General features: G+C 34.5%; 1 protein-coding gene across 2 annotated transcripts; it reads right to left on the bottom strand.

The window, feature by feature from the left end:
* Positions 1-25,177: 25,177 nt before the first annotated feature.
* Positions 25,178-124,603, bottom strand: LOC145674558 (ly6/PLAUR domain-containing protein 6B-like). 2 transcript variants are annotated; one of them, XM_081744732.1, is made up of 7 exons: positions 123,930-124,603; positions 88,146-88,266; positions 81,688-81,896; positions 72,919-73,811; positions 71,257-71,323; positions 68,871-69,039; positions 65,719-66,285 (listed from the first exon to the last, which is right to left on the bottom strand). In XM_081744732.1, exons 3-7 carry the CDS (start codon positions 81,881-81,883, stop codon positions 66,162-66,164), a joined length of 1,449 nt encoding a protein of 482 aa, XP_081600858.1. In that variant the 5' UTR covers positions 81,884-81,896; positions 88,146-88,266; positions 123,930-124,603; the 3' UTR covers positions 65,719-66,161. The 2 variants fall into 2 exon arrangements, with proteins under 2 accessions (XP_081600859.1, XP_081600858.1); XM_081744733.1 differs by lacking the exons at positions 65,719-66,285; positions 68,871-69,039; positions 71,257-71,323; positions 72,919-73,811; positions 81,688-81,896 and adding exons at positions 25,178-29,194; positions 32,650-32,780; positions 35,883-35,963 and having other exon boundaries at positions 123,930-124,588.
* Between the last annotated feature and the right edge of the window lie 19,576 nt (positions 124,604-144,179).

Below are 144,179 nucleotides of genomic sequence, written 5' to 3'. Positions count from 1 at the left end.
TTCTATTCATAATAAAATCATTTTTAGAGATAGTTATTTGTTTGTTGGTGTAAAATTATCAAAATTACCTAAGACGTTAGGCCTTTCAGAAAATTTAAAGAAGGGAGATTTCCCATACTTGTTTAATACAGTAGAGAACGAAAATTATGTAGGACCATATCCGGGAATAGAGTACTATGATCCTGAATCGCGATCTGCTGAAGAAAGAAAGCGGTTGGAGGGATGGCACCAAGAACGGGTGCAATTGGGAGAGCAATTTAATTTGCAAAAGGAAATGCTGGAGTATTGTGAAAATGATGTGAGAATTCTCACAGAAGCTGTTATTAAATTTAGTAATATCATAGAAGAGAAAACGGGTGGATTACAATGTTTTCTAGTATCGTCTGCGATTGCAAGTTTAGCCATGCAAACATATCGTACATCATATCTTCCAGAAGAAAGTATTTCTGTTATACCACCTTTGGGGTACCATTATAAAACTAAAACCAGTGAAAAAGCAATGAAATGGCTAAAGTATATGGAACACCAATTGGGTATAGAAATCCAGCATGCTGGACGAAACGGAGAACAATCTTTTGGAAGGTATAATGTTGACGGATAGAATGCAGAGCTTAATGCCGTTTTGGAATTTATGGGATGCTACTGGCATGCCTGTAAAACGTGTTTTCCAAATAACCGTAATGCCATAATAGATAATGCACATGGTCCGTACAACACATTTGAAAAAAGGTACGAACATACGGAAATCCGGCGAAAATATTTCACAGAAATTCTAAAAATGAATTTGTATGAAATATGGGAGTGCTCTTGGGATAATAAAGTACGCACAGATGTAGATTTACAAAAGTTCCTTAAAGAACAATGTGATACTACTGCAGACTTTCTTATTCCTAAGAGTTGCTACAACGGAGGCCGTACTGAAGTATTTCGTTCATATGTGAATTGTGCGGACGATGAGTGCATTCTTTATTATATTACATCGTTATACCCCTACGTAATGGCAAGGAAACCTCTTCCGGTGGGGGCACCTAAGGCGCATAAGGGGCCGGTTTTCCCAGATGTGTGGAAAAATTCATGGGATTGTAAAATGTACTGTATTGGCTCCTAAACAACTTTTTTTCCCATCTTACCGTATGTAGCGCAAAGCCTATTAATATTTGGACTTTGTAGGCTATGTATGGAAGGAGAAACTATTGATAGTTGCACACATTGTGATACTGAACGTGCATTAACTGGAACTTTTTGTACACCAGAGCTTCACCGTGCTCTTGAAAACGGTTATAAAATCGTCAAAATTTATGAAATATGGGAATTTTAACTCATGGGTTCTGAAGATCGGAATTCACCTAGTTTATTCCGGGACTATGTGAATACGTTTCTTCAGATGAAGCAGGAAGCTTCAGGCTATCCTGCTTGGTGTAAAACTGAAGAAGACAAAGATAAATATATTGACGATTACTATGCTCACGAAGGCATCAAATTAAATAAAGATAATATTAGGACGAACCCTGGACTTAGACAATGCGCGAAGTTGTACCTCAATTCCTTATACGGAAAATGGGGACAGCGAACAGATATGACACAGTGTGTAATTATTGATAGTGGGGCAGAGTTCCATAGGTACCTTGCTACACCGACATATGAGGTTCATAGTGTTATTCCAGTTGGTTATGAACATCTTATTCTAACATATAAAGACTTGGAAACTGAAAATGTACCTTTACAATTTTCCAATGTCATCCTTGCTGGTTTTATTACTTCATGGGCCAGGCTACAATTATATGATTTACTTGTGACTGTAGGACCTGAAGACGTAATTTATTGTGACACAGACAGTATTATGTTTACGTGTAAAAAAGATAGGGAACCTCCGTTGAAGCTTGGAAGCTATTTGGGTGATCTCACTGATGAAATTGAAGAAGGGTTGGAGTTTGTAACGTTTATAGGCTTAGGGCCAAAAAGTTATAGTATGCGGCTTAAAAATGCCGCAGGGGAATTTCGGAATATTTTCAAAATTCGGGGAATTACACTAAATGATAGGACCTCTCAAAGAATAAACTTTGAGAGTTTCTATGGATTAGTGACAGGAAATATTAATTGTACAATTATAGAAAATCCAAATAGCATTGTGCGGAAACAAGGCTTCACTATCTTTTCACGTAAAGAGACAAAAACACACCAAGAGGTAAACAAAAAACGTAAACGTATTGACGAAATACAAAGTGACGAACCAGTACCAAAGACAAAAAGTTTACCTCATGGATATGTACAATAATAATTTTAGCTTTGCTTATAAGTGATTGGTTTTATTTATTTATTTATTTATTTTTAACAGATTATTAGTAGAGTTTCACTATTTATTTATTTATTTATTTATTCCATCGTTTGCTGTGCAAACTTATAAATTGTAAACCAAAGTATACTCATAACAACAGCTAAGCTGTGATTGTAGTCATTTCAAGCTTTAATATTTATTGTTTAACTTATTCTTAATTTATTTTTAATTTATTTTGTTAATTGTGTGAGTGTGTGAATGAGTGTATATAAAGTAAAGTATCTATTGTATGCATTCAGTTTAATACAAGATGTTAAAGTTTCAACATCCATCAACCATTGCTGGTCCTTCACGTGCAGGCAAAACATGTTTTGTAAATCGATTATTAAATGAACGTAATCAAATGTTTACTATGAAATTTAATGAAATTGTTTGGTGTTATGGTGCAGTCATACCAAATTTAGATGCAAGTTCAGAAATTTGATTTATAGAAGGTATTCCAGATATGAATAATTTTGAAATACAAGAAAATTCATTATTAATATTAGATGACTTAATGTCTGAAACCAATGGTGATGTTGCAAACTTATTTACAAAATATGCACATCATAAAAAATTAACAGTAATATTTATGGTTCAAAATTTATTTCCAAAAGGAAAACATGCTCGTGATATAAGTTTAAATGCACATTATATTATAGTATTTAAAAATCCTCGTGATAAATTACAAATACAATATTTAGCAAGACAAGTTATGCCACGATATAGTAAACAAGTTGTGAATGTGTTCGAAGATGTAACACGTGATCCTCACACTTATTTGTTATTTGACTTAACTCATAAAACAAATGATGCATTACGATTACGTACAAATATTTTTCCTAATGAAACACTGCATGTATATGCAAATGTAAAAGACAGTAATTCAATCGTTTACGTTTAGTTTAGTTCAAGATGTTGAAGGTGAAACAACACTTTGATACTCTCCGTGCTTTGTGCAAATGCAAAAGCGCAAAGCGAAAACAAATTATACGACATGCGTCTGGTGATTTAATACGTACTATTTCACAAGTTGCTAAAAACACAATAAAAGGAAACATTCCGTTGAATTCGCGTTAGAAGCAACGTTTACGTAGACATAAAAAGATATTGCGTGCTTTATCTGCACAACATACAGCACTTAATAAGAAAAAGAAAATTTTATTGCAGAAAGGTGGGGCATTTTTACCATTAATCTTAGGACCATTACTTGGTGCAGTAGCAAGTAGTTTGTTTGGAAGATAAGTATGTCGGAATTTCGTAAAATGATATTAGTGCCTGAAAATGCAATGCAACAAATGCATGCAAATATAAAATCAATAGATTCACATCAATCGCGTTTAGATGAAGAAATGAGTAGTATTTTACAACGTCGTAATCTTAGTATTGATGAAAAATGGAAATTGTATCAGCAAGCATTACAACAATATTTAAATTATACTTCATCAGTTTCACAAAATCCAATTACATTACCTATTATTGAAAAAGATGTTCCTCAAACATCATCATCATCTGAAGAAGAAAAAAATAATTCTATTTTACCCTTTGTATCGGACATTTTACAATCAGTACCAAAAACACAGCGAAGGAAAACAGATCTATTATTAAAAAAGTTAACAAGTTCTGATAAAATTCATTGGGACCAATCAGGAACAGTACGTATTCAAGGAAAAATAATACCAGGTTCTAATATTATTGATTTAATAAATGATGTTGTTCGTACACGAAAATATTCAAGAAATCCGATAGGCATTCACGAATTTAAAAATTTATTGGATGAACTTAATGTACCACGTGAATTTATTTCTACTCCTATAGTGAAATCACATAACAAAGTTAAAAAATCACACAAACCAACACTAGTAACAAATATTTTTAAAAACTGGAAAGAATATAAAATGTAAATAAAAATGGTAAAATTGTCAAAGTTATATTATGATTATACGAATCCTGCTTCTTTATCAAGTATTAAAACATTACAAGGAAAAACAAAATTATCAAAAAAGAAAATTAAAATTATTGTTAAACAAAAAGAAATTATGGTTAGCATCTCAAGATGCTTATACATTACATGCACCAGCACGTAAAGTGTTTCAACGTAAACAATATTATGTTAGTGCACCAAATGAAACATTACAAATGGATTTAGCAGATATGCAAAATATTGCAAAGTATAACAAAAATTATAAGTATATATTATGTTGTATCGATATTTTTTCACGGTATGCGTATTGTGTTCCCTTAAAAACAAAAACAGGTCCTGAAATGGCAAAAGCAATCAAAAAAAATTTAAAAAAAAATACATTACCCGTGTTTAATGTACAAACGGATTTAGGTACAGAATTTTATAATCGACATGTAAAACGTTTATTTAAAGAATACGAAATTAATCATTATAGTGTGCATTCAGAAACTAAATGTGCATTAGCCGAACGGTTTATAAGAACATTAAAAAAATTGTATCGTTATTTTACGGCTAAAAATACATATCGTTATATAGATGTGTTAGATCAATTTGTAAAAAATTATAATCATTCGTATCATAGTAGCATTAAAATGGCACCAGCCAATGTAAATCATTCTAATATTAATCAAGTTTTGAATGCGTTGTACGGTGATAAAACAAATAAAAAGAAATTAACATGTAAATTTCAGCCTGGTGATTATGTGCGTGTTAGTAAATATAAACATAAATTAGAAAAGGGATATTTACCAAAATGGTCACAAGAAATTTTTATTGTTGATAAATGTATTCCGACAAATCCTATTACATATAAATTAAAAGATTGGAATGATGAGGAAATTAAAGGAATATTTTACACAGAAGAATTACAAAAAGTAAATGTAAATTCAAACAAAACATTTTTAATTGAAAAAGTATTAAAACGAAAAAAAGATATGATGTATGTAAAGTGGTTGGGATATCCATCAAGTGTGAATTCATGGATTAAAACAAATTCTGTTCAGTCTTCAAAATGAGTTCAATGATAGAACATGATTTCTATGCTACTCTTCCTTCAAATGCTAGTAGTGAAATTTTTACTAATAATACAACTTCTTCATTTATAGTAAAGTTAGCACAACCTATTCATTTAAGAGAAGGAGAATGGTATGTTGCCTTAACACAACTTAATGTACCTTTTAGTTTTTATGACGTAGGTAAAAATGAAAAAAATATAATTGAAACCATCGTTAATGATGAACTTGAAATTGCAGATGTTGATATTACACCAGGATACTATACTTCTATTCCATCCATTTTAGAAATGATTCCTGAAGAATTACGCATGTTAAAATAATATAAAAATAAAAATCAAGTTAGAATTAGACATTCTTTAAAATTAAAAGATTTTTGTGTTATTGCAATGACACGCGGATTACAACATTTACTTGGATTTATAAATGAAAATACAACAGAGTTTACAGATAGTGTCTTTGTAAAACCAGTTAATGAAGATGTTCCAAACGTAACACGTGCAAAATTTCCATGCAATTTAGAATATAATATACCAAATGTTTTTAATGTTTGTGTTGATATTGTAAAACAACAAGAAAATATTGGACCACTACTTCGTAAAGTTAGTGTCTATAATATTGAGCATGGAGATGTAAAATGTTTTCTATTTTACACACCACAATATGTTAAAGTTGTAAAATCTTATTTTAACACGATTGAAGTAAACTTAAAAGATGAGCACGGTTTAAAATTGCCATTTGAATTTGGAACTTCAAACTTTACACTTCACTTTAAACGAAAATGATTTCTGAAAGTATTGATGATAGTTTTTACATTACACTTGTATCAAACGCAAATACTGATGTATATCCTACAAATAGTCCAACACATTTTATTAATCAATTAAAAAGTAATATTCAATTATCAGAAACCGATTGGCATGTAGGTTTAAGTGAATTACATGTTCCTTTAACATGTTATAATGTTAACGATGGAGAAAATGTTATGTGGTATAAAATAAAAAATGAAGAAGCACAAAAAGGTAAAATTCTAAGTGGATATTATCACTCTGCACATCATATCATTGATGAATTAAATAAAATATCAAAAGACATAAAATTTTCTATATCAAATGTTGTACAAGTAGATTGTAGTGAACGTGTTGAATCAGCCTTATTATCACCAACATTAGCATTGCAATTAGGACTTCGTCAACATAAAGAACTTGTTTTGTATAAACGTGGATTTAAACAACCATATGTTGATATTGGATATCCTCATCAAATTTTTATTTATACTGATATCATACAATATCAGTTACTAGGTGATACAAAAGCACCTTTATTACGTATTGCAACAATATCAAATGTAAAATACGGTGAAGTGCAAACATTAACATTTCAAGATATTCATTATCTTTCACTTGCAAAGTTTTCATTTAACAGTATTGAAATACTATTAAAAGACCATGCAGGACGAAATTTGCCATTTCGTTCTGGGACACTAAGTGTTACACTTCATTTTAAGCGTTCTCCTAATAAAAATTAATTAATTAATTATATTTTAAAAATGAAATTTAGACGACATTACGGACATGGTATCCCATACTTTTCAGGACCTGTATATCAACGGGGACATGGTATAGGTAGTTTCTTTCAAGGATTATTTCGTTTTGCATTACCATTTCTTAAACAGGGTGCAAAAACTTTAGGTCGACAAGCATAACAAACGGGAATACAAGTAGCAGGTGATGTATTAGAAGATAAACCATTTAAAGAATCTGTTCGTGCACGTGTAAAAGAAGCTGGTGAAACATTAAAGACAAAAGCTGCTAACAAAGTTGGTCAGTTATTAACTGGAAGTGGTAAGAGACGGCCACGCAAGCGTAAAGCTCCGGCAATTATTCGTTTTGGACCTCCAACTAAACGTAAGCGTACAAACAAAAGCAAAAGCAAAAGCAAAAGAAAAGTAAAAAGAAAAATAAGTCGTGTTACAGATATATTTTCATAATGGCACTACTTAATTCAAACAGTGTGGAATGCTGTACCAACGATTTCGATTTATTTAGTACTCCAATGACACAAACTGCAATTGAATCTTGCTTTAATGCTGAATACCGTCCAATTTCAACATTAAGTTCTGATGGACCTATTGAATTTTTTACTCCCGGTGAAACAGGAGAATTTATTCATACTGCATATCTTTATCCTTACGTACGTTGTAAAATTACAAAGCCTGATGACACAGCATTAGCTGACACTGATGTTGTAGCACCAACAAATAATTTCCTACATTCGTTGTTTAGTCAAATTGACATTTCATTAAATGATAAATTAATTACTTCTTCATCAGGATTTTATCCTTATCGTGCGTACCTTGAAACATTATTAAATTATTCCCGTGATGCTTCTGATACACATTTGAAATTAGGTATGTGGTATAAAGATACTGCTAAACAATTTGATACTATAGGTAATGCTAATGTAGGTTTTCAACAACGTGCTAATTATATTAAAAATAGTAAATCATTTGAAATGTATGGGCGTTTGTATAGAGATATTGCTGGATTACCAAGAGCACTTGTAAATAAAGTAGGTCTTCGTATAAAATTACATCGTAGTAAAGATGCTTTTTGTTTATTATCTCCTGTAAATACTTCTTATAAAGTAAAACTTGAAGATGTTACTCTGCATATACGCCGCATTGATGTTGCACCTCATTTGGCAATGAAAATCAATACTAATATGAATCATGAAACAAAATATCCCCTTACAAGAGTACAAACAAGATCGTATACTATTCCTGCAAACGTTAATGCATACAATCTTGATAATATTTTTCTGGGTAACGTACCTAAAGGTGTTGTTATCGGATTTGTTTCCAATTCGGCATTTAATGGAAAATCTGAACTAAATCCATTTCATTTTTAACACTTAAACGTTAACAAACTGCAGCTACAAGTTGGATCAAAATCTTTTCCTCCCAGTCCCCTCACCCCCGATTTTAAAAACAATTTGTACCTTCTAAGTTACCATTCTCTGTTTTCCGGTACTGGTTTATATTATAAAGATGATGCACATACTATTACTCCTGAAGAATATCCACACGGTTATACTCTTTATGCATTTATTCTATCACCTACAGCTACATTAGATGACTGCACTTGGGACCTTGTGCGTGATGCACCTGTAAATGTTAAAGTTTCCTTTTCTGAAAATTTAACTGAGCCTATAACATGTATTGTTTACGCTCAGTTTGATTCTTTAATTCAAATTGATAAAGATAGAAATATATATACTGATAATACTTTTTAAAAGTATCATTTTAATAAAAGAAGTATAACTGTTCACTTCTAAGCATATGAATTACAGGTGCCCTACTGGTACAAACTGTGTTAAGCATTGTATATTGTAATATTTTTGCTTGATTATTCAGAGTTGCAAGGTATCATACTATGAAGTTTCTCAAAAGTATTTTTTATGCGTTAGCACCATTCATCGTTATTGGAAAAGTTATAAAAAATCTGTCATAAATATTTTAAACATGTTATTTCGTTTTATGAGAATATTCCATATACTCCACTAGGTCTTCCAACATATACGCGTATAAAGTGATGTAAAGTGAAGTGAAGTGATGTGAATTTAAAAAACAAAAATTATGTACACGGATGATTTAATAAAAGTGTTACTTCGTGATAAACTTACTGGTGCAAATGTGCATGGCATTTATCCTATTGATAGAATACCAAAAACTGTGCAACCACCGGCTGGACTTATTATAAATTTAAGCAATTCATCTTCAGGTGGCACACATTGGGTGTGTGTATTCATTGATGAAAATCAAAGAGGTTACTATTTCGATAGCTTAGCTTTACCATTTCCAAAAGAAATAAAAACTTTTTAAATAAAAATTGTAAAATATATTTTACAAATAGTTCCGCATATCAAGATAATAATTCAATCTTGTGTGGACAATTTGTGTTGTACTTTCTGCATCATATTGTACGAAAAAAAGCTTTCAAGAATGTTTAAATTTATTCAGAAAAAATAATCTTAAACAAAATGATAAAATTGTATTCAATCATGTATCCAATATAATAAAAAAGAAAAACAAGTAGATTAGTTTAATAATTTTTTTATTTACAATTTAAAATCTTGTACTTTTATTTACAAGAACATATCATTTCCTTTTTACAACTTTGCAAATGCATTAGTTAATGTTATAGTACGTTGTAACTTCCACCAATAACATAATTGTTGTGCATTACGAAATGCACATCCTGATTTTTTATCAAGTTTAATACTTTGTTCATGAAAAGTACAATAATCATTAAATACGTTTGCATGCAATGTGTTTAATGGTGGACACTGTTTACTTTCCAAATCAATAACATTACCTAGTGCAAAAATATTTTTAATCCAAAGTGTTTTTTCTGCACCTTTACAATAAAAGGTTGCATCTTGTTTACAAAGTTGATATATAAGGTTACGTATGTGTGATACAGTATAACCGCATTTATCATTCCAAGTTAATCCGTGTAAGTTTAATGTTAACCATTCAATTTGTTTTTGACAACCTAATGGAAGTACATTGTATTCTACTGGTGATTTTATTAAACAATGCAAATTTACTGTATCATCACACGCAGTTAAACAAAATTCACGTATAATAAATTCATTATTTGAAATCTTAAAACCTTGTATGTCAATAATGTATTCATTAACACATGGTGAAATTTTATGTTTACGTTCTAAGAAAAACGGTATAATTTGTACCACAAATTCAGTGTTCTTTAAACAATCACGCGCTTTGCGTATAAAGTTTATACTTGAAATTTCACTATGGTGTTCTTCAAACACTTCAAATAAATCAAAAAGAGTTATGTCGTTGGATAAATATTCTATAGCAAAAGTTCCAATATCATCATGAAATAAACATTGATGTTCAAGATGCAGCATGCATTGTTCACAAGAAATATTATTATTAGAGCGTAAGTATACACTTATAGTTTTTAAAACACAAACTTCACTAATATGTTCTTCACTACAAGATACACAAAAATTATTTTCGAAATACATTATGTACAATACGTTTTCTTAACACACCTCACTCGTTCGATCTGTCTTTTTCAAGAAAAATACTTAAAAGTTCTTTTCGTACATTCACATCCACTGATAGTTCACCAAATGTAATATTAAAATAATCTCTTATTAATGATGTAATAACTGTATGTGTTTCTGCATAAATATCAAATAATTCCTCCTGTACACGAGGATTCACTAACAGAGACCGAACACGAATGTCTAAAACGTCTTCATTACAATAAAAACATTCATGAGACCATTCACATGTATCGTGCCAATAACATGCATAGCATATTAAATAATCATTTGGTTTCCATTTCGCTATGCAGTCTCTTACACAGTTCACATCCACATAGTTAACACCGCATTCACAGTTCCAACTTAATTCTGATAAAGCAGGTGAACATGGCGGCGTATACACATTTGATACCACTTCGTCATTTGATTCCGCCTCAAAATCTGAATTATCTTGCGAAAATTCATACACTTCATTATCTATTCCCGCCTCACTATCACTTGCATAAACTTTTATATTATCGTTTTCATATCTTTCTAATTCATTTTCATTAATTGTACAATCTGGAGAATCTGGATATTCATTCTCAGCGTCTAACTTATGCTTCACATCAACGTCTTCTACAAACTGACGGTTCTCCATCGCTAACAAAACTATACATGCCTATTTTTTAAAACCAATATTTAAATAAAAATTTCAAATGACGTCACGCGCTCGCGCCCGCGCACGCGGGTATTTTCCGTTCGTTCCCCCGCGCCTTCCCGCGCCGCGTCCGCGTTTCCGCCGCCGGGTCTTTTATTTTTATTTATAACAATCCGGTATTGTTCAACACCTAAATTATTATTCTTTAACTCATACAACTGCAAGGTTTCTCTTTTATTATTCTTTTCATACAGCTACAATGTATTCTATAGTTCTATTATTTCTGTATAACCTTGTTAAATGATTTTCCCAAGGTTTCTCTTTTATTATTTTAAAACATACACCTGCAAAGTAATGTGTAGTTCTATTATTCTTTATAACAAGTTGCCATTGTTGAACAAGTTTTCCAAGGTTTCTCTTTTATTATTCTCTTTTATGTCACTCCTATACATACAATAGTACACCAGCCATTACCTGTCATCATATGTCATTTAAACAATAGTGTATTTCTATACAACTATACTTTCTACCTATTGTTATAACAAAGGACCCCTGCGTGGATGGTATGTGGACATATCCCGATATCCCTACTCGATTGCCTTTCCATGTCTAATCTCGGATATAGCCTTTTCAAACTCATCCCTAAGAATACTAAATCCTTTGTCATCCTCGCCTACTTCATTTTCTACTTCAACATTTAGGCTACACGGTCTATCCCTACTCTCATATAAGTCTTCAACGTATTCTTTCCACCTTCATATGACCTCATTTCTCTCGCTGACTACCTTCCCATTCTTATTTTCTACTGCCATCATAATACCCTCTTGATAAATGTAAGAATTCTTTATATTGGTGACGTGAAATTTCAAAATTAAACTCAATTAGAAACGAACCAATACATGTTTAAGTTTTCCGAAAATTCTGTCCTAAGATGAGAATGGAGGATAGTGTCTACTTATTAAAATTTCTGCATTTGCTTACGTTTGAGGTGTGAAATTTGGCTTTGATTTCTTAACTATAAATAATTGAACGTATGTTTCCGGGAATTCCCCTCTTAAAGATGGAGAAAAGAGACGATTTCTATAATATTAACATTTACCACTATTTATTTAGAAAATGTCACGAAATGTGAAATTCGCTTAAATTCGTAATGTTAAATTTCGTAAACCAACTCTGAAGTAAAAAGAATGGAATACGTATTTCAGAGTTTTCGAAATTCTTTTAAGCAGAAGGGGGGAGGAATTAATTTACTTATTTCTCGACATTCAAATCGGCGTTCGCTGTCTCATCATCATAGAATGTTCGAGGAGAATTACTGAACATATTTAGAACTACTCTAGATCATGGTCTCATCATATCACTTTCACTGAAATGCGTATCCTAAGGGGAGGGGTCAAGGTCAAAAAAGAAATATTTGCTAAAAATACAGTATCTTACCAATCTCTTATGTATGAAGATGAAATTTAATATACAAACCAAGTAGACACGCAACCCAGCGTTCTAGGAAATTCCACTTCCGTCTCATCTCATGAAAAATGATTGAAAATTTTAGAACATAGTTAGCACTTGGCTGAAGCCATTTTTTAACCATGTCAGTTTCATTAAAATCCGTATCCTAAGAGGGTGGAGGAGTTAATATATACGGCGAAAATTAAATATCTTCCAAGCCAAAGAGATGAAACTAGGTATATGAACTTTTTACTTAACGAGGTCACCATGTGGACATGCCCCAGCGTTTTCGAAAATTCTGCTTCCAAAACAGGCTACAGGGTGACAAAGTGTTTGAAACGGCTGAAATGAATTTTTAAACGTATTTAGCACGTTGGACATTTCTATTTTATAAACTCACTTTGAAAAAAACAATCGTAAAAGCAGAAGAGAATATTGATTTCTTGCACAGAATAAATACTGCATCGTATGAAACACATTTTTGAACATGGTCGAGCTAGGGGTTTTATTTCACTTTTGTTCAAATAAGTTACGTAACGGGGAAAGGGTGATCAAATATAACTTTCAAATATTTCCCATAAACCTATACTACTCGTAAGAACGGGCTTGCATATAATAATAGTAAATAATAATAACCATATTCTCACAAATTTATATTTATTTCCAGCAAGACTCCTGCATAGAATTGTAGTGCAGTGGAATATTATATTTTACCAGTTTTGTCAATGAAACCACTGTTCTTACACAGTAGTTATTTCGTGTTTAAATTATATTTAATTTGATGTTTGTTACAACATTCGTAATATCTGTAATTTTAAATTTAGTTCTGTCAGAGACTCGCACCCTTAGATTAGGAGCCACTGCTCTAGGGACTACTTAAAAACTTTGAATTTACACCTACATAGGATTTGTGACGTGGGGTACCACTAAGAAAAATTTTTGAAAATTCACGAAAACAGGAGGAATTGGGGTGAGAGTTATTTTAATAAGATACCCTCATCTGCGAAACGTATAGGACTGGGAACTTGAAATTTGGTATTTGGATTTCCAATTTAAAATACGTTAACACATATTTCAGCATTTCTTTTATATCTTAGTAATAAAGGGGAAGGAAAAGATAAGAATAGGAATTATTGCTCGTATAATAACATACCAGTATCTCTGAATCTCTGAAAGCTACAAACATGAAATTTGGCTTTAGAACTTCTCATTTAAAACAAAATTTCTTAAAGAGAGTAAACAGAACCACCCAATATTTTTCAATTAAAATTGAAATCAGAAGTTGTAGTAGATATCTACCACTTAGTGTTATTTACTAGTGATTAGAGTGGAGATGGAATATGTCCTAGGGACGCTTAATCGAATACAAACCGTGACTATCTATTGCCGTTTGTCATATACAGTCTTGTTCAAGAAAACTTTGATACTCACCTCTCTTTGAAAAGGCCTGTGGTCCTACCTACAGTTAGAATGAAATCAAATAAATGTGAATTTTGTTTGGTCGATTAAGAAGTTTATTTAGAGCCACAGCATTATAATTTCCTTTTGCGGTTGCAAGAATATCATCTTTCATAGCAGGGTGAGTGGTCAAGATTTCTTCAACAAAACTGAACAACGATGAACGTTAACACCGGAAGTGGTTGATTTCTAATAATTACGTTTGATTACAGGGTAAACGAGGAGATGGTACCTATTTTAAGAACGCTAACTCCTTTTTTTTTAAAAAAAAATCTTCTCGCTGTCTCTTATAGGTCATGTTCTATGTATATTACATTGAACCTGGAAGTCATACTGGATTACCAGGGTGTCTATCGGTTACGAAAAGCATTAAAGAAAGTCACGAACTCAGAAAATGGTCATGAAAGTCAAGAAAAAGTCACGAAATTTTGCTTTTGGGTCACGATTCATTTTATCTGTACAAATATAAGTACATACCTGTAAATGTTTTTCTATAAAGTGTCAAAATTCACCACCAAAAACTTCTATGGTTTTAGACGCTATCAAATCACAAGTAAAGCAGGCTTCTATCACGTGCGTAAAATTGGCCCAAGTCGCACACAAATTCGCTTTTGAGAATGTTACTAAATTTAATGGTTTGTTAAAGGAAAGGTCATGAAATTTCATTTTGGAATTTTAGTAGACACCCTGTCACTTCTGATTTTATTAGAGTGTTATGGATAGACAAAATGTATTCTTGAGATGCTCCGTCGATTGTCGAAAACAGCTTCTCGCTATCTATTACAGCTTTTGCTCCACAGTAATGAAAAGTAAACCGAAAATTCTTGATTTCTACCGGATCTAGTTTTATCAAAGTGTTAATAATAGAAATGAAAGGTGTACTTGGAATCTTTTAGTTGATTTCCCAAAACTGCTTCTCGCTATATATTACAGTTTTTCCCCATTCGATGTTAAAGCGGGAACTTGTTTATTTCTGCCACTTTCTATTTCAATACAGTATTAAGAATGGAGTTGAAAGGTATTATTGGGATGCTAAATCGACTGCCGGAAACCGTTTCTTGCTATGTATTACCCTTTTCGGTTTACAGGATCAACGTTAAAAGCAAAAATGATTGATTTCTACCACTCCTGGTTTCTGATCCACAACCTCCTGGTTTATGATCCTCTACTAATGAACTCTTTCGAGATAATTACTCTAGCTATCAATTGCAAAAAGCAGAAGTTAAATTCAGTTTCGTTCAAGAGTTTCGTGCGGAGTAACGGACGAGATGGACCAAAGCACTAACTGTACAATATTATTATAAATCTTACTCTGTAATCCCAATAATTAGATACATATTTCAGCGTTTTTGATTGTGATCTAGAAGGGAAGAAAAGATTTTGGAAGAGAATAGAGGTGGATATTACAATTATTATTATACTAAGATGTTTATATCTCGGGATCCCGTAAAGTTGAAGACATGAAACGTAGTATTTGAACTGAAAATGGTATGCTTCCAGATATATAAAGTGCAAGGCCATAGGCCGAACAAACACGGTGGCCTGGGAGCAAAGCCCCCAGGTATTTCAACTGAAATTCAGTATACTTGTAGGTATGTGAGGTGCGAGGCCGTAAGCCGAGCAAACACTGATGATTGCAGGTTTGAGATGCAAAGCGTTAGACCGAACAAATTTGCGGGTCTGAGGGCAAAGCCTTCACCGAGACGAAAGCTTGTATTGAATAAACTCTGATGAAGACAATAAGGAGCCTCACACAATATTTTCTTAATTAATAATGAAGTAGGAAGTGATAGTAGATTTATACCACTTCCGGTGTTAGTAGAAAGATTGGATTGGTGACACAATTATATTCTTGGGATACTTAACTGATTGCAGGAAACTGCGTCTTGCTACCTACTTCCGTATAGAGGTTCATATATCTGCCTGTTCCAATTTTAGTAGAGGATAAAGGATGAAGATGAAGTGCATTCTTACTCGATTGTAGAAAACCGGGTTACGGTTTCTGCTCTGCAGTGATCAATGTTAAAACCGGAAAGGTTTGATGTCTAGCACCTCCGGTTTTAGTATAGGGTTAAGAATGGAGATGAGAACGGACGGTTAATAGATTACGGAAAACAGCGTTTTGTTATCTATTACAGTTTTTCTTCCCTAGTAATCAACGTTAAAAACGGGAAATAGTTAATCGCTACCACTTTCTGTTTTAGTTGTAGATTAAGAACAGAGATAATATGCATTCTCAGGACGCTTAATCGATTTTCAGAAACAGCTTCTAGCTTTCTACTAGAGTCTTTTGTTCTACAGTGATCAATCTTAAATCGGAAGTCGTCGATATCTGCCACTTCCAGTTCAAGAGTCACCTCCATTAATTTTAAAACATGTTTTTCTTACATAATTATGTAACACTTGGTTTAATTCCAACTAAACTTGATGCATATATGTCTTAGAATCTGGAAAGAAATACTCGGGAGGGTAAGGAACCCCTAGCATCCCAAGGAGTGGGGATGGGAGAGCTGACATTCTAAAAATAATTGTAATGATCGATATTAGTGTTGAATCCATAGTTTTCGCTTCAGTCGCTGATATGGATAATGACTGTTTCCATGCCGTTCAAGTTCATCCCTGAAGAATCGGGGAGAGTGACATTTTAAAAGTAATCGAAAATGACGGATATTAAAGGCGAATCCATAGTTCTCATTAGTGTTAAGACTAACAGTGGTACTTTTGATAAAATTTAAAAAGAAGTTAGAATACAACTTTTGAATTTAATGAATGTAAACTTCTGCATTAATAAAAACTAGACTATTTGCCATCCAAAGTTGTAGGTGCGACTGTAGAGTTTATTATTATTATTATTTTTAAAGTATACCTTTTAAATAGCACCACGACATGGGAGGGAGAGAGAGTGAGAGATTTCTGGCCTTTTCAACATATTCTTAAACGTTTATAAATATTTTAAGATTTTCTTATAATTTTAATTTATGTTTGTTTCTTATATTGCAAGTACAAACAACTTGTAAGATGTAAATGCAATTTAATTTTTAAGAGACTCAAAAATGGTGACGCCATTTCCGGTGTTCTAGTAGCTAGCACGCGCGCCTTTCGTGCACGTAGTCACACGTCCGATTCCCAGTGGGAGTCTCTTACAAAATTTGGACTATTACTATGTTTGAGTTTCATCATCATCTTTGAGTCTACGTCTCATATAACATCGATGCAGAATCCTAAACTTAAATAGTTAACTAACTCGAAACCGATGAGAGTACAAAACTCAAGGTTTCGACAGAAAACTAGCACAAAAATTTGGAATAGAAAAAGTATCAAGTATCCAGCGATCTCATCAGGGAAAGGATGGGAACACATACATAACACCATAAAACACATTATTGAAATGGCAGTCAGTGATGACTATAGAGGTGGCTCTTGGGTCTAGAGCTTCGAAATTCCCTCTAGGGCATTTCCCGAGCGTGCTCAATCTGAGTTACCAGAATTTTCACAGTACTATATTCACTCATCGTTTATTCATTCCCCCCGTACTGGAAAATCTGAAATGAACATTGTCTCCTATCGTGCTCAATATGAATTACATGTATTTTTGCAGTATTGCTTTTCACCTATAGTGTAATGAAATTCTTCCACGAGAAAATCTGTAATCAACACTCAGACACGTAGCCGAGGGGGGATCTGGGGGGTCCGGACCCCCCTTGAGACCAGAAATGAAAAAAATAAGGAAGGATAAAACAAAATGAAATGACAAAAAAAAGGATCAGCGTTAAAAAATAAAAAGAAAACTACAGGAAGCTTTAGCTTACTCTTTCTTATGAGGAGATTTGTATTACTTGCAATATGGTGGCGAGGTAAGCGAGGTATTCTGGAAGAGTCAGGGAATTTGAAAAATCAAGAAAAGTTATGGAATTCTCAGAATTCCTGCTACTAGTCAGGGAGATTTCAAGCTTTCGAAAGCGTAAGTGCCGTTGTGTAACAGCGTGGACATTTTTAATCATAACTTTTCGTCATCGCATCCTTGCAATATCAAACATGTTATTTCAAGGACAATTTTCTGTTGCTCCTTTAACCTGTCATTTGGAACCGCCAGTAGTTGACGGAATAATAATTTTAAAAAAATGTTGAAAGGAAGTTCTGTTAGCATTTTATTCAACAGAGAAAGCAATACATATATTGTAAAACTAGTTGAATATACACATGCTTCACACAGGGGCTGTATTTGGAAGTCAACGCCTGTAGGAGTATCACCATTGATCTTAGTGACCGCGAAAACTGGATTTGACACTAATATCGGTCATTTTGGATTACTTTTATATGTCTTGGTATCTCACCCCCCCCCCCCGGGTGAACCCGGCCCGGAGCCGAATAGCATGAATTTGGAAGTTAATGCGACTGTAGTTTCACCATTGATTTCAGCGACCTCGAAAATATGAATTCGACACTAATAGCTCAAGTGGTAGAGCGTTGGCTTCGCATTCGGGAAGTCGTGGCTTCGAATGCCGCTGCCTACCATCCTGATTGAAGTTTTCCAGGGTTTCCCTTGGTCCCACCAGGCAATGCCGGGATGACACCTACTACACAGGCCCTGGGCGATACCTTCCCAAATCCTTTCCATTGTTAATGTTGTTGGATATTCAATGTAAAATGGCTTCTGAGCTGCATCTGGTGATTGTTAAATAACTAAATAAATAAATATCGGTCATTTTCTACTACTTTTACATATCCCGGTAAACGTCCCCCTGAGACCCCCTGGTTTGAATTTCTACAAAAACGTTCAACTCTGGTCTGGAGCCTGGACCAAGGTATTCGTGACTAAAATTTGGTAACTCTCGGTCAATTTGTTTGGTTCCCAAGCCGGTTCCGGTAAACGCCCCCTGAGACCCCACTCTATCGAAATTTAAAAGAAGCGCTTCATCTTCATCTGGGGCCTGTGCGAAGGTACCCCTGACCAAAATTTGGTAACTCTCGGTCCACTCGTCTGGTCGCCAGGCCGCACACAGACAGACAAACACACAAACAAACTCTTTATTTTATTTATATTAGAAGATAGTTTACAAGACGGTATTCAGTATGTACTTTTTATAATAATTGAGGTCATAACGAAAGGAAAGTTGTTATATTTGAATAAACAGGAGAAGAACGTAAATATTGCAAAATCTTTTTCAATACTTTTTTTTATTATTCTTCATAGCTTGTTATTAAAATACTTGCCAACATTTCTTCATTTTATTGTCCTAACAAACCGATATATGTTGATACTAAAGTAGTTTAGATTGATCGAGGTACTGGGCTTTCAGAATTTCATGTCACCCCCCCCCCCAGCGTTACGAAATCCTGGCTAAACGAACCAATATATGTTCCAGTGAAATAGTTTAGAGTGATCGAGCCCCTTTTATGATGACCAAAGTATTTCATGTTACGGACCCCCCCCCCTTCACGAAATCCTGGCTACGTGCCTGCAACACTGTCAGTAGCTACGTCCTCGACTAATATACATTTACAAGTACAACTTTATTTTCGTGTTTTGTTTGTTTTTTTTCAACAGTTAACCAATTTAAAACCGTATTATAATTCAAAGTACTTATCATATTTCTATCCCAAAACAAGAATATGTAGTTAACTTCTTAAATACTTCGCTCCGCAGGAACCCGTTCAGCGCGTGCAACAAGAAAATACAACATGCTTGGCGTCTCACAAATGACAAAGGACAAAAAAGAAAACTAAAATCAGCACAGCAGGGCCTTATCGCAGTCAGAGCTGACAACATAGTTTCAGTCGTCACTTACGCCAATAGACCTACAAGCGGTGTACAAGAGTTATACAGTTACAATATACGTTGTGCCACAGTAGCGCTACAGGCGGAATGTGCAAGAACTACAAATTAATATGTTTCTTACAAATATCAGTCACTGTTGCACCCTCTTTACATTGTACACATCCTTTTTTCTCCCACCTTTTGACCTTGACAAGCAGAAGTACCAGGCTTTCCGAGTTCACAACCATAAACTGTTTGTGTACATAGTACGTTTTCAGTTCTTCGAATGACTCTGCGCGTGAAGAACAAGGGTGATGATCGGGCAACCGAATACGGCAGCGAGAAACACCCGGTTGCAGCTTTAAATGGAAAATACAAATATAGAGCCTTGACAATGCCGTGAGGATGTATATATATATGTATATACAAATATACATCAGGGATGCAAATAACCACTCGCCCACGCGCCCAGGGCGAGTAGTTTACCTATGCGGGGGAGCATTTAATGCCTTACCGAAGGTAAGTAAATGATTTCTATTGTGAGAAGTGGGATAGTAGATTTTTCTTGGGCTAGTAAAATTTTGTTGCTTATTTGCATCCATGATATATATATATATATATATATATATATATATATATATATATATATATATATATATACACTGTACAGTGTGTTTGAAAAAGATCTCCCTAGTTTTAATGTGTCCTATAGTCTGTACAAAGTGACATACACTATTCTAGTTTGTGGTGTTTGATTCATCAACCCTCCAAGTTTGGCTCCCCTGCAGTTGCCAGGTCTGCTTGACCTTGAGATGGCACCAGTGCTGTTTTTTTCCCTCTGTTTCCTCATTTCAGTCCAGGCAGGTGGATAGGCAGGGCTGGTCCAATACCATGGCCACCACGAAGCCCAGACTTCACCCCACTGGACTTTTTCCTTTGGGGCCACATAAAATGTTCTGCACTGTGAAAATATCACAGGCATCAATCATTTACGGGAAAGAATCGTCGCGGCGGTTCGTACAGTTACACCTCAAATGTTGGTGAATACGTGAGGAGAAGTGAAATATCGTCTAGAGGTGTGCAGGGCCACAAATGGATCCCACGTTGAAGTGCAGGGCCACAAATGGATCCCACCACCATCAAACAAAACTTGAAGGAATCTCTTTCATGATATATACTCATTGATGTAAGTTTTTATTCATTTCCCATTAAATTTATACTTAAAACTAGGGAGTTATTTTTCAATGTGTGTGTGTGTGTGTTATAGGTTAATGTTTTCATCTTGGTTGTTCACGATTTTACTCTTTTGAAAGTGTAAGAATTTACTACTTCAAACAACTAAGATATAATTGATTTCTAATATAAGTAAGTAGTTCTATTATTGTGGGCAGTAGCGAACTTATCAACAACTTCTCTAAGATCTAACGATTTAGCAATTTTCTTTAATGCAAAGTAATCCTAAGTTTTCCAACCTATCATCAATCATTGAATTGCCTATATGTCTTTAATATTTTCAAACATGAGAAAGGTCTTTCACATGTAGCAGTAGAAACTGATATAGTCACAGAGATGATACCTAGCTTGTAGGTTTCTAGGAATGAGTTTTTGTAGACGCAAAGATCAACAAAATTCACCAAGAAATCAACTTTGATTTTCTCTCGTCTTCATACAACTTAATTGTGTTTGACATGATTTTAAGTTCACATTTGAATATTTCCAGATCACTTCCATAATACTGGGCCAAGGCTCCAGAATGTTGTAATTTATTAAGTTTTCATTTTTGGATGCAGAGTGGTGATTCATCTAATGATTTTGCTACATGACCCAAAGCATTTTTCCGTCACAGTGATTGCCTTATCAATAATAGGAAGAAAAATTTATCTTACTATATTATCTGCAGAAAATTCGTTTGGCTCCGCCACTGGTCATAGTGCTCTCCACATTCACTACCGAGCAAACAGATGATCATGTGAAGGTTACCCAAAGCGTAATGAGGCTACCACTGGCTTGTAGCCATACTATTGTGCACATCTTAAGATGCTGTTCCCCTAGAAGACAAATTCTGACCAGGCCATCGATGTGATGAAGGCAGCACATTAATTAATCAGACTGTGCAACATTGTGCCATTGGTCTGTGGTTCAATGACGTTGGACACGTAGCCATTCTAATCATTACCAATAATGCTGCACGGTTAACATTGCTGCGGATCCCAATATATAATAGTTTACGGCGAACTCTGTGCTCAAGCACACTCATATTTTGTCGATTGTTAAAGGTTGTTAAAATCTGTTGAAAATTTTGGCACAGTTTGCTTTATAACCTGTTCTCTCAACCTCGACAGTACACAACGTCCAACATCTTAAATGAGGTGTGGCCAAGGATAAAAGTAAGGGGAACGCGGGTGACGCCATCCCCTCACCTCCAAAAACATGTAGGACGTCCCCCAGTTTCTAAAAAAATACAATGGGCAAAGACAGGCAATGGGATGGCGTGACGTCATGCCGCTACCTATCGTCCCTCTACCTTTTCAGATTCAGTTTTACCCCTGGATGTAGCCATTCCATATCTCGTGGTTTGATACTGATTCACCGCCCTTTTCCATCGTTGTAAGACACTAAGTACGGTACCTTCACAAACACCGACAATTGGTCATGTTTCCGAGATGCTCGTTCTCAGCCTTTTGACAATCACAATCTGACCTTATCAATCTCTGACATGATGCCGGTCTTCCCCACCTACACGCAAGTTGAGTGGTTGACTATGATCCCTGTTGTAGTCTGGCAAGAGGTTCTGTTGTGCTCTGTTCTAACGACTTCGTACATTGTCAGTGTACATTGTCTTCGTGTTTATATATATATATATATATATATATATATATATATATATATATATATATATAGAGAGAGAGAGAGAAAGAGAGATCCGACAATTACTTTGATTTACATTGTCTGTATATTTCTTCAAATAACGTATCGCGTATTAGACTATTATAAATGAAATTATGAAAAATTTACAAGTAAACTTCACGTTTGGGTGAATCGAGTTGCTGCCCGAGACACATGTGATAGAGTAATACTAGGTGTGGTCAATATATCAGGAAAGGTTTAGGTGCAAAGCTCAAAGGGTTTAGGAGATACAGTCACTACAAAATCACATGGAGGTACATGTTATAGTCATAATGTATAGTCAAAAACATAAGAGAGAAGTGTTATACCTGTCATTTCCTCTAAACTAGTTTATGTTGGTGTTTTCAGCATATTTAAGTGATGAAACATAATAGAAAGTCGTCTCCTTAGCCAATCAATATACAGTTCAGCAAAGAGTGCATGCCTTTCACAAATACTTTGCTCACAGTGAGCACACCTGACAAACGCAATCAAGTCGCACTTGAAACATTTGTCGTTCACAACTCCGTCAAAGCCGTAACCGTAAGGAATGATCCAACTTTCGGGTTCCTCATTCAAGTATCCATCCTTATAGAAAGCGAATCGAACTATGCTGCGAAAACGAGGAGCACTGAACGGGTAAATTTTGAAAGACTGAAGTGGTATGAATCTGTCATTATGCTAAATATTCACGCCATTTCCTGTTATTGCTGTATCAATGATGAAACGAACAAAGGCTTTGTATGGACGGAAGAGGTAACTACGTCCACTACGTCCACCACGTATCAGCACTTTGATCAATGCAAAGCCTTGCAGGACACACTGTGACGAAAGACTGTCGGCTTTGTTTGCATACTATGAATCAAGTAACATGAGTACTTTCTTCCTATCACCTGGAATGCTTTCCGACATGACGTCCGAACAGAAACTATTAAGATCCTGCTTGCTCTTGTTCGCTGTTTTACCGGCAAATGAGATTATATGATCCGGATCGGCCGGTTTTACGGCAGAGAACTTACCATTTGGTTCAGCCACCAGAATATACATGGGGCGCAGAATTCCTCCGTCCATGGAAACAACCGGCATTATCATATAGGAATGAGGTGTTGCAATCACATATCCCGCTGTTGTTCTGATCTTCACTAATCCTTTCTTCCTCAACGTCCGGTACAAATGCAATTCCTTCTCGAAGCGACTTTAATCCGAATTGAAGACATTGGAAGCGGGAATGTCATCAGTGACCATAAGATCACATACAGAACATTACTTCTATGTGGCGTTCTAGTGGCTATATCTCCTAAACCCCTTGAGCTTTGCGCCTAAAACTTTCCTGATATATTGACCACACTTAGTACAACTCTACCACATATATCTCGGGCAGCAACTCGATTCACCCAAACATGACCTTTACTTGTAATTGAAGTGTTGGTTTATTTAAGATTGTCAAGTCTCAAAAGATACAGATAATTTTTCTTTCTATAAAAAAATACTTACTTTCCTATAACATATCATCAGTAACTTGACAGTCTTGTTAGATCCGGGGCAGGAATTATGGTCGGTAATCAAGCTCCCTTGTAGTAAGGTGGAGAACGAAAAGTCCTGTGAAGGTTGATATTACATGATGGTATATCCACCCACTAACTACAAACCATCGGTTGTGACTAGGAGTCCACATTAATAACGTATCCTTTAGTTAGTAACCTTGGTGTTATATAAGCATGCAGAACATAAGGATACATATCTCATGGAGACAGGTTGCCCGTGTAAAGGCATCAGCACCGGCCATCCTTCGCCATCAGAGGAGACAGTGGACAGTAGATAGAGTTCGGCAATTTTTCCAACGAAGCCCCACGAAGTCGGTTCGGAAACAGGGAATTGAGTTAGCATTGCCCTACTCAACAGTCTGGGATGCTATTCATAAGCGTTTGAAATTCAAGGCTTTCGCACTGTCTTCAGTATATTCATGTTGGGATTCCTGTGAAATGATGATTTCAAGGACAGAGTAGTCTTCAGTGGTGAGGTGACCTTTCATATCAACAGCAAAGTCAACAGACATAATGTTCGAATCTGGGGTTAAAAACACCCTCGACAAATCATTCAGCATACCGTCCGCGCCATGCTTCGCATCCTTTGGGGAATCCCTTGCGCTCGCCTTGTACACATCTAATCTTAGTATATTTGGATAGTCCATGTTGAGAGTCTGTGTGGGCCGCCTAATACCGCCCGTCTATCTCTTGTCGTTTTGCCAGAATTAGCCTTCAACGTTCATTTTCCCACCCTTTTAGACGTCCGTAACTCGGTTAGGAAGCCGAGATGGACATTGTGTTACATACATTTTTACTTATTTTTATCTGTAGAATCACCTCCCAAGCATTGTAAATAGGCTTTCTTTACACTATATATATATATATATATATATATATATATATATATATATATATATATATATATATATATATATATATATATATATATATATATAAGTTTTATGATGTACTTAATTATGTTACAAAATGATAATGCTAGTACTCATATTGCATTTGATTATGGATTAAAATAAAGGTACGCATTCTTTTCATAATATTTTATTACAATAAATTACAGAATACTTTAGAAACACAAGGTTCACTTGGAAAAGGTGACTAGACAAATAAATGGTAATTATATTCATTTATTTTATTTATCCTTTCTTAAAAGGTACTCTTTCTTATTTATTACTTCTTATAGAGGTAAACTGAAGTGACAAAAACAAAAAAAAAAAAAGTTGTTTGGTGTTTCAAACACCGGAATATTTACCGTTTATAGAAAACAAGGTAAACGTCCATGCATTGGTTTCTTAAAATAAAAATCATACATAAACAATAAATTTCGTGAATCGAAATTACTCAGATTTTGTGATTAAACAAAGTGTGCTAATTATGCCATGAAATTTAATGATATTAAATATTTTCTATTGGTATTATTTTCAGGTTAAAAACTCTCGGTCTTTTTTTGTCAGAAATATAGAATTGCAACAAAAAAAATACATATTAAATATGCTTTTTGTATATATAGACATGTAATTTATACTTACTATTCCGAATTTAAATTAACATGAATTTAAGCTAAAATGTACACCTTTGTTCAAAAATTCTTGATACACCACCCAACTTGATTTAGAAGGCATTTTTTTTGACAAGCGTACGTAGGAAATTCTAATAATTTGGCTATAAATAAAGATTGCAATTGGCCAAAAGAAATATGTGTTTGTTTGACTTAATTCCAATTGTAGGTAAGAATGCCAAACTTTCCTAGAAGAGTTGGGTAGGCAGTTGTTTTTAACAAGATTATATTAAATAGTAATCACAAGGAACTCGAACTTTATGTTTCAGTCGCCCTGATTTCTAATGCTTACATTGGAGCATGCTCAGAAACCATTGAAATACAGTATGGTCCATAATTATGTATATATTTGACTGACTGTAGTATTTGTAATTCTGGACAAAGAGTATCGATATGGCAACGCTGTTTAGCCTGACAGTAGGGATAACAGTCACTTGTGACAGCAAGATGGAGCACCGCCACACTATGCCATGCCAGTACTAGACTTGCTGAACGAAGCATTCTGGAACAGCTGACTCAGTCGACGTTGATCTGTGGAGTGTCCAGGTCGATCTCCCAAGTTCACAACATCGGACTTTTTCTTAGGGGGTCTTTTAAAGGACAAAAGTGTATCAACATCACATACGCAATTTGACCGAACTATGGTAACCTATCACAGAACAGTTCCACAGGATACAATTACGACTTTGTCAAGTTGTTCGTGACAATGTTGCTCTTTGTCTCCAGGCATGTATCGATTTGGATGGTGCAATGTTGAACCATGCCATGGAGAATAGAGATTAAATTTTTTGTAAGGAAAGGTATGAGAGTAATGTATTTATGTTCAATTGTATGTTCAACATATGCTGCTGGTTTCTTTACCGCAATGTCTGAAGCATCGTATACATAATTATGAGCCACCCTGTACTATAAGTGATAAGTATTTTCTCATTCATTTTTTCCTGCTAGTGGTAAGATATGTACATTTTTTTTCATATAGCGATAACATTGTACAAATATTACTTTTTAAAACTATTTTTTGGCACAAAAATACTATTTTGAGCAGTCATACATATAAATAAATACATGTTCGCATTATCACACAGTCCCACACTTACATATTTCTCTGATATTCCACCTTAAACTTATCATTAAGTTATTTTTTAAACGCAAAAAAAAAATGTTGCGACACTTTTTTTTTGCGAGGTCTCTTGCTAAGTCTTCACTTGCACATATACAAACTCTCAAATATACACACATAAATTGTTTGAATATAAGAATACATTTTCACCATTAACACATTTGGATGCTTGACAAATTTTCCTTGGGTAAAATTTGCACAAATTTCAGAGATGAGTGAGCGATTTGTGAATATTTTCACACTTCATGAAAACGCTACTTCAGTGAGATATTTAGAATGGAATGACTCTCTTGTTTGAGCACAACGCTTGCATTGCCATATTGAAATTGACCATCTTATTTATGTAAGCTGGTCATCTTATTTATGTAAGCTGACCATGGACACATGTGATTGTCAATTCGATATACTAACATTCGTAAGTGTGATACAAACATGTATTTTTATATAAATATACTGAAGGATGTGCCGTGAAATTTTCAGACTTATCCCACAGATTAGTCATGTCTACTGCAGCTATAATTATGTACAAAGTTACGTAATACCAATAATCCCGTCTACTAGAACTTCAGTTTTTAGCACTTTTTTTTATTTTAAACCAAACAAATAATAGGCAGATGGATTATCAAAATATTACTAATCAATCACCTCTATCATCGAATTACGTCTGATGCAGTTTCTCATTACTTTTTTTATAAAACTGGGATATGTAATGAATGAAAATTTGAAACTTTAAGCAGATATCCATGTAAAACTAAGGCGTAAATAATCTCTCCATTAGGACAGATACTCGTAAGTCACAAAGAGGTATTCCAATTACGTGGTAAAGTGTGGTGTATTTATTTTATGTTACGATTAAGACTATGTTCATGCATTTTGTATTCTGTGCATTCTTTTAATAATTAACGACTTCCTCATATAATTGAAAATATGGTTTCAGGTTTAGAGTTACGAAAAGATGGTTGACAACAGAAAACTTGAAAGTAAAGGATATCATAAGAAGTATTTAGCTACAATTGGGAGTTTGTTTTCATTAACTTAGGTGTTCTGGTATTCTAAAGCCTTTAGCTAATCTGTTTCTTTCGCATAAGAGTTTCCATCTTCAACATCTCCATCAATTTTTAATAATCATTTTACTCTTGCAATGTTCCTTTCTGTAACATATTTTTGTTACATCTCTAACAAGGCAGTTTGTTTTCAAAAAATATTATTCTAAACAGTTCTTTTTCTCTTTATTTAACCATCCCTTGAACTCCACCAATACTTCCTCATTTCAATAGTTATTTGTTCCACCCAGCTAAGTTTTCAGAAACATTTCGAATTCTTGTAATCATTTGTTGAAGTAATATGATGTCAATCTGCCTTAAACAGTGCAAAACTTTACCCGAAATGCTTGATGAGTCTTACCCATCAATTTTCTATTTAGAAAACCACGAGATTATTAAATAGTTGTCTTGTATGAAAATGTCGATGGTAATAACTTCTTATTAATTTTCTTGTTTTGTGTGACGGTAAGCTCAACAAAGCTCTTAAAATTTAAATTAAGTATTGGAATGTGAATAAATTTTAGGAATGTTACATGTTCGAGCAATCAATCTCTGATTGTAATGCATCGATCTAAATTTGATTACAGATTCAATGTGCTATATTAAAACAAATAGATATGCGACTCGTATAAGCTTCACGTTTACATATAAAAGTTCTTTGATTGGCTGAAAATAAGGTTTGGCTTGTGTGTCTGGACTCAAATATGGCATCAAATGCTTATCCTATATACTCTTAAAACCTTTGGTACTGTCTGACTATGTTTATTACTGTTTTACAATGAAGAAACTTTATAGCTCAGTGCTAACAGTTGTATGAACGCATCTCCCTTGAACACTTGTTCTCACTATAGGAATAACATTTAATAAGAAACCTGATAATCACTGAACCAAGTGTTTACAGCTAAACTCATTCTGGTTACACTATCATCATAAATCAGGTAAGTAACAGGAATCTGTGTATTCTGATTCTATACAGAATCTTCGCTTTTCATTTGTATAGGTTGTACATTTCGGGAACTGACACAGATGTTTTATCAGCAATATATTATAATGCAATAGCAACAAATGGGCTATTTCTTTAGCAATGTGTGCGGGATATGCAACGTTGAACACAAACAATTTCTTTCTTATGCTTTTTCGCGCTAGGCATGCTAATAAAAATGATTAGAAACTAATGTCCCTATTGTCATGTCAGCTCGTATTGTCTCCACATTGTCCATATGGCCAAAAGGGCACACGAGAGAAGTAACCATATATTTATGTGTTTCTGCTGACTGTGTGAGTGAGTATTAATCAAAATGGCGTTGGAAGGATCTGTAGGTGCTACTTCATTACAGTACTGTTCATCACAGCAGGAGGTACAAATCTGAAAACAAAAATCAAGTTCATTATAACTACGAAAATAAGTATAATTATACACTTTATGTGCTATACTTATATGTTTTCAAGACTGATTTCTTAATTTCAAAAATAGGCCCAAAATTTTGAGTTTACAGAAATATATTGAATGCTACTTAGAGATGAAACGTTATTTCCTTTGAACAAACACGATTGAAATTCATGAATTTACATTTAAAATGCAAATTTTGAAACATCATTATCAATATTTTGATTTTGACAAAGATTCACAAAAATTGAAAAATGAAATCTTTAAGTTTTACATCCCACGGTTATGCTAGCTAGGCAAAAGGAGATGGTGATGATGATAAAGGAATAGAATGGTGTGATGAATAAACTGGGAAAAAGCCGGAAAGCCCCTAGAAAACCGAAGCACACCGTGTTTATCTACTACAAGGTTACAAAAATTGACAAACCTTCACAAGTTTCAAAATAAAACTAGATAGAACAATCTAAAAAACACCGAAAAAGTTTAAATTACATAAAAAATTAAGTATACCAATACAAAACGTTTATGTATTTTAAAAGTTCTGCAGAACATTGCTTCAGACAATTTTTAAAGTTTTAGTACTTTTTATTTTCAACAAACTAAAACAAAAATTATTATAATTTTTGAACGTTATGAATTTGATAATATAATAATAATAATACCATTTGAAATAATGATTCTAAAATAATATTCTAACCTTCCTCTTTGCTTCAGCTAGAATTTCTTTTATATTGGTATAAGAAAATGCATGTTTGCAAAGAATAGGAAATTACGTTTAGCATTCTAAGCATTAGAAGCATTCTAAGAAGGTAATGAATGCGTAATGTTTTCTGATTATTACTTTCATTGTTTGTACTCAAACATTCAAAACTTTAATATTACCAACTTTTCTTTTATGCATTCACAGATTATTTAACAAATTTCCACATAAAATTTCTAACGCATACTGAATTAATCACTTACATGAGAATCAATCCATATGGAGTAATCCAATGAAACTCGCTTGATCATTTTAATTTACGTATATATTATTACTATGTTAATTGGCAACATAGAACTTAAAGAAAAATAAATAATCTTAGTCCATTTGTGAATGGTGGTCATTTCTGTTGAGCACCGCGTGCCAATTATTGACTTTGTAGACTTTAGCGTAAAATTGTATATATCTTAGAACAGGATTATTCTAAAACCTTGCAAGAAACACAATTTTATTCAGGACTTCTTCATCTTCAATTTTATGACTTAGCATGTAAAGCCTTAATAGGTTCAAACGCTAGTAGGTGAAAATTACGTCTTAACTTTAATATCGGAATTTAACAAATTCTCCTTTTAGGGCTGAAGTTTCCAATGAAGAAGCGAAATATCAGATATCAAATTTGATTCTTTTTATTATAATTAAATATGGTACTGTAGCCACCATAGCTGGAGTAACAATACTAATATATCCTTATATTCTTTGTGAAATTATGTAATTTTTGCAAAGTTCGAAATATGAAATATCGGGTGCGGCATGGAATATGAAGTTAATTATTTCACAGCATACACAGCTATATAATACAAAACTATAGTAAAAAATTCAATTTTGATATTTGAATTTAAACTAAGTTACAGATATTCAAATATTGCACGGAAAATGCATATTTTCGCCACTCCTAGCCATTTGTTACTGAACTACAGTAAATACTTTACCAACTCAAATCATAAAACAGATTCTTTTAATTTGTTATTTCTATTTTAATGTTGAATTACTTACGTTTTAGAATAAACTTATAAGATTCAAATAAAATAATCCAATTTTGTAAATTAAATAAAATTGGTAACTAATCAAGAATAAAAATGAAATATTAAGAGCAGTAAGAAATAAAAAAAAACACTGTTAAATATAAAAATTGTTATTCTAACTGAGCTAACAATAAGCTCCAGGAAGTAAACTACAATGTCACTGCATCTTCATTATTTACATATGTTAATCATTTTGAACTTTGTCTTTCCAATTAGATAACGCTCATTTATGTGTCGCTTTGCAATAACCTCTGACGTTTTCGTTTATATAACACTAATTGCTTCTAAAATTTTAACGTTATCTGGATATTTTACAATTGGTTTTCTAAGTGTAAATAGATTTCTGTAGAATAAAGAAATAATGAAAATATAATACAAAAGATATATTTGGTGCGTGGCCAAAAGGAATTAAGTAAAAAAAGGAAGTATTTTCAGCAGAGCCCAAACAAACTTCAAAATATATTGACATAAGCCCTTATTACCGACTAAATGTTAAAAAAAAAAAAAGATTAAGTTACATTTACCATGGCATCCAGACAAATACACCCACAATACCAACACAAAATACGCTGTTGAATTGTCAACATTGTATCACAAACTGAAAATGGTCAAAAACTGTTTTAAGCTCGTTCGACTATGGACGAAAGAAAATGTATATTATACAAATTCGAATTACAATAATGGATAAAGGAAATTCCATGTATCAGCACCAGAATAAATTGATCAAGGCATTATGGAGCATGGGGGTGAATGCAACAAAAGCTCAGAACGCATTATTTTAACTTTACTATTCATGAATGAGAATAAGTAAAGTGAAAAGACTTATCTACTTTGAGGCTTGAATTCAGTAAAGTTGAAGAATCATGAGGCTAAAGTTGAATGAAATTTATAGGATATAACATCACACATTTTTACGTTTGAAATTTAAGTACAAAAGACGTTCGGATATTGATAAATAGTTAAGTTTAGGCAGACAATTCCAAAGTCATTCTTAAATCTTTCTCAATAGTCAAAATATTGAATTATTATCTGTGTGAACAACCATGAATGGAAATTCCTAATATTGATTCCTCATTTGCTCTCATTTTTATGTACTGTATATGCATGAGGAGCTAAGAGATAATAGATGTTGAGTATTAGTGAGCTTGGAATATATATATTAAGATAAAAAAAAGTCCTCTAGTAACTATTTTAAGGAATGGGACGTGGAGTAGATCGATAATTAAATAAAGATATTCACAAAATAAAGAACATCGCAGCAGTAGATCGAGGCACGCGGTGGAAACTTCGTTGCAAATGATGGCCTTGCGATAATCTTTAGTAAAAGAACAGCTTTCTATTTCTTTTAATGAAGTAAATTCTTTTTTAGTTTTAAGTGTTGCGATTATGCAATGTTGTGAGCAAAAGGGTAGCAAATGTAAGTGCTTAAACATAGCAGAAACAGTTCAATGAAGAACTTGAGAAGAAAACCTGCAGGGTACGATGTTGTCTATCTTACGCACACACACATAATCTTATATTGAACTGATTCCATTCAGCAGAAGAGAATACTGTACTACTAAGATGTACCCAACATCCCTTCATTTATCTTCCATTCCAATGCTTCTGATATCATTGATATCAACAGATAATTGATAACTTTTCAGACTTACCGTTTCATTTTTGGTTGATCTACATCCTACAGTCTTACGTGTACACTCCGATGCAAGAGCACACCTTTTGTTGACAAAAGTGCTTTGCCCTGATGTGTCCATCACATGCACGGTATGGCAGAAGGCTGTTCCTGCAAAAAAGGTTTAAAATAATGATTTTTTTTTTAATTTTTGGAAATGAGGAATATATTCATTTATAAATAGAATTTCACAGATATATGATAATGTTATTTTACATTGGAAACAACATTGGGAGATGAAAGCAAATTTGTGCAAAGGATGTGATCCTGACTTATATTGAAAGGTGACATGTTCCTTTCAGTAGACTAACGTCTATTCCTGTGACCTCAATTTAAATTTGTGCAAAAAGAGATTTGGATATTTAGGCTCTAACTTTGTCGTCTTCAATAGTATCATGATAGTATTTACTTAAGGCAGACAAAATGAGAATTCTCCTGAAATAACGTGACATGCAGGCTAGCGGAAATGCACTCACATTAGGGCATCGAGTTACGAAGGCGTTCAGCAATTTCACTACCCAATTATTTTCACTACTAAAAAGCTTCCATTCACAAATACTGAGAAAAGACCGCCAATCCTACGCTAATCCTTGCATAATTTCATGAAGTTTTACCCTGTTTATCAAAGATTGCATTTCGTTGATGTATTAATATGGTATGCAACTACACATTGAGAGCTCAAAGGAAACGCTTATTTTAATCATCCCATTACTGGTCTTCCATATTTACAAAGCCGATGGATAACAAAGCTCTCCGGCGAAGTGTCTTCTGTGGAATAAACATTGTAACTCACACTCTCATGTATCCACGTGGAGACACAGAAAGAGATGGTGACAGAGTACAATATACGTTTGGGAGAAAAGGAAGAAACTATGAATAATTAATTGAGCGCAGAAACACATTATTTTTCTCTCTCCTTTTTACAGCTTTCCTATTAGCATCACGATACGCACACAGTAATTAAAGCTTCTCTGTTAACAAAAATCAAAGTATGGTTAAGAAATAATTGGAAATAAAATATAGACCCACTCGATTTGAGAAACAAAAAAAAAAAAAAAAGAGAGAGAGAGAGAAAGAAATTTTTTATGTGTTGTATTTTGGAAACCTGGAGATATAATTATCTTTTTCGACAGCAAAAACATTTTACCGCAAACATACATGCACATATATACAATATCAGTCTATATGTAAAAAAAAACTACAACTGGTAAGTTAAACAACTTGGTAGCTTTTTGAATGAAATATTGTTCCTCCACACCCCATTGGAATACAGTATGAGATATCGGCTCTCAACTGCATTTAGAAAAACAACCGCTCCCATTAATAATGGAGCAAACTGTTATTACTTTAGGTTTGGCAGTGTTGTTTTTCACTGGTTTCTAATCTTTCCTTGCTTAAAATAAGTAGAAATAAACATTTACATTGACACGCTATAATAACTTTTTTTCAAATCTTTCCATAATTGAATCTGGAACTCATAACCAGGGACGTCCACAGATTTTTTTCAGATGGCAAAAGACCGATTTAGGAAGGGACAGAGAACCGACTCGAAGAGGAGCAAAAGATGTCCCAAGGAAAAAAGACCTATTCCAAGGGAAAATGGCCAATTTAAGGGGGCTAAAGACCGATTTCAAGGGAAAAAAGACCGAATCCAAGCGGAAAATGGCCAATTCCAAGGGGGATAAAAGACCAATTCCAAAAGGATAAGACCGATTCCAAAGAGGGTAAAAAGCCCGATTCGAAATGGAGCGAAAGAATGATTTCAAGGGGGAAAAGATCGATTCCAAAGAGAAAAAAGAGCGATTCCGAGGAGAAAAAAAAAACGATTCCAAGTGGAGCAAAAGACGTCTCCAAGGGGCAAAAGACCGATTCCAAAGGGGAAAAGACCGATTCCAAGAGAAGCAAGAGACCAACTTCAAGGGGGAAAAGATCGATTAGAAGTGGGGAAAACCCGATTCCAAGGGTGAAAAAAACGATTTCAAGTGGGGAAAAGATCGATTTCAAGTGGAGAAAAGACCGATTCTAAGGGAAAAAGGACAGATTCCAATGGAAAATTTACAATACCAGGGGAGTCAAAGCAATATCCGGCTTTAGTCACACTTCTTTCCCATTGCTTAGCCGATAAATGAAATCTGAAGATTGTAATATGAAGACGTCTTCAACCATACAATGCACTTCCCTAAGTCGTTCCTCCCAAAAAAAAAAAAAAAAAAAAAATGATCGAGATGTCAAAATAAAGATGGTAGTTGGTGAGAGAAACGTCAGCAGAGTGCGCCGAGTGAAGAAAGAATTAAAATCGTAACTCATGAGGAGTGTTTACACGCCGTTTACACGCTTTTTCATTGTCATGCAATATTATGAATCCTTTTTGTTGGTGATTGGTGAGCGCTCGCAGATAAGTTTGCTGTGCATTTCATGAAATTGAAGCACGTAAACGATCTGCAGTGACGGTTTCGCTTCGGTCGAGGAAGACATGATTTCATTTTGAGTTTGGCGTCCCTTTCAACAGCAAGTCTATATGAGACACAGACATACAGCTTAACTTGGGATCCGTAGCACATGAACTCCAGCCAAGAATAGAATCCGGGACTCTCACGCCGAACACGCGTACGCTAACCACTTTGCCACTAGGAAGCTGCAAGATATGATAGATCAACACAATATAGGACACCATATCACTAAAACACCTTATATGGGAGCTTCCCCGTGGTTAAATGTTTAAGGTTTATGCTTTTGGTGTGGTTGACCCTGGTTGGATTCTCAGTGGGAGCTCATGTTGTTTGCTTCAAACGTTAAGCTGTGTGTCCACGTCTAGCCGTAGTGATGAAAGGGACGCTAACACCAATCGAAAAAAAAATAACTCAACGCCTTCTGCAGGATTTGAAAACCATCTAGTCACTTTCCACTCACTGCTCCCGGCGTTTGCATTGAAAAACCACGGTATTCTCAAGAGTTTATCAACTATACAACATGCACGTGTGGTGACGCACAGAAATTGAGTTGATTTTGAGTTTAACGTCCCGTTCAGCAACGATACTGTATGAAACGTGGTCGTACTGATTAACGCGGAATCCGAACCAGATGAACTCCTGTCGGGATTCTAACCCGGGTCTCCTACGCCAAAGGCGTATGCGCTAACCGCTTAGACACGAAGGAATTCTTGTATAAAAATTATTACAACACAAATAAAGAGAGAGTCAGAGTAAAGCTTACCTTCTGGGCAAGGCCTGTCAATGGCGAACTTGTTACACACCTCATTATCACTAACGTTGACGCAAGTGTAGCACGTAATAGCTGAAACAAGCAAACAAAATCAAAATGGCATTATTTAAAATACGAAATGATGTTTACACAATGAAAGTTTAACGCACAATCAGAAACAAGCTAATTAGAAACCTCGCTATGACATAATAAACAAACAATGCATGTTAGAATACATTACAATCTCTCTCACAATGAGATGAGAAGGAGATGAAATCGGTAGAAATAATGCAACGAAAAAGACTCAGCTCGTTTCGGGTGCTACGACTAAGAATAATTAACTAGCAGATTTTTTTTTTTTTTTTTTTTTTTTTTTTTTACTATTACATATTGGATATTTTCATGGCTTTACTACAGTTGTTCACAATATCATTTACCTGGCGCCCTCAGCGTACTTTGTTCTCCCTTTCGGAAACCCTACATAAGTCAGGCTCCTCCCCTTAATTTTCGTTCATCATATGTCTTATACTTCAACCCCTTTTCAGTGGCGGATCTAGAATATAAAAACTGGGGAGGCAGCCAGATCCCAGACTAAGATAGGTATATCATGATTCTACTATGAACTTTTAGAAATATATAAATAATAGCTTAAATCATTTTTGTCAGTTAGACAACTGGGGGGCCTAGGCCATCCGACTCCGGGTTAGATCCGCCACTGCTGCTTCTGTGATTTCAGATTCAGCAGTAAATTCTCAAATTTCGATAATAATAATAATAATAATAATAATAATAATAATAATAATAATAATAATAATAATAATAATAATAATAATAATAATAATAATAATAACAACTATATGCTTACCAATTTATACTTATTTCCATCAAGCCTTTTCCATACCAATATCGTTGCAGTATGATTCTTTAGCCACTTTGTTTTCAATGAAACAATAATGCTTACTCAATAGTTATATTTTGCTTGTGAGATGTTTAACGGCTCATTTTTACAACATTTGTAATACAGTATTTATAAATAAGAATCAGAGGCGGATAAAGGTAAAAACTGAGGGGGCAGCAAGAACCCAGACAATGAAGAATATATCATGAATTTACTAAAACATTTAAAAAAAATAATAGCTTAAATTATTGTTGTAACTCAGAAAACTGGGGACCAAGGCCGACTCAGGGCTAGATCCACCACTGCTAAGAATTCCAACTTTTTTTTCCCATTTCAGTCACGTCTAAGAGGAGTAATTGTTAACCTTGCAAGAAAACAGACAATTTGTTTCATATCTTTAAAGCCGGAAGTCACACTGAAACATTTCTTAACAGTTGGAGTAAATTTGTATCGTGATGTTGAATGATTCCAACCGAAAGCAATATATCCAATTGGAGAAGTTTCAGAGATTGATTAGGATTTAATAGGCACTTTTTTTCATTTTGGTACTTTTATACGCACTTACTTGTAACAGATTTCAACTCTAAGAAACCGGAATATTTGGAAATTTGAAAATTATTACATTGCATTGGATCATAATTGATACGTTTCCATGTACGTTATACTAGAATGTGGTCCTATTTTTACATTTTGTATTTCTGCAAATTTCCAACTAGGGCGAATTTAATCTTTGAATGTTTTTGATTGATTCAATACGAAACACTTAAGGTCGATGGAAGATAAATACTAACTTTGAATTAAACTCAAATAAATGATATAAGAGATATCATGGAACAGATGGAACAGAGATATCATGATACAAGAGATAAAATGACAGAATTGGTGTGGGAGACCCGGGTTCGATTCTCGGCCTGGAGCTCACGTAGTTCGGATTCCACGTTAATCAGTAGGTACACGTCTCATATAGCCTCGCTGCTGAAAGGGACATTAAACTTAAAATCAACTCAAGAGGACAGATGGAAAATCCCCATTGAGTCGAACGATAGATAGTGGCCTATATATGGAATGAACTTAAAAACTCATGCAATAATCTACCCTAACTTACCTCATGTACTAATCTAAATTAACTTCTATCTGGTGCTTGGGGTCCCAGGTTCAAACCCAGCCCCCGCCAAGTGAACTTTGTGGTGGACAAACACCGTGTGCGTGGGTTTCCTCGGGGTTCTCCCCTTTCCTCCCACTTTCTTGATTGCGCCATTTCATTCATTAGTCATCATCACCGTCTCCTTTAGCCTAACCGGCATAACCATGGGACGTAAAACTCAAAGATTTCATTTCATTTTTTTCTAAATTAACTTATACTATGGAGTGACCCTAACCTCATTCACTAATTTAACCTAACCTATACTATGGAATGAACCTAACCTTATACACCAATCTAAACTACAATATACTAGGGACCAATATCTTCAAAACTGTATTTCGACTTTGGTCGTTCGAATTTTCGTATTCAGATAACGATAACAGAACAAATTAGGAATAACTGATTCTGGAACCTTGGTGCTAAAATAGGATGACAAAAAAAATTCCAAACAAACAAAGCATTATCTGTTTTCTATCACCGAGATATTAATTATCATATATTATTTTATTATATAGTTTCTTCTATTATCAATCAAGGCTTATGGGTTGAAATCAAGTTATTGTGTTGGAATTCCATGCATATCTTTCTGGCGTGTGGAACGAGGGTCAGTCAGACAGCCACGATATTTCTGGATAATGATGTTACAGTCAATTGTTATAATCTTTATAGTACCCTGTAGTTACGTGAAAGACATAAGGATATACTAAGACCATAAAGAAATGATAAATAAAATGCTTTACTTTCTCAAATACAATGAACAATCAATAGTTTTGAGAGATACTGTTCCATCCTTCGATTAAAATATTTTATTAAATATAAAAGGCTAGTTTTATTTATCGATTTTCTACATTATGATTATTACTAGGTTTCATAACCGTATACTAAGTGCCATAAAATGCTTGATACTCGCAGTTCTCTATTGATTAATATATTAGTCTAGTCAACAGTACGAAACAATAGTACTTGAAATATTCTTCATTGACTAGTGTAGTAGCTAGATAACGAGAACACGATCTGTTTGCCTACTCTTGATTGGTATGCGTAGTAGGTACTTAACAAGGACATTATACGTACATACAAGCTGATTCTAATGTTAGTGAGATCTTACTGTTAAAACGTCTTCCTAAATCCACTCAGTGCATTGCAGTCGATTTGTATACAACTTTGCAATTAACTGGGACTCTTAATGCAAATTTTCTTTTCAATTTGTTCATTGTTAGTAATATCTACAGTATGATATATATAGTGCACAATATATAGTCTACAGTATATATATATCTAAAGTATTTTTCTATCTAACACTTTTTTCTAAATCTAATTTTATCTAACATTTTTTTCCTCTGCAATTTGAACGATGAAGAGAAAACAGTAAACTGCTCCTTGTAGCTGATTTGCAATGCGCATGCCTCTCGGATGCGAGGTTTTTGCTTTCATTTCCGCATTAAAGTTTCGATCTTAAGTCACTGTCGAAAACCTATTCGAGATCTTGTTGAATTAAGAGGTAGTATAGTCCGGTCTAGAAAGCCACAAATAATTGAATTTGATGTGTAGATAACCCATCATACTCTTGAACATAAGCTGTATGCCTAATCTAACTTTACGATAGCTAGAGCGAGAGAATTTCATTTAGTTTAGCATAATACACTAAAACTATGCAGGATATACATTTTTTTTACTTCAATACATATCAATTTATTGGATTTAAAGTCGTATCAAAGAGAGAAAAAAACAAATTTACAAATTAAAACATGGGAACCCGTTGCTCCAACGATTGAGCGTTTACTTCTGGTGCGAGGATATCCTAGTTATATCCCTCGGTATGTGAGGTTCAGGCAGATAATACTGTTTTTTTTTTGTATCTATCGGTGTTCTTTATTTTGATGCTCCCACCAGTTTTTCAATAATCACTCACTTGCTCTTGTATTCCGTGTTCGTTAGCTTACCGGGTCGTTAAACTAATATTTAATTATATTTCATTTTTTTATCTGGTAATATAGCATAAAATTACGGTCTTGAATACACTTTTGTAAGTACACCATAATTTGTACTGTGTATATACATATATTTATCGTACTGATCTAGCAGTGGAATCTCATTAACCCTGCACCACTCGCGCGGTGTTAGGTATCAACAACCCTCGCGTGGGGTAACAGTGACCCCAATTTATATTAAACATATTTTTTATGTACGAAAAATGTTGCAGTAAACAACTAACTAATTGTTGGCCTTGAATTAGACAATACAGCAGACAGGTAGTACGGTGGCCGGGTCAGAATTGCCAACTGTCTAGGAGAGCCAAACAAAAAATATCCCTCTGGGGTCATATTTACCCTGCGCGAGGGTTGCAGGGTTAAGAACAAGTTGTATTATACTATTAAAAATCATTCTGTTTTGGTAAGGAACCTATGGTCACTTGGAAACTGGTTGTTATTTTGTGCTAGCGTATTTTTCTTTTAATGTATTAATTGCGATATTGTAAACATATTTAATCTCATCTTTATTCTTATGATTAGCGGAATGGTTTGGACTTAAAATGTTCAAATATAGTTTGAGAGATTTACACCTTGTACGTAGGTCTAGTAATAAGAAATAAATGTGAAGAATATTCAAAGGTAGTGATTTATGTATTATAAGATTACAGTCAGTTGAGTCCTTTTTTTACAAATTTTCTTGTACATATTGTATTGGGTCTACAGGGATACTAGTTTTATTATACGTTAATTAAAATAATAGCAACTTCTTAGCCCTAATCTGAAATCTTAAAAGTGATGGCCGAGGTAATTTTCAATACACACCCTTCATATAGCAGAGATAATTTTCAAACACCTCTGCATTCAATCAAAATCTTCCACTCTAATTCAATTAACCATAGAAAGGGCTGTCTTTATAGAATATTTGTTTCACGTTTCAGATCAGTATTTCCTATTATTTTAAGGAATATAGATAGTTCCTAGGCTTACTATTGGAATGAGTAAGGTCATAAGCACAAAGAAATCTTTCAATTTAAAGTCATAATTAGGCAAAGGGAGACAACGATTAACCTTTAAGTACTATGGACGAGAAGAATCACGTAACTACTATGGAACGGTCTGTCAGACCGCATTGTTGTTTCACATTTTGTGAATAGTAGTTTCATTGCTTATTTTTTAAAATGATATCCTAAGTAGTGGCAGACGAACTTCTACACCCGAAAGCTGGAATGTTAACGGTACTTTACGTAATAATGATGTTCTAACATGGTTCTTTAATGGATGTTGTCAGATGGTGGCATGTATGTCATTATGGGTCGATGACCTGCTTACGTGTGTTGGAAAGTTGTTATATTTTTGTTTTTAGTTGTGCTGACATGGAAAGGTCATGTGGTCTTTTTCGAGTGTGTATGCGTGTCTGTAGAGACTTTATACTGTCTATTTTTAAAAATAATAATAATAATGGAAATTTGAATTGGTTTGATTTGAATTAAATCCGTATTAGTGATTAAATTAATATTTATATTCTCCTAATAATTTAGTCGGAATAACTTATTTTATGGATCGATTTCTATGAAATCTCATAAAGAGAAACTTGTTTCGAACAATATGTGAGAGAGAATAAAAGATTACACGAACAATATGTGATAGAATAAAAAAGATATTATACAAATGGATTTAATTTAACCTCTCGTAATAAATTTACTCGAGAAATATATATAACTTGGAAAAATGAAATATTTGAGTCCCACCTGTTAGGCTAAAGGAGATGGTGATTATTTTATTTGTTAAAAATAAGAAGCTCAGAACACTTATAATGTGTGACACGCATTGGGATCGAACCGGGACCCTTAGCACCGGTGGTGTATACTGTATTGTACTGTGAATAAACCCGGGACCCTTAGCAACGGTGGTGAACGTTGCATTGTACGAGGATTGAATATTGGACCCTTAACACCAGAGATGAACGTTGCATTGTACGGGGATTGAATATGGGACCCTTAACACTATTGATGAACGCTGCATTGTACTGAAAATGAACTTGGGACCCCAAGCACCAGAGGTGAATGTTGTATTGTACTGAAAATGAACCTGGTACCCTTAGCACCAGAGGTGATTGCTGTATTGTATTGGAATTGAACCCGTGGTCCTTAGCAACAGAGGTGAACGGGGCATTGTACGGGGATTGAATATGGGACCCTTAGCACAAGAGATGAATGCTGTATTGTACTGGAATTGAACCCGTGGCCCTTAGCACCAGAGGTGAACGCTGTATTGTAGTGAGAATTATTGCAATTCTCACATGTAAATTGGCGAGAAAAAAAAAACATATGGGAAATACGTAGTGTGATTTGAATGGATTATTTATTCATCGTTTTATTGATTTGTTTATTTATTATAGTTAACTCCGTGTTTACAGCCAAATTTGAAATACGGAGCGAATGATTGTTCTTCCGTCTCTGAGAGAAGTCGAGCTTAGAATGAACAGAGTTTTATTTTTGTAAATTCCATTATTTCCGGGTCGTTGCCTTACACGCTTTCTCCTTGCTCCCGATAGAACTATGACTTGTGACACGCATGTATAGAGTGTCAATGCACTTTCTAATTTTATTTCCGCTTGTACTGGAATAACCTTAGACGCTTTTCCCTTGCTTGTTGGAACTTTGACTGATGACATACTGAAATATTTTTCCATTAACGATGATTGTCACGTCGATACTTATCGGCAGTGATGAAGAAGACAGATAGAAATTCGATGTTTCTTCCCCCTTTAGAAGATGTTTTGGACAAACACGTAAATGTATTTTTGTGGCAATATATAATATCTGATGAAAGTTTTACATGTAGACATTTTCCTTAATTAGATGAGATCCGTACATTGGTAGAAGACTCAAATGTTGATACCATGTCTGAATGAGATTTCTCCAGCGGTTGACGAACTTGAAAATAAGAAATTTTTAGATTTCTCGCTGTGGCAATGAATGAATAAACGATGTTAGCGGACATGATGACATTATTTATTTATTTATAATTAATGAAATCGGGTTGAAAATATGATGCTTGGGGGAGGGACATAATGAAATCCTTATATATATATATAAATAGTATTGAAATAAAGTTTGTTATTATTGTTTTTACACAGTTCCACAGTGTGTGTGTGTTGATCTTTTGTGTGTTGAACTTTTTTGTGAGTGATTTAACAGAACGAACTCTAATTTTTTAAGGTGAGAACTTTTTAATGCCATGTATTATTCACTTCATTATAATTAAGTAAATAATACACGATTTGCTTCTGAGAAACATTATCGGGGGAATAAACCTACGACCATTTTTTGTAATCATGCAAGAGGGACATTATTATTATTATTATTATTATTATTATTACTATTATTATTATTATTATTATTATTATTATTATTATTATTATTATTATTATTATTATTATTAGAAGCTCATTCTTATTTGCATTTTTACCGATTGCTTGGTACACAAGCTAATAGCAGCTACGCTGCGATTATTTATTCTCTCGTTTGTTACACAAACTCGTTTTTAAATATTTTATTGGGTCGATTTCTATTTTTTTATTGGTTCGATTTCTATTTTTTATTGGTTCGTTTGCTAAGCAAGCTCAGAACACTTGCAGTGTGAACCTACAAATAATTTCGAAAATATTTTAAAAATAAGAAGCTCAGAACACTTGCAATGTGAATCTACAAATAATTTAAAAATTGCGAACATATTAAAAAATGTGAACCTACAAATAATTTCGAAAATTGCGAACATATTAAAAATGTGAACCTACAAATAAAAGGCCTAAAGACGGACCATTTACTTGTAGAGTTTTATTTGCTTAATTATAGGATGCTTAATTACAATATGTTTGATTCATTTGTTACGATTTTTTAACTGTTATACCGATCACTTTAAATCAGTTATACCTAATATATATATATATATATATATGTACGTTGTACAGATGGGACTTGAACTGTTTAAGTAAGCTCATTTGCCAATAGATGGCATACTACTACGCTTTGGTAACACAACTGATAATCTTTTTTAGGAACGCAAATGTTTGAACTAAGACTAGTATTTGCAGAAAGAAAGAAATGTTTTAGTCTTGGAGGAGCGCTTTTCCCCTAACATTATTGTGTTTTAATAGTAAATATTACTGAATGTTATTTTTTTGCGTGGGTGGTCCCCCACATAGCGCAAACAATAGCTTTAATGTTAAGAAAGAAAATTTTACGGAACCCCCTAAATACATTGGTTATTGAACACTGTCTTTTGACTTGAAAACTGGTTTTGTATTTTGAAGCAAAATGAAATGATGTACTCCTATTTGTACCATGTCCCTCCAACTAAGTGGCTCTTGACTGCCAGATAGATTGCTTAGATTTTAACAGTATTGTATTACAAGGAAGCAAAATGAAATGATGTATTCCTATTTGTACCATGTCCCTCAACGAGGAGGTTTTGCCTGTCAAATAGATTGCCTAGATTTTAACAGTATTATCTTATAGCGAAAAGAGAATTACGTACGAGTATTGTAACACATAGCTATAAATGGCGGAGGCCCTTCCCCATTAGTTATGGGTTCCTCTAGATTTTTAGCAGTATTGTATTACAATGAAGCGAATTGAAATGATGTATTCCTATTTGTACCATGTCCCTCAACGAGGAGGTTTTGCCTGTCAAATAGATTGCCTAGATTTTAACAGTATTATCTTATAGCAAAAAGAGAATTACGTACGAGTATTGTAACACATAGCTATAACTGGCGGAGGCCCTTCCCCCTTAGTTATGGGTTCCTCTAGATTTTAACAGTATTGTATTACAAGGAAATTATGTAGTCCTATTTGTAGTATAACAGTATAATTGGCGGGTCCCTTTCCCATTAGTCACAGGGTTACTTAGAAAAAAAAATGAAATGAAATTTTTGAGTCCCACGGTTATGCCGGTTAGGCTAAAGGAGACGGTGATTATTTTTTTGGTTCGTTTGTTTCTACAAACTCTGAACAATCTAAGGTGTTTGAACTAAATATGGGAGCTAAAATAAGCTCTTAAAAGTATATAGGAAGCGGGAGGAAGCGGGAGAACCCCCGAGAAAAAACTCATGGACACGATGTTGTCCACCACAAACTTACTTAGCCTGGTATCGAACCCGGGACCCCAAACATCAGAGGTGAACGCTCTACCACCGAGCCACCGCGGCCCCCAGGCTTACTTAGATTTTAACAGTATTATATTATATTATAGCAAAAAAAGAGAATTATGTGGGGCTGTTTTTTTTACCGGTTGAGGGCATGTTCCCCATTAGTTAGTTGTTACAATTGTGGGTTTTTCTGAATAGGTAATAACATAATGATGATAATTATGTTCAACTGAAGGTCCATATGTGTTGGTGGGTCCCCCTTAGGGATTTGTAATATAATGAACGTTTGGTGGATTACTGATAGAAGAAGAATCAACTATGCCCTCACAAATTATGTTTTATTAACAGAACACAACTGCGAGAAGGGTTCTTGGTACTTATTTAATGCTATTAGTAGTATTTTACGGATAAAAAGAAATATATATCATACTGTACCTTTAAAATATAAATATATATATATTCAGGACTAATAATAAATACGTCAACACGCCGCACAGGCTAAAGTAAACTAAAGTTAATTTAAAAGTTCTCCGACAGATGTCACTGTTAGTGGTGGGAGGGGGAGAACACTTGATAGAACATGATATAACATGTATTTGATGTGTACGATTATCATTTTTTCTTACGTCGGCGTGCGTTAAAGATCACAGAGAAAGCTTTCCTGATTATTAAACCTATTTTAATAGTATTAAATAAAGTATACAGGATTACCACTATATTTATTGAGACCTGTTTTATTACAGATATTGAAGCTGTGCTAAGCGTTGTGGTGCTAGCAATTAATTAAAAGTACCGACTATCCCAGCTGAGATTTCTTCTTTTTCTTTTTGTGGATTGTGAACGGAGAACTAAGCCTTGAAAGGTATGTATTTCTTATGGTTATTATTATGATTTTTTTGTTAAAAAAAAGAAAGAAATTATATAGTTTTTAATTGTACTTGATTTGTATTTAACCAATATTAATGAACAAAGAGATAGTCTCTCTCTCTCTCTCTCTCTCTCTCTCTCTCTCTCTCTGTGTGTGTGTGTGTGTGTGTGTGTGTGTGGATATTTTTAATAGAATAGTTTATAATTCAATATAGGTGAATATATTTACTGATTTTTCATAAAGTAACTTGATTGATTTCTATTTACATATCAATAATTAACTAAAAATGATTATTTTTTTTCTTTTTATATGATATTATCATGTGAGCGTTGCTTAAAAGAAGTATTTATTTGATCTTTTTTTTTATTAAAGTGGTGTTGATTACTCAAAATAGTTTTTCTTTGTTTTATTTTTTTTAGGTGGATTTCTTCTGCCCGACTGAAGAATTTAACATGATTGATGAGATCTACCTGCAAGAGGTTTTGCGCGGTCTCAACGAGTACCCTAGGGTTTTTAGTACGTGGAAAGCCATTATGGAATTAAGCAGACTTGGCCATAGGGGAACGGTGAGATGCGAAGCCTTATTGCGGACCCTTCGTGTCTTTGAAGGTAATGATACACTAATTCTCCAGCACTGTGTAAGCAGTGCTGACGTACTGGATTTGTTTGTGTACGTTTTTTTTTCGTAGTAAAGAATCATATGAATTGGCTCTAGATAAAGTTATGTATTTATTAGCTTGTGGGGAAGGTCAGGTAGATAGGATAAATGATACAGAGTTATCTGAGTTTTTTGATTTTGGCTCGCGATTTGTTTTGGAACCATGCTTAATCCCATCTGAAAATAATAATAATGCCATAGTCATGACCCCTCAAGAAACTCATAACTTGAGTCCTAATAATTTATATTTGTTATCAAATGAAGATTTAGCTTTCCTAAATGATAAAGCAGATGGGATTGGCAATTTAAATTCCGTTGAATTACCAATTGAAGAAGAAATGAGGAGATTGGTTGAAAATGAGGACAATGCTGTGGTTATACCCACGCAACAGGTCCAGGGAGAAAATCCTGTATACAATACAACTCAATATTGTGTACAGGATAATCATGACTATGGGAACCAAATGATTTTTTCTCCTCAGCCTGGACCGTCATTTGCTAGTGTCCCACCAATGGTTGGACATGGCAACATAAATAAGAATAGTACAAGTAGTACTACTGGTAGTTATAATAGTGGTAGTACAAGTGGTAGTAGTAGTGATAATAGTCATGGCGGGGATAATCAAAGCAATAGTAATTTCGAAGTTGTAAGACAAAGCAGACAAAGGTTTCGTAAGTTTCATCTTACGGGCCATGAAATTGTCGTCAGACCTGTGGGTGATGAAAGGAATATTAATAACCCAGAGGCCTATATCGAGAGTTTAATCGATTTTGCGTTGGAACATGTGATCTCCAATGCACACCCCATGGACTACATTGGTTTATACGTTGAAAGTAGTAATAGTACTAATAACAAACCAGTGTATGTACCGTTTAGAAGAAAGGACAATTTCACTGCTAGAACTGTCCTCACTTCAATCGAACGAGTACTAAATTCGAATGAAGTGTTCCTTTTAGGGGAAGAAGTATTGTTTCAATTCCATATAGCTGAAAATTTGCACGGACAAGGAAGACCTAATGCAATGAGTGCTGTCCAAAAATATTGCAAATACCAAGATTACTTGGAAAAGCGATTAATTCGCATTGAAAATAAGAATATGTACTGCCTCCCCATGGCCATAATATATGGAATAACAAAACATACCGCAAGTAGTCAAGTTTTATGTAATTTAAAAACAAGAGACTATGATAATTGGATTCTTAAAGCAGAAGTTCTCTGCGAAATGGCAGGAGTTAACGTTCAAAGTAAGCAAGGTTGTGACATCTCTGATTTGGACCTCTTTCAAGCATATTTGAAAGGGGAATATCAAATCGTTGTTTATGAGGAGGTTGAAAAGAATAATCGGGAATATATAGTACTTTACCCGGGAGAACACGCAGAAAATAAGATTTTTATCCTATATCAAAGAGGTAACACTATTGGTCATTTTGAACCCATTCGTAATATTACAAGTTTTCTTAGCAAACGGAAGTATTGTTATTATTGTTTGGAAGTTTATGATGAAAGATATCGCACACACAAGTGTAAAACTCGTTGTACTTTTTGCGAACATACTCACGAACGGGACGATACTGCAAACAGAATTAAATGTAATGCATGCAATAGAGAATTTGCTGAGGGTATTTGTTTTGACAACCATCTGACACATAATAAAGCCGCTAAATCCGTATGTGATAATGCAAAGCTCTGCATCGATTGTGGTATCATCTTTGATAAGAGGGGGCGAAAATCTGAACACATGTGTGGTGAACATTTTTGTTCAACATGCCGCGCGTATGTTGATACAAATCATACATGTTTTGTTCAGAGACAGCAACCTGTTCATACGAAAAGGTTTATGTACATTACCTATGATGTAGAGACGATGTTGAAGGCGCCGAATAAGCGCGGTGAAAGGGAACATGAAGTTGTACTGGTGTGTTGTCATCATGTATGTCACGTCTGTATAAGGAAAGGTATCGATGAGCCTTGTAAAACGTGCGGTGACAATATTGGAAATCGTTCGTTTTCTTTTAAGACAATGACGGATTTTATTAACCACGTGTTAGTAGAACGTCCTGTCTTTCAGAAAATCCTGGTGATCGCTCATAATGCATCCAGATACGATGGTCTCTTCTGTCTTAGAACTCTAATAGAAGACCAGCATATTGTACCTAGTGTTCTTATTCAGGGTCAAAAGATTTTTAATATTAACATAGGTAACCGTATCTTTTTTCGCGACTTTTTCCTCTATATTGGTGCTAAATTATCCAAATTACCGAAAACGTTAGGCCTTAGTCAAAATTTAAAGAAGGGAGATTTCCCATATTTGTTTAATACTGAAGAGAATCAAAATTATGTCGGTCCCTACCCTCCGCTTAAGTACTATGACCCTGAGGGACGAAGCACAGAAGAAAGAAAACAATTGGAAGCCTGGCACCAAGAACGTGCGGAAAGTGGCGAGGAGTTTAACCTGCAGAAGGATATGTTGGCTTATTGTAAAAATGATGTTAGAATTCTAACAGAAGCGGTCATCAAGTTTAGCGATATTATTGAAGAGAAAACGGAGGGTTTGCAATGTTTCATAACATCATCAACCATTGCAAGTCTTGCAATGCGTACATATCGTACCTTGCACTTACCGGAAAATACTATTCCTATCATCCCCGCGTTGGGATTTCATCATAAGACCAAGTATAGTACAAAAGCTATGCAATGGCTTATGTATATGGAAGACCAATTAGGGATAGAAATCCAGCATGCTAGGAGAGGTGGGGAAAAGTATATTGGTAGGTACAAGGTCGATGGATGGCACGAAGGACTCAACGCTGCCTTCGAGTATTACGGATGTTTTTTCCATGCCTGCCGACATTGTTTTCCCTTTAACCGTGACGCGGTTTTGCACGATGCACAAGATTCGTACAATACGATGGAAAAACGATATGAGCAAACCATGCGCCGCCGTAAGTACCTGAAAAGTATAGGTGTAAACCTATATGAAATATGGGAATGTTCTTGGGATAATAAGATAAAGACGGACAAGGAAGTGCAAAAGTTTGTTCAAGAACGTTGTACTAATCTACCTGATTTTCTTATTCCTAATAACTGTTACAACGGTGGTAGCACGGAGGTCTTTCGTTCTTACGTCAATTGTACGAGTGATGAGCGTATATCTTATGCCGATGTAACGAGCCTTTACCCATGGGTAATGGCGCGTAAACCTATGCCGGTTAAATCACATAAGATTCACACGGGACCGGACTTTCCAGATGTGGAAAGTATTCACGGTGTAGTCAAATGCACAATTGTCCCTGCAAAGGACCTCTATTTTCCGATCTTACCATACGTTGCGGGAGGTCGATTACTTTTCGGCCTTTGCCGCACATGTATGGAAGAAGAAAACACTAATGAATGTACTCATAGTGATGCTGAGTGTGCTCTCACAGGAACATTTTGTACTCCAGAGTTACACCTTGCTCTTAAAAAAGGTTACAAAATAATCGATATACATGAGATATGGGAATTTGAACTCTTAGATCCTGAAGAGGGGAATTCAGGTGGACTGTTCGGGAGCTATGTGAATTCCTTCCTTCAGATGAAGCAGGAAGCCTCTGGTTTTCCTGCTTACTGTACCACTGAAGAAGACAAACATAAATATATCGAAGAATATTATGCCCATGAAGGCATACGATTAAATTATGATAATATTAGGACGAACCCTGGATTGAGGCAATGTGCGAAACTATACCTCAATTCATTGTATAGAAAGTGGGGGCAACGCACAGATATGACACAGAGTATAATTGTTAGTGATGAGGTCACATTTCTTAGGTATTTAACTACGGCAAGGTATGAAATTCAAAGTGTGGTACCAATTGATGATGACCATCTCATTGTCACATACAGAGACATTGAAAACGAAAACGTTCCGTTAGCGTTTTCTAATGTGATACTAGCCGCATTTATTACTTCGTGGGCTAGACTTAGACTTTACGAACTACTGACGACTGTAGGACCTGACAGAGCCATTTACTGTGACACTGACAGTATCATGTATCTACAGAAAAAAGATGAGGAACCCTTGTTACCGCTCGGAAACTATTTGGGTGATCTTACAAATGAAATTCCTGAAGGTTGGGAGTTTACAACCTTTATAGGTCTTGGCTGTAAAAACTACGCAATGCGGCTAACAAATGCCCAAGGGGATGTTCGCGATATATTCAAAATTAGGGGGATAACACTAAACGATAGAACCTCTCAAAAAATTAACTTTGAGAGTTTCTATAAATTAGTGTCTGGACAATTAGAGTCCACAGTAATAGAAAACCCAAACAGTATCGTTCGTAGACCGGGCTTCCGTATCTTTAGCTGTAGAGAGACAAAGACACACCGTGAGGTCAACAAAAGACGAAAACGTATTGACGAACCTGACGTAACTGACGATGAACCAGTACAAAAACGTGGAAGTGTACCTTACGGTTATAGACCCACGAATGAATGAATGTGAGTTGTATGAATGTCTCTTTTTTTTAAAACCGGCTCGTATGCACAGCATAACCGTTTTTAAAATCGCTTGTAAAAATATTTATTTTTAATTTATTCCTAATTTATTTTAATTTATTCATAATTTATTTATTTTTTTTTCATTTCAAGCTTTAATCTTATATCCCAGTGATTTTTTTTAATGGTTCGTATGCCAGAGCAGCTACGCTGTAAACTTGTAAATAATTCGTTTGCTGTGCAATTTTAGTTGGTACGCTTCTTATTTTTTTATATTCTCCTTTCTTATAGAAAGTCGTAAGAGCAGCTACGTTGTGATTTTATTTAAATTTTCATTTCGAAATTCATGCTTTAATCTTATATCCCAGTGATTTTTTATCCGTTTCATTAGTATGTATACTCCGAACAATCAACGATTGTGAAAATATTAAAATTCACATGTTTGAAAATATGTGAATGTATGAGTGTGAGTGTGTATATAAAGCAGAGTCTCTATTGTATGCATTCATTTGATTACAAGATGTTAAAGTTTCAACATCCCTCTACTATTTTAATTGCTGGTCCTTCAAGGACTGGTAAAACTTGTTTTGTAAATCGTTTACTTAATGAATGTGATCAAATGTTTAGTATAAAATTTAATGATATTGTTTGGTGTTATGGTGCAGTAATACCAAAATTAGATGCAAATGGAAAAATACGTTTTGTAGAGGGAATACCTGACATGAATAATTTTGAAATTAAAGAAAATTCATTATTAATACTTGATGATTTAATGTCGGAAACTAATGGCGATGTTGCTAATTTATTTACAAAGTATGCACATCATAAAAAGTTAACTGTAATATTTATTATTCAAAATTTATTTCCAAAAGGAAAACATGCACGTGATATTAGTTTAAATGCACATTATATTATAGTATTTAAAAATCCACGTGATAAATTACAAATACAATATTTAGCAAGGCAAATTATGCCTCGGTATAGTAAAGAAGTCGTGAGTGTGTTCGAAGAAGTAACACGGGAGCCTCACACTTATTTATTATTTGACTTGACACAAAAAACAAACGATGCATTGCGTATACGTACAAATATTTTTCCGAATGAAATCATGCATGTGTACGCTAACGTAAAAGACATGCATACAGAAATTTTTGTTTAGTCGGCATCAAGTTGTTGAAGGTGAAACAACACTACAGCACGCTCCGTGCTCTATGCAAATGCAAAAATGCAAAACGAAAACAAATTTTTCAAAATGCTACAGGGGATTTAATAAGAACAATATCACAAGTAGCTAAAAACACAATAAAAGGAAACATTCCTTTAAATTCTCGTCAGAAGCAACGTTTACGTAGACATAAAAAGATCTTACGTACTCTATCTCAGCAGCGTACTGCATTGAATAAAAAGAAGAAGTTGTTACTACAAAAAGGTGGTGCGCTTTTACCGTTAATCTTGGGACCACTTCTTGCAGCATTAGGAAGTAGTATTTTCAGTCGTTAAATATGTCAGAATTACGTAAAATGATTTTAGTTCCTGAAAATGCTGTACATGAAATTCAATCAAATCTTAAATCCATAGATTCACATCAGTCACGTTTAGATGAAGAAATGAATAATATCTTAAAACGTCGTGATCTTAGTGTACAACAAAAGTGGAAATTATATCAACAAGCTTTGCATCGTTATTTACAGTATACATCTTCTTCACATAAGCCTATTACTTTACCTATCATTCAAGAAGAAGAAGAAGAAGAAAAATTATCATCAAGTTCCAAACAAAATAGCAATACTTCTATTTTACCATTTGTATCAGACATTTTACAATCAGTACCGAAAACACTTCGTAGGAAAACAGATCTATTATTAAAACAGTTGACAAGTTCTGATAAAATTCAGTGGGATAAGTCTGGCATTGTAGGTATTCAAGGAAAAACAATACCAGGTTCAAATATTATAGATTTAGTAAATGATGTTGTTCGTACAAGAAAATATTCAAGAAATCCTTTAGGTATTCATGAATTTAAAAATTTATTAGAAGATCTTAATGTTCCTAAAGAATTTATTGGTACACCTATTAGCACACCAGCATCAAAAGTGAATAGTAGTAGTAGTAGTAGTAGACAACGTATTCGTAAAGTAAGAAAATCTACTAGTCCTGCAGTAGTTGCTAATTTATTTAAACAGTGGAAAGAATATAGTATGTAAAAATGACAAAATTATCAAAAATATATTATGATTATTCAAATCCTGATTCTTTATCAAGTATACAAACATTACAACGCAAAACAAAGTTATCTAAAAAGAAAATTAAAAATTGGTTAGCTTCTCAAGATGCTTATACATTACATGCACCAGCTCGTAAAGTTTTTGAACGTAAAAAGTACTATGTTAGTGCACCAAATGAAACATTACAAATGGATTTAGCAGATATGCAAAATATTGCAAAGTATAATAATAATTATAAATATATATTATGTTGTATTGATATTTTTTCACGTTACGCATATTGTGTTCCGTTAAAAACAAAGAAAGGTCCTGAAATGGTAAAAGCAATAACAAAATTTTTTCAAAATTTCAAGTTACCCGTGTTTAACGTACAAACAGATTTAGGCGGTGAATTTTATAATCGTCATGTAAAACAATTGTTTAAAGAATATGAAATTAATCATTATAGTGTTCATTCCGAAATTAAATGCGCGTTAGCAGAACGTTTTATACGTACATTAAAAGAGAGATTGTATCGTTATTTTACTGCAAAGAATACTTATCGTTATATTAATGTATTAGATCAAATTGTAAAAAATTATAATCATTCATACCATTCAAGTATTAAAATGGCACCTGCACAAGTAAATGATTCCAATGTGAATCAAGTGTGGGAAACATTATACGGAAATAAAAATAATAAAAAGAATATAACATGTAAATTTAATGAGGGTGATTATGTACGTGTTAGTAAGTATAAACATGTATTAGAAAAAGGATATTTACCTAAATGGTCACAAGAAATATTTATTGTTGACAAATGTATTAAGTCAGATCCTGTCACTTACAAATTAAAAGATTGGAACGGTGAAGAAATTAAAGGAATATTTTATGCACAAGAATTACAAAAAGTAATTATAAATTCAAAGAAAACATATCTCATTGAAAAAGTATTAAGACGTAAAAAAGGGTGGATGTATGTAAAATGGTTAGGATATCCATCAAGTATGAATTCGTGGATTAGATCAGATTCTATTCAGTCTGCAAAATGAATTCGAATTTTACACACGACTTTTACGTTACTCTTCCTTCAAATGCAAGTAGCAATCTTTTTGATAATAATACCACATCATCATTTCGAGTTAAATTGGCACAACCTATTGATTTAAGTGATGGGGAATGGGGTGTTGCATTAACACAAATTAATATTCCGTGGAGTTTTTACAATGTTGGTGAAAATGAAGAAATTATAATTACTAGTGTTATCGATGATAAAGTTGAACGCCACCATGTTCCAATAACACCTGGATATTATTCATCAATTGAATCAATTCTACAATTAATTCCTGAAAATGTTCGTATGTTACACTATTTACAAAATAAAAATCAAGTTGTTATTAAACATTCTTTAAAATTAGAAGATCAATGTATGATTGGTGTTACACCGGGTTTACAACAGATTTTTGGATTTATTAATGAAAATACGCTTGATGTTAAAAATGTTATATACACAAAAGTTAAAAATGTTGATTTAATATTAGCACGTGGAAAATTTCCATGTGATTTAGATTATAATATTCCCAATACAATTAATGTTTGCATTGATATTGTAAAACAACAACAAAATATAGGTCCATTAGTTCGAAAACTTAGTGTATATAATGTACAACACGGTCATGTAAAATCTTTTGTATTTCACACACCACATTATGTTAAAGTTGAAAAGAAATATTTTGATACAATAGAAGTAAACTTAAAAGATGAACACGGGTTAAAATTACCATTTCGTTTTGGAACTTCAAACCTAACACTTCACTTTAAACGAAAATGATTTCTGAAAGTATTGATGATAGTTTTTACATTACATTAGTTTCAAATGCTAGTGCTAATGTATATCCTACAAATAGTCCAACACATTTTATTAATCAATTAAAAAATAATATTCGTTTATCAGAATCCGATTGGTATGTAGGATTAAGTGAAGTACATATTCCATTAACATGTTATAATGTTACCGCGGGTGAAAACGTTATATGGTACAAATTTAAAAATGCAGAACCTATGAAAAGTAAAATTCTTGTTGGATATTATCCATCCATTCATCATTTACTAGAAGAATTAAACGCAATATCGAGTTTTATAAGATTTAGTTTTTCAAATGTTGTACATGTTGAATGTGATGAGCATGTAGAATCAGTTACATTGTCGCCTACATTAGCTTTACAATTAGGTCTTTCTGAAAAATCAGATCTTGTAAAAGAATCTCATGGATTCAAACAACCATACATAGATATCGGATATCCACATCAAATTTTTATTTATACAGATATTATACAATATCAATTTTTAGGTGATACAAAAGCACCATTATTACGTATAGCAACAATCTCTGATATTAAATATGGAAAAGTTCAAACAATTACATTTGAAGATATTCATTATATGCCACTTGCAAAATTTTGTTTTAATACAATTGAAATACTATTAAAAGATCATGCAGGGCGAAATTTGCCATTTCGTTCTGGGACACTGACCGTAACACTACATTTTAAACGCTCTCCGGCATCTTCTAAATAATAATAATAATAATAATAAAAATGAGAGCAAAACGTGTTACTTATCATCGTGGGCGCGGAATACCATATTTTTCAGGACCTGTATATCAAAGGGGACATGGTATAGGTAGTTTCTTTAAAGGATTATTTCGTTTTGCTTTACCATTTCTTAAACAAGGTGCAAAAACTGTAGGACGTCAAGCATTACAAACCGGTATGCAAGTTGCGGGTGATGTATTAGAAAATCGACCATTTAAAGAATCGGTTCGTGCACGTGGAAAAGAAGCTGGTAATAGTTTAAAGACAAAAGCAATTAATAAAGTTGGGCAGTTGCTAACTGGTAACGGCAAGAGACGGTCACGCAAGAGGAAAGCTCCTGCAATTGTAAAGTTTGGACCACCAACAAAACGTAAACATATACAGGACATCTTTTCATAATGGCCTTCCTAAATTCAAATAGTTTTGAATGTTGTACCAATGAATTTGATTTCTTTTCTATACCAATGACACAAACAGCTATTGAAGCAACTACAAATGCTGAATATCGTCCTATTTCCACATTAACCTCAGAAGGACCTATTGAATTTGTTATTCCGGGAGAAACAGGTGAATTTATTCATCCTGCATATCTATATCTTTATGTACGTTGTAAAATTACTAAAGCTGATGGTACAACTTTAGCTGACGATGATGTTGTCGCACCCGTAAATAATTTCTTACATTCTTTATTTAGTCAAATTGATATTTCGTTAAATGATAAATTAATTAGTTCTTCATCAGGATCTTATCCTTATCGTGCATACATTGAAACATTATTAAATTATTCTCATGATGCTTCTCAAACACATTTAGCATGTGCCATGTGGCATAAAGATACTGCAAAAAATTTTAATAAATTAGATAATACAAATGCTGGTTTCCAAAAACGTGCTAATATGGTGAAAAATAGTAAATCTTTTGAAATGTATGGACGTCTTCATACTGATATTGTAAGTTTAGATCGTATGCTTCCTAACAAAGTAAGTTTGCGTGTAAAACTACATCGTAGTAAAGATAATTTTTGCTTAATGTCTGCTGAAAGTACAAGTTATAAAGTTGCACTTGAGGAAATTATTCTTCATGTACGACGTATTGATGTAGCTGCAGATTTAGCTATGCAATTAAATACACGAATGGGTTGGGAAACAGCCAAGTTACCTCTGACGAGAGTGGAAACAAGATCTTATACCATACCTGCACAAGTAAAGTCTTACAGCCTTGATAATCTTTTCCTGGGTAATGTTCCTAAAGGCCTGATTATTGGTTTCATCTCCAACACAGCCTTCAATGGGAAATCACATCTTAATCCCTTTGAATTTCGAAACTTTAACGTTAACAAACTGCAATTACAAGTCGGTTCAAAATCATTTCCTCCCAACCCCCTCACACTGATTTTAATAATAATTCATACCTTCTAAGTTACTATACTTTGATTTCAGGTACTGGTATATATTATCAAAATTATTCACATACTGTTACTCTTGATGAGTATCCAAACGGATATGCTCTGTATGCATTTATTCTATCTCCAACAGGAACTTTAGATGATAACACGTGGGATGTAGTACGCGATTCCCCTGTAAATTTAAAAGTATCATTTTCAGAAACTTTAACTGAACCTGTTACATGCATTGTGTACGCACAATTCGATTCTTTAGCACAAGTAGACAAAGACAGAAATATTTATACTGATAACACCTTCTAATTTATTTAGTTGAGTACAATGCGGGTTGTTGTTCACTTCTCGGCGTATCATGATAACGAAGATGAGTTTATTATAAAAGAGCTAGCCATTGTAAATCCTGACGTTCCCTTTTTTCAAAATTGGGTTTTTAAACCACCATTTCCTTTAAATAACTTATCTGAGCCAATCATAAGCACAAACAAATATCTAGGTGAGAATGTGTATGGCATTACCTGGCACGAAGGGGATGTAGAATATTCACATCTTAAGGAAATACTTCAAACATATTGTTCAAATACTACAACCATATACACATACGGAATAAATAGAAAGTGTTTTCTTCAAGAAATTCTTCAAAGAGAAGTTACAAATTTGGAAGAAATAAACTGTCCAAAGTATACTGCATTAAGTTTTCACGTTCATCGGTGTGCACATAATAAGCATCGTTTCGGACAATATAGATGTACTGTTCATGAAGCATTACTGTATAGTGAATATGTGAAAGTGTATGATTATGTGTTACATGTGAATAACAGTGATAATTACATACCTACTACAATTAAAAATAATCTTTATCATGTATAGTGATGAATTATTAAAAGTGTTACTAACTGATAAAGTGACTGGTGCAAGTGTTACTGGAATTTACCCTATTGACAAACTTCCTGTAACGGTAAAACCTCCTGCAGCACTTGTGATTAATCTTGATACATCTGATTCTGCTGGTTCCCACTGGGTTGCAGTGTACATCAATAAGAAAAAACATGGATACTACTTTGATAGTCTTGCTATGGACATTCCCAAGGAAATAAAGAACTTTTTGTCGAAAAATACTAAAATATACTTTACAAATATTCAACAATATCAACATGATAATTCTGTGTTATGTGGTTATTTTGTCTTATATTTTCTGCATCATATTATTCGCACTCAATCATTTGAAAAGTGTTTAAAATTGTTTAACAAGAAAATTTTGAAAAAAGAATGATGCTATTGTTTATAAACATGTAAACAAATTTTTAAAAAGAAAACACAAATATTTTTTTTTAATTTTTTTATTTATTTTTTTTAATTTACATTTTTAATTTACAATAATTTTTTTAAACTTACACCCATGCATTTTATTTACAATTCCTCATTACAATCTTGATAATGCATTAGTTAATGCTGTTGATCTTTCATATTTCCACCAATAATTCAACTGTTGTGCATTACGATATGCACATCCTGATTTCTTTACAATACTTGTGTGAAAAGAACAATATTCATTAAATGTATTTCCACATAATTCATTTAATGAAGGACAATGTTTTGTTTCTAAATCAATGACATTATCTAATGCAAATATTCTTTTAATCCAAAGAGATTTCTCTAAACCTTTACAATAAAAGGTTGAATTCTTTGCGCATAATTGATATACAAGGTTTCGTATGCATGATACAGTATATCCAGTTTTGCTATCCCATTTCAATCCATGCAAATTTAATGTTAACCAGTCAATTTGTTTTTGACATCCTAGTGATAATAAATTATATTCAACTGGTGATTTTACCAAGCAATGGAAATTTACTGTATCATCGCATGCAGTTAAACAAAACTCACGAATAATAAATTCGTTATCAGACATTTTAAAACCTTGAATATCAATAATATACTGATTTACACATGGTGAAATTTCATTTGTATGAAAAATAAAAAACGGAATTATCTGTCCAACAAATTCTGTATTTTGTAAAAGATCACAAGTTTTATGCATAAAACATAGAAATGAGATTTCACTATGTTCATGTTCAAACACTTCAAAGAGTTCACTAAGAGTTTTGTCAAGAGATAAATACTTCACTGCAAATGATCCAGTATTATGAAAATGTCTACATTCATGAGGAAGATGTAACTTGCATTCCACGCATTCCAATGGATTATTGTTGTGTAAGTATACTTTTATAGTTTTTAATACACAGTTCACATTAATGTTTTCACCATTACATAACACACATGAAACACTAGCACTATTCGAATACATTTTTTCAATCTGAAATATTCGCTTTCCGTTTGTCTTTTCTTATGAAGATCTCTAGTAATTCTGGTAAATAGTTTGTATCACTTAATAATTCCACATAGGCGTCATAAATTTTTTCTCTAGTTAATAGTCCGATAATATGCGTGTTTGCTTACAAATAAAACACATCATCTTCAACACTATGACTTGCTATAATACTCCAAGCACGGATTTCCAATAATTCTGGACGCGTCGTCATACAATCATGATCAAAATCATGATTAGATCCTGTCGTACACCCATCACATATTAGTGTTTCATTAAAATTCCATTTTTCAATAGCCTTCTTTATACATTCGCGATCCACTTTTTCACTATTACAACAACAATCTAAAGCCCAAAATCGTGATGTTCTTGATAATACAATTGGAGATGATGGCGGTGTTGATGAAACTGTTAGCGCTGGTGAATCTATTGCATCAAAATCAAATTCTTCATCTGACGATGATTCGTATATTTCTGTTTCAGCATCAGATATTGCTTCAATATTGCTATTGCAAAGATCCTTCTTCTCATACGACTGCATGATGTATCTTTATATATTTTGTCTCTTATAACCTGTATTTAAAGTATTTTCATAACCGCAAGGTAATCACGTGTTCGGCATTCCCAAAATTAAATTTATTTTTATTAGTTTGTCCCCAATTTGTGATGTTTATCTCCCACGTCTGCAATCTTCCTTTTGTTCACCTACCGCGGCGCCAAAGTTATTTCTGGCGGTATTCTGTAATGGTTACCAAACGTGTCAGCAATCTTCCTTTGTATTAAAATTCAAGTTTTAGCAACGCCCTGCAAGCACACATCATCACTCTTACCCAACCGGGTTTCCAAAAGCGCGGGAAAAGTTCAGTTCATGTCTTAAGTTCACCAGCAAAAGACGTACGGAAACCACGCTCTGTATATGTACCAGCATAGTGTGTCATGCCAAAGTATACATATTTTATACACGACGTCTTTCAGATTATTACCAACGAGTAATATTTTACATATTACGAATAAATAAAAAAAGTCACGCATGAATAAATATTTCCCTCCCATCATACAGTATTCAGCTCCAATGATAAGGGTCCCGGGTTCGATCCCAATACGTATCACACATTATAAGTGTTCTGAGCTTCTTATTTTTAACAAATAAAATAATCACCATCTCCTTTAGCCTAACAGGTGGGACTCAAATATTTCATTTTTCCAAGTTATATATATTTCTCGAGTAAATTTATTACGAGAGGTTAAATTAAATATATTAGGAGAATATCTTTTTTATTCTCTCCACATATTGTTCGAAACAAGTTTCTCTTTATGAGATTTCATAGAAATCGATCCATAAAATAAGTTGTTCCGACTAAATTATTAGGAGAATATAAATATTAATTTAATCACTAATACGGATTTAATTCAAATCAAACCAATTCAAATTTCCATTATTATTATTATTTTTAAAAATAGACAGTATAAAGTCTCTACAGACACGCATACACACTCGAAAAAGACCACATGACCTTTTCCAACAATACAGACATGTCATCACAACTAAAAACAAAAATAAAACAACTTTCCAATACACGTAAGCAGGTCATCGACCCATAATGACATACACGACACCATCTGACAACATCCATTAAAGAACCATGTTAGAACATCATTATTACGTAAAGTACCGTTAACATTCCAGCTTTCGGGTGTAGAAGTTCGTCTGCCACTACTATCCTACATATCTTAGTTGCTTATAGAAAAATAAAACAGTAATTTCACGATGTAAAAAAAAATGCTTTGTATTTTTAAAACAATGTGAAAGAGAACATAGTCAAAATTTGCAACAATGCATTCATTGTTATTCTATAATTGTAATTGTTGAAATATTCAATTTTTTCTCCGTTTCCATGTAGTCAAAACAACACTAATTTAAAATACACTGTTCTTATAGTTGCATTAGGAATAAAAAATACAGTAAAAACGGAGCAAAGAACATGGAATTTTAGCTTTTTTAAACTTACAGGAAAGTATTGTTATAGTTGTACACTTACATTTTTTGTAGTGAAAAGGTAATGAATAAAACTTATTTTTAGTTCTTATATGATGGAGAAAGTAAAGAAAATACGTTTTGCCGGTAAAGAAAGTACCGCACTAACTTTTCTGACAGCATGCACTTTCTTCAGGTAGGCACTTATATCTTTTTTATTCTGCACTGCAAGGAAATCGGTACCCCACACCGCTGACACGAATGAATATTTTTGCTTTCCGCTTACAACTCAGTTGACAGAAGATTATGTTTTCTTTTTCAACTCCTTGTGCGCAATGGTGGGAAACCCACTTTCAAGCTGTAGTATGCTCTTGATTGAAAATCTCAGCTCACGTGGCAGATGTCCGATGAACAATCTACGTTCTACGTGAGGCCTAACAAGTCCCTTTGAAAACGTTTTCATGAAATCAAGTCTTGTCATCACTGCGGACTTAGCGTAGACTTGATGCAAGACACACGCAACATCCACCAGCATAAAGAAAATTGTCAATGGCTATCGTCTTGTGCGACGACTTGATGTGTAATCTGTACATTTCTTGTCTATGGTATCCATTCCACCTTTACTCATCTTATAAAATGTGCTTATTTCAGGTTTTCCAGTCTCTGGGTCATTATTTGATGTGTGGTGCAAGACGTGCCACACGATAAGACAGAAAACTGCTGATAATCAGTAGATAACGAAAGACAACTGAACAGCAAAATACTCACGTAACTACTATAGTACGTCTGTGAGACCGCTGGACCCCTCCAGCGCCGCGTGCAAGGGATCAATTATAACATGAACTTCACAATACGTAACCATTTGCTAGACAGGAAGGTAGACGAAAAGATTCACTTGTAGTAGTGAGACTGTGGAAAATATAATGATATGAAAAGTCGCAGCGGTCTGAGAGACGGTCCATAGTACTTACGGGTTAAGGCAAGTGAATGACGATAAAGGAATTGGTGGAGTGACAATGTGTGAGGAAGCGGAAGTGCCCCGATAAAGTCCACGGGCACCACAAACTTTCTTGACCAAGGATCGAACCATGGACCTCTCCACCAGAAGTAAGCGCTCTACACTGTAAAAAATTTCGCCTTAAATTTACTGACCGATTCCCGTCAACTCTCGCTGCCATCCGATTACCCTAAATTTTACGGACCACCGCTTTTTCATAAAAACGGCAGACCGTATATTTAGAAGCAAAATAATATTGACCGTGTTTAGAAACAAATTTAACCGTAATATATTTTACCGTATATTTTACCGTAATTTACCGTAATATTTAAGGGTCGTTTTTTTTTAAAAAAAAAGCACAGGTGTGTTATTACCGTAGAAGATTTACGGTAATTAACACACCGATTCCCTATCTAGAGGTCCTTGCCGGTCCAGCATGCCCTCTTACTAAATCCAGTAAGAATTCTTGCTGGTCAATGTGTACTAACCCAATTTTCATCGAATTGCTCGAAACTGTATCAGTACACACACTGGCTAGCAATAATTTTTGCTGGATAGATCCAACTATAGCGCACACTGTTCCAGTAAGGGCGGCCGTGTACAGCACAATGAATCAATGTTGCGACCGGGTTTGATTCCCGGATTCTAGTAATGTTTTCTAGAGTAACAAAGATTTTTCCTGGGTTTCCCTCATCCATATTATATAAGAACCGGATGATATCTTCAGTATTACTAGGGGCTGCGGTGGCTCAGTGGTAGTGTTCACTTCTGGTGCATGGAGTCCCTGGTTCGATCCCACCTCGCGCCATGTGAACTTTCTGGTGGACAAACCCGTGTGCATGGGTTTCCTCGGGGTTCTCCCGTTCCCTTCCCCTTTCTTCATTCTATCACTTCATTCAGTTCTCATCATCACCATCTCCTTTAGCCTATCCAGCATATCCGCGGGACGTAAAACTCAAAATTTCATTTCATTTCATTTCCTTCAGTATTACTAGTCTGTTCTTTTATGGATACCGTGGTACATGCACACTATAGTAAAATGTCTTATAGGGTTACCATTTTTTTATGAGAACCAATTCTTTTACTTTTCCAGATCACAATTTACGAATTTTCACTATAGGAGGATTATAAAAAAAAATAATAATATTTTTCTCAATCAGAGATCATCATATCTTCTATGCATGTATATGTGAGTATATACACGGAGGAAGTTTTGCAAAACATTTATTTAATAAACTAGAGTGACACAAAAAGAACTACCCAGTACACTTCTAAAAAAAAAAGTTTTATAAAAGTACTTAGCCAGAATTCTTGGATTTTTTTTCTGTATAAAATGCTCTGACATTTCGTAGACTTTTACGAGTAAGATAAATTTCCAGACTTTCCAAGGTTTGCAGGTAGTACGTGGGAACCCTGTATCATTAGATACATGAACTTTGGTTAATTCTTCTCTTCTCTTCCCTGTTTTCGCTTTTTCCTTGTATATATATTAACGATTTATTACACTGCACCTTCATTTTACCTAATATTACGTACTGAAGTATGTCACACGTCTGTGGGCTGGATTTTTGTTACGAGACCTTGGAAATCTGAGTGTTACGAGACCAACCTAACATTCACCTGGGTAACCAAGGATACATTCTGTTTAAAGCTCGATCAAAATTATTAACTGCCTGACAAAATAAAATAACTAATAATAAAAAAGAATTTTAAAATTTCAAACGTTATGAGTTCTTATAATAAACTTACTTCCGTATGCCTGCAAAACACCCAATTCTGAATCTTCTCTCCAGTTATTCATTAAGATATTAATGATATTCAACTGAAAACTTGAGATTTGACCAATGAGCAATACAGCGTGTACATTCGAATATTTCGGATTTTAGGGAACTACTTCTCATCCTATAGAAAGGATATAATGAACATGAATAACTACTGCTCGTTGGTACTTGTACACCCATACGCGTCAACTAACAGCTAAAGAGTAATTTGTATTTAATTCACTATATAGGAAGAGAAACAATATGTACAATAAAAAAAAAGTTCCAAATATACAGAAAACTAGAAAAGGTACTTAAATTACACGACAGAAAATACGTTATTATATGAAAATGGTAGTAAGTGAACTAATTTCAAGAGACAATTCTTCCCCTTAGGTTTTTTCCCACTTATAAAGGGTCGACGTTTATGACGAGTATTCTTCATAAAGCAATTCTTTCCCTGTTAAATCTTTCTCTCGAAAGTTAACGTTTACCATATTTACCCATTTCCTTCTTGGTCTCCCTCTATCTTTCTTCCAATCCATTTCCATCATTCATCTAACTAGTAGTCGTTTCATCTTCTCATAAGATGGCCATACCACTGCAGACTTCTTTCTTGGATCTTCTTAAATATTTCTACAACCTTGGTTTCCCCCTTACTCGCTCATTTCTCATTCTGTCTTTTCTTGTTCTTTCACAGATTTAGCACAGCATTCTCATTTCAGTAACAATCAATCTTCTTTCCTGTGCTTTCTTTAGGCCTATGGATCATACCTATAATTTACAACTAGCTACACTCAGACTTCCTCGGTGAACAAACCCTTTATGTCTCCAAGAAAAATAAATAATTTTTTATTATAATATTTCTTTGGATTACGGCGTTATGGCTAATCAAAGCAGTAAAAGAGCCATTCGACGCTTTCATAAGTACGTCATTTTATGATTGTTTTGACAAACCAGTTATCCACAAGGAGCAGATTTATATTGCCAACCGCTGAATATACTACTTGCTTGCACCACGGAACTATAAATTCATAAATCTCTAAGCATGGGTGTAATCAACACAACTAACGAAAATACAAAAGCGGACGAAAAAAAGCGTCTCATCTATGACGTGCATAATATCCACAAGAATATAACGTTAAAATTAATTCTTAGCTTGTAATATCGAACATTTGTTCTGATATCATCTTCCATATACATTTCTTTTTCTTTTCAAAATTACCAATTTTGTTATGTATTGAAGAGAACACCAGAAGAGGAGTTCAATATTAAAAAAAAAATCATAAATCGCTACTCTGTTGCAGCCTAAGACTACTTCTATTGCATTTCTTTTTGCTATGAGTACCAGTAGACTAATAAACCTCAAATATTGTAATCAGCGATTCATTAGATTAGTCCCATTATTACAGTTTTAGATAGCCAAGCAGGCATTAGACAACACTGCTGAGAATGGCCAGAAGTACACAAAACAAATACCATGTGACTTCTCGCAGCTCCTACTGAGTATCCAGTATTTGTTATTCCAAATTAATAAGGACATGTTTGCATAATTATGTAATAGTGGCATCAATGCGCAAAGAAGAAAAAAAAGTGAACTTTTGCATATTTATTAGACGCTCAAATATGCAGAATAGATACTCAGAACAAAATTAAAGATAAAAACATTTACAGAAATATTTTTCAAATTTAAAAATTCATTTATCCAGAAAACGTAGTAACACTGTGCTTTTATTTTTGTCCCATGATAAATTACAGTTGATGCAATACAATTTATGTAATGCTGCAATAAGTAAACTACAAAGTACTTTTCTTTAAAAAAAATGTATTTCTTTTTTAGGTATTTTAACATTGTTATTGTCACAACCACTCGTAGTTAGCTACCTCATTGATTAATCTAAGGACTTTGGGGGATACATCCATCAGCTTCTTGTTTTTGCATCGCTGAACTTTCGAGCGATCTGGATTGATTCCCACGAAGCATCTGAAAAACAAAACGAAAGAAAAGAACGGAATTACAGCCATGCACGAAATTAATACATATACAGACACATAAAGGGGGCATTCCATAAGAAATCATCACAGGCAGGACGTCCTTCATGTTTCATCTTCTCCTTCCTCTTTTTTAAAATATCTTGAAATGTATTACTTTCACGAATACCATGCTTTCAAAAATACTCAGAACCCCTTGTTTACTTGGGCTACGGCCTTGCATTTCATATTACAGCATTTGCTTCATCCAGCTTCATCTTCGCTCCAAGAAGTTTTTTTTTTTTCTCGGACTACAGCTTCTTATTTCATATTTATTGCAACCTTTAGGTTGTAAGTGAAGTTCACAGTGCAATTTTATTGTCGGGGCTCAACTAGATGTAATGTTTCCAGTGTGCATGTTCAAAGAGAATGATTCTTTCACTATAAATAAAGAATGAGTCTTTCATTTAATCTAAAATTAATCTTCTTTTCACTCTCTGTTTCCGCCGACGCACATAAATCACTGACTTCAAGCAGGCAGTTAAGAAAATAGTTGTGTTGTATTTACATCATTGTTGGCAATAGAAGCATATCGACTAACAGAGAAAATGTGTTTTGTAGTCTGCGTTTAATAAGTAAATTGGGGAGGGATAAGAAGATAACTATTAATTTTCCTACTACCTGTTAATTTGGAAAATTTAGGAAAGTTGTGTAACAGATTTACGTACATGTGTGGCAAATATTGCCTGGTCCTAGCCCTCTGTAACAAATTCACGGAATTGAGACTTGTTTCATTGACTATTTTTATTGGAGAAGAGGAAGGGAAAGTAAACGCCAGGGTTGGAACTAATGAGATAACTAGAGAAAAACTACCTTCTCTCAAATTTGAGTGTAGGGTTTTCGCATTTAAAAATATAATTTGAACTTCTACCAGCGTAAAAGTAAGTCAAACACAAATAACTTGAAAGAAAAGTATTTTTGGAAATGTATGATAAGTCAGGAGAACAAGTATCAAAATGTCGCTGCGTTCCTCCTCTCCTTCCGCGCCAAAAACATGAAAATTGACGCCAAAATAAAAATCAATATCTAAAAAACAGTGCATTTAGGAAAGAAATTAAGAAGACAAATACTAAAGTACAGAAAATTCCCTATATAAAAAATTTACTTTGCAAAACACGTGGACATCCCAAAAATGAGTTACGGAGGCTTTTCCGACTACGCAATTTCGTAGAGGGGGCCATAGCACGTCGCTGTGTTTTCTTGTAGATAAGATATACTGTAACATTTATTCTCTTTGTAGTGTGCAAATTGCAATTTTTTTTAAAAGAATATATATAAGGAGAATAACATATCAAAATTTCGCCACGTTCCATCTCCTCCATTGGTCAAAAATATACCAAAATTGGAGCAAAAGATCAATATTTAGAAAACCAGGTCGTTTAAGAAAATATTATGGAGACAAAAATTAGAGTGCAGACAACTACCTATAACAAAAGTTTAGCTGAACATTTGGACGAATCCGAGTAGAGTTACGGAGATTTTCAAGCCTTTTGGCGCAGGACGAAGGCAGTAGTAGGTCGTTTTTATTTTATTTATTTATTTATTTATTTTTTGGTTACGTTTAATTCCTTTGTATAATTCTAATTGCAAGAAAAAAAAATGTTTTTCTAAAATGTACACGTATAGTACAAAATGTTCAGGAGAATAACCTGTCAAAATGTCGCTGCGTTGTGCGTCCTCGTTTCATCCCCCTTCCCCTCAAATGAATAAGACTTTCACTTTCGCAGCTCGGTCTGGTTGATGGAGTGTGTGGATATTACTTTTTGACATACAAAATTGTCTGTATTTTAATTTCTCTCTTTGTATTTTCCCCCTAAAGCGCACGGTTTTTTAAACATTTATTTTCGTGTAATTGTTGGAACAAAAGTTTCGTTTTTGTCCTTCCTTTGTAAGGAAGAAGGACGGATTGGCAATACTTTGGCAGTACTCTCCTGGTTATTTTTTATATATTTCCGTAGAAAACTTTTCTTGCAGTTCAAATAACACAAATTTATCTCAGTGTATTGAGGAAAGCATTGCACTACTATTGGTGCAATGTGCCAAAAGGCTTGATTCATTCGGGAAAAATAGTATAGCTCGGTGTGGGTTGGTTCAAATGTTTTGCTATGTAACTTTTAACGTAGAAAATTGTCTGCGCTACTTTAATTTTGTCTTCCTATTTTTTAATCGCACTTACGGGGAAACCTCCGTAACTTGGTATGAGGTGATTCGAATCTTTTACTAATTACCTTTTCTTACAGGAAATTGTTTATACTCCAATATTTGGCTCATTGCTGTTTTCTCCTAAAACGCTCACTTTTCTAAATATTAAGTTATGAGCAATTTTATGTATTTTTGGCGCGGAAGGAAGAAGCAGAACGCAGCGATTTTTTAACATGTTATTCTCCTGATTGTTTAGTATAAATCTGTCAGTGCATATTTACTTTTTTATTGCACATTTTAGGGCATATTCTTGCGACTTTTAGTGCATAGTTACGTGCATATCTATCCCAACTTCAGTGATTACACAGAACTTGAAATTATGGTAAGTTATTTTACCTTTGCATAAATTCCAACGTTGCAGCCGCTTCAACTGGATATTCTATGTTAAACACATAGAAAGAAGCAAACAGGACTGCTAATGCAGATAAAGAATCACAGACTCTATCTAGGCAAATTATCATGTCTATAGACAACATGAACCTGGTGCAGCTCATGAGTGAGGATCCTGAAAAGAGAATGAAATGAAGGAGTTTAGATAAGAGCATTGACAACAACAAGAAAGAAAAAAAAAACAGATGTTTTGAAACTTAAAATACAGGACAAATATACACTAATATGTAACGAATCCGTAGTTTGACAACCTAACTGCTGCTTCATAGAGAAAAAGAAAACATTTAATTACATTCTTTACTAACGACTTCCGTAAAATTTAACTAAGAATGAACTTCATTTCAAACACGTTTATGTAAAAACCCAAAAAGGAAAGCAGCAAAAGCAACGAGAAAATACCAATATATTTCACAAGCTAAGCTCACAACCCTCCAGTTTATAGGAAATCATTTCGTTCTTAAATATTATATTTCTGTTGTTGTGTGAAGTAATAGTTCTTTATCATACGGAAACCGATGTTTTTCTTGAAATAAAGTACTGTACATGAATATTACTAAATCTCGCTGTTTAAACTGTCCTAGATCCTACAGTTTTCTACATTCTATATATCACTTTTAGTGGTAACTATCAGGTGGACCTGCGTAGTGTAAGTTCTACTTCACTTGCTTTTGATGCGAAGGATACCGGGTTTGATTGACGATGGCTATACTCTCTCCAAAAGTTCAATTACAAGAAATTATGAGTAAATTTCCCCTTTTTTATTGACACTATGCAAATACCGAAATGGTTCCAAGCCGCTTCACTTCCTTTCCCTTTTCTGGTCTGTGATGAACGAGGGAATTGTACCTCCGATATGAGACACGTTTAACCAAAACATATTACAAGAGGAAAGTGAGAGGTAGACAGCTTCACAGACTGTTTACTGGAGTTAACTTAGATATTTCCAGGATTTCCAGTGTCCTGCTAGGAAATAATTCCAGCATAAACCTACCATCAGGCCGGTAGCCAGCCCAAAAATGTAGGGGGGGCGGTAGAAGTTAGGGGGGCCGACCCGACCATATTATAGTTTATCACCATATTACAGTTCATTTGCAAGCCTACCTTGGTGAACTAAAAAAGTGAATGCCACACGAAAATATGCTGTCTTATTTCATAATCTGTAAACTGCCTTTTGATAGCAGTATTCTTTAATGTTATAATAAAAGAATGCACAAAAACTGGAGGATTAGAACAAAAATAAATAAAAATAAAGGAAGAAAAGAAAGAAAGAAACTGAAGCCGAAATCCAGGCCTTATGAACACTATTCACTTTCTTTCTCGAACTAACTAGCTTGGCCGTGGTTGGTCAGGATATATATACCTACACCCAGATGATGGAGCTCCTTCGTTGAAGGATTTTTTTTACATTTCTCCAATATTACGCAATAACTTCCAATATATTTTAGTACTTTCAGTACCGATACCCAGTCAATTTCCAGTATTTTAAGTATCAGTAGACACCCTGCTGAGTTCACTCTTGTTAAAAGATAATTTGATGATATAGAAAACATTATTGAAATAAAAACAGTAACTAAAACGTGTCTCTTTAAAGCAGACTTTCACAAGCAACTTCCTTTTCTTATAACATCAACTAGCTATTGTTTCTTATATCTAATATCGTTTAGGCACTTTGTAGCACACAGCTATCGGTATCACAGACATCTATTTTTCAAATTTGGAGAAGAATTAAGCTATATTAGAGTAGTCTAACTACTTTCACGTGCATAAAAAGAGCTAAAATAATTTATAACTAAGACTGAAAATGTATATGGAAGAAACCTGTATCTCAATCTCGTGATTAAAATTTGAAAATTTGACTTCTTTTTTTTTTTTCAATTATTTCTATAAGAAAATATTATTACTGTGGTCACTGAAAACCCCGACTCATTGTAAATTATCTAAATTGTATTAGATACTGTATGTGCACGTATAATTTGACGAAGCGTTATCCAACCGTTCTCCTACGTTGAGGGAGCAGATCTGCCCCAAATATTAGAATAGCCAGTTCTGTTTGTATAGGACGCTAATTGTAGAATGTTTTTACTTAACCATACTTTTCTATATACTAGTAAATCAAAATTCGGGAAAGTTCTAGGTCGATGGCCCGCATTAAAGTACAAGGGTTATAGGTCCCGTGATGTAACTACGTTAAAGATTACTTATTTTACTTTAGTTAATTTGAGAATGAAGATAACACTTATAGATACTATACATGATTTACTCTTGTACTCCTATTGAGAGCCAGCGATCTACTCTCTTCCATCAAATTTGTACTTTCGAAAAGAATACATACCACATACAACAAGGCAGGGTGTTCGGGTTAAAATTCTGGTGGGCACTTCCTCCGGTAACGTTGTCTCCTGAAAAAAAAATAATAATAATAATAATAATAACTTGAAAATAATGGCACTAAACTCAACTGATGAGCAAGTATATCTTATATGATATTATATGCGGAAGTAACTGAAATATTATTACGAACAAATTATGTTGATTGGCAAATCGCAGAATGATTAGAAAAAAGAAGCTGGACCAGTTCTTTCTGAAGATATAAGGCATCAATTGAAACAAACTCAACCGTTGAATATGAAAAAAAAAATACTATGTGGCGTTTGTAATGCTTGTAGTTTTGCAACGGCATTTGGTTTTACATGTAATTTAGCCATCAAATAACGAGTTTGAATTACAAATGTAGTACAATTGATTGTTTCAGTAGTTATATCAAGCGAACCTATTCAACTAGATCAAAAATTAAATTAATATAAATGACAAAAATAACAATGTAATAAAGTCTGAAACGTACTGAATTATATAATCAAACGTACTCATGTAAATGTTTTGCAAAAGGGGGATACGTTAAATCTACTACTAATGCTGGGTTCCTTCTAGTTTGGTGAAATATATTCCCTGACATTTTCAGATTTTCTAGATTACTTTACGCAAACTTCCAATTTTTAAATACACACAAACACACACTACCTCCCCTCCCCCGCGCCGCCGCCAACTTTTTCAACGGATCTTAAAATCTTGTCCAAATATGGGTACAAATTCTCATCGACAGAGTGTATTTAAATGAAGAATTTCTTTTCGACATATTCATAATTATCTCTCTCAAATCATCGAAGTCAGAGTTGAGAGCGACGCAATCAATTTTTCTGTCAATTTGCCTTAAATATGTTTATATTCACAAGTGATTAATTGACTCTTAATTTGAATCGTGGTTAATAATTGAGTCCTCATTTAATAGCTGACTAATATGAACATTGTATCTAAACTCAGTGTTGCAATAATAAGAGTGGAAACAAGTGCTCTAGTTTCCGAACAAGGCTTACAATATTTATGTGAAAGGCATGACATTTTTGTAAGTATCCGAACACAATATAACAACTGTTGTTCTGGTAGTAAAAAGTTACAGATTCATAAGAGTTCTGAAACTTTAGTCGTAACTCGTCGTAATGATATCCTCAGACTTCTCAAACTCTGCTATTGTCTTAATGCAGGCAAGAGCATTCTAATGACCCGAATACCGAAATCAATTGCATGAATTCTGTCATTGAAAACCCTGTTCTGAAAGGCGTTTTAAAAACCGAAAAGTGAAGATGATCGACAAGTCGCTATACTTCTTTAAGATGGCGTTATTACATGATACGCATTTACTGTGTCAAAATAAAGGTTTAAAATGCATGATAAAAACAAAAAGTGTAAAATAAAAATTCCCTGACAATTTCAAGTTTTTGAAGTTTTCTGTGAAATTTAAAGTTTTTTTTCTTCTTTTTAGTGCTAAAGTTTCTGACTTCTTCAGGCCAGTGCAAAAACTGTACTAGATAATGAACAATAAATAATGATTACATATCACTATATAGCCTAACACACACACGTTGTCATTTATGTTCCTCTTCACACACACAAAAAAAATCTTAAAACGAATATATAGGTGTATATGAAAGATGCTTACCTCAACGAATTTAAAAAGAATTCCGCTTTCACCAAAATAGGTTTCCAGCAGACGAACTATTGCTCCTGGATCTCTCTTTACATCCAGACCTTGTGCATGGTCGTCAGCAATACTTTCAGCGTAATTGTATATTTCACTTATTGCTTTCCGAACCCGTTCAACATTTGATCTCTCAAAAAATGTAAAGATCCGTGGACCCTTGTTGCAAAAAGCATTCTCTAATGCATCCCTTATGTTGAAGGAAGTCAGTTTCTCTACATGAGTTAACAGTTCATTAACTTGCAGAAGGGATGGAAATTTCGACATAATGTCTGGTATAGATGCTCCCGAATTTATCAATACTCTTTGATGATAATATTCGTTAGCTTCATTATCATTATCATCTGGTTTTTCGGGCTGCCAGTTGACACACCCGTAAGAATCTCTTGAAACCTGCCGTGCTGCTTTATTCCGCACCTCTGTATCTGCAGTTGTTCTCACAGGATCAATGGCCCTGTTCAAATTTTCTGACCGTGCGGTTAGTTGCCGCTGAAGAGAACTCCATCCGCTTCCAACAATTATACCTTGAATTTTATCTTCGAATGACTCAGGATATTTTTGTACAATTTTTCGGGCTATGACGTTGGTATGCCGTTTCTGAGGTCTTTTACATATTCTGTGAATATGGTTCACAACTACTCTAACCATTTCTCTTCTAAATTTTGGGTTAGGTCTCTCACCTCGTTTCAAACTATTTAATAATCCAGGTGGCATTGCTTGCCACGGAATTTTAAATTTATTTGCCCAGTCAGAATCTACGTTTGAAACTGATATTGGTTTAACCTGTTCATTAAGTATGGGCCCATTGTTCTCTTCCCGGGTTGTAGGCGAAACTTCTTGTGTTTTCGCTTGTCCTGAAAATACCCATAACAAAAATCATGTCAGCAACATGACAACAATAATCATTCCAATGCACGAGAATAACTCAAATGATACTTTTATGCATGTATGTAAACTAGACAGCGGGTTTTATACACTTAACATTACTGCACTAAAAATATACCAGGAAATGCGCAGTCGCATGAGGGAGTGACTAGTTTCCGGAATTGCTGACATCTCGTGGGTGAAGATGAGGAAGGAAAGGGGTGACGCGAAAAAAGAGATTGATGCAAAATCAATCCCCATCCCGGATTGCTTTGGTCCTGTGCTCCAGTGATTAGGTACAATATAAGTTACATATTCCCAGAATATCAATCCCATCCCCAATATATATCGATGGGAGAGGAGCGTGTGTTCAAAGAACAAAATTCGAAACCTTTTTTTTTCTTTCTTTTAGTCATAACGTGTTAATAAATGAAGATATCAAGACAGGGTCCACCTAGTTGGGTGTGAAGCAGGGTTGGCAAAAGCCAGGGTTTTTATTGAAAAAAAAAACGTTTTTTGTTTAAACCTGTTTTTTTTGTTTGTTTGTTTAAACCATGTTTTTTTGTTTAAATAATTTGTTCTATGTATTTATATTACATATGGACAGAAATAAGTTTCTTTCGCCTTGCTGTTATTATGCAACGACAGGGTTATGCTGGAAGGGGTCTTTATAAGCTTAAAGCGGGATCCAAATAACTTCCCTGCTTACATCCGAGAGAAATTGTCCTCCATTTGGACTCCAAACCGGGACTAATTGGCCACAAATACAATGAGTCTGTCGACTCACTCACGAAGGACTCCTGATAAAAATACGTTGTACTGATCTTTACATACTTGTTAATATAATTGTCAAGAATCATTTCAGGAAAAAAAGATAAATAGTTGCACAAGTGAACCCATTATACAGAATTACATATAATTCGGGAAACTCCCACGGAAGCCATTGGGAAAATCCTGTTATTACTTTAAATGCAAAGCAAATCCTGTTATTGCTTTGCATGTAAAATCTAAGGTCAACGTATCATAATCAGTACGCTAAAACTGAGGTATTAAATTCCAAATTTAGTATGTAGATATCATTCAATAAAATTAAAACGAAGTCCAATCCAAGCTAATGTTGGAAGCTACGTAGGCAGTCGATAAATTTTGCCAATGTCTATCAATATATTTAGGCACCTTTGCTTCTTTATAAAGCAACAAACATTCAGGCAAGCACAAACATACAATTTGGCTTCGTTTCGTATGTTTAGGTTTAACATCTTTATGTAATATCGAGGTTATAAAGACGACTTTCGCTTTAAAAGTGGCATCCAAACCGCTACTTGGTTTACACATGAAAGAAGAGTTATGGTTCGATTCGATCGAGAATTGAACGTGAGACACCTTGATTAAAAGGTGAAAAGGAGATAAAACTAATGCAGGTGGTTTGATATGTGGAAACGTCATCATGAAGTTCACACGATTTAAAGCATTTTTCTTTTTGGTTTAAACCAGTTGTTTTTTTTTAAAAAAAAACAGCTGGTTTAAACCACCTTGGTTTAAACCAGCCAACCCTGGTGTGAAGTCAAATTTTCTTTCGAAAGAACCTCAGTGTGGATACCTACCTGTTCGCAAATTAGATATATATTGAAACAATTACTTTCGGCAAGACTTACAGGCGCAAGTAGGTTTCGAAATGGATATTTCTGTAAATTCAAAATTTATTCAACCGATAGTCCAAATTTTGTGGGTAGGCTTCTAATGATACTTAGTTTAGTCCCGCCTGTTTTTAAACTGTAGAGAAAAAATATACATGGGGTTTCAAATATTTTTGTATTTTTTCAAAGTCAATTTTTGTGTTACCCGGCCTATATCTCCGCCCGTACTCAACCGATTTGGACAAAATTCATAGGGTAATCTTTTTGGAAGTATTCTGTCGTGCCCACCGAAATTTGGGTACAAATCGAAAAAATATACAGGGTTTTCAAAATTCTTTTTTTATTTTTAAAAGGCAATTCTTCAGGGTATCAACAGATATTGAGTTTATGAATTGTAGTCATATATTTCCAGTATAGCTTGTGACAATTACGCTCACACACTCAATTAATTGTTCATATATTCAAATTAAAACATATTTATATGTAAATTCAATTTATTTTAAAAAGTCAAGGAAAATTTTATTTTGTTTCATTTAGCAGCCAAGCGAACCTCTTTCATTTGTCCCAGGTAAAGAAGTTTCTCTGCTTTTCAAAAAAAAAAAAAAAAAAAAACATAAAACGTCGACCGCACTATATGACCACCCACTTTTCTACCTCGCCAGTAAACGGTAATGGAATTTTGCTATTGTTACTCCAGCCATACTGTCGCACTACCTAAGTACCTCGATATCGCAAATATCACGTCACAGACACACAGGAACCAAATTTTTTTATCTACAATCTTCGCAAGTGCTTATGAAACTCTTTAACATCACGTACTAGCCCAGAAGAGACGCTAGAAACCCAAGCCAAATTATCAACCGATTTTTGGGAAATGGTGTCACGAACTTAAAGCGGCGAATCAGAATCCGAAATTCAAAATTCACAAAGAGAAGAATAAAGCGTCTATTTTTTTTTTTTTTAAATAAAGAAAGCTGGGAGAACGCCTACACGGAAGAGAGGTTACTCTAAGTCGACACTTCATCGTGAAAACATCACCAACACGCGATTCATAAGCATACGTCAACTCCTATATATATATATATATATATATATATATATATATATATATTTAAGTGTTTAAATTTCAGAAAAATGGCTAGCTAAAGACCCGTTAGCAGCCAGCTACTTAAACCACGCGTTATCCACAGCAACTTCGTCGTTACAAGATTATTTATACAAATATTTAAAACGTCGACACCTAGACATAATTTTTATCATCTTATGGTGACGCTACGTAATTTGTGATTTTGAACTGAGTCTGTGATTGATCTATATACGTGGACTTCCTGTATTCAGAGAGGAAAAGTAGTGCGATGGATGGCGGATATATATAAACTGTGCGAGTGAAATTTAAGTGCAGATGGATGTGATAAGTGACGCATCGTTGCATTTCAACAACATGGAGATGAAGGACGGAGACACGGGTTCGATCCCCGATAATTGGAACAGATGCCTTGCCACACGAAGACCCAGACGCTTCAGACAAACGTGGACCTCTTCTCCGGGAGTTGAATCCAGAGGACAGCGGGGTCTGAGAAGGGACATTAGGAAGCATTGTGACGGTCAGTTAAGTACAGTGCAGTTTTCTTCTGAAGTGTGGAAATATAAGCGGAAGGACTTATTAAGGTAGGACAAAGTATTCTGTTATTTTCGTTATTGAAGAAGGACTATGGCCAATATTTCCGTGATTCGTGATCTCCATACTCACCTTTTCCTAGAAACTTCGGGACATTGTTTATTCATACGGAACTGTCCGTAAACATTTAGAGCATTTTTTATTCTTTTTAAAAGAAGTAAACAAATAGCCTAATGCCTTGGTTGCATTTCCAAAATTAATTCACGGATATAGGAACTATTAATTTCATTCTTGAATAAGTACCATAAAATTTTTGATTATTTTACTAGTGAAATTTGTATACATTGATTTGATCTTCAATCATGCATTTATTTGTAATCGTCATGTGTCAATATTTAGATCCTTGAAGTAGTCATTATAATCATTTATATGCAATCCAATATTTATTTATATCAAGTGTGGATTATTTCTCCTTCAAACATAAATCGCGTTTAAGATGTGTGCATGTAATATAATTTCTGTTTTGAGTAAACCATGATTTAGCGTCAAAGTCTAGTTTTTTCAAATTTTAACATTTGTATAGGTTGTTAGGGAAATATGTGTCAGAGCGGTAAACAGGCTTAATACCATTTTATTGTAACTTGTCAATTTTTATTATACTCATTCTTAAACAATCAATATGAAGCTTCCAAAGATGTGCTATGTTGAGTAAGTTTCAGACAAATAAGTGTAAATATTCTTATCCCGTAATATCGTTAGTCTCATAAATAAGGTAAACAACTTAAGATACTCGAGTAAATCCCTTCGGAGGTACCTATCTGAGCAACGGACGCAGATAGGGTCCATAGCTATGGAGAAACGTGTATTCGCAAAATAAGGAATCAGTGAGAAAATCAAAAAGTGTCGACAATATAATTATTTTGATCAATTGGCCAAACTATAATAATAGTAGTACTATATATATTTCTGTGTAGTGTATTTGAATATGAAATATTTGTGTAGTTAGTGTTGTGTAACGATTTTTATTTTGAATTGTATAATTTTCCAACTGATATAGTATGTGTACAAAGTTATGTCTTGTTTATGCAGATCTTTTAATATTAAAAATTCAGTAGAGTTCATTAGAAACAGTGCACTAAATTTTCTCAAAAAGCATACTATCGCTTCTAAACTATTTTTCCAGTAAGTCTTGCAAGCAACCTAAACCATAAATTCTTTCATTCCGCAATCCGATTCTTAAACTTATTTCCATTTCTTTTATTAATAAAAAGAGGTAGTAACTGTGGGCGAATTACTTAATAGTCGGTTATGTCTAGGGGGAAAACAATAAATCATTTGCTAATTAATATTCAGTTTAATAGAAATTTTTGTTTGTATAACTACGTCATGGTAATTATAAAGAATCGAATATTGTCAGTTTAGTTGAGTAGAAATAGATTGTTGCTAAATTTTACAGTCAAGATTAAATGATTTGAATATTACGTTGTACAGTGAAGAATGTGTTAAGAGAAATCATATTATTTGGTCAAAACAATCAAAAGTCTGATTCATTTTCAGTAAAGTCAATTAATTCATTTTTTTATAAATCCAAATTAACTTTCTTGTTGATTTTTGTAAATATAACCTTCTTTCTCGTTAAACTTATTAAAAGTCTATTTGACGTTAGAACCAAAGCATTTATGTGGTTATCATTTCAAAGATATACCTATTTCTTTAACTGATATTAGCATACCTAGAAGTTATTTCAAATTACCCTGAACAGAAAAAGTTGAAGCACGGTTACATTGACCATCAGAAAATTTTTATCTAAATTAACTCATTTTTTTTAAAACTTTAAATTAAACTTTCCTTGTTTGTTGCTTTCAAACTATTTTTGCTATCTCCACACCCGTCGGTGACAAGGTGATAGTCAGTGTAGCCAACTGAGCAAGCCATTAGCGAGAAATCTTTCTTTCAACTTTGCAGCTTGTGAGATTTTTGCTCCGCATGTTTAAATCACTTAACTACGCACCTGTTTTCCTAGCGCCTTGGAGACACCGTTACGGGGAAAACAGGATCGATTGGACATTAGGCCATCTTTCGTTGTACATATCATTTTTTTTAATTCCAAACCATCTTAGCAAAACTGTATTTTTTTTATCTTGGAGAACTGAAGTTCGAGCCCCGTGGAGTCAACTTCAATTCTCCAAACTCTCATTCATTTTTTTTTTCATTTGTGTAATAGGCAGATGAGTTGTCGCTCATCAGTACCATTCACTTTTCAAGTACAAGGTCAGGTATTCATTTTTCTGATGCATATTAGGCTCATCCGTGAGTACCTTAATTATTCATTCTAGTGCAGATTAAATATGCAAATTAGAGATAAGGAATCGAATTCCGGAAACAACACGTTTCATATTCCTCGTCGCCCGAATACGTAAGATCTGCTTATTCGTAATATCACGCAGTAATTCTATTTGGCAGCCCGAGCAGAAACTTTCCTTTCATTGTTAGTAATTTTCAATCGTTACAAAACTTGGCTTCCGATAGAGGAACCCCAGTGTTACAAGCTTTTACCAAAATCCCAGTATTACAAAAAAAAAAAAAAAAATCAGGGTGTCCAACAGCCTTGGAGAGCAAAATTTCCCGTACATTCAAAAGCATATCATGTAAAATTTAAGTACAGTAAAGTGTGAATTGATTAGTCGCTCTTTAAAAATCGTCCCCCTCCCCCTCAATGTAAATGGTGCATTACCCCAAAACACATTTATTTGTTGCACATATGGATATTTACTCAGAATTTCAATTTGGTAGTGTTCGAGCCGGGGGTCCTCCCACGGGAAAGTTTTGAAAATTAGCTTCTCAAAAGTGCGATTTGAGGCCACTCTGACATTAAAATCTTGAGCAAAATATTGTTCTTACTTTCTCAGAATCTACCTTTAAAAAAAATCGATTATCCGATCCACGGTTTGTGAACATTTCCTTAAATGAAGAAGAATCACATTTTTTTCTTTCTTTTTTTGTTTTAAAAGCTAACATGCGTTTTGATTCTGCGTTGAACAGGGCAAACCGCATCGTGGGGAAACGTTTCTGTCGCGAGTAGGAGGGGCGTAAATCCTCTGGCTAGGATGAGTACGATCATAGTCGCGGTGTTCAATTTTCACCCCGGAGCGTCGTGAGGGGTTGCATGGATCTTCATTACACTAAAACTCCCTACGTCGTCTCCCCTTATCCGAAACTGCCGACCATCAAGGAAATTGGAAATAAATTGTCGAAAAAACTTGTGAATACCTCGTGTCTTACATGACATTTCACAATCTGCAAGGCCGTAACGTAAATAAACAAATAAAGTTAAACTGATATCTAAAAGTAAAGAAAGACCCCTTTCCTCTGCTATCATTGCCAATGATTTACATGAAGAATAATGGTGATATTCATGTACCTTTGATCTCGTTATGACTTACATGATAAGAAAGGAAGACATTATACAACCAGTGGTACACATTATGGAAAATCGTCTTTCTTAGTTACTGTAAAATAATAAAACATACTAGATAGTTCCTTAACATATCAAAGTGCATAGAAAAGCAAACGACAACGGTAAATACTAGTTAAGAGAGATAGGTTGTAAAAACTTCACGACATTTCCAATTACAGGTACAAATTTTGGGTTTAGCAATGAAAATGCTATTTGATATGGCTTATTATTGCTATATTATGAGATTAGCCTTGAATGTGCAATCCACAGCAGTAACTTTGGAACAACAATGTCTGGATTACTTTTAGGGTTATTTGACATATTATATATACCAACGGATGGATCGTGAAGAGTAAAATCTATCGCGCTTACTGCCGAACATGTCCGGACTAAGTTTCAATCCGGAGAGGAGAGCAGTTTTTGGGTTTAGCTACAAAAATGTTATCAAAGATGAATTTTTATACATTATTGGATTGGCTTTCAAAAGTAGAATCCAAAGCAGTCACTTCGGTTATTTCTAGATTACCAAGTCCGGACAATAGTGTCCGAATTAGTTACGAGCCCCCTCACTTTCGGACTATTGTCTGGAATAAGCTTCTATCCGGACACAAGTGCAGCTTTTGTGAATAGCTATGAAAATGTTAACAAATATGAATGTTCATATATATTATTGGATTGGCTTGTAAAAGTGGCTTCCTTCCAGTCACTTCCGGAAATGTCTGGATTACAGACACCCTTGTCCGACATACATGATATACACCTCAACGGATTCGTCGTAAAAAGTGAAGTCTATCGCAGTATTTCACACCACACTGCAAATAACTAAACCCATCACTCTGTCAATGGAACCTGACTACAGCTTCTTACCAAATTATTACATTTTCACGTACCCTATTCTATTTAGCGTCCGAGGGAAGAACAGTATGTTAGAAAACGTAGTTTTTTAGAAAACCTCCCAAAAATTACAATATTTGAAAAACGTGATTATTGATTACGTAATATTAAGGGGAAGGGATTTAATGATTGAGTAGCTACCTTTAATTACAAATTGCTACTTTTAGGACAGGGTGTCTAAAATATCCAAAATTATGATTATCTACTATTTTTGAAGGTCCCTAATGTTATCATGATAAAGTGTTTAATCACTAACTTACCTTCTCCTTTCCAGCTCTCCAACAGTTTTCTTGCCTGTATTGGTTTTAAAACTGTGAGAAGATCACGCTCCTCCATATATTTCAAATCCTCCTCCTCTTCGACTCCACATTCTTGCAACTTCTCCAATAATGACGTTAATGAAACTGCATTTAATTTTGGCAGTACGTGCAGAATTCTCCGTTTAATTTCATCCATCACTCTCTCTCTTCTAAAAGTTATGGGATTAAAATACTGATATCAGTAACATATTGACACATTCATCAGAACACACAAATAGTTGTCGAATTACTCGTACCGAATCTACAACATTGTATCATACACACAGTAAAAGTTTTTCTCACTGTTTTTTATTGCATTGAGTGAAGTACAAGGTCGATTTTATTCTATATACACAAAGCGTGATGCAAGGAAATATATAATCTGGCGTCTGCGTTGTATCGGTAGGCTGTAAGTGGGTAATAATCAACTAGTTCAGACACTTTAACGCAAATTTTCTTCAGTTCCATTGATGCTTGCTTGTAAAGTCCTAACCAATGTGAATAAGAAAATTGATGAACACTAGCCACAAAATATACTTGAGTATTGTTGGTCAGTACAAGTAGGATTTTCCCAAATAAAGGGCCATCACATGTTTCACCTACTGCAACGTACTGTCCCTTGCTATACACGGCACCTTGAAACTCTACTTGTTCACTAGTTACCTTTCCACCAGGCAAATCCTCAAAGTCACTATTAGCAATAGCCTCCTGAACGTCTTCAGCACAAGCTTCCTTCTCATACGGCAATCCTTTTATAACTTGAATAGCTAAAGGAAACAATGACCCTTCATTATAAAACGCTTGTAGAAGCTGGTGACGCTTACTCGGGGTTTTACACACATGTTTGAAATTGTGCAGATTTCTGGCACACCGCTTAAAGTAAGAATGTTTGCTTTCAAACCTAAGAGTCCATAATCTAATTAATGGGCCAAAGTTCAAAATGAGCTGTGGATAGTGCGACAGAAAGTGATGTTTGGGTCTTAAGGGAGAGTTTGGAAATGCATATTTTCTGTCATATAAGTATTCTTCAATTCGTACTTTCAAATCTGCTACTTGCTCAACTGAAATGGTAGGAGAACAAACAAGCTCAACTATTTCTTTCAATTTTATGAGTAGAATCCACACGGCATTTGTTTCATCACGAACAAATTTTCCAACGAAAAATGGTAGCAGTCTTAAGAAAACCCAGTTTTGAACGGCTGAACCACTAAGTTTGCATGACGTTGTATTTACCTCAGAAGGTTTTCCATCAGAGTTTTTATATTTAAAAATATTGATATGCCTATTCAATTGTTTGTACGTGAACCACTTGAGGTCTTTAACAAAATATTCAATGTACAAAAATAAATCATACGCCACTATACCTTCAAATAGGTCGTGTCCAATGCAAGGAGGCAAACCAGGCTTACATACATGAAAGTGTGTTAGATTATTAAAGCATGAATTAAATTTTATGCCTTTTGAAGCTATAGTTTGTGGGCTTTCTTGGACTTTTTTAACTTCATTTTCGTAAGATTCAACAGTTCTTGTGTCAGATTCCTTGTAAGGATATACTTGGAATTCTTCATTGGTAACTAGACAATACCTACACCAATAATTAGAACTGAAGTTCTCAACGAAGCCTCCAATAAAATGTGAACCTAGATTGTCTCCTAGTATACATAAAATAGTTCCTTTTATTTTCAAGTCATCAGATACGCTAATCCCTTCTTCCTCCATCTGCTTAATATCCTCAACTAAGCAAGAAAACACTTTATCCTGGCCAAACCTTTTAACATCAGTCTCAGGGCAAAGCAATACAAGCTGCATATGATCAGTGGTAGAACGTTTGAAAGCATCAAAATTGGCCAGAGTAAAGTACACCGCTAAAATTTTGTTTTCTTCGGGCTGAACCCAATGGATTCACAACCTCGAAAGAATCTTGGTATAAAATTACCTGGAAAGATTTATCTTTGAAAAATTCATTTGACTGAAACACTAACCCATCATGGACATCCCTGTAAATGTTTTTGTGTCCTTGCTCTGTAAAATTAGCACTTGTACTGAAATTAAAGTGGGCGCCGTGATGTACATATAGAGACTTAATAGAATCCATTATTGGTACATATTGCTCGAAACGAGGCTTTTGGTTTTCATCATGACCCAAATATATTTGAACTGGTTTTACGAATCCAAACTCTTTGGAATAAAGCGTATCCCGTGTTGTGACGTTCCTGAGCTTGGTATTATGGCATTTATTAAAAAGATCAGATTCGGATATAGCACTCATTGCAGCATTAATTATATCATCCGAAACCTGTAAATCTTTTAATGTAGAACGTAAGACATTTCCACTGTACTGCTGAGCTGACATGTGAATTAGGTTTATTTCTTCTAATATATGTTGAATCGTTGAAGCCGGTAAAAGATGTTTTCCCTGCAGTTTTAAATAGAAAAGAGACAAGTTCTTCTCATATTGCTTTTTATATATTTCCAAGCCACGTAACTCATTGTCAGTCTTATCGTCTAATTCTCCCGATTGAAAATCCCATTCCACGCAATTCTGTAGTGGGCTTAGATTTTGTTCTGTGACGGTTTTCTCTTCGAAACAAATTGACCTTGCACTTGCTAAATTTGAAATACTTGACCTATGATATCTTGATACATGTGATGCAAAAGTACTCTTGTTTGCAAAGTTTTTTTCTACAGTTCAAATAAGGACATTGTATTACATCAGAAGCATCTATATGGACCTTCAAATTTGCTATTAATGTTCTGATATTTTCGAAACTTTTGCTACATGATGGTTCTTTGCACTTAATAATACCCTGTACTTTGGAAACACTTTCATATTTTCTCTGGAATACATGATCACGTAAAACATGAGATCTAAATCCCGAATATGTTTTAAATGTACGTGTGCAGAATTGTCTACCACAAGGAAAAGCATAATTAGGGACATTTGAATGCAATTGCATGTGTTTCACATAGGCAACTAAAGTTTTGTTTCTCACTGAACAAAATTCACATGTTAACATGATGCTTTTTCATACATTACCTTGCTTATATGTTCGATTTTCAAGTTATCTTCAACAGTTGTAGTATGTACATCACACAGGAAAACCACGCACTAATCAAAACCAACCAACCAATACACAAACAAAACAAAGCACAATACAACCGAATCTGCGCGCCGTGAATCGTCGCCTCGCACATGTGATTTTTTCTCCAATGCGCATGCCCGACACAAGTATCTGACAGAAAAACGGTCTCCTACCATTATTCTTGAAATACGGTAAACTGTATATGTTTCATGGTAGGAGGCACTTATTTTCACGGTTATTGGTTACAGTGTACTACTGAGCAACTGTGCTCCCAAATCATCTTCAATCACAATTTATTTTATAGGAATAGAAGTAGGAATGGGATTGTCGACAGTTACCTTCAAAACTATAAAATGCGCTCCTTTTTTAAGTTTCGTGTCAATTTAAGTATTGCAAAGAGTTTTGATTCTTTACAAAAATGCTCTTCATGCATGATCACAGGAAAAAATGGCTGATAGTAAGCCTTTTGGAATCATTTCTGGATATATATATATATATATATATATATATATATATATATATATATATATATATATATATATATATATATATATATATATATATATATATATGCAACATGTTAAGGACTGTAAGATTTTAAGGTATGCTCGAGCAACACACAATACGTCAATTTTTTAAAAGACGATATGAGAACTTGGATATCTAAGCATAACAGAAAAGCAGAAATTTCCCTCTGATCTTGTTTCAATACTTTTATGTATAAGAGATTTGAGCGCTTTTTTCTTCAATGACCAAAGAAAATGCGTAACATAAGCTCTCAAGAAGCCGTGGACTTCTTAGTTAAGCAACAAACACCATCTGCTTCTAACACGTTTTCTGAATCAAAATTTCTAGAATTTTATTTTCATTTCTCTTGGAAGCAAATGCAAAGGGATAGGAAAAGAGAAAAACTAAAATATTTTTCCACACGCTTACAAAATTGACCAAATGGAAGACCAAGTGTTAATGCTTCAGTGAAAGAGGTAAGGAATACGTATTATGGCAATCGAATATTCGAATAACGTTTCTTCCTTCGTCTTATCTTCTGCTATAGATATTCCAAAATTTAACGATATCTTTTTCTTTAAACTCGATATTAACAGGAGTTAGTTAATTAGCCATTCAGTCAAAAAGTAAGAAATACTAAGACAAGACAGTAATTATCATTTTCTTCGTGATACAACAAGTCTACATTATACTGTACACAGATTTCATGGAACCTTTGTACGTTTGATATTTTTGCCCTGTACAATAACACACGAACTGGCAAAGATGTCATTTTGTCCTTTCAACGTCATTCATCATTGTTTAATTTTAACATTTATTAAAATATGCTGAACAGGTCGCGCCACTTTTCTTCTCTCTAATCTGTGCTGTTATATTCTAAGTATCAAATTTGAATTGTTATTAGTTTAGTTTAAAATGGATGATTTACCTAGAGGGGGGTCATTTTGACACCTGTCAAATTGTTTTCCCGTGGAGCAATGGAGATGAATTACGTAAGTGTGAAGTGACTCTGGTCTGAAAACTTAGACCGCTGATGCTTTCGAAATGTCATGCACACAAAGAGGTTTAAAGAAATAATGAGATTAATAAAGTTTGATCTCAAGACTTCGAGAAGCGAAAAACGCAAAACTGACAGATTTTGCTTACTTTCTGATATTTGATATCAGTTCATTGAACATTTCCAAAGGTGCTACAATCTTGATACTTATCGCACTATTGATGAGCAGCTCTTTCAAATGAAATCCTGTTCATTTATTCAGTTCATGGCTAGCAAAGCAGACAAATATGGGGTCAAATTTTGGATGCTTGTTGAGGTGAAGAACAAATGTATTGTAAACAGTTTTCCATATCTAGGAAAATATGAAAAGAAGGCAAGAACAGCTCTCTTGCTAAACGGGTAGTTCTATAGTCTGTAAAACCCTTCTTACACAAGGGATTGAATGTAACTTATGAAAAGTTATTTACGTCTCTACATTTTGCAAGTGAACTAAAGAGTAGCGAAATAAGTTTGATTGATACTGTCCGAATAACAGGAGGGAAATTCTAGCTTCAGAACGTTCCCATAATAAAGATTTGTATACCACAGACGAACTCAAAACCATTGAGGATATCGCACTCACCACATAGCAATGCGAGAAGAACAAAAATTACTGATACTGAGCACCCTTCACACTGATGCACAAATAATGAGTGATGACGAAAAGAAAAAAAACTGAGACGATTTTGTTTTACAACCAATAGAAAGTTTGTGTAGACATTGTAGACCAGATGACTCGTAAATATTCTGACAAGGCTGCTAGCAGAAGATGCCGGTATAGATCTGTTATAACCTACTTGATTAGACCGACATAAACTCTCATGCCTTGTACAAATGTACTGCCAATAAGAATATTAGTAGACAGAATTTTCTTCTCAAGTTGACTAAGGAACTTCTTGAGAAATTGAAACAAAACCGTGATTCGATGTAAGATTTGCATCAACAACTTCTACCTGAAAAAAGAAGTGCCAGATCGGGAACTGTAGGGGAACCAAAACTCTCGATCAGTGTTTATAATAGAAGAAATTATTCTGTGGATCATGCACTAATGTGTTTTCAAAGTACATCGTGTGCAGCACATGCCCTGAATGAAGAAAAACACCACTTCGAGTAAAGCACTAAAGCTACAAGAATGTCTTCAATGATCTTGATTAAAAATCTTATTTTAGAGACAAAGTTGGATGTACGTGTTTAAATCTTGTATTGTTTGTAAACGCATTGAAATTTATGCGTATATACTTATAGATTTATATCTGTAGACCTCAAGATAATACTATGAAGAGAATCTTGATTTACTCTTGAAACTTGTATACGTTTATTTGCTCTTAGCTTGGATTTTTAAATAAATATGTAATCCATTGCTATAATAAATATCCCTGAACGTATCTTTATAAAGATTTCAACTGCACATTTATACTCACATAGTTGAACCGTCTTGGGTGTGGGAGGGTTTGATGTGGCTCGAGTATGGTCGGATCAACTGGAGTGGCGGACCAGCCGAGAACGGACGAGAGAGGTTCTATTGTATTTAGAAATAACATTTACTATTATTCTAGAATTTCCACTTTATGATAAGACTTGTAAATAATTACAAGACTTATTTGTTTGAAAAATAGGACCATGGCTGTAACAATGTCATTACGTTATTGGGTATTTTTTGGATCATGAAAACGTAGAAATAGGAGAATCAAAGACAATATGCCCTTATGACTGTCAGCCTTCGCTATGTTTCATATGCCTATAATTGAAGCATGGTAACATTGCATTCTTATGTATTACTGTAGAGCACTTACCCCAATTTGAGGATTCACTGTCAGTTGTCATTGTTGCCATAGTAAATAAATATCCGAAGTAAAATACACAAATAATCCACACAGGCCTCTGGCTCCAATCCATAACAGATGATTGTTTCACCTTTGAAAGAAAGAGAAAAATATTATTGTAATTATTGGAACATTGGTTTGTAACAGTAGCAATAGAAACCAGTGGGTCTTGGGGTCACGAAGGATCTAATTTCATTAATGAAGTTGGTCATCGAATAGCAATCAAACTGGTGACCCCCGAGCTACTGCATTCCTTTTCCAACGTATCAGCATCGCCACCCAGCGCGGGAATGTGTCATCAATCTTAGGCACATTACCTCCTGGTAAAGAACTGGACGAGATTTTTCTTCTATAACACACAATAAGACGGAAGTAGAGACATCCTAGGGGGCTGACAACCACTTTGACTATGTTCATGAAGAATGTTTTGAATCCAGTTTGGATAAATATAAATTCTTGGAAGCCATGGCTAATACCGGTAAATTTGGGAGTGGTAGCAACATTATCTACAGATTTTACTTTGTTGCTCAAAATCGTTAAAGACCCGAAAGATATTGTTGTCAAGCTGTCCGATGTTTATTTTGGAACAAATATGCTATAAGTAATGTTTAAGAAAATATGTCATACTAATCATTATGTATTAATGAATAAATTTCATTATAAATTATTGGAAAGCAGAAGAGACAATAATTCATCTTTTTATCTATTAAAGTAAATTTATAGCCTGTAAGATATATTCATCTAACTTTTTAAACATTTTTTTTCTTTTCAAATGATATGATATGAGGCAAAATAATTTTGGAGTCTGTGGTGCGAAAAGTGTTTTAGTTCAACATCCTGTATAACAGCGTACTGAATCCTGACTATGGTACCACTTCAACCGCATCTTGCACCTCCCAATCATCAGGGAATATCTTCCCTTCCAAGAAGTGATCAAGATACCGGAAAGGGGGATTAGTTAGTGGAGAAATATAGGGGCAATACGATGGTTGAGAAAGGGCTTTCATACTGCAACTCATTGAGAGCCTGTAGCCTAATTTGTGAGCGAGCATTGCCATGCAATATGAAGACGCTATTTGGACCATTGATGCATGCTCACTGACAAGTTTCATATGCATTCATGTAATTCACCACTATAAAGACCTGCAATGATGGTTGCATTTCGTGTGAGAAAGACATAATCGAGTATTCCCACTGTAGACCACTACAGCGCTAACAATAGTTTTTTTGGGTTTATAAAAACCGTCCTTGATCACGATCCAGTTATTGTCTTGACCGTCTATAATGGTCAAAGCAGATTCAGTTTTCGTCTGAAGTGATGATCTGATGCAGGGAATTTTCTCAGTTGTTCCTCAAACTCAGAGAATGCACATTCTCAGAAGGTGACTCTTGTTGGGCACTGTCAATTCATGTAGCACTTATGAATGCAGCATTTTCCCGTGCCGAATGCACGAAGCCCCAGGACGACAGTGGTAAGGTATATGCCGACATGATCTACAATGGGACGAATAGTTTTCGCAGGATTTATGCTACTGTATGCATGAGGAGCTCGTCCGACTACGATGTTGGTCAGTGTATACGTCGTTAATTTTGAAATGTCGTCCCACTGAAACGGCATTTGATCAGCATACGACCAATGGTGTGTTTATTCACCATTCCTCGACCAAAATCGCTGTTGATTTTTTTTTTGTTGCTTCTTGTGCTGAATATCTCAATTTGAAATCCTACAGGAGAATCATTAGCAACTGTGTGTTATCCGTAGTGCAGATTTCACACGACGGTGTTGAACAACGTACTTGTCTACTGCCAGTTTGTGACTACACCAGCCTGTTTGCTAGGTGTGTATAGTTATTTTCTCTCATTAGATGTGTGACTTCTGTGTTACGTTGCTGAGGCGAGTTTAAACCAGATCAAATGAGGCTATAACCAAATCACGTAAGTTTTCAACCAGACCAGGTGAGATTTTAAGCAGAATACGGAGGTTTCAATCAGATCAGGTGAGGTTTCAGCCAGACCAGGTGAGGTTTCAACAAACCAGGTGAGTTTTCAAATAAACCAGGCGACATTTACAGCATATACTGAGCACATTTTCAAAATTTATTATAAAACTACACTAAGAATCAAATCAGATGCACATCTCCCGTAGTCTCACTCACTCGAAAAGTCCACTGAATGTTCGAACGTTCAGGACTAAACGGTAGGCGGAGAAAAGCGTAAAGCTAGTTAAAGCTCAAAGGAAATTTGTGATTCTGTTCAAAAAGGAAAACATCCACACCATACGTTGCGAAACTGAGTCAACCTCATATTTTTGAGCACGAAATCGCAATAAAATACATCTTCTAGGATTCGGAAAAATACGATATTTCATGGAGCCATTATGAAAAACACATTAGCTGTAAACTTACTTTGAATTTTATCCTTTGTTGTCTAAACTCTTTCTGTTAGTAATTGTTATTGACTTTTACGTTCGTATGTGTCCCTTTCATCTCTAAATTGCTTCAGCGTTTTCATTCGTTTTTAGAGCGAAACTCTTGTGTTTGATATGTAATATTTTCATACATTATTATTATTATTATTATTATTATTATTATTATTATTATTATTATTATTATTATTATTATTATTATTATTATTATTATTATTTATCTCCAGACAAACAAGCGCTTTTTTGTTACACTTTCTCTTGTTTCAGTAAGGAGTTCATAAACCAGATGATCAGGAATTAACTATTTCAATATGTTTTATCTGAGCAAATATCACTGAAAAGTATTATAAGATTTTAGAACATTATTAGTTTCCGTATATGTTAAACAGGGTAGTTACTCTTACACAATAAATATTTTAGAATTAGAGTACTCTGACTTTATTTCTAAAAGGGTTTTGAAAATAAAAATTCTGATAAGAATTTGCAATTCGATAACTACGTAGATGAAACACTTTCCAAAAACTCAATATGACGTGTACATTACCGTTGCAAACATGATGTAATGAAAGTTTCTCTTTATTCTGCCTGTAATTGTACAAGAACATAAAATTGTTTGCTGCAGCAAGCACCTGTGGATACTTCCGATTTAATGTCCGCAAACGTAAAAAATATTTATATTATGAAAGTACCTTAAATACCTTTAGTATTTAACGTTATTGTATCTTAAAAATAAAATATTACAATTTCCAATCTAAAAGCGAAATCAACTTGCCAAGTGACAATAAATTTTGATTTTGAAATAAAATATCGCGAAAAGTATTATATATCTTTGTATCTCTCTTCTTGAATTAACATTTAAACTTTGCTCGAGGACATCTTGTGCTTTTCATGTAAATCAAAAATTAGGAAAAAGCTATAAAGCCAAGAAAAAATCTAGACAATGAATCTATCAAAACATAGGACTATTAAGGCAACAGCTGACAGAATTGTCTACATCCCACACATGTTTATGTTCTTTTTCAATAGCATATTGCACGTATATACCTTAAGAGTAACACTACGTCACGGTGCATTCACATATGAAGAAAGAGGCATGGCTTCAAGGTTGCCAGAACTATCGGGTTTACAATTTTCATATTATCATTGGTAAAAAAAGATGAATGGACCGTCGACAAATGCAAGGAAATTAAGGATTTGAGTGCTCGGCAGCTTTAAAGTAAGTTGATGGTGAAATGGATTTCTAAAACTAGATTTATAAACTATGCCAAATGTATAATGTGGAGAAACCAAACATCACTTATTAATTTTACTTTGTAGACGACATCGCTTCTTTTATTATTTATTACATTGTAAAATTTCATTGCTCCTTTATCTTCGCCAATATGAATAACTTAATGTACGCACTGTAGAGGAGAACCGAGAAGAATGTACTGGTAATAAATGTCGGATGTTCAGGATGTTCGCTAAGTCTGCAACTTGAAATTATTCCCTGAAAAAACATGATTCATGTCTAAATTCGTTGCATTGCCAAGAATGGTACGAGCTCCACCTACCTACTTTGCATCCCAAGAACAGTAAATATGACAACTCATTGCTGCCATAACCTGTGCCGAATGATAAAAAGAAAAACGTGCAGTGTATGTGCAACTTGTCTGTAGCAATTTCCTTTCTTGTTTCTGAGTTGTAGGATGGGGAGGTTGATGGTGATGACTTGATTCCATGAACTGTTTCCCATTAACATTTCATTATCCTTTATGAACGATTGCTGTTGTGCTTAATGAATATGCTTGTTGGTTTATTAACACAACTTTAAAGCACATAACAGAACACTAAACAAATAACTGGAGCGATGCACATTACCGGAAAATGAATGGGAGAAGCGTAACATGTTAACGATTCCACAACAACAATGATGATGGATACAGTGTTATAACAGCCGCTAAATTAATCGACAGACGATATTAGGAAGACCTTTAAAGAGCGAGATTCCATCATTACGGATTGACAAAATACTTCCGAACGTCTAATCAAAAAGACAAGTTTTTCACGCAATTGTCCCTATGTAAAAAGGGTCTTGATTTTTACACCATAGTAAAACGTTACTATTTAAGTCACGGCTTTTCCTGAAAGTCTGTTTTGTTTTGACATTTTAGTAAATCAAATATATATTTAAAAGTCCCGCACGAATATTTTGGAATTAAAAAGAGATGGTAAATTAAAAGAGAATAACGAAAGAAGAATTAGTAAAATAAAGGATAGTCCTATCTACAAGACAGGAAATTTCTTGTCTAGTATTTATTTGCGTCTCGCAATAAAGTCTAGTAGTCTCACTTTAAATTCGAGACGAGATTCGAAACGAGACGGGAAATTTCACGACTATCGTAAGCAATAGTAGCTGATTCAAGTCTTAGATCTCCAGCACTATTTTAGTATTACATGGCTCATAGTATAAAAAACTATAAATTGATAAAGTGATGGCACGAATGCAATGAAGAAAATTTATCAGCATTTAAATATACGTAATTCATTATACAATATACTTCGATTATAAATAAGGTTTAAATCACACTCTTTCCGTATCGTTTGTGACGCGGAAAGTTTTTGATAATTTTAAAATTCAGAATATAAATTTAGTACAAAGAACGTTCAAAACGTTTTGCACAACGGGCCATAATTCTTTAATAGTTGCACCAGGACCATGAAATCTTTTGTGCGTGTACTTGTTCTTTAGGTACTCCCATGCGCAAAAAAGCGCGTATACTGTAACTCACGATTTTTCGCAATGATTTCATTTTCCATATGTTTATGGGTAAAATTCAGCTATTAGTATGTGGATATGATAGAAAGCAATCCATCTAAGGATATATTTTAAAAATATATAATAAAATAATAAAAATATCAGCAAAAAACAAAATTATATCCGTTTTGTGTATACTGGCAATAATGTTTTCGAGGGAATTTTTGCAGTAGCACAGCACGATTGTAGAGGGAATAACAGGATTGGTAGGGGGAGAGTTGAATCAAGGAACTAGAAAGTGGAGTAAAATATTGCATTTACTGGCTTAAATCTAGGGTGCAAAATTGTCTCCCAAACATAAATTAGCTTCTGTAACCAAGATGTTGTACGGAAATATAGAAACAAAGAGAAAAACTATTGTCTTAAGTTTGTAAGTGACATGCTCTATAGCCATGAGCATTTATTTGTTAGGAAAAAGACAGGCAACAAAAGAGAGTCTGTGTGGGCAAGTGGGTAGAGTGGCGGATTAGTAATTCTTATACTGTTTTGACACCAGTTCGAATTCCATCCGATCCCGTTCATTTTTTTTTTACAAAACATTGTAGAGAGTGTATAATTTTTATGTTAATAAGAACCGAAACAATATAATAATGAAATAACTTTATGTTTTTTCTGATAAGCCATTTATTCACAAATAGCTTACTATTTAATACTAATAGCGATTGTTTTCAGTTTATGCTGTTGTATAGCTTCTTTTATCATCCTCTTTTCTTAAAAAAAATGTCTCCAATAAAGTATGAAAAATATATATATAGACAGAAACAGACATCTTAGTATCAAACGTGATTTATCGTGATGAAATAAATAAGTTTCCCATTTTTCAAAAAGAAAACTGTAGAAAATCATTGAATTTGGTCTTTAGGTTTTTAGCATGCTTTATATATTCTTTATAAGACTATACTTTATAAGGCAAGATGTGCGATCATACCCACAAATTTAGCTAGTGAGTGAAAGATGTTTTCGGCACAAATATTTTACAGGTTTAGGTGCATGAGACTCCAATACGCCGTGGTCTCGACCTTCGTTTATTTCACATTATTATCCGACATATCATAGCAGGTAAGAAAGCAGCATCAATCGGCAAGAAGAACTGCAAGTTGTGATCTTAGTCTGTTTTTGATGCTCCGGACTCGATCGCCTAGCACGCCCGTCTATACCTTGACTCATATGTCTATCATTCAGTGCAGGCACGTACCCGGCTTCTCTTTTCGGAGGAGGCCCAACACGAATCCTCGTAAGCACGTAATTCTAATGTTTCAAAAATATCAATATCAGTAATAATAATAATAATAATAATAATAATAATAATAATAATAATAATAATAATAATAATAATAATAATAGTAATAATAATAACAATGCAACAGTTCTGTATTTCTCTTAAAAGTTTCTTACTTTTCATTTATGAACCCGTCAAACTGCATTCTAACACAAACGAAATAAAACATATTTCTAGAGACATTATTATTATTATTATTATTATTATTATTATTATTATTATTATTATTATTAATATTAACAACGATTCTTCCATGGATCAGCTGCCTGTATACGGTTAAGCAACCACAAGTATCACATTGCGGGAATGAGTATAATTATTTACTTTAATAGTAATACAAAAGTCTATTTGCTTGTATATTCTACCGGGAATAACTGCATCCGTCTAGAAAGCTAGGACTAACAACAAGGGGATCCGATGTTGTGACCACACACCGCCCCAAATCGTGAGTGCCACAAGTTCTCTTCTACGCCTTAGCACAATAAGGGCTGTTGCATTCAGGGAGAGAGAAACAAGTTAATTCCATTGCAGTTATATGCTTATTAAATGTTAACTTATGCTTATAAATTATGTAAGTGATCATATCGTTTTCTGTTTATTATTATTATTATTATTATTAATAGTAATAATAATAATAATAGGCCTAATAATAATAATAATTCTTATTATTATACATTTCTTAATACGTTGATTGCCATGTGTATGGAATTCCGCTGTGCAGTAGAGCGTGATGATTTTCCAGACGCAAACAATGTAGATATTCCAAGTTTGTTGTGTTCGTTCTATAGTTGTGTATGCAATTAGATATATATATGGCGTAGAAATCAAAATTTAATATGCATGCCACGTATATGTAAAACCATACACAAAGAAATTTATGAACAAAGTCATTGAGTTTGAATTTAACGTCTCGTTCTGCAACGAAGCCTACTGATTAACGTGGACTCCGAACCACGTGAGCTCTCACCGGCAATCGAAGCTGGGTCTTCCACGCCAAACGCGCTTACGCTAATCGCTTAGCCCCTAAGGAGCTCATGAACAGAGACATTTATGGGCTAAAACAAAGGCGAAATCAAAGATGTGTGATGCAATTTTGGATTTATTGTCCCTTTCAGCAGCGATGCTATATGAGACGTGGATCTACTGATTAACGTGGAATCCGAACCACATGAGCTCCCGCCGGACGAAAACAAAAACCTTTGGAATTGACAATCATCGTTTGGACATTTCAGTCGCACCTACCTAATATTAACAACGTTTCTACGATAATTTCGTAACATTGCATTACTTCTTTTGTTTATTAGCTTGGTTAGACTTATTTAAACACTTTCTTCTTTGCACCGACGTGTCACATCTCTTGGATGAAAATACACTAGCTCTCACTGGAAACCAAACCCAGAACCAATGCACTTGAACCATTTGACCACATCAAGGCACATTTAAAAAGAAGTTTCGATTTTGTTCGGAAAATTGTGATTAGGTGTAACATTTAAAAATATATTTAAGAAAGGGCACGGAGCAAACGCACTGTATTTTCTCGCTCGAAATTTTTACACTGACTCATGTTAGGCTGCAACTATTATTGAAACATTTATTGGGGAAATTGTGAATAAAATAATGTTTTGGAAAACTTTGATAGAAGAAACTTCAGGCCCAAAAGTAAAGTACCCATTGGTCATACTTCCGTTAGAAATAACTTGTTCCATATATTAGAATTATTAAGGATATAATTGTATGTGAACTATAAGCAAAGGCGTCTGAGTAATTTCTGAGAAAATCATGAAAAAAGTCACCCCCAAGAATAAATTATCCCTTGTGGATCTTTTCAGGACAAACGAGCTGTGCTATATTGTTAGTGTTATCATAAAACATTTATTTATAAAATACGAACACAATCGCCTGAGTCGTTCTTGAGAAAATCGCAGGGTAAAACTTACTGTCATAAGTAATATACCATTTCTAGATTTTCCGGATGAGGGAATTATACCATATAGGTAGGTTATTTATGTAACATGTATTTATAAAATATGAACAACAAACATCTCCTGAGTTGTTTTTAGGAAGGTCATCGGGGAAAGCTTACTCACAAAGATAAATTTTTCTATCTGTAATTGTAACAGTATGTCGAGTAATTTTTAAGCAAATCGTCGGGAAAAAAATAACTGTCAAAGTAAACTATCTCTTTTGGATTTTTTCTTTTCGGAACAAGCGAGTTTTACCATATTATAAGATTATTACAGAAAATATTTTTACTGAAATTAGAACAAATTTGTCTCAGTTAACACTGAGAAAATTGTCCAAAGAAATTCAACCCTTGAGAAAACCATTTCTTCTGTATGTTATCGGAATAAACTATTTATGCTGTATGCTAGTTTATTAATGAAACATTTTTTACGAAATATAAACAAAATTGCCTGAGTCGTTAATTGGAAAACCATCGGGGGAAAGCTCACGCTAAGATTAAGCTGCTCCTTCGAAGGAGTTGTCATATTGTTAGGTTATTAATGATACGTTTATTTATGAAATGTGGTTGAGAAAATTGCGCAAAAAGAACGCATACCACACAGTAAATTAACCATATATATTTTTTCAGAAAAATTATTCATATGCGGTCTAGATTTGTTAACAAAATATATATTTATAAAAAGTAAATAAAATCGTCACAGCTTTTTCAACTTGAGAAAATTGAATTATTTTAAATTTTAATCCTTCAGTAAATTACACTTACTTTTAGGTGTCGAAGGACATACAATTCGAAAGATAGTATGTTATTAAAACGTTATGTCTAGAATTCAGTCCAGATACGTTGAACAATATGGCCTCAATTTGAGTGCGTGTAAAAGCGTGACGAACCGAGAGACGAATAGATGGACAGACATCCAAAAATCATTTTTTGATATGTAGGAGCCATGCAACTTTAATTCATTGAAATCTGGTATTCGGTTTTTATAACTATCACCACACTTTCTTCTTTCGTCGCTCGAATGTGGAAACGAATAGGCCCACACCGACACGTAATGTGATAATTTGTAATCCCAAAAATTTAATTTGTTATGTTTAATGTGTTGTCACTCTAGAGAAAAGAAAGCTTATGCATGTTACATCATTTTATTATCAGTTTTTCACGCTACTGTATAATTCGGTACGATTATAGTTAATATCCATGGCATCTTTTGGAAGCATTCGTGTTCCTCACAAAGAGAGCTGTAATTTAGTTTTGTTTAAAGAAAGCATTCTTGATTTCTTACACAGTCTTATATTTGTTGCACTTGTGGATATGAAAGAAAAAAAAGAGAGAGAGAGTCAATACTCTAAAAAGAAACACATATACAGAAACATTAGAACAGTAATTTAACATCAGCTTTTTTTCCCTTCATAAAAACGAGCTATCGCTGTGGCTGTGTTGGTCACGCTGTGTATAAAGCTGCAGGTCTCGCTTGTTTTGTTTTTTACTGTTCCTGACTCACAGACACACTCGCAGTCAATTGAATTTACTTATGCTGTGTAAAAACGGAGAGAAAATGATTAAGTCTACCACACCATAAACTGAAAACAATCGCTATTAGTATTAAATAGAAAGCTAATTGTGAATAAATAGCTTATCAGAAAAACATAAAGTTATTTCATTATTATAATGTTTCGGTTCTTATTAACATAAAAATTATACACTTTCTACAATGTTTTGTAAATAAAAAAAATTGAACGGGATCGCATGGGATTCGATCTGGTGGCAAAACAGTATAAGAATTAGTAGTACGCCACTCTACCCACTTGCCCACACAGATTATATTTGTTGCCTGTCTTTTTGTTAACAAATAAATGCTCATAGCTATAGAGCATGTCACTTACAAACTTAAGAAAACAATTTTTCTCTTTGTTTCTATATTTCCGTACAGCATCTTGGTTACAGAAGCTAATTTATATTTGGGAGACAATTTACACCCTAGATTTAAGCCAGTAAATGCAATATTTTACTCCACTTTCTAGTTCCTTGATTCAACTCTCACCCTACAAATTGTTATGCTCGCCCTTGCGCTTACAGGTTTCTTTTTTCTTAATTTTTTATTGCGCAACAAATTTATAATATATATATATATATATAACCAACGTATTTCTGGAAAACACGCGGGAACTAAACAAAATTTGCCCAGTAAAATTTACTAAAGTCGCCACCGCAGCAACTCGCTACAGAAGAGAAGAAAACGCAATTTCCAAGTTCGTGTGGGCACAGGAGTATACAGAGACGATATACAAATCACATTGAATGGATTGTTAGGGTTTCCGTAACGAACTTAGCAACAGCTAAGGGAAAATAGACTTATCTTAATACCAATTATAGAAATAACTTTGTAAACACTGAAATGTAATTTACGGAACACTATATTATAACATTAGATATACATGAGGAATTCAAACAAATTATTACGAATCATAATGAGTATAGTAGAATCGAACCAGTAACGTTGAACACGGAGTTAATTCTGCTTTATATTTGCCATATCATCATATACCTCATTCCACGTATTACAGTGTTTGAGAATATCTTTGAAGTAAGTAGTAGTATTTAAGAATATGTTTGCGGTTAGTAGGTAAGCATTTCTCTTTTCGTAGGCATAGTTAGCAGTAGCTAGTTTAGTAGTATCTACATATATTTTAGGTCAGGTTCTTAAGTGTTTGTTTATTGATATATCGTACTGTATTTTTTTTACAGATGTTTCGTCAAGGTGATGCGATTCCAAGCACCACTGATTCCTTCCCTTTATTACAGGTAAGTATATTTTATTTCAATTTCTTTACTTTTTCCTTATATCATCGTAGACTTTAATATATAATATTTCTTTATCATTCATTGTAATTCATATTTTCTGCATAACAAATTAAATCATATTTTATCTTTCATTTTAAAACGTGCGATATATGAATATATATTAACCATTTCCATAAAACCTTTATTTAATTCTTTATTTATTTAACATATATACTTTCCTTTTCAGAGGTTAACCTATGATGATGCTTGCCGTATTATTTCTACTCGTCGAAACAGGTGAGCGTGTATTAACTTTACCTATTAAGAACCACCATTTCATTGATAAGCATATATCGCTGACATATACGTGTTTTTTTTTTTAATTGAAATCACTAGCTATCAATAGTTGACCTTTCTCTTACTTCTTAAACCTCATAAACAACAAACTAATGATTATTGCGTGCTGACATTTTGTTTATGTTGTTCATATCAGATTTCTTCATTGATATATAAAAACCATGATGGTATTGTAAATAAATATATCAAATTTTGTTATGTATAAATATAAATTAACCCGTAAGTACTATGGACCGTCTGTCAGACCGCTGCGACTTTTCGTATCATTATATTTTACACATTCTCACTACTACAAGTGGATCTTTTCGTCTACCTTCCTGTCTAGCAAATGGGTACGTATTGTGAAGTTCGTCTTATAATTGATCCATTGTGCGCGGCGCTGGAGGGATCGAGCGGTCTCACAGACGTACTATAGTAGTTACGTGAGTATTTTTCTGTTAAGTTGTCATTCGTTATCTACTGATTACTAGCACTTTTGTGTCTTACCGTGTGGCACGTCTTGCACTAAACATCAAATAATGACAAAGCGACTAGAAGACCTGAATTAATCACATTTTATAACATGAGTAAAGGCGGAGTGGATACTCTAGACAAAAAATGTACAGATTACACATCAAGTCGTCAAACAAGACGATAACCATTGACAATTTTCTTTATGCTGGTGGATGTTGCGTGTGGTGTCAATGCGTATGTCTTGCATCAAGTCTACGCTAAGTCCGCAGTGATGACAAGACTTGATTTCATGAAAACGTTTTCAAAAGGACTTGTTAGGCCTCGCATAGAACGTAGATTGCTCATCGGACATCTGCCACGAGAGCTGAGATATTCAATCAAGAGCATACTACAGCTTGAAAGTGAGTTTCCCACCATCGCGCACAAGGAGTTGAAAACGAAAACTGTCCACTGAGTTGTAAGCGGAAACCAAAGATATTAATTCGTGTCAGCGGTGTGGAATACCGATTTCCTTGCAGTGCCAAAAAAAAGCCTTAGTGAAGAAAGTGCATGCTGTCAGCAAAGTTAGTGTGGTACTTTATTTACCGGAAAAACGTATTTTCTTTACTTTCTCCATCATATAAGAACTAAAAATAAGTTTTATGTATTACCTTTTCACTACAAAAAATGTAAGAGTACAACTATAACAGTACCTTCCTGTACGTTTCAAAAAGCTAAAATTCCATGTTTGTTTCACCGTTTTTACTGTATTTTTATTCTCAGTGCATCTATAAGAACAGTGCGTTTTAAATTAGTGTTATTTTGACTACATAGAAACGGAGAAAAAAAATGAATATTTCAACAATTACAATTTTAGAATAACAATGAAAGCATTGTGGCAAATTTTGACTATGTTCTTTTTTTCTCATTGTTTTAAAAATATAAGGATTTTTTTTACATCGTGAAATTACTATGTTTTATTTTTCTATAAGCCACTAAGATATGTAGGATATCATTTTAAAAATAGGCAATAAAATTACTTTTCAGAAAATGTGAAACAACAATGCGGTCTGACAGACCGTTCCATAGAAGTTACGTGATTATTTTCGTCCATAGTACTTAAGGGTTAATATAAATACTGAGAATTTTGAAGAGAATATGTTGATATATTAAATTATAAGCATTATCATTTGTAGTGGCTAAGTGGAGTTTTGGGATTTAGAAATCCCCAAATCACTAGCCTTCCTAGTGATACTTCATTTTAATGATTTCGCACTTCACAAAACCAAATATACAATATTTAATGAATAAGATTTAGGATTTTACCTTGTAAACAACTTGTTAAAAATAAATATCGATTTTACTTATCAGTTCTGTAGAAAATATCAAATATCTTATTTTGATGAAAATCCTTATTATTTTTTTAAAAAGCAAACTTTGTTGTGTATAATTAAATTTTCTTCTTTTCTTCTTCAGCAAGTATCATAATTTGAATATTTTCCGCCAACTTGAATATTGTAACGTAATCTGTCTACATGAAAATTTGGGTACAGATTGACAATAAGGTAGATATTAAATAAACTTGAAAGAATTAAAGTTAGGTCAATAATTAAAAAACAAGATATAAACTAAGCGTAACTTTTCATAAACGTTAAGAAATTAAAATTAAATCAATAATTACAACACATAATATAAACTGAATATGCGAACAAACAAGGCAACAAATAAAACATAAATTGAAATTAACAAACTGTAGTGTACAGCTGTCATAGCGGGGCACTACACAATCCTGTCATTTCCTCTACAATTGTGCTGAGGTACTGCAAAAATTTCCTTGAAAACATTATTGCCAGTATACACAAAACCGAACATAATTTTGTTTTTTGCTTATATTTTTATTATTTTATTAAATATTTTTAAAATATATCCTTAGATGGATTGCTTTCTATTATCTCCACATACTAATAACTGAATTTTATCCATAAACATAAGGAAAATGAAATAATTGCGAAAATTCTAGAGTTACAGTATACGCGCAATTTTTTTCTGCGCATGCGTGTACATGCGCATCTTACTCAATATATCCTTCATGTTCTCCATTTGTTGTGACACGTTTAGTCCACTATTCTTCCGATACCGTAAATGCACTTCTGTAAAACCCTGGGCACTATCTATTACACCATTATATCACCAAAAAAATATTGTAAATGGCAAACTTCCTACTACGAAGATGGGCCTTCAGACGACCGAATAGAAAGAAATTGGATGGTGTCAGTTCCGGACTATAAGGGGGTGTATGAACCATTTCCCATCCCATACTTCTGATTTTCTGTTGTGTGTGATTACCAGAGTGAATTTGTTTCCGATCGCTTGTGAGCAGGTGTGGCACAAATGGGTAAAAAGTTTTCTGTAACCTAAAGACTGTATTAATGTTAGAATACTAGCCACAGATAACCCAGTTTTTTCAACAAGTTGTCGTGTGGTTGGACATTTGCAAATATGATCTTTGTTAAAGTAGTTCACTGTAGTTGATGGTCTGCCGTACTTTTTTTGTCCACCAGACTGAAATCGCAACTATGGAACCTTTGTACGCATTACTAGATATTACTACGGTCCAATATTTCATCCCAATATATAAAAAAAGCAATCTGTGTCGAATTGATGTGGCTGAGTAATTGCTAGTCTTGTACAAGAATTGAATGGCCGACCGTTGGCGGGTGTATTTGTATACTTTCTTATCCATTTTCCACGTACCTGTAAATACAGGAAGAAAATTTGCCACACTTCAGCATAAATAACAGAAGTACACATACAAACAAAAATTTCATGGTTTTAGTGCAACTACTAAAAACATTATGGCTCATGGTGCAATTTTTTTTGAATCCCCTTTATAACAAAACAAGATGAGAAAAACTTTTTTCCAGAATCAAGACGAGACGAGAAATGATTTATCGAGAATGAAAACGATACGAGACTTCTACAAATTTAAGGGACGAAACGAGAAAATCTTATTCCTCGACTTGTTGGAGAACAATAACTCGGGGTGTTAGAGGAAATGAAACAACACAGAAAAAATCCATAATGTTCGAGGATTGAGCTCCAAATCCTTCGCACTTGAAGTGGCAATTATGATACTAAGTACAATGTTCAATTCCTTGTTCATATTGCAAATGGTTAATCCAAGATATACTTCAGTGCAGATGAGTGAATACTGAATTTTCCATTTAACAAGGAGAAGCAGACTTTGTCAAATGAACTTCAAGGCAATCTATCGCGAGGTAATAGTGCACATTTAAAGTGCTAATACTACAAACTGGGCGAGCAAAATAGCCTAAAGTAGCGGAGAAAAACCGTCTTAAAACTTTCCGAGTCACGACATATATGATACGACGCGTAAAGTTACGAAGTGATGGCGTGGCAGAATGTATCTACGCCTCACTTGCAGAGGGTCCCGGGTTCGATTCCCGCTCAGATCACTATTTTCTGTTATTTTCTTTAACCAATAAAGTAGCCATTTGTAACCACAAGTAAGATATTAATTCACCATATGTATATAGTGCATAAGATAACAGAAATGTTAAAATCAGTTGTAAAATCTTTCAATGTTTCATATTAACTAGCAACGGAATGCAACCTATACTGTAAATATATTGATATCACGTGTTATATTATTGTTACCACCAGTGGCGTATTTAAGGGGGGCTTCCGGGCTTAACCCTCCCCCCCGAAATCTTACTTACTATAGTAAAGTATATGAAATATCTTGCAGAATTTTCACATTTTCCGGCAAAGCCCCCCCGAAACAAATCGTAAATAGGCACTGGTTACCACAGTCGTGTAAAAATGTTCTTGACGCTTCGTGTCTATATCTGTACAGTGTGGGAATTACAAGAGTAATGAGGGGATATTCTCTTTGGTTATAGCATAAATCCAGTATTGACATGGAACGTTGAAATATTTTACAACTAATTTGAACATTTCTATTGTATTGTGTATTATAAACATATGGTGAATTAATATTTTACTTGTAGTTACAAGTGCCTACTTTATTGGTTAAAGCAAAAAAACAGAAGAAGAGACGGGAATCGAACTCGGGACCCTTTGGAAGTGAACCGTAGATACTCTTCACTCTGCCACACCGTCACTTCGCAACTTTACGCATCATAACAAATATATGGTGAGTCGGAAACTTTAATACGCTTTTTCTCCGGTATTTTTGGCCATTGCGCTCTCCAATTTGTAGTATTAACACTTTAAACGTAAACTACTAATTCGTGAAAGGCGGTCCCGAAGTTCATTTACCAAAGTCTGTTTTCTCCTTTTAAAAGCCAAATTCAGGGTAGAGTTACTGATATAGAATTTCAGTCTTCTTCTTCTTTGTCTTCGCCTTTTCCATGTTATATGGGGTCGTAGTTTTCGTATTCAATTATTTTCCTATACTTTTTTTTTTTCTATTCTGGAAATCCTCTATTTTACAATCTTTCGCCCTCAAATCGCCTCGTATTTTTATCTTTGCCCGTCTATCCAATCTTGACTCTTCTCCTCTTTTTTCACGTACTTGCAGCTTTTTAATTCTCTTTCTTACATAGTCATGGTTTCAGTCTGCATTCTTGAAGATGTGTGAACTCGTTTCACATCCTACATAGCCTCGTTCTTAGAAAGAAATATTTAATGATTTTTTGAATAAATGTATCGGTATCGAATTTAAATAAATGAGTTACTACATTTTTTATAGTATTGTAGTGTTCTTTTTCTTTATTTATTTCGACAATAGGGAAAATTTTGTGCCTGGGGAAAAGATCGAATTGGAGACTGCAATAACTTTACACATTTCTTGGGCAACATATTTACACCTTTCATGGCTCCGAAATGTCATTTTTGGTTGTAGATCTACTGAATGACTTCACAGATGATTGAATGACTTTCAACAGGCCATTTTTCTCTTTCTAAAAACCACGTTAATGAATATTAGTGTCGTTATTAAAACCTTGTCTCACATTTCACTCACTTGTATATGTAGGGTTTACGCAGTATCTCTGAATCATCACCTTCATTCACCCGTGCATTCATCTCATTCCCTGTTTCATACGATAATGTTTAGATTCGTACACAAAATGAATTATAGGCATGTAAAAGGGTGTATATAGAGCTGCCACCTAACCACCCAAGAAACAAATTATCCTTAGAGAGTAAAATTCGAAAAGATAATGTGACCAAAGATTAATGTGACGTTGTGAGTTTCATGTAACACGAAAGTGATCGCTCGTACTTCGCTGTTAAGACTCGAAACTCTGCTGCTTTTTAGCTTGCATTGTGAGCATCACCTACATTTTAAAATTCCATAAATAGGCTTCATCTGTGACGCTAATCACTAAGAACTGAAAAGTGTTTAGCGAACTAAAAAGTGAGCTCTCTCTACAGTTTGGCATTCATGTGTGTCTGTGATACGTGAATCGCGTAAATGTAGTAGGCTTACCGTTGAGTATTCTATTGCCATGTTCGTGGTACAGTATATTATATGCATAGGGATTCCTAACAACTTCCAGTCTTGATATCGCCGACTGTGTTGCGGCTTTTAAATGCATTGTTGTTATTGTCGTTACCATGGTAACGAGAGCTGGTCAGTTATCAACGATTCTGTAGGCTCACCTCTGATTAGCTTTCCTGAGATATGTGAATAATTATTTATAGGTATTTCTGCCCTTTTCTGCCGTCATTATACCATTATTTCTAACTTTGACTTTGCTATAGCTTTTAAAGGCATTATTGATGTTCGTAAGTTATCATCCCAATAAAGGTATTACTGTTATCGTTATTATGAGCTCTCTTGTGGATAAAATGTTAGCGTTTGCGTTTTTCTAGTGGAAGACCTGCCTCCGATTGACAGTGGGAGCTTATGATAATCCGATCCTACGTTAAGCTCTTGGTCTACGTCTCATATAGCCTCGCTACTGAAAGGAACGCTAAATTCAAAATCAAATCAAATTAGTTATCTTTACCATGGCAAAGAGAGTTGTTCAGGTATCCTTTATTCTTTGAATTATATACAATTCAGTATACAATTCGCTCTTTGAATTGTGGTACGAGTTGCTTTTTTTCTTTTAAATATATTGTGTACTTTAACAATCATTGAATGCCAGCACGAATCTTAATAAAAATACTTAATATTGTAAGCAACTCACCTTTAAGGCAAATAAATAAATTCGAAAAAGTGCTGCCTTATATCCCTGAATACTGTTACAAATAATTGTTGTATGAATATGCCTAGACTATGTCTGGACAACCTGATAAGAGTTCATGGTTTATTGTCATTTCAGAAATCACTAGTTTGTTTATATGTTTACTAGATCAGTAGAGAGAATTAAAACCACAAGAGCTGTCGATAGAGACAATATAACACAGACCACCTTGGGCTACCTCTCAGAAGTTATTGGTCCACTTAGTAGAACACGGTCGTTGACTACATCTAACCTACAGGATAATCTTCAACTTCTCGTTCCCGAAAAGTACACTCTCCAATCTTAGTTCATACGGAGATTTCAGCTGGCACTTCATAATTCATTTTGGTCGTCTCTTGCAAAGAGGCTGTACTTTATCCAAAATATTCTCCTTTTGTAATTTCTCTATAAATATAATTTTCATCTGTTCTTTTCTATTTTAAGAGTATTGTCCTCTAATGACTGATGTAATGGCATAGAATAATGTGTGTACAGAGTTACGTTTTACTGATTTGCGCTACCATGAAACCGGGACATACATTTACTATATTTAGAAAATAAAGCAGGAAATAACAAAACATGCTACAAGGTTTGCAAATTTTCTGTGTTACTTTTCAACAGTTTGTTCTCTGTATTATTCTTTCGCAAAAACAAAGCATTGCATTCATATTTTGAGCTAATTTTCTGAATTAATATCGAAAACATAAGTTTCGAGCCTGAGGTAATGAGGACATAATGCAATTGTGTGTTACTAATTTAAATAAATAAATGAAAGCTTTAAAGTTGTACCTCAGTTGCTAAGACGAATGGTGGAATAATTAATGCAATAAATGGAGGAAAATGGAAGCATTATTCTTGATCATTATTTTACCTACGACCGTGTTTATCTACCATAATTCTCACATGACGTATCGAACCAAAGACTTCTCACAAAACAGGCAAATATGTGGTCTATTTCTCTTCAACATCACCCCTCACAACTAAGAGATTATAAATGACAAGAACTGTGGATTTGGTGTTTTATTGTAACCAGATATTGATACAAAAATCAAAATCAACATACATAAGTTCTTAGTGAGGAGATGGGTGCATGTTTTGAATAATAAATCACATTTTCTTCCTCCATAATTTAATTGGGTGTAAGTTTCTAACTTGCTGAACGTTGAAAGCCATGGGGGAATAAAAAATGAAATCTTATATTCGTGAATATATGTTCCAAAGAAGCGAGATTTTGAGAAAGCTTTTGATGTTCTCTCACCAGAGTTTATTTTGTTAGTTAGTCCCCGTAGGCTAATCGTATGCATTTTCCAAGAAATGCATTTTATCTGCCAAGTCTTAATAACTCTCCACATACTTCTAAAGCGAAAAACGGAAAAGTTTTCGAGTTTTGTTACATTTAGAATGTCTTAATGCAGTTTTTTAATAAACAAATTACAGAAAGTGGTATATTTAATATAATCTACCTGTTCATACATATATTTATCTTTGGAGTTTATAATTCGCACCCAGGAAAATGAAAAGTTGTTCTAGAATTTCATCGCTTAGCAAGGGAGGATTGCTTATTCCGTGTATATTAGTCGAAAATTGAAACTGAACATCTGGAAGGAAGTGATACAGAAATATTGTATTTAGGCTGATAAGAGGCTGATGAATGGAATGGTCAACTTTGCCATGCCGTGAACAGAGAACAAAACAAACAATAGTCGTGGAAACAACTTATAAGTAGTGGTAAAATTAGAAATGTGCAAAACCAGTGTTTATAACAAAATGCTATTATTCCAATTTAGAAGAGCATCAGAGACATGTTAGAACCATGCAGGTGATCTCAGTCGCCAACTTAATGGAGTCTGAACAAGGTCTCATAATGTATTTGCGGACAATTCTCCACTGAAAAGCACAATAAATGTAAGGAAGGTGTAGGCGGTCTTGGCATAAATATTTCAATGTTCGTCTGAGTAGCATACACACATGTCAGGTCTATTCCGGAAGGCAGGGCCATTGAATGCATACCTAGAACATTGCATCTAGTATTGCTGGTCACTCAGCTACCACAGCGATTAGTACCAATGTCGTAACAAAAAATATTATCTTAAAAAAATGCATAACAGTTTGTTGAACGCAGAATCACGAGAAACTGTGTTGTTTGTGGGTCTTTCACTCGAACTTCTTCACCATATTGTTAGCCTATATGATATCCTGTAAGAAGTAGTTATTTGATTTATGATCGATGGAAGATTATGTTTAGGGATGAGAACCAGGGTAGCCTTGGAGTAAGTTGCAATTGATGATCGTTTGCGGGTACTACATCGAGGGAGTGAGTGTACAATTCACAGTGTATACGGTAAAACATACAAAACCAACTACAATCATTATTGTATGGGAAGCCAGCGACGTTCACATGAGAATTATTGACCAATTCAACGCATATACATAATATCACCCATCCAATTCTGTTGCCACCTGCAACACTAACATTCCAATCACGTTATTAAATGAGCTCTCACAGCCATGCATGAGCTTTTCTGGTTTGAATGATTACTACCTAGAATGATCTATCCTCCTTTGAGTATGTTTGGAGCTATGGAGTCAAAACAGCGTCTGGTCTGATTGCAACTGGGATAACAAACCTTCAACTGCGTGACTAGATCTAAAGAGTATAGCACAACATTCCTGATAATGGCGCCTTTGACATATGCAGTTGCAGTACAGTACCGAACCAAGCATTGCAGCTAGAGGACTACCACAATGTACTGATATGATTCATTAATTGATTTATTTCAGTAACGTTCCTTTTTAGTATTGAAGTTATGTGACATATTATCTCAAATGGTATCTGAACCACTATCTGGATTTGTATCCAAGATACATTTACTAACAGGGAATCGAATTTAGGCGACGAGAAAAGAAGGCACTGCGTCTTCACTTGCCCATGAAGGGCAATATTAGTAAGGTCTTTTGACATATCCTGGATATTTTTCTTGACAGTTGTACAAAAATTGGTATGAAAATTTTCAATGTATGTACAACAGACAGAGAATTAATAAAACTGCATTCCCTTAGGACAGGCTTTTTGAATGTTCATTTCCTGTTTTCTATCATTGTACGTTAAAGTCAAGTACTATGGAGTACAAAGCTAATAAACTTCTGTTTCTAAAAGACTGGAAACTTTCTGCCACTGTTATGGCTCATTTGGCTTTGATTGGTTGAGAGACGTTACGTAATTCGATCAAGTGGTATGGCACCATAAAAGTCAAGGCCCTCTTGACGTTTGGTAGGAGTACCTTGGCCACCCTTAAAGTTTGGGAGACGTACATAGAACCACTCGCCTTAAATTTTGGAAATTGACAAATTTAAGAACTTGGTATGGCAATATAGAACCAGGATATGCATGTCTATAAGTCTGGTTAGTCCGTCTTCTTTTATGTGTAAACAAAATAGCCCATTTGATCAGAATAATCTATTTGATGAAGATTAATTTCCTTGTATAGTTATATGTTGAGTATAGGGATCAATATCTTCTCATATAATATAGGTACATTGATGGTCCTGTCTTAAAATTTTGAAAGGGGTACTTTCGCCTATCCTTAAATTTAGAAATTGTTAAACAAAATTTTGTAAATATTCCCTAGAGCTTGGGTATATATATATGGTTGTGTCTATTTGATTGGTCCTGCTTGTTCCCTTTTATGGATAAAAAAATGAAATGATACATATATAGTCATGTGCTCACCACGTGGTCAGTTATTGGCGTAATTTAACTTTTTTGGCGATCCTTTATCACGTTATATATTTGAGTACAGGAATTCATTCTGTTTCAAAATGCATGGGTATATTGAGTCTCTCTTTTTAAAATTTTGTAGGGATACACAGAACCACCCTTTAAATTTGAGAATTCTTTAAAAAAATGGTGAATATTCTATAGAACTCAGATATATATTTCTGTAAATTTGATTGGTTCTGCTTGTCTCTCCGTATGCGTAAATGACCATATTAAGGTTCAAAAATTTTCAAAGGTTCAAAGATTTTACTCAAAAATTTCGACAAATGTTAAACAAAGATTTAAACGTAATCAGCCAATCAGATTGCATCAAAAATGATTTTCCAGCAGTGATCTTGGACTAATGAGTTGTTACCAAAGTTCAGTGTTGGATACCAATCGGATTTAATAATTATCTACCAGGTTCCAAGTCTTAAATCCTTACACATGGTGATTAACTTTCTTAAAATGTGGTACCTAAGAAGGACAAGAGTGTTGTTCTAGCAAGCATCATGCACCATGATGCTCAAATCGATTTTTCTAATTACAAGCGAAGATCAGAAATTATTCTCTGTCATAACGAGACAAAATCTGGTGTGAACAATGTAGGCAAAACAACAAAATTTACACTGTGAAACGACAGACTCGTCAATGGCCTATTGTTATATGATACAACCTGTTAGGTGTTGCAGCTCTCAATGTAAATATTTTATTTAGTGCTCTCAACAAAAACTAGTACGAGAACGTATTACATCAGAGAAGGCTATTTGTCACTGACACTATATTATTTGTATTTTTTCTCTGTAAATTTACACAAAATGTGTAATTACCTAGGCTAAATATACTAGTGTTATTTATAGTAATACGTGTTATTTGTTTTAATAAATGGCGTAAATAAAATATAAAAATATATTATCAAACTAAAACTCAAATTACAAATTCAATAAATGAGAAAATATAAATCAAGAAATATTTTTTTTCTTCAAATTACAGCTCCTAGTACACTTATAACTAGTGCTCTTAACAAGTCGGGTCGGGTCGGGTTGAAGACCGACCCGACCCGACCCTTGACCCGAATTGACTGACCCGAGCCGACAGGAGTGACCCGACCCGTGATCTGATCCGATTGACCTGACCCGACAACCCGACCCGAGCTGACCCGATTGACCCGACCCGACAACCCGACTCGAATAACCTGACCCGATAACCCGATCCGAGCTGACCCTATTGACGCAACCCGACCCGAGAAGCCTGACCCGACAACCCGACCCGTTTGAGAGCACTATGGTTACGACACTGGGTAAACGCCAAAATGCACTCCCATTGGGAATTAAACCCGGACCAAGTGTACCGAAGTCTTACACGTTAACCACTAGCTAGATCAAGCGGGAGATTTGTATATGCATCTTAATGAAATTTGGCACTTTTGGGGTTTGGTTATTTCTTTTTATAACTGATACCACTGTCCGACGTGGGAGAAATTTATTTTTTTTCTTGCTTTAGTTCTATGTGACGAAATCTTTATTCAAGGTCAGTGTTCTCACCTACTCGGACGGCAGGGGGTCTTCTCGGAAGGCAGTAGCAAGAGTCTCTTGGCGGAGACAAAAAGAAATCGTTTAACTACAATGATAAGGGTTGAGGAAACGGGAGGACACCTGTGATTTTTCCAACCCTTCAACTTTCATTCCAAAATAGGTTCTTATGATTCCGGGACCTGCACCACTTTGATTGTTCTTTCTCGGTAATTAAAATGTATTTTACAGTATATATAGTTGCAAGTAAGAAGATACATAAAATGAATTTTGTAATTTAAAATTTAAAAATACAGTATGATAATTAATTATAAAGTACTAATTTTATTTCATCACTTTCAGCCGAACAAATGATATTCAAACAATTCGCACCCTGGGTCTTGGTCATCAATACTGCGTCTTATTCTTTGTCTTGCACAGTCAAGTCTTGGTCCTGCATTTCGTAGTCTTAGTGGTCTTTCATGTTATACAAGAGCCAAGAATGCTCGCCTAATCGGTACAAATGAAGACCAAGTGTGATTTTGATTATGGTCCTTCATACTACACGGAAAGCAAGAAAATATGCTAATCGCTACTTCGTGATCACCAAAACAAGGCCAATAGCAAGATTACTATGCACTTCGTCTTGCATATCCAATCTTTATCTTATTCTTGTATCGATGTTCTTGGGCTTGGTGAAATAAAATGAAATATTCAGTTTAAGGTCCCTCGATTCTGCACCGAGGCTAAAGGAGATGGTGACCATGAGAAATGAATGCAATGGTGGAATGAAGAAAGTGGGAGGAAACAGGAGAACCTCGAGAAAACCCACTACACGGCGTTTCTCCACCACAAAGCCCACTTAGCACAAGCTGGGATCGAACCATGGACACCATGCACCAGAGATGAATTATCTACCACTGAGCTACCGCGGCCCTGCTTGGGCTTGGTCGTCCATATCCAATCTTTCTTTTGGCCTTGCTTGAACAACTTCTAGTTTTGTGCTAAATCCGGACTCCATATTGGCGTAGATATTAATATTACAGTCGATTGGTATAATCATATTAATATTGCAGTCGATTGGTAAAATCAATCTTCCACATTTAAAAATTAAAGTACACACAAGTACAAAAATAAACATTTATCATAAAAACACTAGCTGCAAGTGTTCAAAATAGATTTATGGCTTGTATAAAATCAATTGAAAATTGCTATTTTTAATTAGGAAGCTAGTGAAAAACAGCAGCTTTCGATTCTAGCCGAGTTTAAGCTCAACCTAAACTCAGTTGACCAAAGTGAACTGACCCGACTGACCCGACCCGAGCTGACCCGATTGACCCGACCCGACAACCTGATCCGAATAGCCCAACCCGACGCGAGCTGACCCGACTGACCCGACCCGTAACCCGATTCGAGCTGACCCAACCCAACCCGTTTGAGAGCACTACTTATAACATTCAAAGTTAGTATGAGTAAAAATGATACCATGTAGTGGAAGGTAAAAGGAAGTTTATATTGTGCTATCTGTGATTGAAGCCCTACAAGACGTGAACGGTCTACGTCTATCTTATTTGTGGGAAAAATCATTAAACGATTATTACTTGGCAGACAGACATCAGGCTCTGTGTATCGCAAAATTAAGTGAGCACAAAAGAAAGAGCTAACTTTGAAGCCAGTCATCGTTCTCCCTGTATATCCGCCACTGGTCTTTGGTTCGGTGTCAGGAACGTAACAATATTACAAATACATAAATCATTTTGTTATAGAACTGTCAGTCGTAGAAGGTAATAGTGCATTGATCAGACAGACATGATCTTTTCTCTGTGTTATAAATTTATAATAATAATAATAATAATAATAATAATAATAATAATAATAATAATAATAATAATAATAATAATAATGAAATCTTTATTCAGCTCTTCCATTACGATACAGAAATTTCTCACTACCCGGGGAGTAGTATTAAAATATATGAATAGCTATAAGAGCAAAAGTCTGGAAGCGTAAAAGAGGTCGTAACTAAAACGTGATCAACCAGAGAAAATGTACATTAGTTGCTATCGAAACGAAGGAGAAGGAAGGGGAATACTGTTTTATGGTGTTATTTTTTTCCTCAATCTGAGTCAGCATTCCCTCCTCTACCCTTCTGTTGTTTAATGTCTCCTCCATCATATCATAAAATAACTTTCCTAAACTTTGGTGCTTTCAATCTCAGATCAGAAGAGAGGCAATTTCAAACAGTCACAGTAGCTGTAAGAAAGTGTTAAAGAATAGTCTTCTTGCATAACTGATTCTGTAGTCTTCTGTAACTCATTCTGTTACTCTTCTTGCATCATTTGGTGGCAAATCTGTATATATAATGTTTTTGCGATGAAGTTTCCAGAAGAAACCGTCGGGAAACATTTTAACGTACAGCTGATACACCTATACCTATTTTTTTGACTGTTGGAATAAGGGAAGCAACATAACCACCTTGTTACGGGAAAGGCTTTTAATATGTGTGCATTATTAGAATATCACAAACAAAAAGGGAGTCATAAACACTAAATATGCAAGAAAAGTAAATTAAACACGTTGGGCCCATCAGTGAAATTTCCTACTGCGCCGCGTTGGTCCGACGGGACCAACATTGTAATATTGAGTTTATGACTCTATTTCCAGCTGTTGGCTCACAACTAAACCTAATTATTCGTGCTTTGGCACCAACACGGCGCACTAAAGTATACTGGAACTAATGGCCTGTGAAAAAAAAATTTTGCTTACTAACTTTATGGGAGGAGGATTATGACAAGGAATGAATATTTAAGTAAGAGTTGCATAATACTGCATCAATGGCGCCTGGAGCCCAACTAGCTAATTTTGGCCGGCAGCTAACGTGTAAAACTACAAAAATAAATATCCGGCAGTTAAACTAGATATAAAATATGACATTTTAAGTCCCTACAATACTAGTATTCTTGGATTTTCATGGGATGTCCTTGTTACTACTTATCATAAGAGATAGTATAACATCTAAGCAGAATGAGAGAAACTAAGAGAAAAGATGTCTCAGAGGTCAGAAAACGAATTCAAAATGAGAGATTTCTTTCTCAAAATTTTACTCAAAGTTTGGGTCATTTTAGTAACATTAACCATGAACTCCAGAAACCAACTCACGTCCCAACTACAATTAAAAATTAAGAAAACTTGTTTAGATTAACATAACATACGTGGAAGAAGAAAACGAGAGGCATACTGAAGTCACCATACTGTAATAAAAAAAGTTAGAGAAAAGAGAGAATTTTTCTGGGCACATATTAAGCGACTCTTACGAAGATAATTAACCTTAACGCAAAGGAAGTATTTCAAGAAAGAGCAACGCTGTTGGTGATGCTTCCTAGATTTTAAAAATATGCGCTGTTTGTTATCTCTCTCTCTCTCTCTCTCTCTGTTTTGTTACAAATGTACAGCGCTGAAACTTAATTACTCCTGAGAATGCAAGAAGTCTTTAAGTATCAGAAGAACCGTTGGGTAATACAAACAGGATAAGTTCTGCCAATCTTCCACTCTGTACGCTTCATCAAAGTCTTAGATGATTTCCAACATCTCTTTTTTTTTTTTTTTTTTTTGTTTCTTATTTCTGTTTACGACTCAAGGTTTACGGCGCGATGCAATTTCAAGTTTGCACATCATTAAGCCATGTTTTGCTAACACTGCATTTGACTGACATTCAAGAGGACGCATGCTCAATTAGAAAGTTAGTGACGCAAGTAATGACACAAGCACTCGCAGAAGAGTAAACTTGTTCCTCGTTAAAGGACAATAAAAAGAAGATGCTCTCTCCTGCTTATTCTGTCAGATGCCATATTCTCCTGCTTAAAGTATGATTATATCGTCTCCCACTTTCCCGAAAAAGAAGAGAAAGAAAAATATTTAAAACACACAAATCTCTGATAATATTTCAAACACATACAGTTTAGGGGTTCGATTATGTGAGTTCGGAGTTATTGAACATCCAGAACTTCCTGCTCCAAAATCATCTTTAATTGAACTTTTTGAATGTTATGAGCTCGTTCCATCGCTACCTTTCACTCACTTTCACAACTATTAACATATATTTGTTTAATGAAATTACGTCTCGCAAAGCCACCCCTAAATGACTTTTCTTGAAGTTAAACCAAGGTATATGGTTTTCTCTTTACCCAACACAGAATCTTTCTCAGAATCTTTCATTTTCCGTATAATATTTGTGAAAAACTAACTATTGTGAAACTCTGTAGACACACTAACCAAGTAATTATTAAAAATAAAATTTGACCAAAGCAAATCACTTTTAATAAATAATAGATAATTTGTCTGACGAGGGTAATGATACAACTATAACAGTACTATTTATTAAAAGTGATATGATTTGCGCATTGGTCAGATGTTACTTTTACTTAAAGCCCAGTGGAATTCTTACAGGACCTTTTTTGGCAAATTGTGCAATCATGAAGAACTTACGGATAATATTAATTTTCATACTAAGCATGATAGGTCTTAGGATATGGTATCAAAATGTGTGTGGACTTCAAACTAAGTGTGATGATTTTTTTCCCATTCTGTTGCTGATTGTAACTATGATGTAATAGCAATTACTGAAAGTTGACTGCCTGATGTTGACAATGATTGTAATAACTTCCCTCATACTTATGAATGTTTTAGGGCAGATAGACAATATTGCAATGAAGTGTGTAGCAGGGCGCGGATTTAAGTATGGATTCATCATTCCCTAGTTTGGACTTGGCAATAACAAGTGTGAATATTTTGCCTAATAAAAACTGTGGTATTCCCGATATATTTATCATTATCCTATTGAAACTGGACTTTGTCTTTGGGAAGATTATGAACTAAACGAAGTTCCTGAACATTTCAAATATACTAAAGGGGTTATTATTCTAAGTTTCTTAAAATCAATTGGTGTAATGTTATTGATATACATTTATAATTAACTAAAATACTTTATTTTAAGTGAATAGTTGTTAATTTTTCAAAAGCAATCTATACAGTAAGATAACGTAATTTCCTCTTTAATTTTTTTATGGAATTCGAGAATGCGTCTCTTGAAGACCTCAAAAAGGAAACGTTTTTTGATAGTCGTGTGCTGTATATCTTAGTATTAACAATGAAATGTGTTTGAAGAATCTGAGAATCTCTTGGAAAAGACAGTTTTTGGTGGGTTAAGGAGTAGTGTTGACCACGAGATAAGAAATTTTTCGTCTCGTCTCGCTTCTTGTCTCGTAAAACACATTTTCAAATTCGAAACGAGACGATATTTTGTTTTCGAATCTCGTGGATAACATTAGTTTAGCTAAATCTTATATCTAAATCTCTGTTTTAGTGCTGTAGTATATACGTATATAACTTTATGTCCTCTGGAACCCGGAGGTTCAATGCCGCATTCACATCACTTGTGTTCTTAGCCAACTGGATCCAGTGTCTAATTTCTATTCCTATTTCTACGAGATCCATCTTATTACTATTCTCCTATCTGCATCTAGGTCTTCCAAATGAAGATTTTTTGATTGGATTCCTAACCAAACGTTGAAAGGGTACGTACTTTCTTTCATTCTGGCTACATGACCAGCTCACCTGAGCCTCCGAGACTTGATGGCCTAACAATGTTTGGTAAGTGATATAATTTATGAAGTTCCTGGTTATGAAGTTTCCGCCATTCTCCATTCCTGTTCCTCTTAGGTCCGAATATATACTAGAAATTGATAAAGTGAGAGTACAAACACAATCAATGTGAAAATATATGCAAGTCATTTCACAATATATTCCAATAATAAATACGATTTAAATGTTGTCATATTACGCCCTTCATGGACATCTCGTGACGCGGAATTATTCTAAAAACTTGTAGATGAAATTAAGAAAAAAAATTAGGGTATAATTGTTTTTGCATGAATTTACAAAATGAGAGAAGAAACGTTTCAACATTAGACAAAAAAAATGAGGGAAATCCGCCACTGCAAATAGAAAAGAATGCTCCGCCGCCGAAGAGATTAAACACGCTCTCAATTTAACCACTTAATAATGTTGATTAAATCTATTAACGTAAGATATGATTAGCTCCAAGTTCTTAAATTTATTATATTACAATGCTGTTATCAATGAACATGTTCTTGTGAAATACGAAGAAATATATAAGGTGTTTACTGAAAATTTCACCCGAAGTAGACTCATATCCGAAAGTAAACAACTTTAAAGATTCGCTCAAGATAAAACGACTTAAGCTATATATTAGGGTTAATGAAAAAAATATTTGTTTATAAAATAGCAATAAAGTTGCAAAGTCGCGTTTAAGACCACCCCTCTCAAAAAAAAAAAAAAAAAGAGAGAAAGGAAAAACGAAAGAAAAGAATGTTACAGCCCAGACTGAACTACTCGTTCTGAATATTTTCCTGGAAGTAATTTATACAACCTTATAACATTAGCAATGAGAAACCACATGTTGTTTCAAAGAACATCAACACCGTTTGGGAGATGATTCCTGATACCAAGATAAGACAAAAATATAGACCAACCTGGGTGCACAAATGCTTCCTTTCGAAGTAGTCAAGAACGTGAAACATGAATTTTAAAGGTCTATAGCTCAAAACCTATGGGAGCTACCTTAGTTGGGTCAAGATTTCACTTAGGATCTAATATGTGCGCTATCCAAGAATAAACGTTTCAGAATCCTAAGGTACTCAAGCAACAATGTTTATAAAGGGAGTTTCGCTACGGGCATATAATTTGAAGTACTCAGCAACTACCTCTATAAAAATACTTTCGAAAGTACCACAGGGTTGTGAATATAGAATTGTAATGAAATTTTAACATACAAAATTCGAAAGAAAATCGTTTTAAGCCTTAACTAAACTACCCTTATTTTTGGAATAGTAATAAAATTCAAACACCATCCCTAGAGAGTTTTACGAAAAACTTTCATTTAAAACTTGGTATGTATGCGTTAAACAGTATGACATCTGAGTGAGTGTCCACACATCTGAACAAACGGACGGATATACAATATTCGGTATGTAGGGACCATTAAGAATGTAAATTTAATGCAATCTCGAGTTCGATTTTTTTTTCACCACCATGTTTTCTTCTCTTGTATCGTTGCTTGAACGTAATAATGATTGTAAGGAAATAGATTGTTTCCATGTTCACGCATTAAGAGGCTAAATGCAAATTTTGAGTCTCTGAGATCTCTCACAATGCTTTCTCAAATGTACAGGGTATGTCAAAATAGTGGACCCGATTTCACAAATTTATTTAAGATTTTCAGAGACCTATTTCTCAGAATAAATTTCTGCAATCGGGCCCATCATTTTGGCTCACCCTGTATTTCTTTATAATTTTCAGTATTCAGCAAGATAAAGTATACTTTCTTGATTGTCTTAATACACTATTCTTCTGCAGTGTATAGACATAATCCACGAAGTATAAAAATATTATTCGTTACTTTTGATATAATTACCAAGTAAACAGTTGGAAGTAAAAGATGAACGTTGAGGTGTCTTAAAGAAACCTGTTTTAAATGTTTGAGATTAGCTCATGCAAGATTCCGTTACGGTCCATGGGATAGAAAAGCAAAGCAACATCTTCATTAAAAAAAAAATCTTTGTTTGAGTACTTGCTCCCTTCAGTAACAAAGCTTTGTTTTCCTGGATTACAAATAGACTCATAAAGATCGTAGGTATCTTTGTTAATGCGGTATTATATTACATATTTTATATAAAAATATAACAAATATACAGCACGGTATATGACTTCATTAACCAAGTTTCATTGTTTATAGCTATCGCAATAGGATTAATACGGTCAATTGCATCAATAACACCCTGTTTATTACATGATTATAAAAGCACCAAGACTTCTTATAGTTGTAAGGTGCATCCTTATATTTTAGCTTCACCATGACATGAAGATGAAATGAATTAATACAAGATAAACATCTTCGCATTATGAATAAATAATAGATGTCCACATTTTGAAATAAAAATGTTTTATTATGTATATTAAATGTATGTAGACATTCAAATTCGTAAGTACATAATCTATGAAATGTTCTTAACATCAGCGTCGGCTGATTATATAAATAGACCTATTTGTTCTTATAATGATGAAAAGCGACCCTGCCATAGAAATATCTTCTGTTGGCGATGGCGATGTCTACAAGGCAGGGAGGGACCAATGTTAAAAGACAGCTGGGAGTAATAAGGTATGAAATATGAAATGAAGGGGAAACTTGGAACAAGTTAACCGTCATCATTTAAATCCTGATTTAGTAGCTCTTGTCACATTCTTCTTCTTCTTTGTTCCCTTTCTCATCCAATTGCCTTTTATTTACATTCTTCTTCTGTAATGTCAATTAAGATTTTAAGCTTCTGTTCATCTCCGCCAGTACCAGAGTTTGCTTTCATTACAAAGCGAATGTTAGATCTCTAAAGAGGGCTTAACTGAAGAAACATCCTTTTTTTTAATGAATATAATCTTTTTGTATTGGCTATATTCTTGGTTGGATTCAACCTACGAGTTGTTCTTATTTCCATTTATTTTCTTATCTCAGTACGATAATGAGATAAATAAAAAGTATGGGTCACCGCAATAAACTTTCTTGCTCCACTTCCGTAAACTAAATCATGCTAAGCTGCAACTATTACTGAAACCTTTTATTTGTGAATTTCGAACAAAATTGCAAGGCATTTCCGGCAAACTTCGGAAGAAGAAAACTCACTTCCAAAATAAACTACCTCTTGCGGATAAATTCATGAGAAATAATGTTTGCCATATATTACTGATATTAATATAATGTTAATGTATGAAAAATCAACAAAATAACATGAACCGCATTTAAAGAAATAGTCAAAACAAAATAAAAAAAATCATTCCAAAAAGTAAACTACACATTGTGGATACTTTCTTAAGATGTGATTTATGCAATAGTATAGGGATAATAATAAAATATAAACAAAATCACCTGAGTCGCTTTTGAGAAAATCGTCCGAAAAGAACTAAACCGTAAGAATAAAATACCTTTTCTCGATTTTTTTTCGATTGAAATGACTTATAGCACAGAATAGGGTTGTTAACGAAATATTGATGAATGAAATGTAAACAAAATCACTAGAGCTGTTTTTGAATGAATGCAATATGAACAAAATCGTTACAGCTATTTTTGAAGGAATGAAATGTAAACAAAATCACTGCAGCTGTTTTTGAATGAATAAAATATAAACAAAATCGTTACAGCTACTTTTGAATGAATGAAATGTAAACAAAATCATTACGGCTGTTTTTCAATGAATGAAACGTAAACAAAATCGTTACAGCTGTTTTTCAATGGATAAAGTGTAAACAAAATCATTACAGCTCTTTTTCAGAAGATTTCAAGTTTTGATTTTCAGTATTCAGTAAACTACCCTTATTTTTTTATTAGGGTACGGCGAAATTTCGAAACAGAAAGCCTGGAGAATTATATAAAAAAACTTAAGTTTCAAATTTAATGTGGTTAGATAGAACAGTACGGCCTCCAGGAGAGTGTGCATACATCAGGACAAAAAGGCATTCAAAAAACTTCTCTCATATATAGGGGACATGGAAGGTGTAAATCTGTTTAAATCTCGTATTCGATTACTTTCTTTTTCACGATTACCATACTTTCTCCTCCCCCACCATCGCTAGACATTTAAAAAAAATCTTGCCTGTAGTAAATGAAATAAAATAAAATTTCCAAGTTTTACGTCTCATATTTATAAACAATAAGCTAAAGGAGACGGTTGATTAATGATAGTGGTTGGTTATCGAATAATCTGTGGAATGAGAATGTGGGACGAAGCGGGAGAACTCCGAGAAAATTCATGAACATAATGTTATCCACTTTAAACTCACATGGCTGGTATCGAACCAGAGACTCCTTGTGCCAGACACTCCTTGCTTTACTTTTTTCTGAGTGTAAAAGATTCTCAATCTACATTCAACGTATTCATTTGCGTTCTTATTTTTCTACTTATTACTGTTTCTTGTTGGTTTGTCATTTAGCACTCCTGCCAGCACCGAGGCTATATGACGCGTGGGCCTACAGCCTAAAATGGAATCCGAACTATATGAGTTCTCACGTGGAATTGAACCCAGGTCTTCTGCGAAGAAGGCGAGCATGGTGACAATGCAGCCAGGAAAGAACTTTGCGTACTGCTTTTATATTACTGGGTTCCGTTATCTTTAAATTCTTATTTTCTCTGCTCTCGCAATGTCTTGAGATGTCACCCTTGGTCTCTACATAATGTCTACCAGTCTTCCTTTCAACTAGACCGATCTTTATAAATGGAAGCAGAATTAGAGGGGTTGCTAAGGGAACGGCCGTAGGGAGCTGCCGTTAACAATACTGTGGAACCATTCTAGCCGCACCTTTGCTTGCTATAAAGGTAATTGTTCACGAACATACTCATAAAAATGGGAGCAGTTGTGTTGTTATTTATAGAGAGCATGGATGGAAGAGAAGGGGAGTTTCTCACTCAATAGTGATATCGATCGGTTATGAGTCACGGAAGAGAGCGGGGCAACACTTTCTTTACTTAAAATGGTTGAGGTATCCCTCTCTGGAAGAAACCAAAGCGGTATTTCTCAAACGTTAATTTACCCTTCACTGTCTGTTTGACACACACATAAAGTAACGCAGAAAAAATTAACGCAATAAAAATGAAAATAGTAAAAATCATTTCTGAAGTGGAGATTATGTTAACCGTGAAACTTCTTCAAATATGAAAAGTTAGTTTGCCCTCTCCCTATACTACAAAATGTTTGTAAGTTTATAATAAACTCATGATACACCTATCATAATCTGGGTTCTGGCTGTGCCCCTAGTGTTTACCGTCTAGAGGGCTGCCCACTTCGCCAAATTTTGAATACAAATATATTTTTAACAAAATCTAATCGTGTAAGAAGATCTAATGAACAAATAACTAGATTTAATAATTATTTTCTTTCAATTTTGGGCTCGAGGGAGGATTGGTACAAGGCTCAAAATTTATGCATGTTTCTGGGAGTTTGTAAAACTCCTCATTTGTATGCAACCATCATCACATATTTGTTACAATGGCTTACATAACAGGACAGGATAAAGAACTTATCTTCTCGTTACTTATTTAATTCGTTCATTTTTTTAGTATAAAAAATTGTTCATTAATCTTATCCACCCGGTACGGACAAAAAAAATGACATTTCATCTAGTTTTAAAATAAATAGTACTCAGTTCTTCATATCACACCCATAGCTAAGGGGTAGCCGAGAGAAATCAGTCACCTTTGCCTCCATTGAATCTCCAGTTGTTCGTAGAGATGAAAATATGCTTTTTTTTTTAAGTGTAATCAGTCGAGAATGTGAGGTGAGCTAAAATCAGTACCTACAAATTATCTCGCTCCCTTCCCTCGTCATGGACCTGCGTCATATCTGGAACACGAAATCCAAACTGGTGTTTTCAATGTTATTCAACAATGGGACTATATGACGATAAAACATACGTGCAACTCATTCAGGGCAGAATGAATTGGATATTTAGAGCGATATTTCTGAGAAGAGGATCAAGTGATCTTTTTACCCTTGCATGTATATAACACACAAACTAATTTCAGTTACTTCATTTTGGAAAGAACTTTCTGTTTCTTCCTTTTGTACAACCCTACGAAGGGCTCTGACAACATAATGGAGAGGATCGCTTGAAAAGTGGGCTTACTAAGCAGAAAATGATATTCTTTAAGGAACGCAAAATGAGTTGACCAGGTGTGTTTGCATAGCTCATTATTGCAACTAAGTGATCAAATATAATCGTTCCTGATTGATTGAATAGTGAAGGAATCACCAAACCTTCTTTAATACGTAGATTATGCAAGATTATGCGTTTTTCGCTTCACATGTGTCATATACTCTAGTTTAGCTTTCCTTTAGTTGCCACAGCACTTCCCGCTTTGTCTAGTGGCTACTGCGTAAACGTTTCTTCCACGTGGTCCCGGATTCGACTGCCGGTGGGAGAATATAAAAACATAATTTTACAATCACTTACTTTATTTCACAATCCGTCTTATTTAACCTAAACGGTATAACTAAAGGACGTTGAACGAGAAAGAAAGTGATAATAAATGAAGATTACCGTACGGCTTAATTTAGCAATAATAATGTGTATTACCTTACTAATAATAATAATGTTTTTAAATTACTTACCTACAGAAGAGGAACGTTTCCTTATCAGAATTCCACTCACATCAAATGAAAGGGAGAAAACACTAATATTGTAAGAAACACTGTCAATACTTGAAAACACTAATAGGTGATTTAAAACTTTCTTCTTAAGATTGACAGCTAAATTAAATATTAATAGACGTATGTCGTACGAGATAACACACGAGATGCCACGTCAAAGCACACAAAACACGAGTTTTCAGAGAGTTCAAAGTAAACGAAGACAGCTGTCACGTGTGTTTGTCTTCACGATATCATGCCGCGGTGGTGTTTTTAAAATGTTGCTCTCCGGGTAATGCATCCCTTCTCTCATACAGATTTCGCACGGTAAAATAATAATTATCAGAATTGCACATCACTTCACTTCAATATTGGAAGACACTTCGTTGCTTTCACACATTTTGGCTTTTTTCCCTCTCGAATTTTAGAGCAAACTTGAATAAATGGAAAATGTTGCAAATGTTCTTAATAACGTCGACACATGAGCACAAAACAACAATACGACCTTTCTGGTTTCGTTCCGGTAGCGGTGATGCCAGCGCCACTACAACCTCTTGCGGCCGAAGCCCGCTACCGACTGATCGTCTGCTGGTTGTTGAATCGTCTTTAAAAAGAACGGGAAGCTCTTCGGTAAACGCGCATAGAGCCACCGACCAGTCGAAGAGACTAATCAAGGCGCATTGGCATTTCACGGAGAGGGAAAGAGTAGATAAAAGAAAATGAGATTGACGCGATTGCCCCCCCCCAGAAGAGGAAACTTTCTTATTTTAAATATTAAAGAAAACATCCCAGAGTTTGGAGCTCTTAAACGTAGCTCTAAGTAGCAGTATTACAAGCCACCGCCCCCCCCCCCAGAAGTCCGTCCTGGATCCGCTCCTGTTATGTATATCATTTGTGTCGTGAATACGTTCCTATACAGATCTGACAAAATGTTCGCCTTTTTTAATTTTCGTCGTACGAAAATGTTAATCGCATTATAATGACTTCAATTTATCATTCTCTTCAATATGTTCCCTGTCACTTATAATAAATTGTATCCCATTTCTTTCATATGGTTACATCATTGAAATTATCTTAATTTTGCCGTACGTTCTGGTACTGTATACACTTTAATGGAGGTGGCAAAAAAGGTTAACTTCATGTTTTTAATCGAAAATTCCGAATTCGAATCCTGTAGACAAAACTCATGAGAACAACACCATGGTCTAAAGGGCATAAAGATTGAACATTGTTAAAACCAAATCCTTCTATTCGATTTTATCCCCTGTTAATCGAATCCAATTAGGATTCTTATTATCAACCTCTCTTAGTATTATTATTCATTGTACTTATCTATTTATTTCTTCAGGAAGTTCTAGGTACTGCTGTAACTCTACAGTGGAAATAATAAGCAGTGAAATTTGAGAAGGAAAAGGAGAAATTCTTTAAGAAACTCATTTATAGGCACTATCCCAACTTTCATCTGATGGGGCTGAAAAATGAACCTGCCAAGATTTCAATTTAGATGTACGGTCGCAGGATTTGAACCCGGGCCACCTCTTTTGAGAAGCTAGAACTCTAATCTTTCACCTACGTTCCCTCGTTACAACATACACCAGGTGGCTTAATTGGCTGAATTTCAGTTTAGCTTTCCTTTCCAGCAGTGAGGCTATATGAAAAGTGAGCCTACAGCTTAAAGTGGAATTCGAACCACATGAGTACCCGCTGGACATCGAACCCTTGTTTCTCGGGCCAAAGGCCAAGTGGGAGCTTAAGGGGACATGCTAGTAAAACTGATAGAAAAGCTAACCATTTTTCTTTTGCCCGTTTTTCATAAATGATAAGATATAATGAAACGTAACTTACCACAATAATAGATAATGCTATTCTACATCCGAAAATAGAAATCGAAAAAAAAAAATCAGTTTCCATCCATAGAAGTTACCGTGAGACGAGAGGATGAATTATTCCGCTTCGTCATGCGTTCTGTAAATGCTCTTATATCTATCAAAGTGTAAAACTTAGAAGGTTATTTATTATTTTAATTTAATTTACTTTTTTTTATTTTGCTAAATGTAGTATTACATTTAAGCTGCTCAATTCCATATTATTTTGAAGGTTTGGAGCTTAGCTTTACCTTTCCTTTTTTAACTAGCTTATACGTCTTTATAAAAGTCAGGTAAATATTTTAAATGAGATCCCTTTTGACCACCTTGACAATCAAATTCTTCCTATTTTGATTTTTACAGTAATTGACTTCTAAGCTACAAAGTAGCATTTTTGCTTTCAAAAGTAGTGCACTACAAACCAAGGAGCTTCTTTCCATTTCACTGGAGGATACACACAATATGTGGCATGTGCAGGGCTTAAAGGAATCAAGTTAATTTTGGTAGTTTTGTGCCACCTCCAAAGCAGTCTTGGGAAGTAACGTAACGCAAGTAACACGTTACTTGTAACGCGTTACTTTTAAGTAACGTTTCCTAGTAATTCGTTACATTTTCTCCAAAGTAACTATAACGGTAACGCGTTACAAATTTTTAAGCAACGTACCTAGTTTGCGTTACTTTTTTCGCGTTACATTTCGGATGAGTAACTATGTATATTTTTTATGTATATGTATATTTTTTTCGGAAACAAATGTTTATTTCTTTTAAGCGAATTTCTCAGAATGAAACAATCGAGCATGAACTACGTATGTCAGTGACCGACAGTCACAGGCACAGAGAAACAGATAAGTTCGTAGTGGCAGTTGCTGTTTTTGGAAGATGAGAGCCTCAGGGAAATCACGTGTACTGATTGCAAGCACCTGGAAGATTTTGTCGTAGATTTTGACAGCTCCAAATCAATACATTCAGTGAGTGAACTAGGAGTGGAATGATACGAGTTGTTTATTTTACTTTGATTGGTGTTGTTTTTATAAAGATGGAGAACGAAAATATTGTACCGTTCGAACATTTGAAAGAATACTTTTTTCTTAAGAACTGAGGATGATGGACAGAATTTAAAAGTAAAGCGTCTGAAGTGCCCCGGCGGAAAATATTTATAAACAACTAGGGTACCATAATTAACGATTTACAGTAAGGCCTCTTTCACATTATCCGACGATTTGCCGGGTCCGTTTTCGGTCCCTTTCATATTATCCGGCGTTTTGCCGTGGATGAAACATATGCGAGCAGGGTTGATGTGCAACTGAAGAAACAAAACTCTGTGACTCTTGTCGTGTTGTGGTGGTTGTAATGGACAGACGCAAAATGTGTTTTCTACTCGCCTTGTTAAGACACAGGCAGAAAGAAAAAAAACGTCAGAGATGCATATGGGTTCACCTTTCTTTTTTTTTTTTTTTTTTTTTTTTTTTAGAGAAGCGGAATCTTGAAGTATATTTTTTCTATACTGTTTCCACAATTAAGGGAAGACGAAGGAAAATTCTTTAATTACTTTTGTATGTCTATCGCATCTTTTGATGAGTTGTTGGATCGCGTACGGACCCAGCTGCAGAGGCAGAATTCAAAATTTAGGAACTGTATTCAACCCCCAGAAATGTTGGCTGTAACTTTATGGTAAGATAATTGGTATTTTTTATACACATAGATAACGTTAAATTTAATGTAATTGAATAGATGGTTGAAGAAAGGATCTGAGCCAATTTCGTGTAGTCATAAGATATTGAAGAAAAAACATGTTAAAACATTTCACTACAATATACGAGACGAAACACTCAACACAAGAAGTTACCTGTAATTCCATAATCAATAGTACCTTACATATATTCGCAGGTGAATTTCCAAGTTGATGGATCCAGGTCCCTTCTGCAATCAATAGAATAATGTAGCCAGTGGTGGATCTAGCCTGGGGCCAGGGAGGGGGCTAGGCCCCCCAGTTTTTGAGTGACAAAAATAATTTAACATACTATTTATATATTTTTGTAAGTTTATAGTAAATTCATGATATATCTATGATAGCCTGGGTTATGGCAGCCCCACATGTTTTCCCTTCTAAATCCGCCACTGAATTTAGCCTAAATTAGTAATAAAAATAATAATATATGGCTAGGCAGAGTATAAGATTTCTATAACATTTTTCTCGGGGCCCCTGTTACCTTGTGATAATTTCGAATTCTAAGGGGGGAGGGGAATAATTTCACGCCAAAAAGTTTTTTTTTCCAAAGACCATTGAAAAGGGGACTTTTTTTCTTGTCTTACAGTCGTAAATTGACATTGAATATACTAATTCAAAACTTCGGGACCAATTCATCCAATTTGTTTCAATTCTAAATTTTTGATTTTGTTATTTTATTATTACTTTTTTTTTTAGATTGGTCAATATAATTTTCTCCTCAATTCGTATTTTTGAGTTAGAAATGTTAGGCTCGGCCATTTTGGATGACACCTGAGATCAAAATAAGTTTCCAATCGAAAAAAAAAGTCCAAACTTGTTGAAAGTAAGCAAATACTACACGATCCTCAATTTCGACCGTAAATTGACCTGCAAAAGGCCGATTGGAAAGACGGGTAGCAACCTTATTTATTTATTTATTTATTTTTTTTTAATATTTTCTTAGAAAGACATTTCAACACATTTTAGGTCATATTGTTTCCCCTACAATTCGTATTTTTGAGTCAGAACTGATTATCACGACTAAGTTACGATGAAGGGAGTTATAAATCAAAGTTTTACAATCCAAATCAAATATTTTGTCTTAAATACTGTCTCTCTTTCAATTCAGTACGCGAATAACTTTCGACGAGCATTTGTTGTGTTAAAAGGATCGTGAAGAAATAAGTTAATGTTAAATTGTTTCACTTCAATAAAACAAGGGGGCCGTGGTGGGTAAGTGGCAGAGGATTCACCTCTGGTGCAGGGGTGCTTGGTTCGATCCCAGCTCACGCCAAGTGAACTTTGTGTTGGACAAGTAACGTTTGTGTGGGTTTTCTCGGGGTTCTCCCGTTTTCTCCCAGTTTCTTCATTCCATCATTTCATTCATTTCTCATCATCACCGTCTCTTTTAGCCTAGCCAGCAGAACCATGGGACGTAATACAAAATTTAGAACCTTATTACTAGAAAACTTAATCCAGTAGTTATATGTTGTTTTTTTTATGTATTTGAAACTATATCTTGATTGTGTGTTGTCATTTCATTCAAAGCTAATGCAAAATTAGTTCTTCAGTTCTAGTACTTCCTTCTAGTATACTTCATCACCATATTATAGTTCATTTGCAAGCCTAGGGGACCAGCCAAAGTTTAGTGGGCCCGGCTTTCCTAGCCCCCCGTGGATACTGGCCTGTTTGTTACCGAAATGAGAGAAAATGCCACAGACAGAAACGATGTTCACTTTTTATTAGAGAAGCGGTATTTTGGAAGAGATTTTTCTATACTCTTTCCACAATTGATAAACTTGGGCAAAATAGCGGCCCGGTTCTGGATATTTAAAATACCGTTCCGGTATTCAACTGTTGAGACTGAGAAAACCAGGCTAAAGTCCTCTCGGGATAGTCAACCGTTGAGGTCTATCCGAGAATCTCAAGCCAACATTCAGCCACTGACCCCAATGCTGGTCTTTAGGCATTATTATTATTATTATTATTATTATTATTATTATTATTATTATTATTATTATTATTATCAGCTGCTATGCCCGATCTTCGCACGGGTCAGATAAAATATCAGTGTAAACAAACTGAACAATGAGAGAAGAATTAAGAAACATTTCTAAAATCAGATACATTTTGTATGAATCCAACAAAGTACGTGTTTTCATTGGGGAAGACCGATGGGGGCTGAATTTGAACGTAAATATTATCGGGAGTATCAATATACATCTGAGCGACCTCAATAAATATGAATTCGACACAAATATTGGTCATTTTCTACTACTTTTGCATGTCCCGGTAAACGCCCCGAGACCCCTCCCTGGTTCGAATTGTGAAAAAATCGCCTCTGGCCTTCAGCCGATACCATAAAAACTATGAGTGTGACACTAACATCTGTCATTTTCTACTACTTTTACATAGAAAGTAAACTCCTCTGTGATCCTCTGGTTCCAATTTTGAAAAAAAAAAACGCCTCTGGCTCCCAGTCGACGGGGCTGTATTTGGATGTCAACGCCTTGGGAGTATCACCATTCATCTCAGCGACAGCGAAAACTATTGATTTGACACTAATATCGGTCATTTTCGATTATTTTTACATGTCTCGCAATTCTCCACCCCGGTGACTTCCGGCCCGTATACAATGGTGGGTGAATTTGAAAATCATCGCTAATGAAATTATCACCATTTATCTCAGAGATTGCGAAAACTGTGAATTTCACACTAATATCGGACATTGTGGATTATTTTTGCATGTCTCGGTGATCTCCTGGCAAAAGTTCCTTAGCTGATGGGGACTAAATGTGAAAGTAAACGCTATCTTGAGTTTCACCATTGAGCTCAGTGACCCCGAAAGCTATGGATTTGACATTAATATCAATCATTTTCTACTACTTTTACATGTCCTGGTAAACGCCTCCCTGAGACTCCTGGTTCGAATTTAAAAAAAAAAAAACGCATCGGCTTGATCTGGAGCCTGGACCAAGGTACCCGTGACCAAATTTTGGTAACTTTCGGTCCACTCGTATGGTCCCCAGGCCGCACGAAACAGACAGACAGACACATAAACTCTTTATTGTATTTGTATTAGATTATTATTATTATTATTATTATTATTATTATTATTATTATTATTATTATTATTATTATTATTATTATACTATTTCGGGTTTATTCTTTTGTTTTAAGCGTTCCGACTATTGACTCAAGTCTCTTTAAAGCACTGAATTTAGAGGACTATTCAAGAAATTAGAGTCAGATAATTATAAAATACATAAAGTACGGCATATTTATCAAATATCACATCATGAATTCTCTCTTCCTTTGCGTAGAAAAATAGTACATAAATATATAGCAAAAGACTGTATTGCCGAAATATTTGATAGTGTATATTTCAATTTTTGGTCACCACAAATTTATAGAAGCTCATTTGTCCAGTGTTACCCGGACATCTCCCAATCTTCTATTACATAGAAAAATAATAATTTATATTGATCTCGACACTTCGGTAGTATTGGTCGTTTTCAATTAATTTTACATGTCATCTTTCCCCATATATTGTATGTACATGTTTGGTTAATTACTCAAGATGTACTGGGCTAGAACATAACCACATACACAAACACAAAACCACACGCTCCCATATTATCGCAGCCACTTTCTGCTCTTTCCTGGCAACACTTGCTTCCTCCCCCAACACCCATCCGGTAGTTTGCCGCGTATATGTGAAGAGCTTCATTGCTTGTAATGTCCCGCTTGGCTATACAGGTCGATTTGACGCGCCGGATTCTAGCAGGGAGATCCGGCTGGTTTTGCTCGCCGGATAAATGTCCGGCGACCGCCGCACATATGTGAAGAGCTTCATTGCTTGCAATGTCTTTCTACCTCGTCCGGCAATTCGCCGGAACGGATCCGGCAAATCGCCGGATAATGTGAAAGGGACATAAAGGGTTAATATGAATAAACTGTGTTCTGATGAGCAGGCCTACTTTATTACTAGAAAATAGTTTGCTGATGGTATGCAATATTGGAGTTATTTCAGATCAGTTTTCTTATCCTAGAGTCGCGTTGATTATAGAGTTTGAAACTAGCTTTAAAATGCATGTATCGATTTTAGAGTTACTGGCAAGTTTTGATTCATTCCCAGTTCATGTTATCATTTTATTAGTTATAGTGTAATATTTCTCTATATTCTGTATTTCTAATTTTACATAACAACATTGTTATTATTATATAGTATAATTAGTTTAGCAAAATAATAATAAGCAACTCCTTTTCTAACGTATAGGGATAAGCACGAGTCAAGCTAAAACTCGATTTGACTCGAATTCAAGTCCAGTTTCGAGTCAAGTCAAAGATGATATCCTCGAGTCGAGTTCCGAACCAATTCAGTTTTTCGCGTCGAATTTCGAGTCCAGTCGAGTTTGGTAAATGGCTCGTTCGTTTTAACTCGTCTTGAAATCATGGTCTGATTACACTGAAAAACGAAAGCCATGAGAAATGTAAGCTAAATAGTAATATGGAATACTTTTAGTGTTGCTCACGAGAGGGGACATTGCTCGCATCTCGTCTCGTCTCGATAGCGAGACCACAAGAGATTTTTATAACAAGCTTAGTTCGGCTCGGCTCAACTGAGAAGATGGCTCGAGCTGGCTCACTTGGGGTGAATCATCGGCTCGAGCTGGCTTGGAGGGATGAGCCATCTGCTCGGTTCGGTTCAACTGAGCCGAGGGCTCTAGCCGAGTATGTTGGGTGAGCTGTTGGCTCGGCTCACTTCTCGGTTCGGGTCGATAGTGAATGAGCTGTGAGCCGAGCTGTTCGAGTCGTTGACAATTCTAAACCTGGGCCGAGCAGTTTTGAAGATATTTGGTCAGTGCCCTATAACTTTTAATAGTGTTTGGCTCGAGCCCGAATACTCAAAAAAGACCCTCAACCCAAATTCAGAAGCTAGTGAACAATGTTCTTGACTCCTAGATTTTACGACTACCGAGGTTAGCAATCAACTAGTTTTTTTAGTATTCAAATACAAACAGCCTATCTTTCATGTTTATATAGTGTTGTTATAATAATAATAATAATAATAATAATAATAATAATAATAATAATAATAATAATAATAATAATATAAGTTGCAGCAGTAGTAGTGTCATTGATAATAATTATACTGTTTATGTAATATACTTGAAGAATTTACTCGAAACTACACACCGGATTTGGCTCGACTCGACTCGAAACGCGACCCCAATTCGAGTCGAGTTGGAGGAAATTTTTCGAGACTAGTTCTCGGTTTGAGCTCAAAGATGTATGTTTCTAGTCGAATCTAGTTTCAAAGAAAACTCGCTCGAACTCGCTCGTGTCCATCAGTACGAGTAACGCAGTATGGCATTTCATCAATGTTACATTATGTAAAAGTGTTCATATATCAAGTAAAAATTTGTCCTTGCATTTACATAAAGCGATTCAGAACGTGCAATAATAATAACAATAATAACAATAATGATAATAATAATAATAATAATAATAATAATAATAATAATAATAATAATAATAACGATAGTAATAGTAGTACCGAAAATTGAAGTCGTATTTTTTTCACATTTTTAAAGTTTCGGACCTAAAAGTAACGCGTTACTTTCGAAGTAAAGTAACAGTTACTTTTTTGTTGCAAGTAACGTGTTACTAATGCGTTACATTTCAAGAGAAAGTAAAGTAATAGGCATGGGCGCAAGACCAAACGAGACGAGAACTGAAACAAGTCTCGTCTCGTCTCGCAAAATCAAAAGCTGTTCTCGTCTCGCGTCTCGTCTCGTCTCGCAGACCTAAGTTCTCGTCTCGCAAAATTTTGGAAGTCTCGTCTCGCGGTCTCGCGCGAGACTTCTCGCGTTGGTCTCGCGGTCTCGCAAATCAATACTGGAATAATGTAGTCTTCATTCGACCCTTTTAAAATAATGTATACTCAAAGTTTACATAGTTTTGTTTCATAGTTGCATTGTTACACAATGCTTATCCACTCATTCCGACTCACAATGCTTGATTTTACACCCCACATTCTCGGTATTAAAAAATGCTAGTTTTCTGTAGTCTCTGTCTATGTGAAGTATGAATGAAATCGGCATGTTACATTTGAGTAATCTTACTTGCAAGATAAAAGCTTTCAAATAACTTGGTAAGAACGGTAACTCAAATAGCCGTATTTATAGTAAACATGCAGCGTTAGTAATATATATATATATTTCACAACTTAAATGCACTTTTATCTAAACGTTTTCTTAACAATTGAGAGTTAAGAGATTAATCTTTAATAACTACAAGAAAGACTACAATGAGCTTAAACAAAAATTTATTATTATTATTATTATTATTATTATTATTATTATTATTATTATTATTATTATTATTATTATTATTATTATTATTATTATTATTATTTAGTCTAACCGAATTACATACAAGATTTCCAATACTTGGAATTATTGTCACATGGAATTAAACAATTACAATTTTCGGAGTTTTGACAAGATGTAGATGGCTCTAAATGATCGTTTTCACCACCTAAAGATGAGCCATCGATAGAGTCAATTTCAACTTCAGGTTCATAATTTGGATCCGCCACAATATCATCACTGTCCAGATTCAGATCATGTGTATGTTTCTTAGACAAATACCCTTCCATCACAAAAACAGAATTTCATTACCACCACTTATACTCAATACAAACCGTCTTTCGCAAACTGAGGAATGGAATGAAATTCACGCAACGAACCAAGCTCATCTGAAATAATATTTCAATCTGTTTGCAATCTGAAACACTAGTTTTTTTCCTCAAAATCAAAACAAAACCATAAAAAAGTAATGGAGTACCGACAGCATTTTTCTCCCCCTCCTTTTCTGACGAATAAAAGCTAAGCAGACATCAGTTCTGGTTTTGGTGAGAGCATCCGTCTTGCAGCCATAAATCCATTTATCCTAAATTTATGTTTACGGAAAGAAACAACTGCTTTATTTTGACTAAAAAAATTTCCTTCTTAAACAAGCCAATAGGCTCTTTTTCTGCCTTCATAAAACAAGTTAAGTTCTTACCGTAAGAAAACAATTTGGTGGGCAGGGGAACAAATTTGTTCTAAACCCAGAGGCTTTACATCACATTGGAACTAAACACGTGTCTTTTTCCCTCAAATATATATAATGCATTGAAAATAGGAATAAGAAAGTCAGAGTGTCAGAGACAGACAGAAACAGAGAGAGAGAGAGAGAGATGATATGGTATCCTCTGATCGACGCCTTGAATTTTTACACTGAAGGAAAAATCAAAGCGAGCCGTATATTTTTGAACTAGGATATTTTTACCGAGGGTGCAATAACAGAAGACCGGAAACTGCAGCCGCGAATATGCAATGTTACCTAAGTTCATTGTTTCCGTCTACAAAATTTTCCGAAAAGACAGCTACCAAATATGTCTTCAATAAAGAAATAAAAAAAAAATGTATTGTACTGGTGTTTGCTATCTTGCTTTTATGATTTGTCAAGATGTTGTCTCATCATCAGGAGGAGGGTGGATACACAAGACAAAACGTGCCGTTTTTTCCCTATTTGCCTCCCCCTCCTCAAGAACTTTATGACCAAAGATCGTGGCTCACGACCCCAAAGAGAAAATAAAGAAAACGGTGTAGATAATGGAAGAATATATTTTATTGCATTTTGGGAAAGTAGTGACAAAGATAAACTAACACAATCTTTATTTCTTGAATCTTTTGTCATGAGGAAATCTCCTAAAATAACTAGATTTTGATTAACCTTGTTAACTTAAACCTGTCATGAAATCAGTAATTGTGACACCCTGACCAAACCATTTCAAGAAACAAGAACAGCTAACGGGGCGTTTACACTTGGTCGATTTAGTCGCACGGCTAAATCGACTCGCTACATTTGCGATTAAATCGAAGCGACTAGGCCGAATCATGGGGCGTTTACACTTGGTCGATTTAGTCGCACGGCTAAATCGACTCGCTGCATTTGCGATTAAATCGAAGCGACTAGGCCGAATCAGATCGGTAGGGAAATTGAATACTGCTTGTCGACTCGCTCTCCTCTGGTCGATTCGAAATCGACTGGAAATTCTAAAGATGTCCAAGCAAAAAGTAATTGGTATAATTTGCAGAATTAATAAAGGACGAAATTAAATAGCAGTAACAAGAAAAAAAGAAAAGAAAATGGTGTTGAATAAGGGAATTTATATTAAGAAAGCATTATTTAGAAGCATAGTATACGTGTACTTTGATGAAATAATTTTCAGTAGAGAATCTTTGTGTACGTTTAAGCACTTGTCATGGTTCCACAGTAATAACTCTAAACTTGTAAACATAAAATATACTTTACTATATTATAGAGAAAGACTCTACTGGTGAAATTAATATATTACAAAGTCGTCTTTCATATGGAGTCACTCATCATAACCGCAGTATACCACTTGTTAACATAAAATACTGCTTACTTTCATTTTGCAAAATGTTCCACCAGTGGAAATCAATATCGTATTAATCTACTTTCATATATAGCCAAGTCTTTTTTACCATAAAATTGCCATTTTTATGACGGTCTATTATAAACATGCACTATACAATGTATTAAAAAATCATCAAATAATGAAAAAATTATATGATTTTTTAATTAACATTATCTCGTAACATTGAGAAGTTCTTTAGTAGGATAGTCATTAGTAAGTGGAAACCGTGCAGTCCTAGTTTAGGTACACATACGTAGAATCATAATGTAACCATTATCTATATTATCTTTGTATCCATTATAATGAGGAAGGCTATGTTACATAGCCGAAACTAGAACACAAACACATAATTTTAAAATATATATACTGATTTGGTCTGTTGGAGTTTTATTGGTAATGTATCCATGTCTCTCAACGGCAGTTTTAGTCTTGCAGAAGGGCAGACTTGCATTACTGGATGCAGATTTGCTTTAAAAAGGCTTACCTGTTATCGGTACAAGTACAGCGTAGTGCCATAAAAGCTAACAGTAAATAGCTACAAAAAGCACTAACCAACTTGTGTTAGGTAGCTACTAAAAGCGAAAATTTAGATTTAGGATTTAATTTCTGGGCTTTCGGCATCAAAGGGCATGTTAGCCCGTCACGTTTTTGAGGGATGACGTCCCTCGGCGAGCACACTGAAAGGGTAGAAACAAAAAATTGAGGAAGGAAGGAATAATCCTAGGATCTATATTAGGCACCACCCCGGCGTTCACCTAGTGTGAAAAGGAAACCTCATTCAGGATGGTTCGCATGAAAAAGTTTTTCGATGGAGTGCTCCCACCGGGAATCGAACCCGGGACCGCTTACACTGAAGGTAAAGTAAGAATGGTATTTAAAGCGCACTTACTAGGAGCATCAAAATTTTTGCTTAGCATAAAATAATATATTATTTTTCACAGGTCAAATTATAACACATACCACGTTACTAACGGGTGCAGGTTTTGTTTTGGTGCATTCTATTTTGGAAAATTTACATACAAGATTCAATACTTTGCATGAAAAAAACATGTTTATAAGGAGCAAATTTCTGTAGGTATCAGAATTAAATACAAAGTAATACACCAATATTTTAGGTTTACAAGTGTAAGGTTACTAGTGTAAAATAATTACAAGTGCTTTACGATGGTTAAATAAGTGAGTGCGTATGAAAGATGACTCTATTAGATGCTATTTTCCACCTGTGGCATATTTCTGCACAGTGTACAGGACCTCTATTTTATGTTTAAGGTGCAGCGTTACTAGTATGAAACCATAACAAGTGCTATTGAAACTCATATCATTGCCAAAATCAACTTTTTGCCCCTACCTTCGGTTGCGCGCACACCTACCATCGCTGGCGCTCCTGGTCTCTTCGGACTTCCCCTTCCCGCGCCAACACATGGACCCACCAGCTTCGTCCTGTCTGACTCCGTTAAATAGCATTTTTCTTTCATTGGCCATCTAGCAAAGATTGGTTTGCGTTTCTTAACTGTAAGTTTTATTCTATGCACCCGGAGGCCGTATTTATACGCAAATCATAAAAGAATTGTAATTTTTCAGCAATTACTTCTTGTGGTTCCTTTGGATTTTATCTATGCCAAGTAAGGTATTTTCATGGTGCTCACTGGAAACTTTTTATGTTATAATAAGCAGGATATTAGTGAAAGATTTATAATTTTTCAACAATTCTTTCTAGTGGTGCGGCAGAAGTAGACCTGTACGTTCTAATGGAGCTTATATAATCTAGCGTAAAAACGATCAGCTTCATGAACCAAGCTATCTTTTGTTGGTGTATATCTTCCACACCTGCACCTGACCTTTTGAATCATGTTAATACGAATTTTTAATTTTATTACGTAAATCAGCAGTTGTGATTTTTTAAAAATTCATTTAATGAATAAATCTAGTGTTGTTCCTCTAGTAGCAATATTTCTGTAAAGAGTATTTTTTGTATTCCATAAACATTCATTTTTCTCATATAATTATAAAAGTAATTTAATGTAAAATAAGCATAACCGCATGCCGGTCACTTTTCCTATCCCTTGAAAATGTTTTGGAATCAGTTGTTTACACTAGGCAATCTAGTCGCATTCGCTAGGCAATCTGATCGAATCGACCACAGAAAATAGAACGTCTTTCAATTCAGTTGCCAGTCGATTAGTCGCTTTCGATCAACAAGCGATTAAGTTGAATTCCCGTTTACACGGTCGATTAAGTTGAAAGTGACGTCAATTCAACTGAATCAAATGCAAATCGACTAAGTGATCTAACTAAGCAACTACTGTATCAGTGATGCCGAAAAGGCACAACACTTACCCCGTTAACTAGATACTTTGAAACTACCAAAACAACAGTAAAACAAAAACAAAAAAAATCAATACAAATTTCATAATACAAAGGAAAATTGTATTTTTTTTTATTTCCACTAGTCAACATAATTTATAGTAAATGTGCAAATAAATGCTAGCCCAAAAGTTTAGAAATAAACTATTAGTTACTGACTTGCCTTCGTCTGCGATTGTCTCTACGATTTCAGGTGATGATGATGTGTGGAAGGGATGTTTCGATGAGAACCATGCACTTCTAAGGTATAAATTTTGTAGAACATTAACATCTTTGGGGAGTTCATAATTATGACAGTATTGTTCCTTACTGCAAAGTACAGCACGAACGCACAATATTGATTTACCTTTTCTGGACCCATTCTGTTCGAGAGTTGGGGACGAGCAAGTTCAAACAAGTTTTCTTTAAATTTGGCTTCACTCGAAATAAAAATATTTTATATCCACTCGAGAACTCGGTTCAAAAACTCTCCAATTCAACTCGATATTTGCTCAAGTTTCGAGTAGTGTCGGATCCAAACGAGTTTAATTTTATAGTATTAGTAGTTTTTTATATTAACTAGTGATGCTCACGAGATGCGACAAGAGGAAAAATTAGTCTATCTTGAGATGTCGTTAATGTATTATCTCGAAACAAATGTGAACTGTATCTTGAATATCACCAGTCCTGGTCACGAGGCGAGACAGATTTGATTTTGTCTCGCCCAGTCTCGCCTCAAAAACAAGATTAAACAAAACAAAATACGGAAATTTAGCTGTTTGTTTAAGCAAATAGTAAACATTTTCACTTTTGGTATGACCAGGCCTGAATTCAATTCATTTTTGGTGTTTATTTAGCGTGGTAATGGTACAGGAGGAGTTATATAAAGAATAAACACGCGAAATCAGTGGACAATTTACTGAAGATATTTCAGCGAAACTATTGTTGTTGTTCTCCTTTTGCGAAAGCTTCATCCTCAACCATATAAGTGTCTACACGTTCAGCCGGATCTTTATAGAATTCATCGTCTGAACCGTCCGAATTCTTGTCAGCTTGTCAGAATTTCTCTCGAAACTGTTTTCGCATTGAAAACATGGATGATAACTTCCGAAGGCTTTTATCAACAACAGATCCTTTCATTTCTTCTTTGGGCAAATCATTTCATAAGAAAATGAAGAATTTGTCATCTGAAGCTGTAAACCTTTTAATTATTTCCAACACGGAAGCTGACAAAAATTTAGACGACTCAAACGAAGGTGATGAAGGGAATAACTTTCATGGAGATTCGGCTGAACATGTAGACAATACCTATAGAGTTATTCCATGTGGAAACGACAAATTAGGCCAAAATCTTCGTGCGGTCGCATTCGAGATTTGAGTGTTTGTCTGAAAATTTATCAATATGTGATATGAAGGAAAATGGAATGGTTTGTAATGCACGCCATTCATGTTGAAGATACGGCCATAGTTGAATCTTAAGCTATGTTCATTTTCTTGGAGCTCTATCGAAAATGAATAAATAAATAAATAAATAAATAAATTCAAAATTGCACTATAGATATGTGGACAGTCCTTTTCTTTTTATTACCACGTAGTAATGACGCAAATACACATTTTGGGTTACGAAATATTTGGATCTTTTTAGTCCAAGTCGATGAATTAAACCAAAATTATATTTTCGGAAGAAATATTGAAAAATTTGTTGTGTCAAAGGGAACGTAATTTTGAGAGAATAATAAGCATCATCTGTACTTTCTATAGACAAAAAATCATCTTTTGTGTTTCTAATTCCTATTAGTGCTATTGGTATAAAGTATATAGTGCATAGAGAACGGATGCTGAGCTATGCCCCCTCTAACTTCTGATCGGAAATGACTAAAACGCTCAAATTTGTGTTTCTGAGCCTCACTAAAGTATCTGTTTTCATATTGTCACTTTATATTGTTGTTATTGCTCCAAAATTCAAAAAAAGAAGAAGAAGAAGAAAGAAAGAGAGAAAGAAAGAAAGAAAACAAAGCAACACATATCAATCTCCAAAACAGATGTGACCATTACAGCCTTTTGAAGCTCCAACGCTACATCAAGATTGTTGTGTTGTCTGCATTCCAGGGTTTGAAACCACTACAAACAAAATCAAATTTTGCAAGCAATTACAAACAATCGTGAACTGAGTCTACTAAAAGGAGTGAAAAAAGAAAAACACGACTATCGTTTGGAAATGCATTCCTTTTTACACCCGGACTTTGTTTACAAGAATGTTTTTGTGGAATTTTACAGCTGCTACGGAACGTGAAGCAGCTAGGAACGTGCAGGAACGTAAACACGTGCCGGGACAGAAGTAAGTCGAAATACAAATTGAAATTTTCACCACTTGTGGAGGAAGCATATTTCTTGCTGGAATCAAAATATTGTTAGTATTTCACTGGGCCTTTTTGTTCCACACGGTTTAGAACTTTATATATATTTCTGGTTATTATCATTCACATAATCGACCGTCTTTCTCGATTTTTCGCTTTCAGGTGGAATGACTCTATATGGTTGAAAACTAAGCTTTGAAGAACAATTGTTTAACTGAAAAATTAAAATGACTTCATTAAGTTATATTTTAATTAATAAATGACTGGTAGGTTGACTCTGTCCTAGCTATTGAAGTAGACAAAGTATCTTTCCCTCTCGAATCTCAAACTTTTTCAGACGCAGTCCGCTATATGGATCCGCCATTTTGAATTTTTAAATTTTAATGTCAAATTGGTAAGTTTGTAATCAACAAAGTCAAATGCACCAATGTACCAAGTCCAGTTCGCCAATTTTACTTTTCCCAAATTTGGTCCTCCATTTTTTTATTTGATGTCAAATTGACAATTACCAAGATCAAAAGCCTCATTATAGCAATTTTTTGTCCATTATTACTGATTCTGTATTATGACCACGTTTCCAGCATTTGATCCATAGTTTATCGATCTCTGTGCGTTGCCCTTTTGGACCGTCGCTCTCCTGGCTGTCACTTTCTTTGTGCGTCGCCTTTTGACCCGTCGATCTCTTGGCTAACGCTCTCCTGGTCGTCGCTCTTTTGCTATCACTCTCTTTGCTGGCGCTCTACTGTCGGTACACCCATGTTTATTACAAAACTCGATCCTGACATTATTAACTATCTTCTCTTCAATATGTATGATGGTACTTGCAAAAGAATACCATATGAATATCACAAATGTAAACTATGCGAGACCGCGAGAAGTCTCGCGAGACTTCTCGCGCGAGACTTGCTGAAGTCTCGTCTCGCGTTCTCGTCTCGCAAAATATATCAGGTCTCGTCTCGCAAAATATTATAAGACTCGTCTCGCGTTCTCATTTCGTTTGCGAGACGAGACGAGACGAGACTTCTCGCGTCTCGCGCCCATGCCTATAAAGTAACTTGTAACGCGTTACATTTTTACAAGTAACTTACCCAACACTGCTCCAAAGTTCGTCCCCCAATCACTAACCACCATTCCTCGTTTAAAAGAAACGCCCCAAGAACCGAACTTTTGTCCACAGATCAGAAGCGGCTTATTTAACATCTTTGAGCACCCAGGAAGAATAGCATAGTTGAAGAAAACAGATAAAATAAATAAAACGAGCCCCCAAGGAATCTCTCTCTCTAAGCAATGTACTGAGTTCGGTTTAGATGTATCGGATTTAAACAAAACTTCAACACACACACACACACAAAAAACAATAAATAGGTACTTCCAAAATCCTTAATGGGAAGTAAATATAAGAGGACACATAGACGATCCACGGTTTGTGCAAACATCATGTTTGTGCAAACACCGTGTTTGCGCAAACACTCGGGCATACACGATTCAACTGTTTGCACAAACTTCAGTTCAATTTTGAGTTTAATCGCGTAAGCTTGTCCGCTGAAGCAGCTTGTTTAACGTTAATGTATAGTATATAAATAACACCTACCCTCAGTGGCGGAACTTCAAAATCAGCCCCCCCCCTACACACAGAGAGAAATACAGAAAAATCTTGCCAGGACTTATTAGGACTTATAAAACAATTTAAGCATTCCATATTTCTTTCCAACACAGACATTCAAAGTCAGGCAATGAATGACACCATGTAAACACGAGTAACTACATGTAATAATCGGAATATTACCGCTACTTTGAATTAGGACTATATACTAATTGTTTAAAACTGAATATAACATATGCGAATGGAGTTTTCATGATTGTTACACTGGTATAATTCAACGAGGATATGTATGTGTACAGTGACAGTTCTGGAAAAATATTATGTTACTTATTTTCCTCATGATCTTTTGATTACGAGTCACATACGCATATACTGTTGCGAAATCTAATTTGTATTCAAATACATTTTGTAATATATTAAATTTACCTCAGACTCGTAGCCAAACGGACTGTAACTGTTCCGAAAGTAGTTCTAAACTTACTCAGAAAAAATAAAGATATATCTTTTTCCCCAATTTTGATCACATCAGGAATGACAAAATCAGGTGTTATACCCGCTCAAAACCAATAATCTTAGGGTAAAACAGTGCGTATAATTTTCTATTGGAGTAACAAAAATTATTTTTCTTGGTTGCGATTCCATGTCTGACTAAAATAAAACACACTTAATCAGGGCCTCCTTACGTCTTGGGTCTCCCTGCCGTTGCAGAGGCAGTAGTTCCGCCACTGCCTACCCTATAAAGTTTTTTTTTCTGTTCGTAGGATTGCTCTAATTTAGACTTTAGTCTAGCAATGTCAGCTTACGACCTTTGTGTGATCAAGTTTTTCATCCTGGCAGATGTTTTTGGGTGTGACAGTTGCATCATCACCATTTTTATTTATTTTTTAAATAAATATTTTTAATTCAATTTTGCATATAATTATGAACAACGTTAGTGGATATCATTTTCATTTTCATTTTTGTGTGTTTAAAGAAGCAAAGGAGTAGGGTACATATGTATGTTTTGCCCCACTTTCCCCCTCCACCCCCTAACTACCCCCAAAAAATTATGAAGCCACCCCTGACTATTGTACTTTAACACAGAAGGATACCCCAAAGTGAGATTGAATATGCTTTTATGACATTTAAAACCAAACAAAAATGATCTAACTATTTTGGATATTTTATATTTAATAAATCATGAAAAAGTGTGTAATTTGTGGAGAATTAAAACAATTCCAAGAGTTCGCTAGAAATGGAAACAAGAGGTCTGATAATTGTAAAAGGTGTTATAGAGCAGAGAATCTCAATAAAGAAGGTGAACAGAATTTAAAATATTCTGGACCGCTGCTAGATTATTCACTTTCATCAAAAGAACGAGTGGTTGAAATACATAATAAAATGTTAGAGCATGACTTTATAAAAATAATGTATCAATTCTTTAAGGATGCACATACACCATTTATGATTCTAAGACCTGCTGCATTATCAGAATGTAAGTTTGTAGATCCAACATATAACCCCGTAGGTATTACATTACCAGCACCACAAGTTATTTTATTTAAAGATATAATACGTATTGGTTTCCCACCACATTTTTCTAGAAGGAGCGAAACTACATCTTGTTATGACTTAACTAATGAAGGAAATATTAATAGTAAGTATGTTGTATGTGGAATTCCTGCATATTATAATGAGAACTTTTGTTCCATATCCCATAAAAATCTTCATGATTGGATAGAAAAAAGATTGCCAGAATTTAAAGAAAAGGGCTATAATATCACTAACTATAAATCACTACTAGATGACTAACGTAATTACTAAGCAATTTCTTTGATTTTTTTTTGTTCTAACATTAGTTGAATAGCACATAAGAGTCCATA

Source organism: Thermobia domestica, chromosome 17 (genome assembly GCF_964235325.1).
Source record: "Thermobia domestica chromosome 17, izTheDome1.hap1.1, whole genome shotgun sequence".
Taxonomy (NCBI): domain Eukaryota; kingdom Metazoa; phylum Arthropoda; class Insecta; order Zygentoma; family Lepismatidae; genus Thermobia; species Thermobia domestica.
The sequence above is the reverse complement of the archived record's forward strand: the minus strand, read 5'-3'. Positions and strand labels throughout refer to the sequence as shown.

Bases quoted from the DNA above. Each gene is read 5' to 3' on its own strand.
- LOC145674558 (XM_081744732.1), bottom strand. From the start codon at position 81,883: ATGGATGAAATTAAACGGAGAATTCTGCACGTACTGCCAAAATTAAAT. The intron at 73,812-81,687 runs GTAAGTTAGTGA...GGGTATTTTCAG, and splicing joins GGAGAGCTGGAAAGGAGAAG to GACAAGCGAAAACACAAGAA. The intron at 71,324-72,918 runs GTAAGCATCTTT...TTTTTTTTTCAG, and splicing joins TTCTTTTTAAATTCGTTGAG to GAGACAACGTTACCGGAGGA.